This window comes from Varanus komodoensis, unplaced genomic scaffold (genome assembly GCF_004798865.1).
Source record: "Varanus komodoensis strain SLA01 unplaced genomic scaffold, ASM479886v1 scaffold142, whole genome shotgun sequence".
Lineage (NCBI taxonomy): Eukaryota > Metazoa > Chordata > Lepidosauria > Squamata > Varanidae > Varanus > Varanus komodoensis.
In genome coordinates this window covers 117,532-259,153 of record NW_025335415.1, presented here as the reverse complement: position 1 = coordinate 259,153, position 141,622 = coordinate 117,532, and the positions used below count along the sequence as shown (strand labels likewise).

Genomic DNA, 141,622 nt, shown 5'->3' with positions numbered 1-141,622 from the left:
GAAGCTTCATGTATTACTAGTAAGTATTGATCCATATTTGTTGGGGGAGAGGCTTATGTCCTGTGGTGAGCTTCTCAGAGACATCTAACTGGCTACTGTGAGAAGCAAGAGCTGTCCTGAATAGCCTTTTGACCTGATCCAGAAGCACTCTGCTTATATTCACAGCTTAGCAAGTGTTTGGAGCAAATGTGGTGTCTGCATGCATTCAATCTAGCCTAGCCCAACCTAGCCTTATTGAATCAAATCCCTCTCTTCTTTCTCTCCTGCTTTCTTCTTACAGATGACAAAATGTTCAATACAACTGTTTTTCTTGTCCTGGGATTCTCCGATATTCGGGAGCTGCAAGTTCTATATTTTGCACTGTTCCTTCTGATTTACTGGACAACTGTAATGGGGAATCTCCTCATAATAATCCTCGTGACACTCAACCAGCAACTTCACACACCTATGTACTTCTTTTTGATTAATTTATCCCTGGCTGACATTGGCAACATCTCAGTCAGCATCCCAAAAGCCATGAGCAATTCCCTCATGAACACCAGAATTATTTCCTATTCAGAATGTGTCTTCCAAGTCTTTTTTCTCATCTTGTTTTCAGTTACTGACCTGTTCCTCCTCACATTCATGGCATATGATCGATACATTGCCATATGCAATCCCCTGCATTATGGGGCAGTGATGAATGTGGGAACCTGCATGCAAATGGCAGGTGGTGCATGGGTCTCTGGTATTTTCTGTGCCATGCTGCACACTGGAGCCACCTTTTCAATGCCTTTCTGCTCCAATGTTGTTAACCAGTTTTTCTGTGAAATACCTCAGCTGCTCAAACTCTCCTGCAATGGTAATTCTATGATAGAAACCAGAGTCAACGTATTTGCTGCATGCTTAGCTTTGTTTTGCTTTGTCTTCATAATTTTTTCGTATGTACAGATCTTCACAAATGTCCTGCGAATCCCCTCAGTTCAGGGCAGGAAGAAGGCCTGGTCTACCTGCATGCCCCACCTTATTGTTGTCTCTCTGTTTATCTGCACTGGTACTCTGGCCTACCTATGCCCTACTAGTGAGGCCCCAAAAGATCTTGTTATGATGATTTCAGCCCTGTATTCTATGCTGCCACCCATGATGAACCCACTTATCTACAGTATGAGAAATCAGGAGATTAGAGCTGCACTGTTGAAATTTTTTGGATGGAAGTTATACTCCAAGCATTAAATGACAATGTTCCTTACATAATGTAGTCTACTTGTTTTATACAATCTTCTGCCTCTTTGGAGGTTCTCCATGTCAGTTGTGAGAGCCCGATTCCTACGCTTGTACTACTAACTTGTGTTCAATTTCTGAGCTCACTGATTATGGGGATCAAAACAAACACTGAAGAAGGATCTCTGTGGACATGAAATTGATATTAATGAACTCCTCTTAGATGAAGACCTCTTGCTGCCAGTGCAGGACAGGCATGCCTTTCACTGCCCAGAATAGGGTAAATGGACTTTCCCGGCCATTGATGGACACAGCTGGTGACTTGAGGAGCTGTTCCTCAAGCCTACAACTAAATGGTTTACTTTCCCAGTTAGAAAAGAGAGCAGTGGGCAAATCGGATTCAGTCCTCCTTCCCTTGAGGGCACTGGCTGCTCTGCTGTCATCTTCCATGACTTGGGGAAGCAAGAGGCACAGAGCTAAAGCCTCAAGGTCTGCTTCTAGAAATTGTGGTTCCATTGCTCCCTTGTCTCCTCTCCTTTCTCAGAGAGAGCGGAGCTGCAGGGAGAGAGAGGGGTGTTACCAGAAGCCACAGGTGCAGCAAGTGCCAGGCAAGATGCAGTAGCTGAACCACAGCTCACGGGTTACTGAGGCAACACAGCAAGGGAGGTTATGTGGGTGAGGCAGGTCAGACAAGAGGCTGGCACAATGGCAAGGTGACATAGAAAGGCACAAACCAGGAGCTGAATGGTTGAGTAAGGTGGACACTCTGGTCCGAGTAGAATAGGGCCATTTGGAACTATAGGAAGCAATCTGATTACGTGGGCTCCAGTTCTGTAGGATTCTATACAACAATAATAATTCAGAGGAGAAGGAGCTGATCCTTAGCAATAAAGAAGCCCATGCAGTCTCTCAGCACAGGTGGTATATGTTTCTATATGGGCTTTAAGAGGAGTCTGAAATATAATATGTTACAGTCATACAGTCTTAAGGTACCTAGTACCTTTACTAGTAGCCAAGTTATTTCTGCCCATGAAAGGTTATAGATTTGGCAGAAAGCAGCCTCGTTTCCTATGCCATGAGAATCCAATATTACTAGTTACAAATTAGGTTGTCCTATTGTCCCGGTCAATGCCTTGTAACTTCTACTTATGAGTGTCCTTCACTGGGAAACACTCTCTGTACTGATCTAGCCCAGAGTTTCTTGTGTAAAAAGGAGTGTTTACAGCCAAATTAGGGGAAAAACTTAGCACATAATGCCATTCAGATTTCCAATGCTTTATTTGCTTAAGCTATGGTAGCATAGCTTTAAGTTAATGCTTAAGCTATGACCTGATCTACAGACTTGTAATAATTGGTTTTCATGTCTGGAGAGGATGAGCACACACTTGGCTTTGATTGCAAATGGATTCCCAAGGGAAAATTCCAGGGGGTGTGGAGGAAGCATCCTTCCTTTTTATACCAGCTTACTCAAGAAGTGACTGCTCAGTTCTCCATTTAGAAGCAGTGAGCAATCTACAAGAAGAGGTGAGGTAAATTGTGCATCAGTCAAGGCAAGGTAAGGACATTCTTCCTGGCTTCTTCTGGTTAGGGCAAATGAGGATCCCCCTAAAGGGATGGAAGTGAGTTTCATTCCATTTTCTGATTTCTTTTCCCATTACTTTAAACCAGGAATTTTCCCCAAACAATTATGCCTCTGAATGAGGTATGGAAGCCTCTATTTAGAATATCATTTCACTCAAGCCTTAGGGGAGTTTAGAAGTGGTTTGTCTGGATTAAATCTCAGGTTAGTGGCCATCTACATCTGGTCTTGTCCACTGGCCTCAGTGGTTGGACTGAATGTTTGGGGTGGTCTGAAATAGCTAGTAAATAGTGCAGGCAATCCTTCAGGGGAAGTTTGTGCCATCTCTATGCATTGCATACTTCTTCCATGAGTTCAGGTTGTACACATATTCTGAGGAACCATAGCAACTCAGAAATGGGTGCTGTTTGGACCGCTTTGAGCTTTCCTCAGCACCTCTGAGATGCTCTTCCAGATGAAGCTTCAGACCTACCATAACCTTGCTTCACTCACAGCATATTGCAGGCAGTCCAGACATCAACCCCAATTTTGAGCATGCTTATTCTCACTACAAAAAACCTATTGAGGACAGAACGCAGGGGACTGTCCTAGTGCCTGTGTGCTCAACACATGCAAACCCATCCTGCAAGTAAGCTATGCTTTGTGGGTTGTTCAGGCTCACACCAAGACTTTTTGGAACCCTAGAATTTCATGGAACTCCAATAACCTCCTCCTGAAAAGTAGTCATGGAAAGGCAAATCCACTATCTTCCTTTTCTGCAGCAGCTGGAGTGTAAGAAATATTGAAAAGATGGAGAGTGCTGAGCTGCAACATCCCCCACCCCAATTTTTGTCAGTTTCTGGTTGACATCTTGAGCAACTGGCCCTAGGCAACTGTGTACACATTTGCTTACTTGCAGACTCTCCAAGTCGCTTTCCAGGTATGGCTCCTACTCCACTTCACTGACTCCCATGGCCACTAAAACTTATATGGGAGCCTAAACTACACTGCTCTGATTTCCTTGTTATGTATGCAGAGCCCTTTTAGGAATCTTCTACACTTTGCTAGAGCATTAACATAATTCAGCTCACTTACTGCTCCCCTATATTACTTCATCCTGGATATGGACAAAAGAGCACACAAAATACTGATGTGGTTTTATATGAGTGCAGCAACATTTTGTTTAGGGTATTTGCAACATGTATCTGCAGAATGGAAATGCACTATTGATTGCTTGAATCAATAAAAAACAAACAAATAGGTGCATCCAACCCTTACCAAATTAGTCTCATTAACTCCCATCCAGCTGCCTCACTGGATTTGAACCCAAAAATATTGGTCTGTGTGCATTTTTTGCAGGGTGTTTCTGTAGAATTGTAAAGATTAAGTATATGTGTCTTTATTCTGGTGAGCTTTATTAAATTATGCTTATATTTTACTATTGCTACATATTAAACTGAGTCAATTTGTTTCATGTCTGCATTTGTACAGGTTGTTGAATAAGCTGAGATGGGAAATCAGACTTTACTAACAGAGTTTATACTCCTGGGACTCTCTAGTGATCCATTCCTACAGCTTTTCCTGTTCTTCGTATTTCTTATTATATTTATAGTGACATTATTAGGAAATGCAGCGATCATGCTGGTGACAAGGACTGAGTCTACCCTTCAGACACCCATGTTCTTCTTTCTCGGCCATTTAGCCTTTGCTGACATCTGCTATTCAACTGTCACTGTTCCCAAAATGTTGGGAAATCTCATAACAAAACAGAAAGCTATTTCTTGGGAAGGATGCCTTGCACAGGTTTTCTTCTTCTTTCAGGCTTCTTGTGCTGAAGTGTTCATCCTTACAGCAATGGCTTATGACCGATATGTTGCTATATGTGACCCACTGCATTATGCAGCAGTTATGAAAAAAGAAATCTGCAAGCAGCTGGTGACTGGTGCCTGGGCAGTTAGCTTCTTGATTGCTTTGGTGAATGTACTGCCTTTGTTAAATCTGCATTTTTGCAGGAACAATGCTATCAACCACTTTAGTTGTGAGCTTCCATCACTCTTGGTGTTATCTTGTACTCAGACCCTCACCAATTACATTGTTCTTCTGATCTCCGTGTTGGCTTTTGGTTTCAGCTCATTCCTCCTCACTCTTATCTCTTACATCTACATCATTTCCACCATCCTGAAGATTCAATCAAGGGAAGGCAGAAGCAAAGCCTTCTCCACCTGCAGCTCCCACCTGATAGTGGTGGGCTTATTTTATATTGCCGCTTTCTTCCGATATGTGAAACCAAGTTCAGCATCCCTCATCGATCTGGACAAAGTGGTTTCTATCCAGTATAGCATCCTAACTCCCATGCTAAACCCAATCATATACAGCTTGAAAAATAAAGACATCAAAGCTGTTCTAGCAAAAATGTTTGAGATGTATAATTTTTTAAAATAAATGTAATCTGTAGGAAAGTACAGAACACAATTTCTAATGTTGCCAAGCGTATTATTAGCTTTGATACTTTAATATAATAAAGTATTTCTCCTCATTTGAGAAATGGCAAAAATGACTTCGTAGTTGTCCATGTTTTCTCCCTCAATCTGCATTTATCATGTAGAGGGAGAGAGAGGGAGAGAGAGGGAGAGAGATTGATTGAAATTGTGGGGGGACATTGCAGATGCACACACACACTCTGTTTCATGATGAGGAATCCTTGTTTAGTGCATTCCAATGTTGAAAAGCAGCCTATGTCATACGGGTTCTCCTGTTAAGGAGTAATGCACTTCTGAAATTTTCCTTTCTGCATTCCTCAAAGGCTGCATATTCAGTTCGTGTTGAGAAGCCCAGGGGCTCAGGCATGGTCTTTGATTTGGAACGTTCTCTTTCCATCTCCACCAGCCATTTTGGATGATAATGCACGGCAAGGAAGATGTGTGAGAAGTCCCCCACTGAAGCTGACTTTATGACCCACTCATTGCATCATACCATCACTATCCATAAGACAGTCCCACTTATGGATTGCTTGCTTCCATGGGTGCCCTATCACCCCCAACTGCATGTGGGTGGCACCTTTGCATACCTTCCCATACTATCTTTGTCTCCGTGATCCTTATCTGGGGTTTCTATACAAAATGCCTTCCTTGCCTTTCTAAAGTATGGCACAGTAGAACATTGTGTGCTCTCTTACTCTACATGGTTCATTCAAGGTTTGCACTATCTACTTTTACTAATATGACTGGATGGGTGTTTTCCAGAAATTGGTTGCTGCAGGAATGGAATCTTCTTGAAAGTTCCTCAAACTGGCTTGCAATGACAACCAGACATAGCCTTCATGTTTGCAGGAGGTTTTTCTCTCCCTCCCTGCAAGAGAAAAGAAGTAAGTCTTTACACACATTGTCCCCTTGAGAGAGCTGGAAATATCAGGGATCCATCAGTCACAGGGCTAGGGAAGTGGCCACTTTAAAAACAGAGGTGCAGTTTAGTATTTTCAGCCAGCATTTCCTGAAATTAGTGACAATCCAAAGTGAATCCTCATTTGAACATGGCTCAGTTCATTAATACTCTGAGTTCATTGCTGGAGGGAACATCATACTTCAGTTTTTGTCCAGCTGAGACTTTGGCTCTGGAGGTATCAGCGCTCAGCCTCCCAGTTGCAGGAAGGATTCATCAATCCTAAGCAAGCACTAATAGGGCAATCTTGTTCATGTCTATTTGAACTTGAAGTTAGCGACATGTATTTCCATGAGGCTTTTTCTCATGTAAGCAAATATGGTAGCCTAAGTGGAAAATTTTTCTTATATTATGCTATTTCCCACCTGAAAGTCTGCTGTGACCTGCTGGTGTCCCCCATCCCACAATTAGGGAAATACTGCTCTTAAACAACTGAGATACTAAGCCAAAAGTTGGCAACATTTCCACACCACAATCTGGGGAAAGTTCTGAATCCCCAGTCCACTCCTTAGGCTTGTTCACATGCCAGCACTCACAACCATTGACACCCTGAACTTTTGAGAGGGGTTGTTTTGGCATATACTGGAGGGAAAAATCTGATAATATCCAAAAAGTATATGCAAAATTGGAAAAGGTGTTTGTTCCTCACACCTATCCTTCGCACATGCACATACACACACCAGAAGTTTGTGCCATTCCTCCCTGCTGTTGAAAGTACTGGATGAATTTCAGAACTGAGGCAAACCTCACAGTCAGCTGGGGCTCACTTTGAGGAATGCTGCTTAGAGCCAGATGAACCAGGAAGAATTAAGAAAAGACTTGTGTTCCCTTAGACTCTTATCCTGAGGATGTTACTCAGCAATGCAAGCACCCACTGAGAATGTTCCGTAAAACACCTTAGTCTCTCCATAGCAGAAATATCATGCCAAATATATCTATTTTGAAAGCAGAATCAAAAGCTTGTTTGAAATCAAAACTAAAACCTACCTTTCCAGCAGGACTAACCAGATTCTTGACCAGGGTTAAGCAGGCTTTTTAGTCAGGCCTTGGGCACAATCCGCAATTGCAGAAGGCTACCAGGAAAGCAGTTCCAGAGGACTTGAGGACACATCCTTCTCTGCTTACAATGACAACCAGACAGAATTTTCCTGTTCAGAGGAGGTTTTCCTCCCTCTGACTGCAATAGAATGGAAGCGCTCCTTGAGGGAACTGAAAATATGGAGGCCCATCAGTGACAGAGCTAGGAAAATGGCCACTTACAAAATGGAGGTGCAGTTTAGCATTATCAGCCAGCAGTTCCTGAAATGACTGACTCTCTAAAGTGAATCATGGTTTGAACATGCCACATCTCACGTTTCTGACCCCCAGGGGGCTCGCAGCCACCTCAGCCCCACTACTCTTCTATGTGACTCCCCCTTTGAGACAGAAGTGGCAGGAAGCTCTTCTCCATTTCCTCCTTCCCTTTCCCTGCTGCCTGGGCATTCTGTGGACAAAAGCACCAGCTGGCAGTTCTAGTCCAACTTCATTTCCGGTGAATGTCCCTGAGCCTGGTATGTGCATTGGTTTGAGATACCTTCTGCAACACTTCTCCTGCTCCTTTTCTAACTTTAAAAAATCCCTGTTTGCTTAGTTGAGATAAAAGGCAAAGACACAAACAAACAAACAAGTTTAGGAAAAGGAACACCTTGATACCACCTTGATCTCTTATCACTTGTGCCTTCTCACATTTCTCTCTATGTTCCTAGGTTGTCATCAGTTAGAAATAGTCTATTCTCTTGTAACTAACACCAATCAAGAATGGCTTGTTTTTACAGAGAATTCCATCTTTTGAGCCCTTTCATCCATCCCCAAATTCCTTTGCAAGCATACTAAAAACTTTAATTGCTGGCAGATTTCAATGACATGCATCCATTTAGCTGTGAACATTTCCACAGCAAAAGTTGAGAAAACTCTGAATCCCCAGTCCACTCCTTTGGTCTGAAGACATGCCAGCACTTCTGACAGTCTGATTTCAGCATAAACAGGAGGGGAACAATTTGATAATATACAAAACGTATATGCAAAATTGGAAATGTGTTTGTTCTTCACACCTATCCCTCGCACGGATGCACATACACACACCAGAAGTTTGTAGCCTTTCCTCCCTGCTGTCAAAAGTACTGGATGAATTTCAGAATTGAGGAAAACTTGAAAGTCAGCTGAGGCCCTCTTTAAGGAATAATGCTCTAAGCCAAATGAACTACGAACAATTAAGACAAGATTTGCGTATGCCTCCCTTAGACTCTTATCCTTAGGACGTTGCTCAGTAATGCATGAACCCACTGAGAACATGCAATAAGAAAAAATTAGCCTCTCCATAGCTCAAACAGCATGCCAAATCCTTATTTTGAAATCAAAACCAAAAACTTGTTACATTTCCAGCAGGACTAAGCAGATTCTGGGCCATGGTAAAGCAGCCTTTTTAGTTATTTATTTTATTTAGAAAATTTCTATGCTGCCCCATTCGCTGAAGCCTCATGGCGGCTTACAAATAAATCAATTAAAATACAATAAATTAACAATATAAAACAAGTTAACAATATAAAATAAGTCACCCTGGCCAAAAAATAAAATAAATAAATACTACTAACAGTTAAAATGATGCTTGAATAAAAAAGTCTTCACCTGGTGCCGAAAAACAAATAACGACGTGCCAGGCGGACTTCCCTGGGGAGCGCATTCCATAAATTGGGCGCCACCTCAGAGAAAGCCCTCCTCTGAGTACTTACCCTCTTAATTTCCTTCACGGAGTGTTCCCGGAGAAGGGCCTCTCCTGCTGATCTCAGGGGGCGGGAGGGCATATATGGGCCTTGGGCACAATCCACAATTTCAGAAGGACCTTTGAGTGCCACCAGGAAAGCTGTTCCAGAGGACTTGAGAACACATGCCTTCTCCAGAAGACTGGCTACAAGGCAGAGGTGGAGTCTGCCTGGCCCTGGATGCATTAAGCAGTTCCTTTGAAAATGAGATGAGCTGCCAGTGGGGAAAGGTGTTGCTTATTTATTTAGTGGGAGTGGAAGGACTGTGCCAAGTACATTGGTGCCTGCAGATACCACCTTCCCTATACCTGTACTCAACATTTTCCTTGAATTAACCAATGAACAATGTAAGGTTTTCTCCCAAATGGAGAACTTCACTTACAAATTTGGCCCACAGCAAGAATACAAGAGACAACTAAGAACACCTATCAAATAACTCATCAAGTTTTATGTTCTTATAAATAAACCAATTCTTACATCTTCTAAGAATAGACCCAACATATCCAAAATCCTGTCTCTCCTATAACCGCCCCCCTCATTCTTTCCTCTTTTAATCAACACATTAAATTGTGTCCTGAATATATGCCTAGTGCCTTTGTTGCCCACACGATCAATTAAAGTAACAGGATGCAATTGAACTAGTTTACACTTAAGGTATGGCTTCAGCTACAGACATATAATAATAGACTTGCATGTCTGGAGAGGATTCACAGACACTTGGTTTTGATTCCACATGGTTTCCCAAGGGAAACATTTCCAGGGGGGTCAGGGGAGAGAGCATCCATCCTTTTTATACTACCTTACTCAAGAAGAGACTGCTGAGTTCTTCGTTTAGCCACAGTGAGCAATTTCCAAGAAGATGTAGGGTAAATTGGCTAGGAGCAAATGAGGATCTCCCTAAAGTGACAAGGATTTCAATCCAGTTTCTCATTTCCTTTCCCATTACTTTAAAGCATGGATTTTCCCCACACAATTTCCCCTTTGAATGAGCTATGGAAGCTTCTATGTGGAATATCCTTTCACTCAAGCCTTAGGAGAGTTCTAGGAGTTGTTTATCTGGATTAAATCTCAGGTAAGTGGCCATCTACATCTGGTCTTGTATGCTGGCTTTATCTGTTTGAATGAATGTTTGAGGTGGTCTGAAATAGCTAGCAAATAGTACGGACAGTCCTTTTAGGGGAATGATTGTGCCATTTCTATGCATTACATACCTTTTCCAAGAGTTCAGGTTGTACACTTCCTCTGAGGAAACATAGAAACCCAGAAATGGGTGCTGTCTGTACTGCTTTTGAGCTTTCCTCAGCACCTCTGAGATGTTCTTTCAGATGAAGCTTCAGTACTGCCATTACCTTCCCTCACTTATAGCACCTTGCAGGCAGTCCAGACATTAACTCCTATTTTGACCATGCTCATTCTTATTAGAGAAAACCCAATGAGGGCAAAAATCAGGAGAGTGTCCTGGTGATTGTGCCCTCAACTCATGAGAACCCATCCTGCAAATAATCTATGCTTTGTCGGTTGTTTTCCAGGCCCCCCAAGCCTTTTGGGGATTTTTTTCCTAGCACTTAAAGGAACGACAAAGTAGCAATGAAAGGGCCTAACCACTCTCCTCCCTTCCTGAAGCAGCTGGAGAGTTAGAAATGTTGAAAAAATGGAGAGCACTGTGATGCAAGGTCCACCACTCCACATTTTGGCACTTTCTGTTTATCAACTTGGCAGTCTCTCCAAGTCTATTTCAATGTATGGGTCCCACTCCACTTCAATAATCCCTGTGGCCACTAAAACTTACATGGCAGGCTAAACTACACATATTGATCAGTTGGAACAAGACACTTGCACATTTGCAGAACACCGTCACTGTCACTATTGTATGCATTATTTCAATATACGATATGTATTGACAGAAGAGAGACATTTGTAGGCAGAATGATTGCTCAGATCAATAAAGCATAAACAGATAGAGTGCAGCCAACACACACCAAATCAGTGTCATTAACCTCGCCTGAATTTGAACCCAAAAATATTGGTCTATCTGCATTTTCTGCAGGCTGCTTGTACAGAATTGATTGTGTATCTATTTTAAGATGTGCATTATTAAACTTTATTATTATCACATATTAAACTAATCCAATTTGCTTCATTTTTTCACTTGTACAGGTTAGTTGAATAAGCTGAGATGGGAAATCAAACTGTAATAACAGAGTTTATACTCCTGGGACTCTCCAGTGATCCATTCCTACAGCTTTTTCTGTTCTTCGTGTTTCTTATATTTTTCATAGTGACATTATTAGGAAATGCGACAATCCTGCTGGTGACAAGGACTGGGCCTACCCTTCAGACACCCATGTTCTTCTTTCTCAGTCATTTAGCCTTTGCTGACATCTGCTATTCAACTGTCACTGTTCCCAAGATGTTGGGAAACCTCATAACAAAGCAGAATACTATTTCTTGGGAAGAGTGCATTGCACAGGTTTTCTTCTTCATTCAGACTTCTTGTGCTGAAGCATTCATCCTCACAGCAATGGCTTATGACCGATATGTTGCTATATGTGACCCCTTGCATTATGCAACAGTCATGAAGAAAGAAATCTGCAAGCACCTAGTGACTGGTGCCTGGGCAATTAGCTTCTTGATCGCTTTGGTGAATGTACTTTCCTTGTTAAATCTGCATTTTTGCAGGAACAATACTATCAACCACTTTAGTTGTGAGCTTCCATCACTCTTGGTGTTATCTTGTACTCAGACCCTCACCAATTACATTGTTCTTCTGATCTCTGTGTTGGCTTTTGGTTTCAGCTCATTCCTCCTCACTCTTATCTCTTACATCTACATCATTTCCACCATCCTGAAGATTCAATCAAGGGAAGGCAGAAGCAAAGCCTTCTCCACCTGCAGCTCCCACCTGATAGTGGTGGGATTATTTTATATTGCCGCTTTCTTCCGATATGTGAAACCAAGCTCAGTATCTCTCATTGATCTGGACAAAGTGGTTTCTATCCAGTATAGCATCCTAACTCCCATGTTAAACCCAATCATATACAGCTTGAAAAATAAAGACATCAAAGCTGTCCTAGCAAAATTATTTGAGAAAAATAATTTTCTTAAACTTATTCTGTGGGAAAGTGCAGAGCAAAATAAATTGTAATGTCGCTATGCATTATATTAGCTGGTTGGATCCCATTTTTTCTGTAGGCTGTGTATGAAAATTATGAATGAACATGTGAACTTATATTTGTACTTAATTGTTTTTTTCAATGTTTTCTTGTATACATGTATTTCTAAACATATTGTAATATTTAAACATTAAGGCATGAATGGATGGATGGTTAAAGAGTAGATAAGACAGACAGAGGTATTATAGCATGCTATATATCTGCATTAGGGACAATATTTGAGAATTTCTTCTTCCAAAATAAGTTATTTCTCTTTATTGGAGGAACGGCAAACTAACAAACAAAACCTTAGATAATAATTATCTGTCATTTTTCCTCATCTGCTTTGGTGACTTCAGTGAAATAGTACTTGAATTTTGTCTTGCTATCAGACATCTTATCTTGCATATCCAAAAAAACTGAACTTTAAGCTTAATGCAAATAATATTCATTCTTGCTCATTGTGATTCATGGGGAAAGTGCACATAATCTGTTTATGGACAGGGAACCATGTACATTGTCTGGCGATTGTGCATAATCTCCAACAAGTCTTATAGAGAAGGAACATATTCTCAAACCTCCAAGACCTCCCTTTAGAGTGCCTTCCAGTACCCTCTCCCAGGATATTTCCTTCAACCTGCTGCTCACTCCTATTCCCCTGATTTCAAAGCAAAGGATGGAATGGTCACTTGCATCCAGAGCTCTCCTAATCTGCACACCATGTATCAGCTACTCCCTGTTGCTCAAGACCAAGTCAAGGTTATTTGCCCCTCTCATCACCTCCTGGACCCTCTGCATGAAAAACCCTCCCTCTATAGCATCTAGGAAGCAACGTGACCTGCTGTTGCTGCTGGGTGGGAGAGGTGCACCCAATCCCTCACCATTGACAAGAAACTGGGTGCCATGTTGAGGAACCCAAAGCATTCCTTCTGACACCATGCTCTGAGCCAGTTGTTCACCTCTGCAACCCTCCTTTCCCCGGATGGCCCAAATCCCCAGGCAGGCAAGAGAAAGGAAAAGGCCACCTGGGCCTTTAAGTCCCTGAGTGTCTTGTCCAGAGCTTCAAAGTCCCTAGTGATTTGCCCTCTCCCATCATCTTCAGCAGTCTAAAATGCTTAGGGATATCTTGACAGTGTCTTGTACACAGTTTGGACAATATGCATATTCTCCAAGCAACACAAGATTTATGGAGACACAGGCCTGAAACTATCCACACCACTCTTTCTTTCCTCATCAACCCCCACTCTTTCTTGTGGATTTATTGAGGAACACTTTAAAAATTCAAGATGTCATAAAAGGTGATATAAGAAGCATAACAGACCTTGTCGCATGCATCTTTGTCATATTTTTTCAGCTCAAATTTGCAGGTGTGACACCTGTATACAACATGGGCAATTTGTGTGTGTGTGTCCCTCCCCATCAATGTAGTACTCTAGAAAAATAAATATTTACTCTCTTCAAGACCAGATTCTTAAAATCTGGGGGACAAGCATTGCAAACATATTTTATTGAATGCATTTTGGCCTCCATGTTTGAAGACATGAATTCACAAATTCTATTTCATAATTAACATTTTATTGATGATGTGACCTTTCTGTTTTGCAACAAAAAACATCATCTTCCTCAGCCTCCCTTCTGCTTTTATATGTGCAGTACATAACAATCTCTCATGCTTTAATACAGGCAGTAATATCAACTAACATCGATATGTACTGCACATAACATATGTCACAGCCATATTAGGATACAGCTTTGGTAGAAGCGATGTGAATTTTTGCAGTTGTGCTAACACCCCTACTACTCAGCTGCACATTTGTACCAAGGATTGAACAAAACAAAATATTAAGCAATCAATATTTACTTTACAGTCACAGAGCCATGGGAACAGTAGAAATAGGACAATAAAATGGCCATTCAAATAAACACATGCTTAAAAATGCAACCTAAAAAGAGGAAAATAAAAAGTTATATTGCAAGTGAGAGAATCCTCTTATGACAATGAATTATAGTGGGAAAAGGGGAGCTTACTCACTAGCTATTTCATTGTCTGATTTATGCCAGCCAAGGGAAAAAAGAAAGAGAGAGAGAGAGAGAGAGAGAGAGAGAGAGAGAGAGAGAAATTTTAGTGACCTCCCAGGACATTTGCTCATAACAGTGCTAAACAATCTACTACATTCTTCATGTGATTACTACATTTTAAAAAGCCATAAAGAAAAACCCTATATATGGGTCACCCTGTTATTCCCCTTCCAGAATTGATATTGTGGGGGAGGGGGATTAAACCTGACCCTGCTGCCCCACTCCACAAAAAAGCTGATATTTGGAGAAATTCAAATTATTAAGATATCTAGCATATTTAGGAGTTTTAAAAGTTAAATTCAGGAACATTAGGAAACAATTTCTGCAGCCATTTGATTAAATAATATTAAAGCTCAGTACATTCTATCTGTTATTTTAAAATTAGCAATTTAAAGGAGCAAAATCATATGTACAGAAAAAGTCAATTGTCAGTCCAAGTAGATCCAGTTTATTAGTGAGCTTTACACCCTGTCACAACAACAAATACAAGGGTATCCCTGAGATGAATTGGTGCAGACAATCTTTAACCTGTTTTGGAAAGCAAGGATCTGTGCCTTCAGTTCGATAGGGGTAAGTACAGGCTGTAGCCTTAGTTCTATAGTCAGTACACACCTAGGCATTTGTGGGGAAAAGAAAGATCACAGGGAGGCCAGCTGGGTTGAAACCATGAAACCATATTGGGACACCTTGTAGCAAGTGGGGCAAGATTTTGACCTTGAATGGCTGTCATGGAGCAGGGATAAATTGTGCTCCTATAGTATTAACATACACATGCATTGCCTTAGTGGTATTCTGTGCTACCAGCACTGAGGTCCATCTATGACTGACCCAAGAGAGTGAGGAAGAGAACATTGTGCCTGAAAGTCTTAATTTGCTCTACATGTTGACCATTATTTATCCATTTATTTACTGATCTGCATTTCAAAAGGACAAACATCTTAGATTTACTAAATTTAATCTTTTACTATCTCCACAGTAACTCACAAAAGCATGTTATCTTTTTTAAACAATGGACATGTAATAACCTTCAACTATGCCATGGGGAGCTGACCAGTGTCATAAATATGCAAGAAAGCTGTGCTAAGCAGTTGCTTTTGGGATTTTAGAAGTTATTGCATCTGATCCTTGGGCCTTTCCCATTGTAAGATGAAAACTCAGAGCCTTTACCTCTGCATGGGTTATCTGATCCCATTCTAATGAGTAAAATCCAGTGAGGGTAGATTGTCAGATGACCTAATCCTTAGATTAGGATTTAAGCCCTCTGTACCTTACAATAAGGCCAGTGGATTCTATGGTGCACCTTTTTTAGATGACAAGTTGTTTATTCCATTATACATTTATTAAAATATTATTCCATTCTCTTGATGGAGGGCATTGTACTTCTAGCATAGTAAAGGGACTATTCCAGAACCTTTATAAATAACATGTATAAATCCATAAATTCAAATATCCCTCTCCCTCTTTCTGTTATCCACACATAAACAAGCACCATCATACAGAAACTAAATTCATGCTTGTGCTTATGAATTAAAATCAGATATTGTACCCTTAGAACAGGGGTGGGCAATTAATTTTCCTATGGGGCCACATGAGAAACTTTGATAGTTGTTAAGGGCTGGACCAATACACTTACAGCTCTGCTCAATATATATCTCTATAAAAACAGTAAATGAACCTCATGCGGGCCAGTCAGGGTCAGTCATTGGGCCGGATGTGGTCTGCGGGCCATACAATGCCCAGGTCTGCCCTAGAAGAATCCTTTAAGTCAGCAGTTTCCAAAGGGCACTCTTGATCTCTTTGTTTCTCAAACTATAAATCAATGGATTCATTAGGGGTGGAACCACAGAATAAATAATTGCACATACCAAACGTAGGTCTGACAGGGAGCTTGAGGAGGGTAGCAAGTAGACAAAAGATCCAGTGAATACAAACACAGAGACCACTATAAGGTGGGGAAGGCAGGTAGAGAAGGCCTTTTGCCTCCCCTGAGCAGAAGGAATTCTTACTACTGTAGTGAAGATAACGACATAAGTTATGCTGATGAAAATGAAGCAACTGAAAACTACAGCAACACTGAACACAAGAACACCAATTTCAACTAGATATAAGTCAGAGCAGGAGAGCATGAGGAGCTGGGGGATTTCACAGAAGTACTGGTCCACAACATTGGAGCAAAAGGAGTTGACAAAAGTGCAAGTAGTGTGCATTACAGCATAGAAAAGGCCGCTCACACATGAGCTGACAATCATCCGCATGCAGGCTACTTTGTTCATTATTGTCTCATATCGCAGTGGGTTGCAAATAGCAACATAGCGATCATGTGCCATCACTGTGAGGAGGGCAAAATCTGATGCTACGAAGAAGAGCAGAAAGAAAACTTGTGCAACACATCCAGAATAAGAAATCAACCTGGTGTTCAAAAGAGAATTAACCATGGATTTGGGTATTGTGACAGAAATTGAGCCGATGTCCAGTATGGCCAGGTTCATCAGGAAAAAATACATGGGAGTGTGCAGACGATGGTTAAGAACAATGGCAAGAATGATGAGCAGATTCCCAGACACAGTTGCCATGTACAATGTCAGAAATACAAAGGCATGGATGATCTGCAGGTCTCGAACCTCAGAGAACTCCAACAGCAGAAAGTGAGACACAGAACTTGCATTGTCCATCAATATAAGCTGATTGAATGTGGAAGAAAATAAAGATATGGTACTATTAATCAAGATCTCTTAACTAAGCTGGAGTTATCTTTTTATAGTAGTTGCATCTCAAGGAAAGGGAGACAATGGTCAATAGATGAGGAAAGAAAGACTTACTGAACCTCATTAAACTCACCCCTACTGCCTCATAGCAAAAGTATAGCTGTATGCTGTCTGGGCAATGGCCGCATTTTCTGCCATTCTCTGTACTCAGTAACCTACATTGCAATGAGTGGTGGAATATGAAGACTAGTCTGATATAGTTATTGGTCTGTAACATCACTAATGGCCAATATGGCTTTGCATCCCTCCAAAAAGCAGTAAGCTAGCCAATAGATGTCCTGGATGCTGATGAATAAAAGAATTGACTAGTGGTAGAATGTGAAGACTGTGATAATCATTATGCCAGATATAACATGACATAACCATTATCATGTGGGTGTTGGAACAGAGGATCAGTTATCTTAATTTGAAGAATGTTTCTATCCACTTATTCTTCACATAGTTTCTTTGTTTACCTTATGATATAGGCTAGGATGATTTCCTAGAACTATGCATTCATAGCAACATTAACTTTCAGCACAATCAGTGCAATAGAGTCAAAACAAAGTATATTGTTATTTATTTGTTGGAAGCTGCCCCGAGGCGTATGCGAATGGGGCGGCATACAAGCATTCCAAATAAATAAATAAATAAATAAATAAATAAATAAATAAATATGCAGATGCTTCTGCACACATGCACACACACACACACAATCAGTGAAACTGTTAACACATCAACAGATCTAAGGATTCCAAGATGCCCGGATGCCTCGGCATTATTGGGTTAAATCCAGTGTGTTGTTAACAGAAATTTTCTAGCACAGCAGGACTTGCCCCTGTACTCCTTTGGCTGAAGTCCACTGCAACTCTGCTTTGTAGGCTTGCCAAGGTCTCCATAGCCAATTTTGAGATAGGTTTTGTGGAAAAAACAACAACTCAGTACTTAATTGTCCATCTCCTGATTGGGAAATTTTTATATCTATATTTATATCTATATGGATATCTACATTTATATCTATCTATCTATCTATATATATATATCTACATATACCCATATCTATAGATCTGTGTGTGTGTGTGTGTGTGTGTGTGTGTGTGTTTGTGTGTGTGTGTATAAAATCAGGAATTGCTTAATATGACACAGGTTCTTTTTGCAAAGCATGAAAATGCTCACAGAAAACTACCATGGCAATTCCTACACCTGGATAATGGAAAGAAAAGACTGACTTACTTAATCTTGGACTCCACTGTGGCACTGTCTTCTATAGCTACACTCAGGAAATGTGTAACTATCCACGAACCCAGCAAGCTTTATGCATCATCCCTTCTGTTCTTTACTCTGCTTTGCCCCTAATAGAGATCTGGTTAAATGGGAAATCCAGAAGCATCACAAGGGAGCATTGCTTTGTTCTTTTTTTTGGGGGGGGGGGGTTGCTGGAGTTTTGGCCTCAGGAGCACCAAATCTTTCAGCATCAGAAGAACACAGAGAAAAGGTAACTTTCCGCTCTGTACTTCTGTTTATATTATTATCCAGAGACTGCTCTGTGCAGAAGGAGAGAATGACAGAAGAATTATGGTTCCTCAGCACTTTTTTGGCTTTATGCCTTGTGTCAGGATGTCTTTGTCCTTTTCAAACATAATCAACTTGCATTACTGGATAATGCAATTGGAAGTAACTGTATCAGGAAAAAAAGTCATTTACAAAAACAAAAAGAGAGTGATGATCTACTCTTGCAGCTGATCTGCATCTAGGGCTGAATCTGCTCCTTCCTTGAGGCTTCTTCCATTTCATAGTTGGAAGAATCATATATCCTTTGCACAGGTTTCTTTGCTGGGGTTTGCATTCCTCTGCCTTTCCCTGTATGCCATGAAGCAAGCACAAGGTGGCAGTATGTTATAGTGAAAATATAGTGGTTTGTGACCACTACACATGGAGTTTCCCAGTGTATTGCATTTTACATGTTAACACCTGACTTTTCAGACTTCTCCACACAGGCCATGCATGGTGCTCTGGTGATCTTCCCCCAAGGATATGTGTGGGACCTTTTCCCCATATCCGCATGGTCCAGAGCCTCTCCTGTGTTTTCCAGCCTTTTAAAAAATGGTTTATTTTTAGACGGCATAAAGTTGGCAATTAAATTTGAAAATGCAATCAACTGGAATTGCCTCCCTGGCGAAGGTTGAATATCTGTTATACTGCAAATATAGCACATCTCGACCTTGTCCTTGGTTAATAAAATATATAGAAAAGAAGACAACTACAAATCCTAGGAAAAAGCCCAGTGGAAAGCAGGTTTTCTTCTTGCAAAATAAATAGAAGAAGAAACCTCAGTAAAACAGCTGATGAATCCCTTGCATAGAGTAGTGCTCCTTACTCTTCAAAAAAACAACCTGTAAAGGGGCTGTTAAACACAGCAGACACCATCCACCTGGCAGCTGAATCTTCCTTAAACACCCATCTGAACTCAAAAGGCTCAACAAGCTTTGAGGAAGCAAAGAACACCTAGAGAGACCCTTGATGACAGTGGAAGAAGGGCCAGATTCTAATCAAGCAATCAGAAGGCTACTGGCATGGCTAACTGCCACAGGATGTGAGCAGCAGCTGGGAAGGGCGTTCTCACCTCCACCATGAACATGGCCCCTTTTGGGGGCGGGGGGGGGTTCCATTGGTTTGTTTATTTGTTCATTTGAGGTTGGAAAAGTGTGACATCAAAGCCTATGTGTGATCGCAGAGGAGGACCCACAGTAGCAATGAAAGGACACCTGGAAATCTGTGGAGCCATGAGATCCATGAGCTCTCCCACAAAGAAAAGAACATCATGCTGAAGAGAGAGTGGAAGGAGCTGCCTCTGCAGGATCTGTCAAACCACATGTGCCTGCCATGCTGGAGGAAGGAGATGTGCTCACCTGCAGATCCAGAGTAGTGGTCATGTAGTTTGTAATAACATTGCCATGGACCACATCAGAAAGGGTGGACATGGAGAGTTCATTCCTCCTAAGAGTTAGAAGAAATTCAGAGGCTCAATATCAAGGGTTACTCAAGGTCCAGAGTTAATTGGGCACTAGGTTGCAGTCTCACAACCTGCGAAACAGGAGCACAAGCTTTTCCCCACCCACCACGACTGCAAGCCTCCAATAGGAACAGCCATGGGGGTGTTCCTTCAAGGACACCCAGAAGTCCCTGGAGGGGATGCCCAAATACCCCTTCTAAAACAAACAAAAAAATATCAGTGGTCTCTTTTGTGCAAATAGTGCTCTTCCCACCCGGCCCCAAGAAGTGTAGAGCATGCAGGGGATAAGCCATGAGAACCTGGGGCAGGTGCTGGCCAGGATGGGGGGCTCCTGGTCAAAGTCATTGTCTTCAGGTGAGCACATCCCCTTCCTCCAGTATGGCAGGCACATGTGATTTGGCAGATCCTGCAGAGGCAGCTCCATCTACTCTCTCTGCAGCAGAATGTCCTTTTCTTTGTGAGAGAGCTCATGGACCTCACAGCTCCTCAGATCTGCTGGTCTCCTTTCATTGCTACTGTGCGTCCTCCTCTGTGATCATGCAAGAAGGTTTGACATCCCACTTTTCTAATCTCAAACAGACAAATAAACCAATGGGGGAAAAAACCTGAAAGGGGCCATGTTCATGGCGGAGGTGAGGAAGCCCATCCCAGCTGCTACTCACATCCTGCCACAGCATTTCTGTGACAGCCATTCCAGTAGCTCTCTGATTGCTTGATTGGAGTTTCTGGCCCTTCTGCCACTTTCCTCAAGGGGCTCCCTAGGTGTTCTTTGCTTCCTCATAGTTTGTTGCGCCATTTGAGTTCAGATGGGTGTTTAAGGAAGATTCAGCTGCCAGCCTCATTGGTATTGGTACGTGAAAATGGAGGTGGGGAAGGGGGAGGCAACATTTTGTTCTTCATCTCAGGAAGCAAAAGGCAGTGTGGCTTGGGGATTAGTATTCAACCTCTTCTGGATATAATCCTGCTTCCCCTGCAAGAGCAGGTTCCAAAATCCTATTCTGTCCCTGGATGTTCAGAGGAAAGTGGGACCCACAAGAACATTGCACAGCTAGATTGAGTGTGCCAGGTGGAGTCTGCCACCATCAGGGCCAGTCTGATCTGGCTGCTCTCCATGTTTACATTGCAACATGGTTAGACTAGAGCAACATGCCTTATATGGCACTACCTTGATTAATGTGTGGATGCTTTGATTAGTGTAAAAGCTAAGCTGGTGCATTACATCTTGTTGTTGTCATCGTCGTCATCATCATCTTCATCACCTCTATACTGCTCAAAACTGAAGATCTCTGCGTAGTTAACCACAATGTGTGAATTTAAATAAAGCACAACAAAACACAAAAAAGATGCAATAAAATATTGTAAGATTCAACACTAAATTAAAAAAATGTCCAGGTAGCAACATGTATACAGTAAATTAGATAACTGCAAACAGACCCCCCCATCAGTTAAGAACATTAAATATAAAGCTTGTTCCACATGATGGGTGTTGTGATCAGGCTACCATAGGATGAAAAAGATCTGCCCTGGTTATCAGTTTTTTTCTGGACTTAGTTCAAGAACTTGCTTTTAAGCTCTGAGCTGCAACTGGCTGAGGTCCTGGGGGTTTGGAATCACCCTGCTCAGTGATTAAGATCAGCAGGACAGGTTGATCTGAAGACACCACCACTTGTGGGTTGCAAATTTAAAACATGCTCCCTTGGGGGTTGTGACCAGTCCCTACTCTCTCTGGAAACAGGAGTAGATCATGAGAGATATTTTAAATTGGCCTTCAAGATGGGTATTGTATTTTGTCGGGTAGTTTTTGTTATTTTTCTATTTATTCTATGAGTGCTGTGTTGCTGAACTGCATTGGGCTCCTGAGAATAAATCTCTAGGAACAAAAAATGGTGATTAATGAACCTCCATCCAACACCTGCAGTCTTCCATAATAGAGGGGAGTATCTCAGCAGTTCCATGGATGCTTGGATATACACTGCAGAGTACTCCAAAGTTAAGCTGCTTCACCACCCCCTGATGGTAATGTGTGTAGGATGAACTTTGCAGATCCCGGCTGCACATTCTACAAAGTGGGGACCTAGACATCTTCCCCCATATCTTTCCTTCATGGCATTAATGAACTGGATATTTTACTGGAGCAAAATGAGCATTTGAAAGAGGAAGGGATACAAATAAAGGCAGCCTTGCTGGTTAAAACATTCAAAATCCATGTAGTGTAGCACCTCTTTTAGGCACACTTATTAAAAAGTGAGCTATTTGAGATGTCAAACTCTTGCAATCAGGTAAGATCGTGTGTGTGTGTGTGTGTGTGTGTGCGCGCGCGCGCGCGTGTAGAGAGAGAGTGAGAGAAGTACAAGGGAAGAGAGGCAATGGCCAATTGGATATTGTAGTCAGGCTGTCTGTATGGACTGAGTTTTGACATGGCTTGCAGAGATATAGATTTCCCCTATTGTTTTAAAGATGCTGTTCAGAACACTGCTTTTAGTATTTGTGGGTGGTCTTCACATCTGCATGTTTTACAAATTCCTAATTTCAATGTCCCTAAATTGTGTTTATTTAATGTGCATCAAAATGCAAACAATTCCAAAACTGAGGAATTGGAAATTCAATGTGAACAATTCCAAAACTGGGAAAGGGGGATCAACTACAGTTAACATTCGCTTACCAGCATGGACACTCTATGAAGTGTTCACAGACTTAAACAAAACCAAATTCCCAACATCACTCAAAGATCCCTGGGCTGGGATGAGGGGAGTAAGTATTACAGTAATGCTTATTCATGGAAGATTCAAAATCTAAACACAGCAGCCAGCCTAACTTTTGCAGATGCTACCACACTATTTTAACAGCTGCCTTTCTGTTTTCTTCAACAGGCAGGAGAAAAACAGCAGGTACTGCTTGCTATGGCTAACCAGTCTGCCATATCAGAGTTCCTGCTCAAGGATTTTTCACAGCTAAAGGAACTGCAAATTCTGCACTTTCTTTTTTTCCTGATATTGTACTTGGCAACAGTAACAGGGAACCTTCTCATCATCTGTACAATACGCTTTGACCATAAGCTGCACACTCCCATGTACATCTTTTTGATGAACTTGGCCATCCAGGACTTAGGCTCTGTTTCAGTCATTATCCCCAAATCTGTGGCCAATTCCCTAATGCATACTAGACACATTTCCTACTGTGGCTGTGCTGCTCAGGTCCTCTTATCTCTTTTCTTTATATTCTCTGATTTCTTCCTCCTCACAGTCATGGCGTATGATCGGTATGTTGCCATTTGCAGTCCACTGCAATATGAGATGTTAGTGAACAAGCACACCTGTGTCCAAATTCTTGCTGGTGTATGGAGTGCTGGTCTTTTTCTTGCCGTTCTACACACTGGCATTACTTTTGCTATCCCCTTCTGCTCCAATGTCATTGATCAGTTCTTCTGTGAAATCCCACAGCTACTGAAACTCTCCTGCTCTAACTCAACTGCAGTGGAGACTGGAGCAATTGTGCTCAGTGTTATCATTGAGTCAGCTTGTTTCATCTTCATCATCATAACATACGTCTATATTTTCAGTACAGTGTTAAGAATGCCGTCTGCACAGAGAAGACAAAAAGCCTTCTCCACATGCATTCCCCACCTCACTGTCATAGCCATATTATTGTTTACAGTATGGTTTGCCTACCTAAGTCCAGTGTATAATACCCTGCCATATATGGATACACTTTTTGCCGTAATATATTCTGTGATTCCACCTTTGCTCAACCCAGTGATCTATAGCTTGAGAAACCAAGAAATCCAAGCAGCATTGTCCAATTTACTGGGTTTGAAGAAGTATCCCAAGACTCCATTCTTTGGTTTCCTTCTGTAGATGTGGATGTTGTTCTTGCTGTATTGCATTCATATCAGGACTTTCTTCTTCTCACAAAGAACCCAGGATAGCTTACAAGGGTCTCCATCTTTGCAACAACCCTATGAGATAGGTTAGACTGAGAGCCCAGGGCTTGCCCAAATTTACCTCCAGTGAGCTTCATGGTTGAGTTCAATGGACAGTGGAACATGGATCTCCTGAGTCCAAACTCTAACCAACATGCCTCACATGCTTTGTTGCAAGCAGAAGACTTTAGGAAGGCTTCAAAAGTAAGACTTTAAAATATGACGGGTGAATATTTTGCTGTCTATTCACCGGTGCTAAACTACTGAACACTGAGAAACTGTTGTCATTGTTGTTGCTTTCCCTTCCCTTTGCCCCCCCCCACCTGATATCATTTCAATAAATAATTAAAATCCACCCACAGATTTTTCTTTTATGTAAAATTATTTAGTTAAATTTAAGATAGCAAATGGACTCATGTGCTGATTTTATCTAAATTTACCTTTCATTGTGTGCCTCAATCCAATAGCCTTTGCCAGCTATGAGGGACACTGGTTAATTAAACTTGGACTAGGCAGCAAGGGGGGAGAAACTGACATCCTCGTCTGATAGAGGGCACTACATTTCATTAAAACATATTTGTTTTTTTTTCCTTTGCCCAACATGAAATGCCAGCCATTATGTGCAAAAGCCTATTGCTAGAATGCTGCTTCAGTTTCCCTCTAAGTTTAGTCAACTTGTTGGTCATGAAGGGTGGATTTTGCCCTGGGGATAGTAATTTGTGAAGATCAATTTACTCACAGAACTGTATTTGATTCCTGTGAGAATGAGCATGCACAGAGATAGATCACATTCTTCAGTCATTTTGGGTTTTCTGTGATTGTAGTGAACAATTCTCAATACAGGACAAATAAGCACTAGAGTCTAGGGCACATGAGAGCTTCTCATGTATTTTATGGCACTGCTGCCACACCATACACTGTTTACTGAAGCAAACTGGGCTACTGAACCAAGTTTTCAGGAGGAGCAAAAGGGGCTAACTTAAGACTTTGCTAAGAACACATGAAGAGCCAGGCTGGATCAATAAAGGCTCTCTGTACTCCAGCATTCTGTTCACACATTGGCCAATGAGATGCCAATGGAAAGTGCTGCTGCTCAATGCCAGGTCGGTCAATAATAAATCTTCCCTCATCCATGACTTGATTGTGGAGGAGGGGGCCAACCTGGCTTGCATAAGGGAGACCTGGGCAGGAGAGGGGGGGATGTTGCCCTTTCTCAACTGTGCCCGCCTGGGTATCTGGTTCAGCACTGTTCACGCCCAGAGGGGAGGGGAGGGGGAGTCGCTTTGGTTTACCGAGCCTCCATCTCTCTCACGGGACTTCCGGTCCCTTCGAGGCCAGGGCTGGAGTGCCTCTACTTGGTGTTGGGTGAATGAGACAGATTGGGGATTCTGGTGGTGTACCGTGTACCCTTCTGCCCAACAGTCTCCCTGCTTGAGCTGACGGAGATCGTCTTGGACCTGGTGTTGAGGACCCCCAGGATGTTGGTCCTGGGGGACTTCAATCTCCATGCCGAGTCTAGTCTGACCGGGGCAGCTCAGGACTTCATGGCCTCCATGACGGCCATGGGGCTGTCTCAACATGTCTCCGGCCCGACCCATGAACGTGGACACACTCTGGACCTCGTTTTCTCGACGGGGCAGGAAGAGGGTGGTCTGAGGGTGAGGAATTTATGTTTGACTCCCCTGTCATGGTCAGATCACTTCCTGGTGAGGCTTGTGCTCGAGAGCGGCCTCTCCCTCTGTAAGGGTGTGGATCCGATTGTGTGGGTCCGTCCCCGGAGCCGGATGGATCCGAATGGATTCCTGAAAGTCCTGGGGGAGTTTCCAGCTGACAAGACTGGTGCTCCTGTCAAGGCTCTGGTTGAACTGTGGAACGGGGAGATGACCAGGGCTGTGGACACGATCACTCCTAAGCGTCCTCTCCCACCGGGCAGAGCCCACTCTTCCCCTTGGTATACACCTGAATTGCGGGCGACGAAGCAGGTTGGGAGACGGCTAGAGCGTAGGTGGAGGAAATCACAGGATGAATCTGACCGAACACACTTGAGAGCCCACTATCGGGCCTATGCTGTGGCGGAGAAGGCGGCGAAAAAGTTTTTTTCCACTTCCATTGCCTCCTCAAAATGCCGTCCGGCAGAGCTTTTTCGAGTGGTGCAAGGCCTGGTTCGCCTGGGTCCTAAGGAAGATCCAGTTCCACCCTCAAAGGCCCGCTGTGATGACTTTGCCAGGCTTTTCAGGGAGAAAATCGCTCAGATTCATCACGAGCTGGACACCACTAATGAATCAGAGGTTTCTGGGGAGATGCCAATGCTGCCGTCTGGTCCAGAATTATTGGACGAATTTCAGTTATTGCGGCCTGATGATGTGGACAAGGTGCTTGGACGAGTACCTCCCACCACTTGCCTATTGGATCCTTGCCCGTCTTGGTTAATAAATAACTCCAAGCACGGGATTGGGACCTGGATCTTGGAAGTGGTTAATGCTTCTCTGAGGGAGGGTTGGGTGCCTGACCCTTTGAAGGAGGTGGTAGTCCGACCGGTCCTGAAGAAAGCGTCACTGGATCCAGAGATGGCCACTAACTATAGACCTGTGGCCAACATCCCATTTCTGGGCAAGGTGTTAGAGCGGGTGGTGGCAGGACAACTCCAAGCACTCTTGGATGAAACTGATTATCTGGACCCATTTCAGTCCGGCTTCAGACCCGGGTATGGTACTGAATCTGCCTTGGTCACCCTGTACGATGACCTGTGCAGGGAGAAGGACAGGGGGAGTGTGTCCCTGTTGGTTCTTCTGGACCTCTCAGCGGTTTTCGATACCATCGTCCATGGTATCCTTCTGGATAGGCTAGCGGGATTGGGGGTCGGAGGCACTGCTTTGCAGTGGTTCCGCTCCTATCTCAACGGCTGATTCCAGAAGGTAGTGCTGGGGGACTATGGCTCTGCGCCATGGCAGCTATGCCATGGAGTACCACAGGGCTCCATTTTGTCCCCTTTGCTGTTTAACATCTACATGAAACCGCTGGGAGAGGTCATCAGGAGGTGTGGGCTGCGGAATCATCAGTACGCTGATGATACCCAGCTCTACCTCTCGTTTTCCACCAATCCAGGTGAGGCAGTGGCTGTGCTGAACCGGTGCTTGGCTGAGGTAATGGGCTGGATGAGGGCCAATAAACTGAAGCTCAATCCAGACAAGACAGAGGTCCTGTTGGTTGGCGGATCAGGCTTCGGAGAGGGTGGATTTGACCTGGTCCTGAATGGGGTTGCACTCCCTCTTAGGGACAAGGTCTGCAGCTTAGGAGTACTCCTCGACCCGGAGCTTTCATTGGAAGCTCAGGTGACAGTGGTGGTGAGGAGCGCTTTCCTTCAGCTTCGGCTGATTAATCAGCTGCGCTCCTACCTGGAGTACGACTGCCTGGCGACAGTGACACATGCATTGGTGACCTCCCGCCTTGACTTCTGTAACGCGCTTTACGTGGGGCTTCCCTTGAAGACAGTCCGGATACTTCAATTGGTTCAAAATATAGCTTCCAGGTTGCTGACGGGGGCAGGACATTATGTTCACATGACTCCAGTCCTCCGTCAGCTTCACTGGCTTCCCATTGAAGTCCGGGCCCAATTCAAGGTGTTGGTGATGACTTATAAAGCCCTAAATGGCTTGGTTCCTGGTTACCTGAAGGAGCGCTAACATCCATATATGCACGACCACCCCTTGAGATCTGCGGGAGAGGCCCTTCTCCGGGAACCCTCCGTGAAAGAAATTAGGAGGGTGGGTACTCGGAGGAGGGCTTTCTCTGCGGTGGCGCCCAATCTATGGAATGTGCTTCCCAGAGAGGTCCGCCTGGCGCCGTCATTATTTGTTTTTCGGCGCCAGGTGAAGACCTTTTTATTTAAATGTCATTTTAATTTTTAACAATATTTGCTTATTTATCTGGCCAGGGTGACTTCTTTTATATTTTTTATTTATTTTATATTGTTAATTTTAATTTTATATTGTTATTTTTGTATGTTATTGTATTTTATTGTGTTGCAAGCTGCCCCGAGGCTTCGGCAAGTGGCGGCATAGAAATGTTTTAATAAATAAATAAATAAATAAATAAGTCCACAAGCAACAGCATTCTCCTGTTTGCATATGTTGCCCAGCAACAAACTTCTACAGGCATCAATTCTTGTGACACTAGTGTCTATCACTATCACTTGGGATCCACAGAGCTCCCAATTTTGTTTTTTCCTCAATGCCTTATTTTTCCAAACTTAGGTCTAGCTCATCTTGAACTTTGAGAAATTCTCCAGTCTCCAGTTGGGTTATTCATGCATTTGAGAAAAATGTGTTTTGTTTTAAGTTTTTAAGTTGTGTGTTTGTACATGTTTCTCTTTAGTACATGCATTGTGTAGTCATTTTGCAAACAATATTGTGCATGTTTTGGGCATTGTTCCTCCTAATGTGCATATCTTGCATTAATTTTTTGACTGGACAGCTCCATTGCAAAATGCAGAAATTTATGGATTTAAAAGGTTGAATGAATTTCATTTCAATTAGAACGTGGATTTCACTAATCATGACACATAGCCAAGAATAGATGTAGTGGTAAACCAGAGAGTAATCTCTCTCTCTTCTACCATTGTTGAGCAATACCTGGCTGAAGTATGGATGCAGTCCCACAACCAAGGGACCAGATTCAGCACCATGACTCATGCAAACACCCAATCAAAAGATTAAGAGGAGAAGAGGGATGTGGGATGCAGAAAGGAAGGGGAAAGGGCAGGTGGAGAGCAGCAAAACCAAGAAGCAAGAAAGTTGCTAGTCCAAGAGGCTGCAACTTTCCCAGTTGTTAACAATTCACACCTTCACTGACCAAAGCCAACATCCTTTGAATCCAGCTCAGTGATAATGGGAGAGCTTGGATCACTCCCATGTTCTAGGGAGCTGAATTTTACTTTGATCGCTTAGAATTTAGTTTAACCTTTCTTGGGCCTTCATTACAATAGCTTTATCCTCCATGAATTAGTTGAATCTGCTTTAAAAGCTATCCAAGCCACCACTGTATTTCATGGCAACAAATTCTGTACATGATGTCTGTCCTTATTCTCATTCCATGAAGATTAATAGCATAACCCCATTCTCTGGTATTATGAACCCTAGAATTAGCAGGCAATAATCTAAGCATGCCCTTCCTAGCATGAATACATGGAATCCCCAGGCTTGTTTATACATACATGTCTGTGTTTACATGTATGCACATACATCTGTGGTCCACTGCCCTGCTCTGCTATTCAAAGCACTATCAAGGGCCAAAAGATTATTGCTGCGTGATTTCAGACAAGAACAAAGTACCAATGTAAGTCCACATAAAAATGGCCACAATCAGGCTTGTTATACCCTTGCACTCTCAAAGACTCTCACAGACTCAAAGGCTGTGATACCTTCCCAGGATTTTTTTTGGGGTGAGTGAGGTCTTAGTTTCCAGAAGGTAAATCACCTGAATAATATGAAATATTTTCAGTCTATTGTAATTCTTTAATGGGTATCACCTCAGGAAAATTTACACTGAGAATTCTGCTCACAAGAAACTAAACTTTGCCAATTATTCATTGCTATACTTTAGAAAACTTGAATGAAAACTTGTATATTCTCTATATTTTCTTCTGTGTCTCTTCTGATTAGATGGGTTGGGCTCCTGAGAGTTAAGTCTTCAGAAACAAAACTGATACCAATAAGTTTCCTTCCCATCTGGAAGTCTCTTACATTCCATGTAAATGAACACAAATTCTTACTGCCTTTCTGGTACAGTGTTGGATAGATTTCCATGAAGAGTTGGATATTTACCAACACCTAAAGTGCTGTGCTTCATATTATGCATTATGAGATTTCTGAATTCCTAGAAATGGAAGAATATATGTTTTTCAAAGTAAACTAAATGAAGCACATTGACATGGATGGCAAATCATTTTTATTTGGCTCTAAAGATATTTATGAAGTAAAAAAGTAAGTCCTTTCTTTCTTGCTTTTGGTAGAATAGAATGAAAAGTACCAAGATAGAAACCTTAAACATTTCTTCTTCATTCCACTGGGTTACTTTGAAAGTTATTTAGTTTAGTTTTCTATGACCCCCCTTTTTTTCTCTTTTTGTAGAGAGAAAAAGCAAGGACATTGATTCAAAATGAGCAAGCAAAAATGCAGATATTATTTTATTTTTTATAGAAAATAAACCTTGGTCTTCTGTGAGCAGTTAATTGTGAGCAGTGATTTGCATGATGAACTTGACTGCAGTAGCATATCTACTCCTGAGAAATTGTGCATAGAGCAAAAGAGTAATCATAAGATCACATTCCACTGGACACTCTTTTATTAAAACTGCTGAGAACAGGATTTGGAGGATGACAGTTGACAATCACATCTTCTCTGTGTCATTTTCTGCACAGCCCTTTGGATCTCTCTGTTTCTCAGGCTATAAATTATGGGATTCATGAGTGGTGGCAAAACTGCATACAAAAGGGCAGTCAGTAAATCCAGAGATGGCAAGGACAAGGCCTTTGATCTCATGTAAGAAAATATAACAGTGCATATAAACAAAGAGAAGACAGAAAGATGTGGGATGCAAGTTGAGAAGGCTTTGTACCTTCCCTGAGCTGATTGAATCTTGAAAACTGCAGAGAAGATGAAACTATAGGAAACCAGCACAAACACAAAGCAAAATGATCCCACACAAAACACAGTGGCAACAGCAAACTTCTCATTGGCCTCTGTATTACTGCAAGAGATTCTTAGGAGATGCGGAATATCACAGAAATATTGTTCAATGACATTAGACCAGCAGAAATGCAGCCTGAACGTGTTCACTGTGTGTGCTGCAGCATTGATCAAGCTGCAGAGCCAAGAGGCCACTGCCATTTGAAGGCAGGCTTTCCAGTTCATGATGAGCCTGTACTGCAGAGGATGGCAGATGGCCACATAGCGGTCATAAGCCATGACGGTGAGGAAGGACAGCTCAGCACCTGCCAGTGCTACAACCAAGAACACCTGGGCCACACAGCCGGGGAATGAAATCAGGTTGTCAGCCATCAACGAGCACACCATGGATTTGGGCACAGTGGTGGAAATGTAGCAGACATCGATGGCAGACAGGATGGCCAGAAAAAAGTACATGGGGGTATGAAGATGGTGAATGCAGACCACAGTCACAATGATGAGGAAGTTTCCCACCAAAGTTGCACAATAAAGGGAGAGAAAGACGAAAAAATGTAATAGTTGCAGCTCTCGAACATCAGAAAAGCCCCGAAGGAGGAATTCTTTCACAGATGTTTGGTTTTCCATTTCTGTATTTGGAAAAAATGGAAGAAAAAGGCAAAAACATTGTTAAGAAATGTAGCATTCTAAAAATCAATCCTTCTTTTCTGCTTATATGTCCAGAATGTGTAAGACAAAGGTTTCTTTGCTTAAATACCAGGCAAACTTCCAATTGACCTGACCTTTCCTACCCAGCTTTAATTTTTTACCTAATGATGAATGATTGCTTATGATTCAGCCTAATCTTTAGACAAAATAATGAATCACCTTGCCTTATCACACTGAACTACAATCAAAAGAAATATCCAGGAAAGCAACCAATTAAATATAAGAACTGATTCACTAACACAATCTAGTGCTCTCCAATTGCATAGCATCTGTCTTCGTAATTGATCTCTCCCATGCAACTCTCCAAAATCCTGTCCTGGAGGATTGAAAGATCTCTGCTTACATTTGGTAGAGTGCAGGGGTGTGTCAGGAAGGGACAGGAAGAAAAAATTATTCTGTGCAACCAGATCTGTTTCTGTGATGTTGGAAGCAATTCATGCAGTTTAATGGATATCCCTTGGAAGGGATATAAATGCATCTTTGAGAAATCCACATGGTTTCCATAGCCCTGAATGAAATTAGGACACCAGTAGGTGCTCCTTGGCTCACTGTTCCCTCTTTTCTCTTGATAATCAGTACCTTGGTTGGTTAGACTGCTTTTGGACAAGCATTTATATTTGCTATGACTGAAGAGCTAGGAGTAGAGCAGCAGCTAAATTTAAAAGATCAACTTACCTCTTTTTACATCTTTTCTGCAGAGGGCATCCGGAAGTAAGAACACAAAGGACAGACCAATGTAAAGGGGATTCACCATTTCATCCATTTTCACGGATCTCTTCTTCTACAATATATATATAGCAGCAGAGACCCAAGGGGTTTGAGGGAGGAAACCTTACTTGAGTATTAGAGTCATATTCCCAGGTGGCCTTGCCACAGCAAGAATACTCCAGATCCTTGTGAGAAATTTGAGTGTTCATTAGGAGAAGGAGATTTTAATAAAGGTCATGCCTTTTTGCTCATTGCGTACAACTATGAAATGTGGCTCTTCTTTGCAAGATCTCTTTCACTTCAGAGACAGACAGACACCTGCAGTCATTGTTTTGCATAGTATAACATGTATTCTGCACCCATCTGTCAATGTGAACTTCCACTCTTTTGGCCAGCAAAAGAGTGGTGGGTAGTTCCCTCCTTCTTGAGTAATGGAGGCTTACTTTTTCTCCAGGTGGACTTCCAGGAAAAAAGATTCTGCTGGGCTGCCACTTGGCAGGAAGAAGCTCTTGAGATGGTCTAGTCTGAGCCTCTGCTTGGGGAATTTCAGATCCCTCTTGTCAAGGCCCTCCCTTTAGTCCAGATCTAGAAAGGATGGAATGTACCTTGGTCATTCCTCCAGACCCAGAAAGACTGATCTTAAACACCTTCTAGAAGCCTTGAACCAAAGAGGTGGCTTTCTATCTACTCAAACTTTCATGCTGGTGGGAGAACATGGAGCAATTCCTGGCTAAACAACACAGCTGCATTTCCAAATAAAAAAATGAAGTTTATTTAAGGCAGGCAAGGAGGAAACAAATGGGGAAGAACCAATTCATCTTCTCGGGGGCATTGCAGATTTGTAAGATAGTTTTCTTTGCCTTTACCTAGGTATTATATGGTGTTGCTCACTATTAAAATTGGCACTAGTCATGCTGTAAAGGAATGGTTCAAATAAGCAGAAAGAAGGCACTGACTGTCTCCATTTTACTTCAACATTTCTTTATCATTTCAACCAAAAGACAGGCCAGATAATTAATGCCATTTCTGTACTCATCCATTGATGGAATCCCAGGGCAGCAACTCTCTGGGAAAATGAGTTCACTTCCAGCATTGACTGCTTTCATAATACCAGGGGATGAGAATTAATTAAATGGCATGGATTTAGGGATATATACACAGTCATGTAACATGTACTGCAGAAGAAAATGCATCTGAAACTGGGAGAAATATATGAAAAATAAGAAACAGTAAGTTTCTTAAAACCTTAAAACTAGGAATACACCCTTCATTCTACTTTTTCTTTTGTGGGTGGCCATTCCTTCCTCTGATTCTATATTGATGAAGCTAGTCCAGTTCACTTTACATGTGCGATCTTCTTGAATTCTGAAAAATGTTTGCTGTTTGCACATAATGTTGTGAATTGCAGCACAGACTGAGGCAATCAGTTGCATGGTTTCCTACACAGAGCAGCGGTCAGATGGAAATCTTGGTTAGGGCTGTTAGGCTTTTTCAAAAATGGCTTCTGAGGGATGTAAAAGAAAGGGGGGAAAGTGAGTTTATCAGGTAAAAGGGAGGGGAGGATTCACGTATCAATAGCAAATATTCTATGAAGTAATGGCATAATATATCAGATGTATCTGAATGATACCCAAGATTCCTATTTCAAATTCTACCTGGCCAGTCACTACAGCAAATTAGGTGATTCTTATCCACATCTGTGTGGCTTTTAGAAGTGCCCACTTCACAATCTCCAAACTTCCCCCATCTCTCAGCCTTCATAACCATCTCTCCATCAACAGTGTGCATCTGCTGCACGTACTGTCACCCCTTCTCTCTGCCTCATACAGCCAACATAGTGATTTGGGATGCTGCCTCACAATCAGTCAGGCTGTTGGTCCCTCTGGCCCAGTCCCACTGATGGGTAGCAGTTCCCCAGGATGCAGGCAGTGATGATTCCCAGCCCTGTTTCTGTTTTTGTTTTAACCTGGCAGTAGTTGCACGGAATCTTCTCATCATTTCTGCAGAATGTGGGACATGTGTTTGCTATTTTTTCATGAACCTTTCATGAACCTTGATGAACTGCAGAAACATTTCTTATTTTGGTCAGGTTCTCTTTTTTGTGTCTTTTACAGCTTTTGATTGCTCGCTTCTGACAGTTATGACATAGGATCAGGATGTCGTTTTTTTCAGCCCCTTGCAATATGAAAAATTGGCTACTACACAACTAATTCAAATTAGTAAATTACTGCATTCAAATTATTGCTATAGCATTGATCATCAGTTTTTTCTTTTGAATGTAAAATGTTGGAAGCCTCCCCTTTGTTGATAAATAAGCATGTTTGCTTTCGAATGATGACTACTGTATGGTCATCAGCTTTTTCTATTGGGTGTTACACACTGGAGGCACCTTTGCCTCCCTCTTTTGCTCCAGTGATCAGTTTTTCTGTGAAATACCAGCATTACTGAAGCTTGCCTGCTCTGATTTGTACCGGTTTAAAACTTGCAGAAGTTTTATTAGGTTGCATGATTGCATTCTAAGGTGCTGTATTTTCACTGTTGTGACTTTTGTGCACATTTTTGCTGAGGATCGCCCCTGGGCAGGGATAAACAAAAGCTTTCTCAAATTGCCTTTCCCATCTCAAGGTTTGCTCCATATTTATAATCACTGGATATTTTTGCTTACCTCAGGCATGCCCCTAATTCTGCTTCCAATTCTTCCACATGTAAGTACTTAGATACTGCAGTTCTATCAGTGCTGCTGAACCTGGCATGAATCTCTGTACATTTGTGCATGTGACCCCTCACCCCCAGAATGTTGGAAGGCTTTCTGAAATGTTTGGAAATATATGCAATTGCCAAAATACTTGCCTTCCATCTGTTGCCTTATCTCAACCATGCATCTCAAGATGAATGTTGATTTTCAATGAAACTGTCCTAATCACCAGCTGTCTTGCCAGATGAGACATTTGAAGAAATTTAACGGGAGTAATTTTTAGGGAAACATTAGAATATTGTCTAGTAAATATTCTCTAAGCTTGATTAATATTCTACTTGTTATTAAGCTGCTTTGATAGCTTGTAACTGTATCCCCTCCCTGAACCTGGAAAAATGTAAATATTTTTTCTCTAGTCAATAATTTAGAACAAAGGAGTAAAAAGGATTTATTTACCAAGCTTCTGTGCCATGCACAAAACCAGAGAAACAAAAGTATCATAAAATCCTCCTCACCAAGGGGCAGAATGTAAAAATGATGAATATGAATATTGCTACACATACAAATCAACATATTGCTACATATATAACATACTGCTACATATGCACATATACATCATAGGAGTGAGGACTTGACTTTATGGTACAGAGGGATAATATTCATACTTGTACTGTCATCATGAAATCAATATTTGCAGTACTCTGTTGAATTTCATACACTGTGAAGCCCTTATTCTTCTAACACAATACATTTGCTTGCTTTTGAAGGTAAGATGCTTCATAAGGAGCAAGACCGAGTCAATGAATCCTCCCTGTCTGGCTTTCTTCTCCTGGAACTCTCAGATGTTCGGGAACTACAGATTCTGCATTTCATTGGATTCCTTGTTTTCTATCTGGCTGCAGTTGCAGGGAACCTTCTCATCATCTCTGCAGTAGTCTCTGACCCTCACCTGCACACCCCCATGTATTTCTTTCTTATGAACTTGGCCATACAAGATGTGGGACAAGTGTCCGTTGTTTTTCCCAAAGCCATGGCCAATTCCCTCATGAGCCTCAGGCACATTTCTTATCCTGGGTGTGTTGCCCAAGTCCTCTTCTTTCTCTTCTTTGTAGCTTCAGATTTCTTTATTCTCACAGTCATGGCATATGATCGGTATGTTGCCATTTGCAATCCATTACAATATGAGATGTTGATGAATAAGCAATGTTGCATCCAAATGGTTTCCACTACATGGGTCATCAGTTTTTTCTATGGGGTGTTACACACTGGAGGCACCTTTGCATCGCCCTTTTGCTCCAATGTCGTTGATCAGTTTTTCTGTGAAATCCCAGCCTTGCTGAAGCTTGCCTGCTCTGACTTCCATTTAGTTGAAATAGGGGCTCTTTTTGCAAGTGGTAGCATTGGGTTAGGTTGTTTTATTTTCATAGTTGTGACCTATGTGCACATCTTCACTGCAGTGCTGAGGATCCCCTCAGTGCAGGGACGCCAAAAGGCTTTCTCAACCTGCTTTCCACACCTCGCTGTTTTCTGTACATTCTTAGTTACTGTATATTTTACTTATCTGAAGCCCACCTCCAATTCTCATTCACATCTTAATTTGGCATTTACAATGATGTATTCCATGGTCCCTCCATTGATGAATCCAATAATCTACAGTATGAGAAACAAGGAGATGAAACATGCTCTGTCAATGCTGTTGGGCTTGAGATACTCTGCTGGCCTTGAGACACTGTTTTAGACACAACTTCTCGGTTATTGTTCTGCAAAGATGAATTCTGGGTATAAACGTAACCAGGCTGAGACTTTACGGAGGATGTGCCAGTGGCCATAGGGTGCTTTGGATCTCTTCCTTCTGGGATGGGGAGGGAGGAAGGGAGCAAGGCCCTTATTTCACCCTTTCATTCATGACCTTCCAAACTGGTTCTGATTCAAACTGCATGCTGTCCACATCCAGCAAGGGCAGGGCTTTTTTCAGTAACAGTTCTTTGGTCTGGAACATTTTCCCAACATGCCTTTATTCACCAACCTCTGATCTGTCTTTCTGGACCAGGTGAAGAATGTTCTTTTCCCAGCATGCCTCTGGTTTTTGATGTCCTTGTTCTTGTTCCATTTTTTGTGCTGGTCCAGTTGCTGCTTGTGATTGAGAAGGGTTTATTTATTGAGTCTTCATGTCTTCCCTGGAAGCTACTTTTATTGTTCCATGAAATGCTGTAGAACTTAACAGTTTGAAGAGCCTTTCTTATAAGAACAGAACAAAAGATTCCCCCGCACCTTTTTTCCTTTTTTTCATAGTTGTGGCCTTGTAAGTCACGACACTGCACTGCATTCACTGCTCTGCAGTGAAAATATTGAGAGTGGCAGTTCCTTATTGGACTTCTAGAAGGTAAAGGGAGGAGATTCTATGGGCTTTTGGGGAAAGCACAGAGCAGAAGAATAGCTTTCTGTGCCTAAGAGCAGCTTGGGGGTAGCAGAGACTACCCCTTCTCTCCTTTTAAGCCTTGAGGCCAAATGTGAAATGAACCTTGCTTTTGAATGATGGTACAATGGTGTCCCAGCCGAAATGCATGTATAAGGCTGGGGTTCCCTCTCGGCTGGGTGGGTCTGGGAGTGCTGTTTGAACTGGAATAAGATCAACTTCCTGAAAGTCATGAAACAGAAGCACTCCAAGCCCCCTTCTCCCCTTTTAGCTCATGATTTTTTCTAGGTTCCAGTTTACATTACCCCCATTGCAGTCTGAGAGAGTCATAGTGTGCTTTCAAGAACTGAAATTTCACTGTATTAGCTTGCATTAGCCTCCTTAGTTCTCAGAGTTACGATGAGATTAAAATGATAGAAGGGAAGAGCAACTGTATATCTTCACTGTTTTCATGGCAAGTGTAATGAACCCTGTTCAATTTGTGTTGGTGTGCATTTTATATATAGCAAACATAACTATGAGTAAAATCTCAAATAAAAGATTTCTTTTTGAGTGTCTTTTAATATAAAATATGCCAGCAGTGCCCCTACTCCTCTCCACTCAAACTTTTCTGCCTAGCTCCATATGCCTGGGAAAGCAGGCAGCGCCGGGGGGGGGGGGGCTGTGTGTGCAGGGGGGACTCCACTATTCATCCATTCCCTTGCAGAGCAACTCATACATGCACTGGAGGCAACATGTTGCAAAGTTTCAGTAAGAAAGAATTTGCTCAGGAAGGTTGCTCAGGAACTCTGCCTTGAGTTAGCAGATTGGGCAAATAGAGATATCCCTCTGCTATTGTGCAGAGGAAGAAAGTGAAACACTATTTCCTGCGAGTTCTCAGATTATGTGAGACTGAATTGATTCTCTTTGTGCATATGCAATTGCCTTCCTCCAAAAGTTAGTCCCTGCACCATGGATCTGTTATAACCCATATGACTCTATGGTTTGTCTGGTCATGGGCCACTCAAACATTTTATATTACTGTAACATTTGCAGCTTCTTTCTGATGTCACCTTTATATTGTTCTATTGGTACTCTCATTACTTTCTGTAAATGTCCTCATATACCGTATTTTTTGCTCTATAAGACGCACTTCCCCCCCCCACTCAAAAGTAAGGGGAGATGTCTGTGCTTCTTATAGAGCGAATATGTGTGTGCAGTAAGTCTGTCAGATGTGCAGCCCATGGGGAAGTGATGGGGGATGTGCCTGTGATTATGTGCCCATTTGATTCAGAATATATTTTTTCTTGTTCTCCTCCTCTAAAAACTAGGTGTGTCTTATGGTCAGGTGCGTCTTATAGAGCGAAAAATACAGTACATATCTTCACTGCCCTGAAAACTTTGTACATAAACCACCATAAAAACAACAATTCTGTTTATGCTCTGGACAATTTGTAGTCAGTTCATTATATTGACTACCCAACAGATAGGGGCACCCGTGTGTTCTGCCAATAAATGGCTGAGAGTAAGTGTAGTATCTTCTGTGTGAAACCAAATGTTCATTCTCCAGGTCCCGCTAATCCAGTTTTACTGACATGTGGGAGGCACTGACAGGACAAATCACAGTACCAAGCAGCTGAACTCCTATGGGTGTGTTGGGAAGGGAGGGACAACTATTTTCCCTGTCAATCGCTCTTCATGTGAATGGCACCAACATGCAAAATGCCTCCCCCTCCCACACCTGACTGGGAAAATCCTGGGTACTCAGGAGGCAGGTTTGTGTGTGTGTGTGTGTGGGGGGGGGGGTCTTTCCGCCTGTCAAGAATGTGTGCATGGGGGGCTCTGAGTGTGTATGAGGAATCCATTTCGGCAGTGGGAATGCATTGGCTTCCATGGGCTCAGCTCCATGCACCTGGCTTATGGCCCTCATGCTGCACAAGCTGCAGAAAATGTTTTCTGGTTGCTCAGCCAGAGTCCTGCAACCATTTGCAGACATCCTCATAGCTCACTTCCTAAGTGAGGGCTGCGCATGAGAAGAATTCCAATGGAGAGAAGGAATGGATTTTGGGGACGATAATTGCACCTCAACCTAAGCAAGGGGCACTTTACTATTTGCAACCTGCTTGGCCACTTAAAACTAAGGATAGCATTATAGGAGGCCTGAGCTTCAAGTGCTGCATGGACAGACTCACTAGATTCTCTACTTCATCCTTAAATTTGGCTTCAGCAAGAAACTATTTCTTGGTGAGGACTTTTCTGTAATCCTGAGGCAAGGAGAGACCAGAAATTGCCAGGTATTAACACCAAGGAACTGAAGCACGAAGACTGGCCCAAACTTCCTCCATATTGTGTAGGATCTTCAGCTGTCCTGCAAGATCAAAAAATCCAAATCCAAGGGAATACGGACAACAAAGTCATACAAGACACAGTTAAATCTCTTCAGGTTGCTCAGCTACCAACTCATCTTCTTAGGGGAACTGCAGATCTGTAAGATTGTTTTCTTTACCTTTACTTAGGTATTATATGGTGCTGCTCACTATTAAAATCAGCACTAGTCATGCTCTAAAGGAATGGTTCAAATAAGCAGAGAGAAGGCACTGACTGTCTCCATTTTACTTCAACGGTGCCAGGCTTCTTTATCATCTCAGCCAAAAGTCAGACCAGATTAGTGCCATTTCGGTGCACCTTTGTTAATGGAATCCCAGGGCAGCAACTCTCTGGGAAAGCGAGTTCACTTCCAGCATTGACTGTTTTCATAATCCCAGGGGATGAGAATTAATTAAATGGCATGGATTTCTGGATATATACACAGCTATGTCACATTCACTGCAGAAGAAAATGCATCTGAAACTGGGACAAATCTGTCAAGTAGAAAACAGTAAATTTCTTAAAACCTTAAAATAAAATCTTTTTATTTCAGACATTTCCCTGAAGTGTTCACAATGCAAACAAGGATTACACTCTTGCTTATTCTAGTATTTTTTTGGCGGGCAGGCACTCCTTCATCTGAGTCTATGTTGATGAACCTAGTTCAACTCACTTTATGGGAGTGGTCTATCTGGATTCTGGAAAATATTTGCCGTTTGCACATAATGTTGTGAATTGCAACACAGACTGAGGCAATCAGTTGCATGGTTTCCTACACAGAGCAGCGGTCAGATGGAAATCTTGGTTAGGGCTGTTAGGCTTTTTCAAAAATGGCTTCTGAGGGATGTTAAAGAAAGGGGGAAAAGTGAGTTTATCAGATAATTTTAAGGGAGGGGAGGATTCACATATCAATAGCAAATATTCTATGAAGTAATGGCATAATATATCAGATGTATCTGAATGATACCCAAGATTCCTATTTCAAATTCTACCTGGCTGGTCACCTGGTTAGAATTGTTAGGCTTTTTCAGACATGACATCTGAGGGATGTTAAAGAAGGGAAGTGAGCTAATCAGATAGGTGAGTTCAGCTTCCCTATCTTACTTTGTGCCATTAGATCTATCGGATCACTTGCAACTGATTTTGGTCTTTTCTGTGTAGATGTCATAGCATCCTCCTCACCAACGGGCAGAATGTAAAAATGATGAATATGAATTTTGTCACATACGCAAATCAACATGTTGCTACATATATAACATATTGCTACATACGCTGGAGTGGAGATCTGACTTTATCGTGGTAAGTTTTCTCCTAAAGTTTAAATTAATATTTGCAAGATTACTGAAAAATAAAACAGAAATAGAACTGTTTTTTCCTTATCCCTCTAGCCCCAGAAATTCAACATAAGTAAGCCACAAAACTTAGACTATCAAAAAAGAAGAGAAAAGATTCAGGCTGGGGACTGCTATCAATATCAGAAACAAGTAGTACTATGGATATTAATCATACTTGTACTGTCAGCATGAAATCAATATTTACTGTACTCTGCTGAAAGTCATACACTATGAAGCCCTTCTAACACGGTACATTTGCTTGCTTTTGAAGGTAAGATGCTTCATAAGGAACAAGACCAAGTCAATGAATCCTCCTTGTCTGGGTTTCTCCTCCTAGAATTCTCAGAAGTTTGGGAAGTACAGGTCCTATTCTTCATTGGATTCCTCATCTTTTATGTGACAGCTGTTGCTGGAAACCTTCTCATCATCTCTGCAGTAGCTATGGACCATCAGCTGCACACCCCCATGTACTTCTTTCTCATGAACTTGGCCATGCAGGATGTGGGACAAGTGTCCATTGTTTTCCCCAAAGCCATGGCCAATTCCCTCATGAACTGCCAATACATTTCCTATGCTAGGTGTGTGGTTCAAGTCCTCTTTTTCATCTTTTTAATGTCCTCTGATTTGTTTCTGCTCACTGTCATGGCGTATGATCGGTATGTGGCCATTTGTGATCCACTGCACTATGAGATGCTGATGAATAAGCAGTCCTGCATCCAAATGGTTTCTGCTGTATGGGTCAGCAGCTTCTTCTATGGGGTGCTGCACACTGGAGGCACCTTTGCAACCCCCTTTTGCTCCAATGACATCAATCAGTTTTTCTGCGAAATCCCAGCCTTGCTGAAGCTTGCCTGCTCTGACTTCCATTTAGCTGAAGTATGGGTTCTCCTTGCAAGTTCCAGCATTGGGTTAGGCTGCTTTATTTTCATAGTTGTGACCTATGTGTACATCTTCACCGCAGTGCTGAGAATCCCCTCAGTGCAGGGACGCCAAAAGGCTTTCTCAACCTGCCTCCCACACCTCGGCGTTTTCTCCTTATATGCATTCAGTGTATATTTTGCTTACCTCAAGCCCACCTCAGACTCTGCTTCATTTCTGGATTTAGCATTTACCATGATATATTCCATGGTCCCCCCATTGATGAACCCAGTAATCTACAGCATGAGAAACAAGGAGATGAAACATGCTCTGGCCAAGCAGTTGTGCTTGAGGCACTGCTTTAGACCCAACTTCTCTGTTCTTGTTCTGCAAAGATGAATTTTGCATATAAACATAACCAGGCTGAAATCCTATGATCCCTGGGAGGATGTGCCAGTGGCCATAGGGTTTTTTTGGATCTCTCACTTCTGGGATGGGGCTGGATGGAGGGAGCAAGGTCCTCATTTCACCCTGTCTTTCATGACCTTCTGAGCTCATTCTGATTCAGACCATGGTGCCTTAAATCATGACATTTTGTGCTGTGTGGTGTAAATATTGAGAGTGGCAGTCCACGATCCGATGTGGGAAAAATCTTTCCCCCCTCCTAATCTATCATGAAACTCTAAGGGTAATGATGATTTGGCTTGGCCAAGAAATCCCTGGTCAGAACAGCTGTGACATACAACAGGTAAAGGGAGGAGATTCCACAGGCTTTGGGGGGATGCCCAGAACAGAAGAATAGCTTTCTGTGCCTAAGTGCAGCTTGTGGGTAACAGAGAATACCCCTTTTTTCTGTAATAGTTCTGTGGTCTGGAATGTTTTCCCAACATGCCTTTATTCACCAACCTCCATTCTGTCTTTTTGGACTAGGTGAAGAACATTCTTTTTCCAGCAGGCCTCTGCTTTTTCATGCCCCTTGTTCGTATTCATTTCTCATGCCGGTCCTGGGGCTGCTCATGATTGTGATGGGTTTATTTACTGAGTTGATTCATGACTTCTCTTGGATTTTGCTTCTATTTTTCTGTGAAATGCTGTAGAACTTAAACAATTTGAAGAGCCTTTCTTATAAAACTGAAATTAAAGCTGCCCCCTCTTTCCTTTTTTTCATTTCTGTGGTGCCTTAAATCACAACACTGTGTGCAATGTAGTAGTAAATATTGAGAGTGACAGTCCCTGATTAGATGTAGGAAAAATCTTTTTTCCCCTCCTAGTCTATCATGATACTCTCAGCATAATGATGATTTGACTTCACCAAGGCAACCTTAGTCAGAACAGTGTGACATCCAAAAGGTAAAGGGAGGAGCTTCCACAGGATTTGAAAAGCCCAGATGAGAAGAATAGTTTTCTCTAAGAGTAGCTTGTGTGTAGCAGAGAATACCCACTCTCCTTTAAAGCTTCCAGGCCAGGGGTGAAATGAAGCTTGCTTTTCCATGCTGCTATGATGGTGTCCCAGTCAAAATGCATGCACAGGGCAGGGGTTCCCTCTGGGCTGGTTGGGACAGGGGAGGGGGAACAGCTGGAATCAGAATGAGAGCAGCTTCTGCTTTAGCCCTGAAATGTAAGCACTTCCTCCAAGCCCACTTCTCCCCCTAAAACCCATGAGTTTTTCCAGGTCCCAGTTTGCATTACCCCCGTCACAAACCAAGAGTCTCATAGCATGCATAGTACGCAAGAAGTTGAAATATGCATGCAGCCTAAATTTCACTGTGTTCGCTTGTGTTAGTCTCATCAGTTCTCAGAGTTAGGATGAGATTACAGTGAAAGCAGGGAAGGATAATTATATATCTTCACCATTTTCAAGGAAAGTGTAATGAGCAAAATCTTGGCTACTCAGAGCGGGGAGTGGGTTTCTGCCTGTCCGAAATCTGGGCATATGGGGCACTGAGCAGCAGAATTGGAGGCATATGAAGAATCTGTTTAGCGGAGGGAATCCATTGGCTTCCATGGCCTCAGCTCCATGTACATGACTGATGGCCATTGTGCTGCACAAACTGCACAAAATGTTTTCTGGTTGCACAGCCAGAGTTGTGCAACCATTCACAGACATTCTCATAGCTCACTTCATAAGTGAGGGCCACCCATGAGAAGAATTCCAATGGAAAGAAGAGAGATGGATTTTGGGGATGATAATTGCACCTCAACCTAAGCAACCTAAGCACTTCTCTAGTTGCAGCCTGCTTGGTCACTTAAAATTATGGATAGCATTATAGGAAGCCTGAGCTTCAAGTGCTGAGTGGACACACTCATTGGATTCTCTACTTCATCCTTAAATTTGGCTTCGGCAAGAAACTATTTCTTGGTGAGGACTTTTCTGCAATGCTGAGACAAGGAGAGATCTGAAATTGCCTAAGACCAAGGCATTGGAGTGATATGGCTGGCCATATCATGTAGGGCATTCAGCTCTCCTGCAAGATCAAAAAAACCCAGTCTCATTCTAGTATAGTTGCATATAGTTGTGGCTTCTTCACATAAGGCATTTAGTATAAGCTCCTGACCCCTCACTCACAGAAATTCTCAAATCCTTTTCACAGTGTTGTGCTTCAGGACTTCTCCTGACTTCTAGCCTATTTCATGGGGTTTCTTACACAGAGGAACACCTGCTATTAAGGTTTAAATGCCCAGTAATCTGAACCATGGTCTCTTGAACATTTGAAATCCTCTGTAGTCGTGCTTTGCCAAAGTCAAACCTTGCAGTTGTATTATGCATTATAAAGAAAGGCAGCAAAGGACAAGGTCATGGGAAATGCCTCATGTAAAGGATTCATTTTTATTTCTGAATGAAATTGAAAGACGATGCCTCCATGGCAGCAGATGAAGCCCTCCATGCAGAGAAACTTCAGCAGTCAATGCTCAATGCCATTTCTGGCTTACTGCCAAGGAGGGGGGTGATTCTTAAGGAGAAGGTGGTTTGTGTCTTCCTACTGAGACTAGAAGAAAGAGCCCTGCTTTGACAAAGTGATCAGTGGACTCCACTTTCAGGAAAGATTATCAGAAAGAAGGTTTTGTCACACCATTCTCTGCATTAGATCAGTGCAATGGCAAAGGGCATTTGCTAAGAACAAAGGCTTACATGCCTGACATGCATGGTTCACTGTTTTAGAGTCGCAGGCATGCACCCTGCTACAATCCATATCAGGATCACAATCGCAGGAGAAGGATTACAGCCTCCTATGCAAGTGATCCAGAATGAGAGTCTACCATTACATTAGAGTAAAAACAAATATGGAACACTTGAGACAGCTGTTAGCTATAACTTCAAAATAATATCTGCTTTAACTCTTGGTCTTGATGAGGAATCTACCCTGGAGGAGAGAATAGGAAAAAGTAATGGAATAGCTCAAAAGATGCCTCCATGGACAAGCTCTGGGTTTGCTTCCAGAAGTATAGTGCTTCAGCAGATAACTCTGGTCCTGAGTTTTGCATGGCTGGAGAGGTGGAAGTGCAGACACTCCCAGAATGGTGTGGAGGTTTTTGCCCTCTCAGCCACCAACTAACTTATGGCTCTATTCCTAAATGTTACATTATTGTTCCAAAAGCAGATCTCAGCTCTAAAAATACGCTAATACAAAAGAAACAGATGATTAACGAGGCATTTAAATTGTCATGTGGCTTTCTTATTGGTACATATACCCATTTCCTTGTGAATGAAACATGCAGTTTACCCAGCGAAATATTAACTAATAATTATTTTACATTTACTAATTCCATTGAGTTGGGAATAGGAGACTGGATAAATAGTGTTTGACTCTTGAGTTGCAATGAAGAAATAAATACTGCTCTTAAAAATAATTGACTGGTTATTATACTATTATTAACCTACATTGAAATTGGTGCTTAGGGAGAAAGGTGAGTAATGAATATTGTGCATAGAGCAAAAGAGTAATCATAAGATCACATTCCACCGGACACTCTTTTATTAAAATTGCTGAGAACAGGATTTGGAGGATGACAGTTGACAATCACATCTTCTCTGTGTCATTTTCCACACAGCCCTTTGGATCTCTCTGTTTCTCAGGCTATAAATTATGGGATTCATGAGTGGTGGCAAAACTGCGTACAAAAGGGCAGCCAGTAAATCCAGAGATGGCAAGGACAAAGCCTTTGATCTCATGTAAGAAAATATAATAGTGCATATAAACAAAGAGAAAACAGAAAGATGTGGGATGCAAGTTGAGAAGGCTTTGTACCTTCCCTGAGCTGATTGAATCTTGAACACTGCAGAGAAGATGTAACTATAGGAAACCAGCACAAACACAAAGCAAAATGACCCCACGCATAACACAATGGCTACCATAAACTTCTCATTGGCCTCTGTATTACTGCAAGAGATTCTTAGCAGGTGAGGAATATCACAGAAATATTGTTCAATGACATTAGACCAGCAGAAATGCAGCCTAAACGTGTTCACTGTGTGCACTGCAGCATTGATCAAGCTGCAGAGCCAGGAGGCTGCTGCCATTTGAAGGCAGGCTTTCCAGTTCATGATGAGCCTGTACTGCAGAGGGTGACAGATGGCCACGTAGCGGTCATAAGCCATGACAGTGAGGAAGGACAGCTCGGCCCCTCCCAGTGCCACAACCAAGAACACCTGGGCCACACAACCGGGGAATGTAATCAGGTTGTCAGCCATCAATGAGCACACCATGGATTTGGGCACAGTGGTGGAAATGTAGCAGACATCGATGGCAGACAGGATGGCCAGGAAAAAGTACATGGGGGTATGAAGATGGTGAATGCAGACCACAGTCACAATGATGAGGAAATTTCCCACCAAAGTTGCACAATAAAGGGAGAGAAACACAAAAAAATGTAGAAGCTGCAGCTCTCGAATGTCAGAAAAGCCCCGAAGGAGGAATTCCTTCACAGATGTTTGGTTTACCATGTCTGTATTTGGAAAAAGAGGAAGAAAAAGGCAAAAACATTGATAAAAAAGGGGGATTTCAGAGATTTCCATGTGCATATTTTAGCATATATTTAACTTACAGAATCTTTGCTTTTTCTTTATACCTTCAAAATGTAAAAGAAAAAGGTATATTTGCTAATGCACCATAGGAACTATGATTTCTTCCAATTGACCTGACCTCTCCTGTGCAGCTTTAATTTATACATAATGATGAATGAGTCCTAGTGATTCACTCTAAGCTTTAGACAAAATTATGAATCACCTTGCCTTATCATGGTGAACTGCATTCACAAGAAAAATCCAAGAAAGCAACCAATTAAATATAAGAACTGATACAGTAACACAATCTATGTGGCTGAGTCTTGAGAGGTGTCCTCTGCTGGCATAGCATCTGTCTTTGGAATTGATCCCTCCTATGCAGCTCTCCAAATTTCTGTTCTGGAGGACTGAGGGATCTCTGTTCATATTAGGAAGACTGCAGGGGTGTGTCAGGCATGGGACAAGGAAAAAAAAAGTTATGCATTGCAATCAGATCTGCTTCTGTGATGCTGGAATCTATTCATACAGTTTGATGGATATTTCATGGAAGCGGTATAAATGCATCTTTGAGAAATACACATGGCTTCCATAGTTCTTAATGAAATTAGGACATCAGCAGCTGCACCTTGGTTTGCTGTTCCTTCATTTCACTACCTTCTGATAACCAGTAGCATGTTAGACTGCTTTAGGACAAGCATTTATATTTGCTAAGAACTGAACCAACTAGGAGCAGAGTAGAAGCTGTTTGAAAGATTTACTTACCTCTTCTCACATCTTTTCTGCAAAGGGCATCAGGAAGTAAGAACACAAAGGATGGACCTGTGTGGCGGAGACGAACCACTTCATCTGCTTTACTTTCACAGATCTCTTTTCCTGCAATATATAGCAGCCGAGTTCCAAGGGGTTAGAGGGAAGAAATGGTACTGGAGCATTAGGGACATGTTCCCAGGTGGCCTGGCGACTGCAAGAATACTCCATTTCCTTGTCAGAAGGTTGTATTTTCATTTGCAGAAGGGGAAAGATATGTTAACAAATGGCATGCTGTAGTGAGCTAGGTGTCCGTCCCCCCCCCCCCGCCAAATGAGCTGCACTTCAGCAATTATTAAAAGAGTCTTTATTCCATTACAGAAACAATATATTCACAAGTCCCAAAACATGCACTCCAGGTGGATAGTTGACCCCTCACTCTGCCCCCCTCACCCAAACCTTTGCTTATAAACCCTTCAGGCCAGTCTCTGGAGGGGGGGTATAGTATGGAAGCGAGCATACTTACGTTCTTCCCATTGAGCCTTTAATTGATCTAGCTGACGGATATGTTGATGGGCTCTTGTGTCCATGTGTCCTAGGCTGTCAAGTTCTTCTCCCAAGAACCCCTCTCCAGCCAGTTCTCTGCTGGTTTCTTTCCCACAATCAGGAGGGAGGGTGGGCTCTGTGGTTGCCCTTGAAGTCTTTGATCCAGAGCTGGCTCAGGCTGGCTCACCAGGATATTTTGGGCAGCCAGGGCCTCACTAGTCTCGACAACTCCAATATCGGAGTAAGAACTCTGAGCCACGGCTGGTTCAACCATTCACTCCCCCTCCTACGAGTCTGAGCCACCATTCCTACCAAAGCCCTCCATCTCTGGTGCGCGCCTTGGAATCTCATTCAAATGCACACTCATGACACATGCCTTTGTGCTGTTTGGCTACAACTATGGGATGTCACTCTTCCTGCTGTGCAAGATCTCTGCACCTTTCACTTCAGAGACAAACAGACACGTGCAGTCTTTGTTTTGCATAGTACAACATGCATTCTGCACCCATCTCCCAGTGTTTCCAGTACTTTAGCCAATGAGAGGGTTATCCTTTTTGAATAACAGGCTTTTTCTCCAGGTGGACTTGCAGGAAAAAGAGATTCTGCTAGGCTGCCACCACACAGGAAGAAGCTGCTGAGATGGTATAGTCTGTGCAGCCTCTTGGGAAATTTCTGAGCACTCTTGTCAAGCCTTCACACTTTAGTCCAGATCTAGAAAATATGGAATATATTTTGGTCGATTCTCCTTCAGGCCCAGAAACACTGATCTTAACAAAAGCCGTCTAGAAGGCTTGAACCAAAGAGAAGGCTTTCTAACTATCCAGCCTTTCAAGGAGGTGGGAGAACATGGAGCAATCCCTGGCTTAGCAACAGTGCCACATTTCCAAATAGAAAAATGGACTTTATTTTGGGCAGGGAGATAGGAAACAAATGGGGAAGAGTCAGCAGGGAAGGCAGCAATCACGCCATGTACAATTTCCAAATTAAATTAACGAGCCAATCCAACTTCTCAGTTCCTATCACCTCCTTGACTGCAATGCTGGGGTACTGATCATTTGGCACAAGTATGGAATAAAGGATGATCCTTATATATGTGAGAACAGAAAATGAGCCACACAGTGAATCATATGCCAGAAGGTATACTCAGTGTGCCATGGGGTAGATTTTATACCAAAAGGTATGGTGTACTCAAGCTCCAAAAGGGCTGAGTTCTTCTTTTTTATTCTGCCTTGTTACTTTGGGTGCAGAGGAATAACTACTCAGTAGCACCCCTGCCCTTAGTAGAGACTGATTTAGTCAGTCTAATGCCAGCACTGCCTCCAATTTTATTTCCCTGTTGTCATCAGAAAATAATAATAAGAAGACTAATTATCAATATTGTACCCCTAGTGGCTTGACTGACTTTCTTAAAAATTGGAACTTACACTTCAAAACCCCTGGGTGGTTGGAACAAGTCAAACTACTCAAGGAAAGGGAATAAGGACAACAAAGTCATACAAGACTCAGATAAAACTCTTCAGGTTGCCCAGCTACCAACTCATCTCAGAGGCATTGCAGATAGTTTTCTTTGTCTTTACCTAGGCATTATATGGTGTTGCTCACTATTAAAATTGGCACTAGTCACGCTCTAAAGGAATGGTACAAATAAGCAGAGAGGAGACACTGACTGTCTCCATTTTGCTTCAAAAGTGCCAAGCTTCTTTATCATCTGAGCAAAAAGACAGGCCAGATTAATGCCATTTCTGCACACCTCTGTTGACGGAATCCCAGGACAGCAAATCTCTAGAAGAGCAAATCCACTTCCAGCATTGACTGCTTTCATAATCCCAGGGGATGAGACTTAATTAAATGGCATGTATTTCTAGATATATACACATTCATTTAACATCCACTGGCAAAGAAAGTGCATCTGAAACTGGGAGAAATCTATGAAGAAAAAACAGTAAGCTTCATAAAAATTTTCTTTTTATGTCAGACATTTCCCTATAGCTTTCACAATACAAACTAGGAATACATCCTTCATTCTTCTAGACTCCTTCCTCTGAGTCTATGTTGGTGAACCTAGTTCAACTCACTTTACATGAGTGGTCTACTTGGATTCTGAAAAATGTTTGCTATTTGCACACAAAGTTGTGAATTGCAACATAAATTTAGGCAATCAGTTGCATAATTTCCTTCACAGAACAGCAGTCAGATGGAAATCTTATTTAGGTTTTTCAGACTTTTTCAGACATGACATCTGAAGGATGGTAAAGAAATGGGGGTGAGTTAATCAGATAATTGTAAGGGAGGGGAGGATTCACATATTAATAGCAAATATTCTTTCAAACAATAGCCTAAAATATCTGAAGTATCTGAATGATATCCATGATTCCTATTTCAAATTCTATCTGGCCAATCACTACATCAAATTAGAATTCTTAGCCACTTTGTGTGGCTTTTAGAAGTGCCCACTCCACATTCACCAAACCTCCCTTTCTTTTGGCCTTTATAACTACCCCTTCCACAACAGAATGCAAATGATGTGTCTACCGTCAGCCCTTCTGTCTGCCTTATATAGCCAACATACTGACTTGGGATGCTGCCTCACAATCAGTCAGGCTGTTAGTCCCTCTGGCCCAGTCCCACTGACAGGGAGCATTTCCCCAGGATTCAGATAGCGATCATTCCATGCCCTACATGGCATTGTTGTCAATCAAATTTGGGATCTTTTGTTTCACAACATGTACTCTGTGAATGCCCAAAGCTCTTCTCCCTTATCTGTGGAAAGAAGTTGCATGCTTGTTATTCCCAGGAAAGCTTGATATTTATTAATTAATTTGCCATGCATCTATGCCTGATCAGTTGAAATCAGTTGAACCAAAGGAATCGTAAAATCTGCCTTGCCTCTTGACAGAAAGTTGGCAAGCTTCTGTGTATACATTTTATGTGTATATTTTATGTGGTTTTCTTTTATGTGTACTTGACAAATGTTTTCAGAAGGTTGATGTTCTTCTTTTGTGAGTGTTTATTGGAGCTGGACTCCATGACAAATTTCACTGAAGAGAATGCAATGTTTGCTCAAAGACAGTGAGTTCAGCTTCCTGATCTTTCTTTTGCCATCAGATCTATCATCACTTGTGTTTGAATTTGGTCTTTTCCATGTAGATTAGATTCTACTGCCCAGTCACTTCTGGCATCCACACGCTTGGCTTCTTTTCTCCAAAGGATTGCACTGGGCTCTTACTGTGCTAAAATAGATACTACAACTCTTTAGCTGTGGTATCTAGAGAGGTACGTATGACATATATTTTCATGACAATTGCAGCCAGATTTCTTTTCACAAGCACATTAACTTTATGGAGAAATCCAGATGGCAAGAAAATGTTTATTGGTGGACTTGGACAAGCATGGTGATCCTTACCTAGGATCAGCTTGTTGGTCTTAAGGATAAATGTTGTTGGGGGGGTTTTTTTTGCCAATGATTGCAGCCATATTGATGGTGTGAGGGGAAGGCAACTTATTGATGGTGGGGGGATGTGTAGTAGGGATCTGGGAGATGATCCACAGCTGACTGAGAAATCAGCCTCCAAGGACAGTAGGTTGCCAGTTCTGCTCAGGCCCATTGCATGCATAAAGAAATACAAGAGGAATGCAAGAGAAGTGTGTGGTGTGCCAATCCCTAGAATGGCCACAATGCACTTGAAAAAACTTCTGTGTGTGTGTGTAATTTCATCCCAGCCATATTTTCCACAGTAAAAAAATGTATTTAAGAAGGGGTAAAATGGGGAAAATGTCTCTACCATCATTGTAATTTATAATTGTTCCCTCATGACCTACAGACAGCCATTTCCCTATCATTGTAATTTTTCTCGCATGCCGAATGAATGGAACCACATTTTATATCTTTGACCATGTAACCAGGTTTTTATCAAACTTCTGTGCCTCTGCACAAAACCAGAGAAACACAGTTGTCATAAAATCCTCCTCACCAACTAGCCTAATGTAAAAATGATGAATATAAACATTGCCACATATACAAATCGACATATTGCTACATATCCAGCAAGGGGGCCTGACTTTACAGTGTACAGACATTTTTCCCATTCTTCCCATTCTTGAATACTTTTTGCTACAATGGAAAACATGGCTGGGAAGAAATTGTTTGTTCTGATGCTGTGCTGGTGGCATTAGTTTTCCCAACAAGTGTTCCTAAAAGGACAACTTCATAGGAAAGCATCTATCAACATAGATGTGTATGGGGATCCCCAGGGCTATGGTACCAGCTCTACTTTTACTTGCAAACATTGCAAACTAGTGGGAGTTTAGCCACAACCTTCCAAGGAGCATGCAGAAGGCTTGTCAGAGAGTTTCTTGCCTATCACAAGAAATACTAAACAGCGTGTCATGGACACACATAAGGAAACATTTGCCATGCATTATGCATAAGGCACATATGAGGACCTAATACTCATGGAGGTCACTGGCCCAATCAAAGTTTTATGTCATGTGTCAGAGCCCAGTGCAAATACTTCTACATGTCCAGAGACCACTATCTGGCAAAGTCCAGCTGGAGAGGTTGGAGCACACTTGTGGTTCTTGTGGTGGGCAGAGCAAGCCCACAGAGTTCATGACACTCCCTCATGTGTGTAGTGAAACCTCCTAAAGACAGAATGAAAGAGTGAGGGAGGGAGGGAGGGAGGGAGGGAGGGAGGGAGAATTAGGTTGTGGAAAATGCCTCTGATTCTGTGAATGGTAAGGTACCTTCTAAAGTTTAAATTAATATTTGCAAGATCACTGAAAAATAAAACAGAAATAGAACTGTTTTTTCCTTACCCCTCCAGCCTCACAAATTCAACATAAGTAAACTACAATGATCAGATTGTCAAAAAAGAAGAGAAAGATTCAGGCTGAACAATAAACAAATAGTACTAATATCAGAACAATAAACAAATAGTACTAGGGATACTAATCATACTTGTACTGTCAGTTTACAAACAATATTTAAAGTATTCTGCTGAAATTCATACAATATGAAGCCCTCTTTCTCCTAACACAGTACATTTGCTTGCTTTTGAAGGTAAGATGCTTCATAAGGAACAAGAACTAGTCAATGATTCCTCCTTGTCTGGATTTTTCCTCCTGGAATTCTCAGAAGTTCAGGAACTACAGATTCTATTTTTCATTGGATTCCTTGTCTTTTATCTGGCAGCCATTGCAGGAAACCTTCTCATCATCTCTGCAATTGCATTTGACCACCATCTGCACACCCCCATGTACTTCTTTCTCATGAACTTGGCCATGCAGGATGTGGGACAAGTGTCCATTGTTTTCCCCAAAGCCATGGCCAATTCCCTCATGAACTGCCGATACATTTCCTATGCTGGGTGTGTGGCTCAAGTCCTCTTTTTCATCTTTTTAATGTCCTCTGATTTGTTTCTGCTCACTGTCATGGCGTATGATCGGTATGTGGCCATTTGTGATCCACTGCACTATGAGATGCTGATGAATAAGCAGTCCTGCATCCAAATGGTTTCTGCTGTATGGGTCAGCAGCTTCTTCTATGGGGTGCTGCACACTGGAGGCACCTTTGCAACCCCCTTTTGCTCCAATGACATCAATCAGTTTTTCTGCGAAATCCCAGCCTTGCTGAAGCTTGCCTGCTCTGACTTCCATTTAGCTGAAGTATGGGTTCTCCTTGCAAGTTCCAGCATTGGGTTAGGCTGCTTTATTTTCATAGTTGTGACCTATGTGTACATCTTCACTGCAGTGCTGAGAATCCCCTCAGTGCAGGGACGCCAAAAGGCTTTCTCAACCTGCCTCCCACACCTCGGAGTTTTCTCCCTATATGCATTCAGTGTATATTTTGCTTACCTCAAGCCCACCTCAGACTCTGCTTCATTTCTGGATTTAGCATTTACAATGATATATTCCATGGTCCCCCCATTGATGAACCCAGTAATCTACAGCATGAGAAACAAGGAGATGAAACATGCTCTGGCCAAGCAGTTGTGCTTGAGGCACTGCTTTAGACCCAACTTCTCTGTTCTTGTTCTGCAAAGATGAATTTTGCATATAAACATAACCAGGCTGAAATCCTATGATCCCTGGGAGGATGTGCCAGTGGTCACAGGGTTCTCTGGATCTCTCACTTCTGGGATGGAGAAGGAGGGAGGGAGCAAGGTCCTCATTTCACCCTGTCATTCATGACCTTCTGAGCTGGTTCTGATTCATACTGCATGATGTCCACATCCAGTTGAGCAAGGACCAGGCTTTCTTCTGTAGCATTTTTGTGACCTGAAACATTTTCCCAACATACCTTTATTCCCCAACCTTCGATCTGTCTTTTTGGACTGGGTGCAGAACATTCTTTTTCCAGCAGGCCTCTGGTTTTTAATGTCCTTATTCTTGTTCCATTTCTTATGCTGGTCCAGTTGTTGCTTATGATTGAGATGGGTTTATTAACTGAGTTGATCCACGTCATCTCTTGGATGCCATTTTTATTGTTTTGTCATATGCTGTAGAACAATTTGAAGAGTCTTTCTTATAAAAACGAAATAAAAGATTCTCCACCACCATTGTTTTCCCTTTTTTTAAGCTGTGACCTTGTAATTTGAATATTCTTTCTTATAAAATGAAATAAAATGAAAGGAGCCCCACCACCCCCTTTTTCCTTTTTTTTCAAATCTGTCATGACAGTGCATCTGTTGCCGTGTAAATATTGAGGGTGGGAGTCCCTGATTCCATGCGGAGAAAATTGTTTTTTTCCGCTCTCCTGGTCTACCATGCAGCACTTGGAGTAACAATGATCTGGCTTGGATGAGGCAACCTTGGTCTGAACACACATGACATCTAAAAGGTAAAAGAAGGAGATTCCACAGGCCAGATTCTGGGATGCCAAGAGCAGAACAGTTTTCTCTGCCTAGGAGTAGCTTGGGGGTAGCAGAGAATACCTCTTCTAAATCCTCCAGGCCAGGGGTGAAATGAAGCTTACTTTTCTATGCTGCTATGATGGTGTCCCAGCCAAAATGCATACAGTTTGAGCAGTTTGAATCGGAGTGAGAGCAGCTTCTGCTTTAGCCCTGAAACAGAAGCACTTCCTCCAAGGCGAATGGGGCGGCATAAAAATGTTTTAATAAAATAAATAAATAAAATAAGCCCACTTCTCCCCCTAAAACCCATGAGTTTTTCCAGGTCCCAGTTTGCATTACCCCCATCACAAACCAAGAGTCCCATAGCATGCATAGTACGCAAGTAGTTGAAATGTGCATGCAGCCTAAATTTCACTGTGTTCGCTTGTGTTAGTCTCATCAGTTCTCAGAGTTAGGATGACATTACAGTGAAAGCAGGGAAGGATAATTATATATCTTCACCATTTTCAAGGAAAGTGTAATGAACCCAACTCAATTTATGCGGGTGTGCATTTTATATAGCTACAAACCAAGCTATGTGTCGGAGGTAGGAGGAATCACTGTACCAAGCAGTTGAACTCCTATGCATGTGAACTGACATGCAAATGCCTCCACCCAACACACAGCTAACCTGACTAGCAAATCTTGGCTACTCAGATGCCAGGTGGGCTTCTGCCTGTCAGGAATGTGTGCATATGGGGCACTGAGCAGCCCAGGCTTGAAGATCAGTGCTTCCCTGCCTGACTGGCCCCTGCAATCCCAAGGCAGTTTCATAGCAGCCCTGAACTCTAAGTGCTGAGTGGACTTGCTCATTGGACTCTCTACTTTAACCCAATATTTGGTTTCTGTGAGAAAACAGTTCTTGGCGAAGGTTTTAGTGTAATCTTAAGTTAAGGGGAAATTTGAAATTGTCAGATGTTAACACCAAGGAATTGAAGCACAATGGCTGGCCTCAAAGTGGTAGGCATTTACATTTTAACTTGCTGCAATATCTTCTGTCTCATAGCCGTGGGTGGGTCCTTTGGCAAAGGGGAATGAGGTGTCTATTGAAAACAGCTCCCTTCCACCCAGGGACCCATATTGGCTAATGCAGTGGCATAAAAATCCAACAAATAAACAGAATGCACATAGGGGACATTCTGACCTACAGTTACATAGCACAGGCAAAATGTAGCTCCATAATAACACAAGCTGTTGCTCACTCTTACTATTGTAACTATAGGTTTGGGTGCGCAAAAGAATGTGTGTAAGTGCATCATAATGCACAAGGAAGGCAATCAGCTTTCTTCAATTTCTGTCATTCTTATTTGTCAAAGCAGTTCCATTGTTGTGTAATCATATTAGTAAATGGGCAAGCTTAATTAATGTACTTTTTGAATGCCTCACTTGAATGCCTCACTTGCTAAGCAGTGTTGGTTTCCCATGATAGCAAATCTCCAAGTACACCGAAGTGGTATTAATGAATTCCCAGCCACAATCTTGATGAATTCTTTCTGGGATGATAATTGCCTGAGGACATATATAGAGGGGTGTGGTTATCCGCACCAATACAGATTCTTCTAACAGCTCTGGATGAGAAGGTACATTTTAATTTGAGAGAAAGCTGAGGAAGGGTATATTAAGACGGAGGAGGAGGAGAAGGAGAGTAGGGTAAGAAGCTAGTAGACTATGGAACATGTTCTAATTCAGTCCTTGCTCCAATTTTCTCACAATGTAACCTATGAAGATACCTACCTAGCCTCCCTTTATTCCTAACCCATTTTTTCCTCCATAGATAGTCATTGTTTGTTGTATTCCTTTCTCTGCTGATGAACCTAATCATTTTGTCCACATGAGCTGTTTCTTCAGATGCTGGAATGGTTTCCTGAAATGTTCATGCAAACATGCAATGGTCAATCTGGTGACTGATCTCCAACAGACAACCACAGCCAGCATCGACAGCTGCCATTAAAACCAGATGTTAAATTAGGCTTTAATCTGCAGTTGTTGATTAATGGTAAGACATCTGCCTTATTTAAAAGAACATTTTTTTGGGAAGCATTATGAGTATTGATAAGACTGATAAAATTTCTCATGGCTGCAGGGTGGATGAGTGTTTTGCTAAATGTTCTCTGAAATGATGGATGAATACTATTATTATTCAGATGTTTTGATTTCACAGTACTGAATAACTTAGTGTATCCCCAGTCTGAGTCTGAAAATTTATAGTATCTTTTGAACCAGGATAGTATTTATCTCAGATGGAATTTAAGAGTTTGTCTTTCTCACTCCATTGCTTCTTTTCTGTTCCTGTCACAGGTGATAATTATACTTCAGTGCCTTTACCTTTTAGATCCTTTACTGTCCTTTAATGTGTGAACCACAAGAGTCCCATATCGCCTATGTACATCCATTTCCCTGTCTCCATAAACTCTTTCTCTTGTTGAATATAGGAAACTAGAATTTATTTATTTGATCATGCAACCAGATTACATGCCTATGATTTCCAGCATATTAATGAAGGAAATTTTGCTCAAGCCTATATGCCTGTGTAGAAGTCCAGAAGAGGCCCTCTTTCTTTCTTTCTTTCTTTCTTTCTTTCTTTCTTTCTTTCTTTCTTTCTCTCTCTCTCTCTCTCTCTCTCTCTCTCTCTCTCTCTCTCTCTCTTGTAATTGTTCACCATGAAAACATAGGTGAGAAAAATGTCTGATATCTTACCCCATTGGAGGTATCCGTTTTGTCCACATACTGTCACTGGAAGGAGAAAACATTCTCGCACCTTGTGGGGCAAAAATCTCCCCAGAATGTATTTGAAGCCCTTCTGCCATCTTCAACCATTCCAAGAAGATATTTATCAAAAAGGAGTTCACTCCAACCTCTCCAATGGCTACACAGAGTGGTTCTGATGGCCACAAAGGGTTTCCCTGCCCACCACCAGGATGTGTGGTGCCCATCTCTCTTGATTAACACCCCTTGGATTTCGATAAGAAAGAGTTTGTCCTGCACTGATCTTGTAGGAGAGATGCAGCCCCATGAGTGCCTCTTAGCGCATGTAGGGTTCAATCCAAAGTACATCCGCATGTGCGGAGGTAACTTTCACACAAATATCCAGTCATTTATCAGGGGAGGTTCAAAGATAGGGTATTTTTCCAGTGGTAGGCAGGGTTACTCGATATAGATCCTGCCCCTCTGAATTTGTCCAGTGTGTGTTCTTAAATAAATAGAAGAGGAGAGTAATTATATTTTCTATTGGAAATGTAAGTTCTCTTCTAATATTTAAAATAAGTATTGCCAGTGCACTAAGGAATAAAACTACTTTTACCTGTCTACTCCCAAGAAAATTTCAAATCACAAATTATGCATGATTAAACGGCACAAAATGATACTATTAAAAAGGAAAAGGAAAAAAAATGAAAACCTTCTTACCTGTATCTAGGCACAACACTTCTACTATTACTACTACTACTAATGATAAAACGTTCAGCATAAAATTACTATTTTAAGTGCAACAGCTACAGTTGATATTATTTAAACCCACATTCATACCGCTGTCTTTTTGCTTCTTTCTATAGGCACCATGACACTTAAACACCAGGATCTATTTAATGCATCCTCACCATCAGGATTTCTCCTTTTGGAATTCTCAACAGTTCGTGAGCTGCAGATTCTGCACTTCATCGGATTCCTGGTGTTTTACCTGGCAACAGTTACAGGGAATCTTCTCATCGTCTGTGCGGTTGCCTCTGACCAGCACTTATACACCCCCATGTACTTCTTTGTGATGAATTTGGCCATCCAGGATGTGGGACAAGTGTCCGTTGTTTTCCCCAAAGCAATGGCCAATTCCCTCATGAACCGCAGGCACATTTCCTACTCTGGGTGTGTGGCTCAAGTGCTTCTGCTTGTCTTCTTTGCAGCGTGTGATTTCTCTCTCATCACCGTCATGGCGTACGATCGGTATGTTGCCATTTGCAGTCCATTACAATATGAGAAGCTGATGAACAAGCAGGCCTGCATTCAAATGGTTACTGCTGTATGGATCACTGGATTTGTCTATGGAGTGCTGCATACCACAGGTACCTTTGCAGCACCCCTTTGCTCCAACGTCATCGATCAGTTTTTCTGTGAAATCCCAGCATTACTTAGGCTTGCCTGCTCTGACCTGTACTTGCTTGAAATTGGTTTTATTATCCTCAGCACTTTTATTGGATTTGGCTGCTTTATTTTCATTGTTGTGACTTATGTCCACATCTTCAGTGCAGTGATGAAAATCCCCTCTGTGCAGGGAAAGAAGAAAGCTTTCTCAACATGCCTTCCCCACCTCATTGTTTTCTCCATATTTATAATCACAGGATATTTTGCTTATATCAAGCCCCCTTCTAATTCTGCTTCAGGTCTGGAGTTTGCCTTTACTATGGTGTATATGATGGTCCCACCCCTGATGAATCCCATAATCTACAGCTTGAGGAACAAAGAGATAAAGCTTGCATTGTCAAAACGATTGAGTTTTAAATTGAAGTAGTTCTTCTTTTGAACAGTACTGTTTTCTTATGTATACACACCTGTCCCCTGCACACAACCAGGACTTATTGTTACTTTTGGAATCCTGGAAAAAGCAAAGCAAAACAAGCAAAGAAAATTCTGTTTAGTATATCACTAGTTTCCCATACTGCAAAATGAGGGGGGGAAAACTGGGGGCTGGAGAGAGAGAGAGAGAGAGAGAGAATGCAAACATGTGCAAACTTGGGATCTACATGTAAGGGCTGAGATTAGGGCAAAATAGCTCTCCATTATGTTGTTTATTTAATTTGTGCTCCCTTTAGGAAAACAAGTCTTATCATTTATCTACCAACACAGATAAGGCAAATGGTTATGCAGGACATACAAACTTTTGGAAGTAGTAAGTATGTCTCTTCCTTGCTCTCATTGTAATTTTGATCTCCGTCATACTACTGCCATTGCAGAACGGGCCACAGAACTGAGAGAGGAACCATTTATTTATTTATATTGTGCTTTATATCCTGCCTTTTTCCTACAAAGTGCTCAAGGCAGCTTATATCATTCTCCTCCTCCATCTTATCCCCACAACAACAATCCTATGAGGTAGGTTGGGCTGAGAATCTGTGACTGGCCCAAAGTCACCCAGTTGGCTCCATGGCTGAGCGGGGACTAGAACCCAGATTGTCTGAGTCCCAGTCCCATGCTTTTAACCACTACACCACACTGGCTTTCTGAAAGCTTATGTAAAATTTCATGGAAGCCTATGTGAAATGAACAAGAACTACACCAAAATTGCATTCTTATGAGTAAATATCTGTCTTGTGGCTTTAGGGAGGAAACTCTGTTAGTCTCTTTGAACATTCCACAGAGGCCTGCTCCCAAGTCTGTCTTAGCCTTCTTGGGGATGACTGATGAGGCACAATTACAGTGGCAGCCCAAAGCATGTCCATCCTGAACTTGGCTGCTGTGCTCACGGGCACGTACAGAATTGGGCTTCTGAGTGACACATGAAGTTTCCACCTCTGGAACTGCAGGTTGCCTACTGCTGGAATCTAAAGAAGCTGGAGGTTTCCTTTCCCACTCTTTAAATGAGATTGATGGAAGTACTTCAACCAATGCATAGGTTCCCTTCCATTTCTGGCATCTGCTAAACAGATTGGCGGGCTAACTATGCCGTTATTCTGACAAGGTTTCCACCTGTGTGCAGTGCAGGATGCTTGCCAGTGAGCATTTTCTGACTATGACTTTCTGGCCCACATGTTTTGCTACTTCTGGGTGCATTTGAGCAATTTCTTTGATGAGAGACTGCACCCTGTTATCATTTATGAAAGAACTGGGCAATTCAAACCCCGAACACCATTAGGGTATATCTAAGCACTGGTTTTGATATACAGTCTATCATTGTCTGTGGATGGAATTGGCTGTCAATTGGGAACCTGTAACATGGAATATTAGTCTATTTATTTATTTATCGATTTATATCCTGCCTTTTTCCTACAAAGGGCTCAAGGCAGCTTACATCATTCTCCTCCTCCATCTTATCCCACAACAACAACCTGTGAGGTAGGTTGGGCTGAGAGTCTGTGACTGGCCCAAAGTCACCCAGCTGGCTCCATGGCCGAGCGGGGACTAGAACCCAGATCGTCTGAGTCCCAGTCCCATGCTCTCTGCACTGAAACTGAAACTGCATGCACTGACATGCAGTTTCAATTGCATGCTATCTTCAGATTCATAGAATACATGGGACTAATCCACTGAACAAAACAAACAAAAAGAAAGCAAACAAAGACAAAGACAAACCCAAAAACAAGCCAAAAAAGATCCCAAACCAAAAACCAAAGCCAGTAATGGGGAATAGGTACACCATTCTGCCACTGACCCCCATCCATGCCCCAGGTAGTGCAAAAACATTCCCTGAGCCTAAATGTGGAGAATAACTTATTGAGTCAAAATTAATAAGTAGCCGTGATGAAAAATCCCCACCTCCACCCAAATCATCAACCAGTTGAGATCTTTTCACTCAAGGAATGTGAAAAGAAAGAAATGAAGTGAAAGTGACATTGGTATGATAAAATTACATCCTAGTGGAGCTTTTATACCTCAGCAAATTTTTTTCTGATATTTTCTGGCATGAGATTAGAGGTAAAATTATCAAATCAGTAAGGCACATACACACATAGCTCTCATATTTTCTTCCTTTTCCTCATTTACTTAAAGAATGCACCCTTCACATGTGCAAAGGCAATGTGAAGGGAAAGAAATTGGAAATAAAAAACTTGTATAGTTTCAAAATCTGTAAATAAATGCATTTGAAATAGCATGTGAGATTAACTCTCTCTCTTTTGCATCCTTCTTGTGTGCACAAACAATTCTGGTCTTTCCTAACCATATTAGCAAAAGGGCAGGAAAAGGAGTGAATTTGCTTCCTGTATGCCAGAACTGCTTAAGTTTGCAGAATTCATGTGAGAGAAAATCCCTGGTGGCATTATTAAACAGTCTCCTCCCTGCCTTGACAAATTCATACTGATATTCCATACCCAAATAGCATCAGGGTCTGGGCACACTCAGCCAGTCATCTCTCTTCCCTGGAAAAGAAAGTGCACAGGAGAGAAGTCTGAGGGGAAAAGCAGTAAGTTACTGAATTTTCCTTATCATTTTCTCAATAGTTCTCAAGAAGGGAAGTAGGATTCTGCCCTGTTTTCTCTCTTGCAGAAGGTCAGTTCCACCTCCCACCCCCCAATTCTATGTTGGATAACAGAGCAGAGCAGGGCAATTTATATGCCTGTTTGCATAGTGAATATTTTCAGTATTTGCATATAAATATATGAAATTTAGAGAAAATGTAGCGATTAATTTGCAGGTACAACATCTGAAAGAATATTGAGGAAAGACAAATTTCTTCTTATGCAATACTTATCAGTGGGAGGAAGTCACCTATCACTGGCAGATATTCTCTGGAATGATGGACTAATGTACTGGATGTCTCTAAATTGTTCCTGTGGTGCTTATCTGCCTTCCAGCCTGCATGATTGGGACGTTATATGTATTATGAGATTGTGCTTCACAGCAGGGATGTGTGAGGAATTTGCTTGGAGATGGGAATCAGTCAGATACCCTGGGCTCAGATCCCTGGACTTCAGCCCTGCCATGAGTGAGCACACTGTGAGCAACTTGGTGAGTGCACTGAACGTCCATGCAAACACTCGTCCGGAAGCAAACTATCTTCTCTGACCTTCAGCCTTTGGTTGTGCAACCTTCATTCTGCAAGTGTTCGCAGACTTCTTCTTGGCTTGGCTTGGCTTGCTTCCTAAGCCAGGGTCGAGCACAAGAATTCTGATCAACAGAAGAGAGCCAGAATCATTGCTACCCTACTTTAAATTAACTCTTATGTGGATTTGACAGGCACCTACATCACCCAGTGTCATCCAGAGATAGGGAAGGTTAAATCTCCAGCATCTCTGTGCTGAGACTATCCCTCCTCTCCCTCCAATCATCTGGTCCTGGGGCAGGGGTATGAGCTATCAGCCACACTCCAAATAGGAGCTCAATCTCACTCGGAAGTAGGGTGAGCAGGGAGGACTCTCCTCGTGGTTCTGGTTTCCCTACATTCTGGAAAAACCATGCATGAAAAGGGTCACTCCTTCATGCTCAGTTTCCTGTCAGAACTACAGAACTGGCTTCAGCAGTGCAAAGGGGAAGTAAATGGGGGGGGGGTCTGCAGAGGGCTCCAGGAGACAGGGCATCCAGAGCAGGGTCAGTGTATTGCCCAGCCCTGCTCAAGCCCCTTGCATTTCTGGTGATATACTGGAGGGTAGAGGAGCCCTTGGTAGGAGTCTGTGGTGTGCCAATACCTGGAACAAGCACAGGTGCTATAGAAAGTACCTTTCCCTCTTCCCCTGCTTGTTTTATGTCCAGAAATATTTTTCTTGAGATGGAAATCCCAAACTGGACTCGTTTTTCCTCTGACAACAGCTGATAGCAATGCCAGATGCAAAGGAGAGACTTCAGGAATGGGGTTATTACAAAAGTGTTCTGATGCACTAAGTATCACTGGGAGGAAGTCACCTATTACTGGCAAATATTCTCTGGAATGATGGACTAATGTACTGGATGTGTCCAAATTGTTCCTGTGGTGCTCATCTGCCTTCCAGCCTGCATGATCAGGATGTTAGATGTATAATGAGATTGTGCAGGGTTGTGTGTGGAATCTGCCTGGGGATGGGAATCTGTCAGATTCCCTGGACTCAGATCCCTGGACTGTAGCCCTGATTCTTGTTGCCATGAATGAGCACACTGTGAGCATCCTGGTGAGTACACTAAATGTTCCTGCAAACACTCAGGAAGCAATCCACCTTCTGTGCCATGCAACCTTTGGTTTTGTGACCTTCATTCTGCAAGTGTTCCCAGTCTTCTTCTTGGCTTGGCTTGCTTCCTTGTTAAAGTAAGTTCTGTGTGGATTTGGCTGGCACCTGCATCACCCAGTGCCACCCAAAGATAGGGATGGTTAAATCTCCAGCTTCTGTGTACTGAGACGATCCCACTTCTTCCCTCCAATCATCTGGTCATTGGACAGGGATATGAGACATCAACCGCACTCCTGATAGGAGCTCAATCCCACTTGGAAATACGGTGAGTGGGGAGGACTTCCCTCATGATTCTGGATTTCCTGCATTTCTGTCCATAGCATGCATGAAAAATGTCACTCCTCCATGCCCAGTTTCCTGTCAGAACTATGTAACTGGCATCAGTGCTGCAAAAGGGAAGGAAATGGGAGAGGAGCCTGCAGAGAGATAGGGCATCCACAGAAGAAAACATAAAAAGCAACTTCCTGACTATTTTGGCTAACATCCTGGATTCTGATCACTGTTAATATAATATGTTATGAAATGGATGAAGCAATGGAGAATTGGTTACTCATTTGGAATGACACTCTTGGGCCCCAGTTACTCATTTGGAAACTTAAGCAAGGAATGGGTGAGGAGGGAATGGACATACTGGGCTTAATTCAGATTCCAAGCTTTAATTGTCCCAATGTCATCCAAACACAGTTATGAATCTCCACATATCATCACCAGCATCTTCCAAAAACAATACTGCAGCTGCTACATAGTCATCCCAATATATACATAAAGTAAAAATTGCAGGTAGTGAAGCTCTACTTGTTACATCTCACCAGCACCTTCCAAAAGCAATACTGCAATATCATCCCAATCTAGGCTTAAACTTAGACTTAAATTCTAACTTGTTGCAAGGAAGACTACAGGTTTACAGCTGCTTCTCTGCTTCCTTCCACAGGCATGATTCTTCCTGTGGAGGAACGTCCAATTAATCAGTCTTCTTGGGCAGAGTTTCTTCTTATGGAATTTTCACACGCTCGTGAGCTGCAGATGCTCCACTTCATCATGTTCCTGCTACTGTACCTGGCAGCTGTAACAGCGAACCTTCTCATAATCTCTGCAGTAGCTTTTGATCACCACCTGCACACCCCCATGTACTTCTTCCTGATGAACTTGGCCATACAGGATGTTGGCCAACTTTCAGTCATTATGCCCAAATCTATGACCAATTCTCTCTTAAACACCAGGCGTATTTCCTATTGGGGATGTGTGGCTCAGGTCTTTCTATTCCTCTTCTTTTTAGCATCTGATTTCTCTCTTCTCACAGTGATGGCCTACGATCGGTATGTTGCCATCTGCAATCCATTACAATATGGGATGCTGATGAATAAGAAAGCTTGCATTCAAATGGTTACTAGTGTATGGAGCAGCAGCTTTTTCTATGGTATGTTACATGCTGGAGGCACCTTTGCACCCCCCTTTCGCTCCAACATTGTCAATCAATTCTTCTGTGAGATCCCACAGTTACTGAAGCTTGCCTGTTCTGACTTGTACCTGATTGAAATTTGTGTTGTTTTCTTAAGTGCTATAGTTGGGTTAGGCTGCTTCATTTTCATTGTAGTGTCTTATGTGCACATCTTCACTGCAGTGCTGAGGATCCCCTCTGTGCAGGGAAGGCAAAAAGCCTTTTCAACTTGCCTCCCCCATCTCTTTGTTTTCTCCATACTTGTATTTACAGGATGCTTTGCTTATCTTGTGCCCACCTCCAATTCTCCCTCTCCTATGGATCTGGCACTTACCATGGGATATACCATAGTCCCACCTTTGATGAATCCAGTAATTTATAGCATGAGAAACAAGGATATACAACATGCTGTGTCAAAACTGTTTGGGTTGAAGTACCTTTCTAGTTTATCCCTTCCTATTCTGCAAAGGTAAATTGTACATTTCTAGTCAGAGTTTATCCCTTCCTCTTCTGCAAAGGTTTATTTTCTGTTCAAGTTGCCATCCTATGACCCTGAGTGAATTAGCCAAAGGTTGCCCTTGGTCTGCCACTTTGATAGTGAAGGAAGATGCCTGACCTTTGAGAATTGGGTCCATCTTCACAAACTTCTTTTGGACTTTCACCAGGACTTCTGTAGTCCTTGCCTTTCTGATGGCAGGGCTCTGAATTTGCTGAAGGCACAAACAGGTTCGCTCCTCAAGTATCTTGTGGCAAATCAGAATAAGCGCTTGGATCCTCATCATGGACAACCATCCCATTCCTTTGAGACACACGCAGAGGCACTGGGATACTTTTGGACTCCAAACTACTAGGTCCAAGATTTTAAAGATTTTAATATTTTAAAAAGCCCTCAGCTGAAACTCAGGATCCATTTTTAGGCTGAACATAACCTCTGGGGGCACACATTAAATCACATTATGCTCTTTCATTGGAAGAATCATTCTTTTCTGGCAATTTTGTATCAGGGGTCATTTTTTCTAATGCAGAATGCAATTAAACTATCCAGGTAATTTTTGTTATTGTGTGGTATAAAAATGTTCCTCCCCCCCCCTCCTCCTCATCATCTGCCTCATTTTTGCTCCCTTCCAAACACCTGGCACATGCCCATCAATGATCTAGATAAGATTGTTCCACCACTGTCAAACTACCCCGCCTCCACTACCATGGGATCATTTAGTCAGTGTTGTAACAGGAACAGAATGTAAAAGAATTCACTTCCAGAAGTTTTCTTTGGAGAAGAAGTTGGTAAAGGCTGGTAGAGCACTAGAGCAATGGACAAATACTCCTTGATCTAGCAAGTAGAAATAATAGTGAAACTTTCGATTCTTATTGTTTGTGACAGATTAACATAGATGATGTCAGAGAGGTAAGAAATTGATCAAGGACAGTTGTGGGGGGACAATTTCCTTTTGTTGATGGAGGTTCAATCCCTGATGTGCAACTTCAGTTATAAACCTTTCTTTGCAAGATAAGTTGCATTTTATTTCATTAATTAATTCAATGAATAATGCATTTGTTATCAACATACTTCTCATACTGATTATCATTGTAAAAACCCTCACAAAGTAGTTTAAGAAGTAATAAAAATAAACAAAACTCTCTCATTCCCTCTCTCTCTCTGACACACACACACGCGCACACACTGATATATATCATGCGGCTGGTAAAAAGGCAGATCATAACTTTGGGAAACCAATTCAAACAAATACATTTTCAATAAGCACCTTACATGTGTCCGCACTATGACCTGATGTACCTTACAGTTGAGATCATTTTACAAAATGACTACAACTGCAAAGGAGTCTCATCCCATTGGCCACCACCAACCCAATATCCATAGGCCGTGACATGGCCAATAGGGCCTCCTTGAAAGATTGGTGCAGGGGAAGATGTTTCCTGACATAACCTGGTCTAAACTTGTGTAGTGTTTGGATAATAATACCAACTCCTCAGATGGCAGCAGGTCCTTTTCTGCCTACTTTGGGTGCAGTCATGCAACCCATGTCAGTAATATAGCTACTGAATTCATTGCCAGCTTCATTTTCTGAAGAAACCTTATGGTCAGCCCCACTCAGAATGCTTTCCAGTTTGAGGATCATGGGGACTTATCATTGTCCAGGAACAGGTGCAGTAGTTATACCAATCTAAGCTTGTAGTAGGTGCTCAGAGTCATAGGGAACATTTTGGCCTCTGATGTTACCAGTGCCTCCAAGCATACCCCCAAACTGTGGAACTGCTCCTTCATGCATAGTTCACCTGATCCAGCACTACTAATGCTCCATTCTATGGCATGGAACCCATACCTTCAAAATGCTCCCATCTTATTGGGATTCAGCTTTAGCTAACTGGCCCTTGCCCAGTCTACCAAACTAGGTTGTCTGTGTCCTCTCCTGATGTAACAAAGATACAGAAGTTTCTGTTTTGACCATACTGATGATACTTTCATCCAAATCCCCTCTTGACTGCTTCTTACAGCTTCATGTAGATATTGATCAGGACTGGATACCTTGAGTCTTCCAATAAGTAGAGTTCTGGGGGTGAAATACAGCTTCCTACAAATAATTCTATGAAACTTGCTCTGTAGATAGGAGTAAAACTAGCAGAAAATGTTTCCTGAAACCCCCCAATTCACAGGGGTAATTCAGGAGCATAGCATGATCAAGAATAGAGTTCTGGGGGTGAAATACAGCTTCCTACAAATAATTCTATGAAACTTGCTCTGTAGATAGGAGTAAAACTAGCAGAAAATGTTTCCTGAAACCCCCCAATTCACAGGGGTAATTCAGGAGCATAGCATGATCAAAAGTTGCTGCAAAATAAGAAAAAAAATCACATTACTCCATTCCCTATCCCAACAAAGACCAGGATGGACAAAATGATTTCTTTCTTAGAACTGAGATGGATCCTAGAGTGCATAGGGTCTAGACAAAATTATCCTTCAAGAACACTTATTGATTTGCCACCACCATCTTGAGCAAATCAGTACTTGCTACCAAGAGATATTCAGTATAAACCTTTGAGTAAAGGGATTTCCCGCTCCCCAGTCCCAGAGGGGTCAGACAAAGCCAGTTTTTCCTAATTATGTTAGCTTAAGGATAGGCAAGGGACTACATTTATTTTGGTACATCTCTACTGCTCAGAATTGGTGAACTCCTGTGAGAACAAACTTTGGGGGTTATAATCTTCCCTTCTTGATAAATTCTAAGCACCATTGCAGAGAAAGAGAACATGATACTCTGGATGGATACAGAGTCAGTGTCACTGAAGAAAAAGTCCCTTTGAGAGAAAATTATTGCTGGTGTTGTTGGAGGAGGAGGCAAACTACTTTCAATATTTGTTATCCTAGCAGGAGTATATTAACTCTTCTCACACTAAAAAACTGGGAATGTTATCCAACAGGTAGGCTATAGTATGCATTTCCTCAACTAGAACCAGGGTAGTATAGCTTTGTGTGTGGTGTAGAAGTGATGAAATTTGGAGAGAGCATCTTGGGTGTCAGTCTGCGCAAATTGCCTGATTTTATGGAAAAAGTCCTAGAAGTTTTCATTTGTTGTCTGGTCATATTTGGCTTGCCTTAGGGACACAAGTCTGCAAGCTGACTCCACTCATACCACAGTGAACTGGCACCAGCACAGCCAAGGAAACAGGAATCTGTAGGACTGAGTCATAAACCAGTGATGGATTTGTAGCCCTGCAGTGGATTCTACATACATTCCTTGGTTGAACTCCTGTGAATTAAACCTGTAGGAAAAAAACAGGTATTAATAAATCTTCTTCCAGTCTTGACAAATTCTTATTATCTGCATAGTTCAAGAACATGAGATGTTTTATAAAATAGCATGAATTTAGAAACATAGACACATCTGACATTGGAGGAGAAAATGCAACTACAGGTTAGTGAAAGCTGCAAGGACAAAGCTATAAGCCACTTAAAGCCTTTATTATCATTGCAGGATATTCTTAATTCATAGTATCATAGAATTGTTGTTCTTAGATGGAAAGGTATCAGAATAACCTCCCTTCTGTTCTTTCATATACTCACTTAGACGTATAGTCACTTTTTCCTGTAATGATCTCTATGTTAATGAACATGGTATAAAGCACTGGACTTCTAGTTTTGTGAGCTGATTTACTGGATGGTGGGATATTTTCTGAAATTATTTATACTGATTGTCAGTATAAATAAATACAACCTGATTATTAATCTCCAGCATGGATCCAATTTCAGCTTCAAGAAATTCCACTGTGATTTAATTGTAAATGTCATTTAATGTTAATCTGGGGATTTCACAAGACTTTTGAGAATGTTTCATTTTAAGGATAATTTTAACACAAGTCTGAAGAATGTTGATAAGATTATTCTAATCTCCTATTGGCAGGGTGAGTGATTTCGCATTGAAATATAATTAATTGGGATGATGGACTAATATTCAAAAAATATTAGTCCATATATTCAAGGCTATGTTCATATATAGATCTGCAGGAGGAGAAGGTGCACACATTGGTAGCAACTATGTTCTCTCTGCTGATGAACCTGACATGAATTAAAGAACTTCACTTTATAAACAATGTTTTTCTGAATGCCAGACTTTTCCTAAAATGTTGACACAAAAATACAATTGCCAACTCGGATGAACATGATTGGTCAAGTAGCCTGCAACGTACAGTCATCATGAGTATCAATGGTGACCAGTGACATTTAACATTTGAATATAGTCTACAGATTCTTCCTCAGGTAAAAGATTTGCAAATATTAATTAATTAATTAATTAATTAATAGGAGTAATTTTAAGGGAAGCCTAAATATGGGTGTAGGCAGGATGAGTCATTTGAAGGTTGAAGACAGACCCAATATGAGATGGCTTGATTTCATAAAGGAAGCCACAACCTTGAGTTTGCAAGACCTGAGCAGAGCTGCCAAGGACAGGACACTATGGAAGGCATTCATAATAGTTTCTCCATAAGTCAGGGATGATTTGAAAGTACATAGAAAAAGTAAATATTTCTGGAAACAATAGGCAAATCTAGTCATTGTTATTCTATCGTTGTGATGCTAAAGAATTTACTGTATCTTGTGTTCACATTGACTATATATATCAATACTGTTCTTTTCCATTTGAACCAAAATGATGTTTATATAATACAGAATTTTTTTTGGTGGGGAAAGGCTTTCACACTCAGTTACTTCATTTGTGTATTAGTCAAAAATACTCTTTCTCTCAGGTTCATCTTTATTCATCTCTCTTTACATGTATCCCTTTATTTTTCATTGCCATTTCATATTGAATAATTCCTATCAAGAATCAGTTATTTCCCTGTCTTTCTAAAATTTTCCTTTCTAATGGCTATGTTTGCTTCTTTAACCATGTAGACAGCATGGAAAACTGGTTAATGATAATTTCAGTCAAAGCAGAAATTTGTCCAACTATTCCCATCCCCAAAATCTGAATTTTGATTTGAAAAATGGAGGAACAGTCTGGCTTTATGGAAGGTAAGTTGTAAGCGTGAACAATTGGTGGTATTGCAAATCAGCACTGATCAGAGGGCTGATCAGGCATAAGAGTTGCTGTACTGAACCAATATGAGATATCCTTAATGCTATCTCGAGTGTGTTTTGATCAAATATGATTTCTACTGCTATATGATTATGTAACTTTAATATTTTAAGCATCAAAACTCCATTTGTTGCAATATTAATCCCTAATCATAACCACTGTGATTTTGTTTTGTTCTATAGGCAATATGCTTCTTCAAGAGCAACATCTATTTAATGTGTCCTCATTGTCTGGGTTCCTCCTCCTGGAATTCTCAGATGTTTGGGAAATGCAGATTCTGTATTACATTGGATTCCCCTTTTTCTACCTGGTGGCAGTTGCAGGGAATCTTCTCATCATCTCTGCAGTTGCTTCTGACCGCCAGTTACACACCCCCATGTACTTCTTTCTGATGAACCTGGCCATACAGGATGTGGGTCAAGTGTCCGTCATTTTCCCCAAATCCATGGCTAATTCCCTCATGAATCAGAGGTTCATTTCCTATTATGGATGTGTGACTCAAGTCCTCTTCTTTATCTTTTTAATGTCCTCTGATTTCTTTCTTCTCACTGTCATGGCATATGATCGATATGTTGCCATTTGTAATCCACTGCACTATGAAATGCTGATGAATAATCATGTGTGCATTCGAATGATTGCTACTGTATGGATTGTCAGCTTTTTCTATGGGGTGTTACACACTGGAGGCACCTTCGCAACCCCCTTTTGCTCCAATGTCATTCATCAGTTTTTCTGTGAAATCCGAGCATTGTTAAAGCTTACCTGCTCTAATTTGTATCTAATTGAAGTAGGAATTCTTTTTTTAAGTGCTATCATTGCATTAGGCTGCTTTATTTTCATTGTGGTGACTTACGTGCACATCTTCACTGTCGTGCTGAAGATCTCCTCAGTGCACGGAAGGCAAAAAGCTTTTTCAACTTGTCTTCCCCACCTCCTTGTTTATTCCTTATTTTTAGTCACCGGATCTTTTGCTTACTTCAAAACTACCTCTAATTCTGCTTCACTTCTGGATTTGGCATTTACTCTGATATATTCCATTGTTCCCCCCTTAATGAATCCCATAATCTATAGCATGCGAAACAAAGGGATAAAGGATGCTCTGTTGAAGCTCTTAGGTTTGAAATATTCTTCTAGGGATTCCTTCTCAATTCTTGTTCTGCAAAGGTGAATTCTGTGTATAGGCTATAATCTCATTGTTTGCAAGGAGGGTCTTCCAGTAGTTCTAAGATATTTTTGACCTTCCCCTACATTCTGATTTATTACTTTGATATTTATACAAGGTTTTTAATACCATCATAGCTAGATTGGCTCTCTGAATGGTTTACAAAATTAAGAAAAATGTAATATAATAATAAAATCACACTACAATAGCAATACATTACATACAATACATGCCTAAGCCAGCCAACAAAATAAGGATTTATTTATTTATTATTTAATTTACATGCCATCCCATTAGCCATAGGCTCTCTGTACAGCTCACAGCATAATAAACAAAAAGCAATACAATTCATTAAAATATTCACAATGTAGAATCAGTCAATAAGTAACAATCAAATCAAAGCAAAATAAACAATTAACATATAGCCAAACGAAGTAAAAAATGGACATACTAGAAGTTTTTCTGGCATTAAAATTGGAAATAGCAGCAGCAGCAACATAACCTATTAAAACGATACAATCATTAAACCAACCAAACAAAGCAAAGCAGCTCACCCACCCAAAAAAACTTGAAAAATCACCAGTTTTTAACTGGTGCCTAAAAGGATACAAAGTTGGCACCAGCCGAATCTCAGACAGCTGTGAGTTGCACAAATGGCTGCTGAGATGCATTATCAATTTCTGAGAGGAAAAGCAAAGGGGCAAATACTTGGTAGACAACCAAACCCAGTCCCCAACATGCAAGTCTATGACCTGTTGGCAATGTTCTTTTGACACTGCCTTGTAATCCACTTAAGCCTGTCCCACCTGTTCCCTCAGTGGAGCAAGTACAGAGTACAATTCCTGCAAAAAGTCCACCACTGCTGGCAGAAGAAGCCAGCATGGAGGGAGGGGGGAAGGACTTAGGATGGTATCCAAGAATGGCAAAGACAGGGGTCTGCAGGTAGAAGCATTATGTATTTATTTTATTTATTTAAAGTTTCTCTATGCTGTCCCATTGCTAAAAGTCTCTGGGCAGCTTGCAGAGGACAAAAACAAACAAACAAAAAAACCAAGGGCGGGGGGGGGGGACCCATAGGAGCATAGTTGTATGCAATTTTGGCCAAAACCAACTAGAAGACCCAATTGTCATGCTGGGAAGCAGAGATTCACTACCAATACAGCATTCAGGCACTTCATCTATCCATCAGATTGCGGTTGGTGGACAGAAGTCAAGCCAAGGTTCACCTGAAACAGAGCTAGGAGAGCCATCCAAAAATGCAACATGACCTGTGTGCCATAATCTGAGCCCTGCCGTACAAATGAAGGACATGCTATACAAGCAGTCTCCATCTCCTCCCAAGACTCCACATGAGGTGCAGACCAAAGGTTGTTCCTATACAGGCACTTCCTTTGAGTTGGATGGGCCTGGGGAAAAAATCAAGAGACCAACAAGGGGAGCTGCCCCCTTATCAATGAAAGTGAAGCAATGAAAGTTTCCTCTGAGCTCCACTTTTACCCTCGTGTTCATACAGCTCCAGGGTTCTACTTCTACTCCCTGTGACACACTTCTGTACCAACTAACTCTACTCCTTGATGGAAAATTGCATTTCTTTTAATATATATTTTTGGCAGACAAGACCCCCCCCCCCAAAATTGCTAATTTCTTTTTGAAAATATTTGCCAGGGTTAGATAGAGGAATTCCACATATAACATAGACAATCTGATGTATAATAGTAATTTATTCTTACCCTACAACTCAAATTCAGTAATGGCCATCCCTCTATATCCCATGAGATTGTATTAGTCCACTTGTTCAGCTTTTGTTTCATCAGAAGAGATCTACCTCTGGGGATAGAAAATCCCAAGTACCATGCAATTATTTTAATCGCCTAACTTGTGGTGCTGCTTATGATTAATAAGAATTCTTCTTGCCACAGATGAATGCTCTTTTATAAACATATTTGCAAAAGCAAGAAGAGGAAAAGGATCAGATTTCTTCATGTTCTGTCATCCTTATGTGTTCAGGGACTTGCCTTTTTTTCTATCCTAACCAAATCAGCAAATTTACAGGAGAGGAAGGTAATTGATTTCACACAGCAAATGACTTTATGCTGAGGAACCTGGCCCAAAAGAAAGCATTTCTTGTGATGGGAGATGTTGGATATTTTCTGAAAATTCAGAATGAAGATTCAAATGCTTGTATGGATGAGTGCCATCTCTTGGGCAGTAGAGATTGATTGTCAGCATCAGCAGGGGCCACTGCTACATCATTTTAACTAAAATTTCATGTTCATCTGGAGATTTCTGCTCAGGTAAGATATTTGAGCAAATGGAGAGGGAGTAATTTGGAAGGAAAGTGCTTTGACAAGTTTATTCACATTTCTCCTGGGCACAGGTGGGCATGTGATCTGTACATCTCTCTTAAGCATTATATAATATTAGTTATTTGTCATAGCAATACTGAGTAAGGTATGAATCTGTGCTTAGTGTTTGAATGTATGCAGATATTTGAACTGCAATCCAATTTATCTTACGTAGAAACTGAAATGCCTTTCTCAGTCAGTTACATACTACAGTGTCAAACACACATTTATTTGCAAATATTTCACCTCAGTGTATTACATCTACTACTACTTTTGTGGTGGATGCTGCTGCTGCTAAGTTCCAAGCAAACTGGGAGCTTTAAGTTAATATTTTAGCTAGTTTCTAACCACTGTGTCCTTGCTTCCTTCTACAGGTCATATGTTTCTTCAGGGAGAATGGTTAAATAATGAGACAAACCTGTCTGAATTTCTTCTCTTGGAATTCTCGAATGCTCGAGGGCTGCAAATTCTACACTTTACTGCATTCCTAACTTTTTATCTTACAACAGTTGCAGGAAATATTCTCATCATCTCTGCAATTGCCTCTAACCACCACCTACACACCCCCATGTACTTCTTTCTCATGAACCTGGCCATACTGGATGTGGGACAAGTGTCCGTCATTTTCCCCAAAGCCATGGCCAATTCTCTTATGAGTTGCAGATACATTTCTTACTCTGGATGTGTTGTCCAAGTCCTCTTATTTGTCTTCTTTGCAAACTCTGATTTCTTTCTTCTCACCGTTATGGCATATGATAGGTATGTTGCCATTTGCTACCCACTGCAATATGAGAAGCTGCTGAATAAGCAATCCTGTATTCAGATGGTTTCTACTGTATGGGTAGTTAGTTTTTTTTATGGAGTGGTACACACTGGGGGTACCTTTGCACCCCCCTTTTGCTCCAATGTTGTCAATCAGTTTTTTTGTGAAATCCCCCAGTTACTTAAGCTTTCTTGCTCTGACCTGAACCTGTTTGAAACAGGAGTCCTTTCCTTGTTTGGTCTCATTGCCTTAGCATGTTGTATTTTCATTGTTGTTACTTATGTCCACATCTTTGCTGCAGTGCTGAGAATCCCCTCTGTGCAGGGAAGGCAAAAAGCCTTCTCAACTTGCCTTCCCCACCTCATTGTTTTCTCTCTACTTGTATTCACTGCATATTTTGCTTACCTCAAACCCACCTCTAACTCTGGTTCACATCTGGATTTAGCTTTTACTCTGATCTATACCATGGTCCCACCCTTGATGAATCCAATAATCTACAGCATGAGGAACAAGGATATAAAACATGCTCTGTCAAAGTTACTTGGTTTTTGCCACTCTTCTAATGATGCATTCTCCACTGTTGTTCCAGAAATGTGAATTTTGTGTATAATCAGAGCCAACATTTAAGTAGATGTTCATGTAAAGAAATAGCCAGGAAGTACATATTTTTCACTGTTCCCATTCTGGGAAGCATATTTTTAAAAAAATTCCAAAACTTTACTGGCGATAGTATGAAGAATTTTAGAATGTGGTATTAATAATCATCTGTCAAATCAGCACCTGTCAAATAGTTATCTATTCATATTAACTGCGTCATTGTATGGCAATCTGAATAGTAGTAGTAGTAACTGATCTGGATCTATTCCAATGCAGGAGGAAAGAGCAAAATCAACTTGCTGTATCCCATATTAGAGTCCCACTCCAGATGTTAGAGTCCTATGTTAGCATCCCACCTGGTTATATTCTGTAGCCATAGCTGTGGTCGAGTGAAGGGAGACCACTCCTATGAACTGAATAGCTTCTTTGTTTGTTTGCTTGTTTGTTCAGTTTGCAGAATGATGAACTATTAAACATTTATTTAAAGTCATTTCATGCTGTTCTTCACTAAAAAAAGCCCCTGGGATATTAGTTCTTTCAGGGAAGCTGGTCTCCCTTTCACCTCCCTCATTTTTGTGGGGACAAAATGGTTGCTACTAGAGGGAACTGAGAGAAAAAGTGACTCCATGAAGTTAATGTCATGGAAAATCTGCAGTGGATCCCCAAAAGTTGGATGACCTGTAGGGCTATAATTTTTCTTGCAGACTGAAGACATGACAGATTGAATTGAGTTGTCTTTTGGGGCTTGAACCTATATTTCCAGGTATTATATATTCAGCTCCATCAGTTCAGACCTTGCTGAGTTGAATCATCAAGTTTTGAATGGAACTTCTACTTACCTTTGTTTGAAGGCAAGTTGAAGTCTCTATGTGATCATTGCCTCATCAGAGATAAAGAAAACAGTAACATCTAAAGGGCAGAAAAGCAAAATAGACAAAACCTTCCATTCCTATTTCTGGTCACAAATTCATCAATACATCATTTGCAGCTCAGCAGGATATTACATTTAAATAGTCTTGAGCTAATCCATTTCCAGATACAGTTTCTTTCTGGGAAAACAACAGAATTTAGGGATGCTTCATATGAAGACTACTAAAGAAGATGGATAACAGGACAGGAATGGGAACAGGAATCATTAAAAACATTCATGACACCTGGAATTACAATTGGTCAGTGACCTCTTAGAAGGACATGGAAGAGACACTTAACACAAGAGAAAAAGAAAGAGAGAAGATATGATCTTAGCTTTCCATTATTTTATGTTTTTAAGTACTTATGTAAATTCTATCCCAGTCTTTATTCAAGCAGATCTCAAGACAGTTTACAATAAAGAGAGTAACAGCACATTAAAATACAACTATCATATATAAAATATACAGTAAAATAATTCAACTATATGATAAAATTATCAACCCTTAAAATAATGGGTCAATTAAAAGGTTTTGGCCTGTCACCAAAAAGAATAAAATGTGAGCACCAGGTGCATCTCCCTGAGGAGCAGGATCCAAAGCTGAGGTGCTACCACAGAAAAGCCCTTCTCTAGGTAGCCACTCTTCTGAACTCCTTCAAAGAGGGCTCCCAAAGATGGACCTCAGTGGAAGATCTTAGAATTTGGGCAGGAGGAGACGTTTCTTCAAATATCCAGGCCCTAAACTATTTAGGGCTTTGTATATCAAAGTTAACACCTTAAATTGGGCCTGGACTTCAAGTGGTACCCAATGAAGGTGATATAGAATCAATGTTATATGATCTGCCCGTTCTAGTCTTGCAGCTCTATTCTGTACCAAGTGAAACATCCAGACCAACTTCAAGGGTAGCTCCATGTAGAGCATGTTGCAATAGTCCAATAAGGAGGTTACCAGAGTGTGGATTACTGTTGCTAGACTCTGCTCATCCAGGTAAGGACACTGCTGATGGATTAGCCAAAGCTAATGGAAAGTGCTCCTCTTCACGACAGTAACCTGGAATTACAGAGATAACTCCAGGCCAAGAAGCACTGCCAAACTATGCACCCTGTCCCTTAGGGAGAGTGCAACCCCATCCAGAAAAAGGCAAATACTAACCAGGACAGCTGAACCATTCACCAACAGGACCTATAACTTATCTTAAGTCTCAATTTATTGACCCTTATCCAGACCATCATACCATCAAGCCACTGATTCAGAACCATCACCACCTCACCTGGATTGGGTGAACAGGTGAGAAAGAGCTGGATGTCGTTGCTGTACTGGTGACACTTCTGTCCAAACCCCCGGATGACCTCTCCCAGTGGTTTCATTTAGAAGTTGGAAAAAAAGGAACCCAGCAGAACTCCATAGCTTAGCACAGAGCTATAATCCCCAGCCTCGTTCATGGATCACTGCCTTGTCGTGGTGAAGGGGCTTGCATAGCTCAATGAAGCTATGAGCTATGCCGTGCAGGGTCACCCAAGACAGACAGGTCATAGCAAACAGCTCTGACAAAACATGATCCACTGGAGAAGGAAATGGCAACCCACTCCAGTATCTTTCCCATGAAAACCCCATGGACAGAACCAAAAGGCAAAAAGATATGATGCCAGAAGATGAGCCCCTCAGATCAGAAGGTGTCCAATATGCTACTGGGGAAGAGCAGAGGGCTAGTACTAGTAGTGCCAGAAAGAATGAAGCGACTGGGTCAAAGCCAAAAGGACACTCAGTTGCTGATGTATCTGGTGGTGAAAGGAGAGTCCAATGCTGCAAAGACCTATACTCCATAGGAACCTGGAATGTAAGATCCATGAATCAAGGCAAGCTGGATGTGGTCAAACAAGAGATGACAAGACTGAGCATCGACATATTAGGAATCAGTGAACTAAAATGGACAGGAATGGGTGCATTTAATTCAGATGACCATCAGGTATACTACTGCGGGCAAGAATCCCTCAGAAGAAATGAAGTAGCCTTCATAGTCAATAAAAGAGTAGGAAAAGCAGTACTGGCATACAATCTCCAAAATGACAGAATGATCTCAGTTCGAATCCAAGGCAAACCATTCAACATCACAATAGTCCAAGTCTATGCCCCAACCACTGGTGCTGAAGAGGCTGAGGTTGACCAGTTCTATGAAGGCCTTCAACACCTTCTAGAATTAACTCCAAAAAATGATGTCCTTATTATCATGGGGGATTGGAATGCTAAAGTAGGAAGCCAAAAGATAACCGGAATAACAGGCAAGTTTGGTCTTGGAGTACAAAATGAAGCAGGGCACAGTCTGATAGAATTTTGTCAAGAGAAAAAAATGGTCATAGCAAACACTCTTTTCCAACAACCCAAGAGACGACTCTACACATGGACATCACCAGACGGTCAATACAGAAATCAGATTGACTATGTGCTCTGCAGCCAAAGATGGAGAAGCTCTGTACAGTCAGTAAAAACTAGACCAGGAGCTGAAATTTAGGCTTAAGTTGAAGAAAGTAGGGAAAAGCACTAGGCCACTCAGGCATGACTAAATCATATCCCTGATGAATATACAGTAGAGGTGACAAATAGATTTAAGGAATTAGATCTGATAGACAGAGTGCCTGAAGAAATATGGATGGAGGTTCGCAACATTGTACAAAAGGCAGCAACTAAAACCATCCCAAAGAAAAAGAAATGCAAGAAAGCAAAATGGCTGTCTGAGGAAGCTTTACAAATAGCTGTGAAAAGAAGGGAAGTGAAAGGCAAGAGAGAAAGAGAAAGATACAAACAATTGAATGCAGAATTCCAGAGAACAGCTAGAAAAGATGAGACGCTGATGCTGGAAACAACTGATGACAAAAAAAAAAGAAGGGGACAGCAGAGGATGCGATGGCTAGATGGAGTCACTGAAGCAGTTGGTGTGAGCTTGGGTGGACTCCAGGAGATGGTGGAGGACAGGAAGGCCTGGAGGAATGTTGTCCATGGGGTCGCGATGGGTCGGACATAACTTTGTGAGTAACAACAACAATAATCCCCAGCACCACCTTCTGGAATTGGCCAGTCGAGTAGGAACAAAACTACTCCAAAGCAGTGCCTCCAACTTCCAAGTCAGCCAACCTATCCAGAAGGATACCATGGTCGATGGTATTGAAAGTCAGTGACAGGTCCAGAAAAACTAACAGAGACATACTCCCCTTGTTCATTGATTTTCTTTTGCTTCTGCCTCAATTCTATGTTCCTTTAATTAGGCAATCTGATTGCCCATTGCCTTTTGTTGATAAGGAAGGCTAAGTAATGTGTTGCTTTTGCAGTGTAATATGCACTTGGGCATTACAAACTTAAATCCAGTAATACAGGATAGCAGGTAAGAAGGGAACACATATCCTTTAACATCCTTTAATGCTTTCATTCCCTTAGCCAAGGTGATACCCTTAGGAAAGAAAATGAAATGTGGATGGTAAACAACTTGGTGCACTGCACAAGGATTGGCAACATTGTGACTTGCTGTTAGAAATGCACAGGCAGTGGATTGACTTTGAGTAGTTCAATCCCATCACAAGTACATGGTGTTGCTCACTCTTACAGTTGTAGCTATCTAGGTATTCTCTAAAGAATTCTTATGAAGAAATACACAGCAAAACAAAAAAAGGAAATCGAAGTTCTTTAGGTCCTAACATCCTTATCATCCCAAACACTCCCATCCTACCTAAACATATTTACAAAATGACACTCTCAGGAATTAATGTGCTTTTTGTGCACTTCTACTACTAAACTCTGTTGGACTCCCCTGAGTGTGACTCTCTAGGGATAAAAAGGATATTAATACATTCCCAACCAGCAACTTGAGAAATCCTCACTCTCATGATTGTTGCAAGAGAGCTAGCATAAAAAGTCATGGATATCTGTGCAGTGGTGCAGCTAAGTGTGAAGCTAAGAGAAAGTGGAGGAGGAATACAAGCTATGTGAAACAATTTAATTCTGCAGTGTTTCATGTGATCTCAAAATGCAAGCTAAGAAAATACCCTCCTGATCTATCTTATGTTTTATTCCAGATATAGTCATTGTTAGGTACAGGTCTCTCTGAGCTTATGAACATGGCATTAATCAGAATACATGTGTTCTTGTGATACCCTCACTCTGGATTCTGGAATGCTTTCCGAAATGCTATTCCATATTTGCAGTGGCCAAAATGCTTGCATCTGTTGACTAGTTTCCAAAAGCAGCAGCATCATTTCAGCAAGAGATAATCCCACATCAGCATCAGGATGAAACTAATTTTAGATGAAACTTTTCCTTAATCTGCAGATAAATCCTCAGGTAAGACATTTTGGGGAATTTAAAGTGAGTAATGTTTAGAGAAGAAGCACTAAGAACAGCAGTAAGATTTAAAAAAAAATCTCAGGTGGACCAAGTGATTTGGAGACGCCTAGTAAATATTCTCTGAAATGGAATAAAGGTTTAATACTTACAAGCTTGGATATGATATTACTGAATTCTTTACTGTATCTCCTTCCTGAGTCTGGATATTTAGAATTGTCTTTCACTGCATATCTCATGAAATTTTAAATTTTATCTTTCTCAGTCAGTTACTTCAATTCTGTGCCAGTCACAAGGAATAACTACAGTGCTTTTCCCTTCCATATTCTTTAGTTTTCTTTAATTTTTATTCCTAATGCTCCTTTATAAGTCAAAGGCATTCATTTTGCTACCATTTTAGCTTTCATGTTGAATGCCCAGAATTAAAGTTTACTTTTTTAGCATGAAACCAAGCTCAACATTTGATTGCCAATAAATTCCAATGCAGGGCAGGGGTATGGCTGGCTGGCTGGCTGGCTTCCTTCCTTCCTTGCTAAATCAATTCTCTGTACCTGTTCACAAAACAAGAGAAACAAAGCTGTCATGAAATCTGACTCACCAAGTGGCAGAACATTAAACATGATTATTATGAATATTTCAAAATATAGAAACCAATGAAGTTAAATTGCAGGAGGCAGGGACTGTTTTCTCCTCCTTACCCTCCCCCCAGTCTGTTAAATTACACATGAAAAATCTAGAAAAAATAGGTTATGAAAAAAGAATAGAAAAGACTGAGGCCCAGGCCTACTGTGGATATTAAAACAATAAACTAATAGTACCAGGGATACTTGTCATACTCATGCTGTCAGTTTAAAATCAATATTTTCAGTACTTTGATGAATTCTTGCAGTATGAAGCCCTCATTCTAACACTGTACATTTGCTTGCTTTTCAAGATAAGATGCTTCATAAGGAACAACATCTAGCTAATGTATCCTCCCTGTCTGGGTTTCTTCTCCTGAAATTCTCAGAAGTTTGGGAAATGCAGATACTGTACTTCATTGGATTCCTTGTTTTCTACCTGGCAGCAGTTGCAGGAAACCTTCTCATCATCTCTGCAGTTGCCTCTGACCACCACCTGCACACCCCCATGTACTTCTTCTTAATGAGCCTGGCCATACAGGATGTGGGACAAGTGTCTGTCATCTTCCCCAAAGCCATGGCCAATTCCCTCAGGAACTGCAGGCACATTTCTTACTCTGGATGTGTGGCTCAAGTCCTCATGTTTGTCTTCTTTATAGCTTCTGATTTCTTTCTTCTCACTGTCATGGCGTATGATCGGTATGTTGCCATTTGCAATCCACTGCACTATGAGATTCTGATGAATAAGCATGTTTGCATTCGAATGATTGCTACTGTATGGAATGTCAGCTTTTTCTACGATGTGTTGCACACTGGAGGCACCTTTGCAACCCCCTTTTGCTCCAATGACATCAATCAGTTTTTCTGTGAAATCCCAGCCTTACTGAAGCTTGCCTGCTCTGACTTCCATTTAGCTGAAATAGTGGTTCTTTTTGTAAGTGCTAGCATTGGGTTATGCTGTTTTATTTTCATAGTTGTAACTTACGTGCACATCTTCACTGCAGTCCTGAGGATCCCCTCTGCGCTTGGACGACAAAAGGCTTTCTCAACCTGCCTTCCTCATCTCATTGTTTACTCCATGTTTATATTCACTGGATATTTTGCCTACCTTAAACCCACCTCTAATTTCACTTCACATCTGGATTTGGCATTTACTTTGCTGTATTCCAGTTTTCCACCTATGATGAATCCCATAATCTACAGCCTGCGAAACAAGGATGTAAAACATGCTCTGTCAAAGTTATTTGGTTTGAGGTCTTCTTTTAGGAATAATCTCTCAATCCTTGTTCAGCAAAGGTGAATTTTGTAGTATAAATGGTACACAAGTACATGTTGATGTAAAGATAAAACTAGTAAGTAGGTCTTTTTTTGTCTTCTTGCTCTAATGTAAGTTTGAAAAAGCAGAAACATAGTGTGAAAATAGGAGGAGTCCTTTCCTGTCCTGCTAGTGTAGTTTTGCATCTGTAATTTCCTACCAAATTTGGTGATCTAGATGATAGCTATAGAATAACTGATTGGCATCTATAAGAGGGTGTTTATGCATATGCGTGGGTGGGAGGGTTACTTCAATATCCTATGTTAGAGTTCCAATCCAAATCAACACACACTTTCACTTGAGTAAAGTGTGATGCTGTTCCTGCTTTGCAGTTGTTTCTTAGCACTAAGAATAAACTCTGTAGTATCTTTGTGCAATGAATGCTTTATTAGTGATTTATTTGAAGTATTTCTATGCTGCTTCCTAAAAATAAACTAAAATAAATAAATTATATGGACCAAGAATGGGTTACACCTAAGCCAATCAAAGAGAGATGCCCTGCCCTGCAGGCTGACAATCTTCAAAGAAGTGTCACAGAAGGAAAAATTAAATGGCAAAGGTAGAGGAGAAAATAACAATCAAAAGCACTTCTCTGTCTGGTCAACTTGCAGGTTCATCACACTAATTGGTTTTATAATATGCTGCACAGAGCAATTCCAGAAGCTAAACACTCAGGTGGTGGAGAGCTCTGTACATCCTAAACCTTGTCAGTCTTTGGCAGGCACAGAGGCCGTTGTTGCCTCTCTGCCATGCTTCTCAGCAGTTCTCATTAGTTGGACCTCTTCCCATCTACTGGACCACCTTTGACAATCCCCTCTCCTCACTTCCCAAAGTCACAGTCCTGAACAGAGGAAATGGACCTGCTGTGCAGCACAACACAGCTTTCTGCTTTGGCCAAGTGGAGTTGTGGGGCAGAGGAGACCAGCTGAGGGCCCTTCCTGAGGTGAAACTCTGGATGACATGCTGGAGCAGCACACTCACTTGGTTCCAATAAATTTCAGCAATGCAGGCATTAAATAGCCCACAAATTCTGGTTATGAAAGAACCAGTTCTTTGTGTGACTCTTTCTTTCTACATTCACACACATACACATGTGCACACAGAGAGTGAGGGAATGAGTGAGGTGGGGGGAAAGAGAGAGAGAAATGATGATGATGATGATGGAGGGAGGGAGGAGGAAGAGGAGGCTCTATATCAGCTATGCATGCAGTGTGTCTTAAGTTAAAGACTTAAGTCTAGAGTTCATGTTTAAGACAGAGATATTGAGCTTTCCTTGTATTGTTCCACAAATAAATCAGCATATGATCAGTCCATGTATGTCCCCACTGAAGTTCTTTGAAGTTGTAAATGGTGATTGTGAATGTGAAAATGCATATTCTTCAAGATAGACTAAGTCAATGCTTAATAATGTTTGGGAAAGGAAAATTTCTTCATTAGTATGAACAAATATGAACCACAACAGAGTACCTTGGTAAATGTATGAAGAGCACCTTCTTCTAGTCACCTTTACATCTTTATGGTTTTTTAAAAGTAGCTGCCAAAACTTTTTCCTGTTTCTTTGATTAACTTTGAGATAAATGTCCTTCTTAGAGGGTCACCCCATGTTTTCTGTGTGCACTTGTTATGAAAGTGATAAAGAGCTTAGATATGGCCCAAGCTAGAATGAATGAATGAATGAATGAACGAATGAATGAATGAACATTTCAGAAGCATAGGTCCAGGTTTGAATTTTGCTTGCTTGTTTGCTTGGAAGGAGAGTTTTCAAGTGTGTGAGGAGGAAGGGCAGATGCTGTGCCTTCACACAGCACAAGTGAGAGCTGCATTGCATATAATTCTACAACTCTAAATGCATACTTGCATTTTGAAGGCATGAAGGGTGAAGTTCTTCAGACAGTTGGGGCCAGCTTGCTGTCACTGCCCCTACATTTCCAAGCATACTAGTCTCACCCTCATCACTTCACACCTTGCTTTGGAAGCAAGCTCTGGAAGTTCTGGAATCAGCAAGCTCTGGAAGTTCAATCTGAATTTGCCTGAATGGAAATAGAACTCTCTGTGTGATTCATGGACCATTCATGCCTGTCAGTTGGACATATGTGTGTGTGTGTGTGTGGGGTTATAAAACAGACTAATTCCACCATGTCTACATGTGGCCACAATTTTAGCAGCAAATGCTATGCAGCTCAGGAATTTATATGAATAGCCTGGTAGAACAGGAAAGTCTTATCCTTGAACTGAGTAGATGTCAGTGTGGGTGTCCAGAGGATTTCTCTTGGGAGAGCATTCCAGAGCTGGGGCACCACCAACAAAGAAGCCCTGTCTGTTGTTGCCATACACAAGCCTCAGAATGTGGGGTCTGGTGGGGTTTGGGATGTTGGCTCACCACGTTTTGTAGAGTCAAAACCAGCACCCTGAATTGGCCCAAAAATTAATTGCAGATGAGAAATTACTGGGGTACTGAGTAGTTAGAACCCAACTTCTTACAGCTTTATGTTGATGTAAGAGAAAATTGGCAGTAAGATCTTGCTGAAAAGAACTTTCCTGAATACATTTTCCCCCATCAACTTTTCCAGTTTTGTTGCCTTAAGCATACTTTTCATGCATACCTTTCATGTATAACTCTCATACATAACTGTCATGTTGGTAGCTCAGGAAAATATAGAAATCTTCTTTAATAATGCAAGAGTACAATGATGGAGAGGACAACACAACAATGCACTGTATTTCCTTTCCACAAATAGGTCAGGCTGTGGCTGTCTCCATGACAGGCCTTGTAATGGTATTTTTGCTCTCATGTGACATCATTTCTGGTAGGCATTGTGAAGACAACCCACATGTCTAAATATGGAAAGGTGAAAGAAAGGAAATCCTTTGCCCTGTAAACAAGCTCAGAGTATTTGTGAACAGAGTCTACCCTCTCCCAAGCCTCCACATGTGGTGGAAACCAAAGATGGTTCATGCATGTAGGCATAATGCTAAGATCTTAGTGTGGGGCTGGAGTGTTCGTCTGAGGCAGGGATACCTGGCTTGGAGTTTCTACTCACACATGAAGCCTCCTGGATCACTGTGACCAGTCACTGACTCTACCTAACACAGAGAGTTGTGAGGATAAAATATAGAGGAGAAGGATGATGGGCACATCTTGGGCTCTTTGCAAAAATGATGGGAGTCAGTCCTCATCAGCAGAAATAATTGTCCTCTGATAGAAGACTTCCACATATAACATAGACAATCTGAGATATAATAATCATGTAAGTTTATTGCCCTTACACCACAACTCAAATTTAGTAATATCCATCTGTCTCCATCCCATGACATTGTATTACTCCAAGTTTTGTTTCACCAGGAGAGATCTACTTCTGGGGCTAGGAAGTCCCAAGTACTATGCAATTATTTTATTATAATTGCACCTATGCAATTTTGTGCTGTTGATCATGATTAATATTAGAAATAAGCAGTATTCATGCCTTGAAAAAAGGCATATACATATATACACTTGAAAGAACAGGAGGAGGAAAGGGATAATCTGTCATCCACTTGTGTTCAAGTAATTTCTTCTTTCCTGACCATATCAGCAAATTTTCAGGAGAGGAGGCTAATTTGTTCTATACAGTAAGTGCATCTTTTATTATGTGAGATGCTCAAATATTTTCTGAAAATTTCAGGTAACAACTTGCTGGCCTGCATGGATGAATGGCATCTCTTGAGCAAAAGAGAGTGACTGTCAGCATCAGAAGTGACATCATTTTCAGTGCAATTTCATGTTCATCTGGAGGTTCCTGCTCAGATATTTGAGCAAATGGAGATAGAGTAAATTGAAAGGAACAAGAGTTTTGGTATGTTTATTCAGTTGCTTCAGGTCTCAGGTGGGCAGTGTGAACTCTCATAAGCACTATATAAAATGCTGGACAAATTTAATATTCGTTCTTTTGTTGTTTTGATATAACATTACTGAATAACTTTTGTATCCCATGTTTGAGTTTGTGTGTGCATGTATGTGTAAATTTGAACCAGATGCTTTTATCTTACATATAAATACAAATGTCCTCCAGTTACTGATTTCCATGTCAAACACACTTGCATTTAACCTATGAACTTCACTCCATTCTCATTTCTCATGTTGCTTTGACTTTTCCATTTAGAATCATTCCTTTGTCACTGCTATGCAGCTAGTTTCCTATCATTCTAACATTGCTCAGTAGACAAATACGCACAACTTCAGTTTGTTTCTCTGGCCAGGAAGCCAAGTTTGAAAGATGGCGGTCTGTAACTTCTGACCAAGCAGTGGGAAGCATTTTACCAAGTCTCTGTACTGGTGGAGTCTGAAGTTGGAAAAAGGAAGTACCAAATCCTGTGTACTGCTAGGCAGATTGAGAAAGGCTGCCAAGACCAACATGGAAAGGGTTGTAGTTGTGGTGGGCCAGGTGCGCAGAACTCCAAGAATGCCATTCACTGCTCACTGAATATGTGGAGGGGTTCATGTGAACCTTCCCAGAGAACAGAGAACTTGCAAAAATTGTCCCCCTATAATATTTAAATGACTTTTTGTCATACAACTGAAGATGCCCATTTGTGAATTAAAAAGGATGAAACAATAAATCTGTATATTAGTAAAAAACCAATTTTACTAATGTTCTTTTTACCAATACTTTTACTAATACCTTTTACTAAGCTTGCACATGTCAGTATGATGCTCACTGCTGCAACTATGTACTAACTTTCTAATAATAAATACTGTGAGATTTTAATTAATATTTTAAGTATGATAACCCCACATATTAACATATTAAGCCTGCTTTCTAACCACTGTGTCCTTGCTTCATTTGATAGGCCATATGTTTCTTCAGGGACAAGAGTTAAACAATGAAACAGTCCAATCTGAATTTCTTCTCCTGGAATTCTCAAATATTCGAGGGCTGCAAATTCCACTCTTCATTGGATTCCTTGCCTTTTACCTGGCAGCAGTCGTGGGAAACATTCTCATCATCTCTGCAGTTGCCTCTGACCACCACCTGCATACCCCCATGTACTTCTTTCTCATGAACCTGGCCATACTGGATGTGGGTCAAGTGTCCATCATCTTCCCCAAAGCCATGGCCAACTCCCTCATGAACTGCAGGCACATTTCTTACTCTGGGTGTGTGGCTCAGGTCCTCTTGTATGTCTTCTTTATAGTTTCTGATTTCTTTCTTCTCACTGTCATGGCGTATGATCGGTATGTTGCCATTGGCAATCCATTGCAATATGAGAAGCTGATGAATAAGCAATCCTGCATTCAAATAATTACTACTGTATGGATCCTTAGTTTTTGTAGTGCTGTGTTACACACTGGAGGGACCTTTGCAGCTCCCTTTTGCTCAAATGTGGTCAATCAGTTTTTTTGTGAAATCCCCCATTTACTTAAGCTTGCTTGCTCTGAATCGAACCTGTTTGAAACCGGAGTCCTTTCCTTAGTTGTTATCTTTAGCTTAGTGTGTTGTATTTTCATTGTTGTGAGTTATGTGCACATCTTTGCTGTAGTTCTAAGAATCCCTTCTGTGCGGGGGAGGCAAAAAACTTTCTCAACTTGCCTTCCTCATCTCATTGTTTTCTCCACACTAATAGTCACAGGATATTTTGCTTACCTCAGGCCAACCTCTAACTCTACCTCACATCTGGATTTGGCATTTACTTTGGTATATACCATGGTCCCACCCTTGATGAATCCAGTAATCTACAGCATGAGGAACAAGGACATCAAACATGCTCTGACAAGGTTATTTGGTATTTGTTGGTCTTCTAGTAAAGTGTTCTCCAGTCTTGTTCTGCAAAAGTGAATTTTGTGTATCTGTAATAACAACATTTAACATATAAAAACAAAGCAAGAAGATACATATTTTTCTCAGAACTGAGATAAGAAATCAGAAGTATAGTGAGACAGCATGGTGCGTTTAATGTGTTCTGCTCATGATGGCGTTAATAGAAATATGTTTCTCACCAAATGCCAAATGGTGAGTTATCCATTTATATGAATTGGTTCAGTGTTTGGAAATCTAAATTTTAGCCATGGAGTAACTGAGCAGGAAAACAGTTAAAATCAACTTGCCATACCCCATTTTAGATTCTCTCTTTCTCTCCCTCCCTCCCTCCCTCCCTCCCTCCCTCCCTCCCTCCCTGTAGTAGGCACGTACACTCAGATAAAAGAAAACCTCACCGGTTTACAACATACAAGAGATATGGGATTGGTGGGTAAGAGAGGAAATAATAATTCTTTTAGGAAGACTTTTCTCCCCTTCCACCTCCCTTAGCTCTGAGCTGACAAAATCTTGCTACTGGGAACAGGTGAGAAAGAAAGTGACTTCATGTGTAAATTCACACAGGTTGTGAATGCAGAAAACCTGTATCACCTGTAACGGAAGGCTAAACGTTTTCTTGCATACTGAATACAAGAGGCCTTTAAGTGATTAGAAAGTTGGGACTTGTCACCTATATGGACCAACTTCCGTCCCATCAATTCAGACTTTGCTGAATCGAATAGCAAGCTCTGAAAGGAACTTCTGCTCACATTTGTTTGAATGCAACTGGTCTCTCTGTGTTATCACAGACCTTGCCTTATCAGGGATCCCCCTTCCTTTAAATATAAACTGGCAAAAAGCAAAACAGACCCTACCCCTATCCTAAATGTGGTCACAATTTTTCCAAGAAATGATATGCAGCTCAGTATAGATTAGATTTAAACTGCCTGGGACCAAGGGAATGCCTTAGTTTGGCACTGAAAAGACAGTACTGCAGGTGCCAGGTGGAATTCCCTTAGGAGGGAACTCTAGAGAATGGGGGCTAACACCAAAAAGCCCTCCATGTTCTTGCCACTCATCAAGGCTCAGGATGAGTGGGCATTTGAAAAAAGACTGCTGTGGTGACCTTAACGTTCAGGTAGACAAATATGTGAGTAAGTGTGACATGAAGCTTTGGCTGGATTTGCACTTCACCAGAAGCCATGGTGAATTGTTAGCATTGTTGGTCTGCCATGTTATCCAAGCACAGTTGCAATGGCTCAACATGTATCTTTGGTTTCCTGAAACTACAAAAGTTCAAAGGTTTCCACATTTCACTGCAGTTTCTTGTGACATCTGGACTTGGGAGCTCCATTGGAGTTAGCGGTGAGGAAATATCATAGAGTCTGTGGAAAGAGCAGCAGTGGAAGGGGTTGCTTTAGGTATCTGATCTCTACTACCTTCACCTCCTTAGGAATACACACAGCATCACCCTGCTTGTTCCTATTGGCTGAAAGGTATGCAAGTCACCCTACTTACTCTCTGAAACAAGAATAAAGTGTATGATTGCAAGGAAGGAGATTATTGTGGGGAAAATGTTTAGGATACTTTACAGAAATGGTAGTTAGAATACTTTTCAGAGATGGAGGTACACTAGGGAAATGGAAGAGGGATAACCCACCTCCAAACACACTTCAGAACCCAATCACAAAGACATAGCTAAGGTCCTTATGGAAGAATGCAGCACAGAAGGGAACTTTGCTTTCTGGTGAATGTGTGACAAGAGTGAGATTGGGAGGACTGAGCAGTGAGTATGGAAATTGCCTTGCTGTGGGAAACTTGTGACCATCTGGTGAGTAGGTTGAGTTCTCTGAGGAAAGAGCTTGACTTTGCTTTTCATGGCATGCACTGAACAATGTATATTGCTTGCTGTGAAATGCCCATTGAGTTAAAAGCTGTGTAGAGCTAAACAAGTGAAAACCAGCTGTTTGAATGCCTCCCCCGAAAACAAATTGTGGATGAGAAAGGGCAATTATGGAATATGCCCATAATTATCACAGCTCTGATTTGTACTAGCTGAAATTTCTGGATTCTCCTTAAATGCTATTTTGAAGAACATGTATAGTGTGTGTATTTGTGAGTGTCTTTGTACATGGCAAATATTCTCAAAAGAATCACACAGGAAAAGTAGGAAGTCTGTGAAAACAGACTTGACACATGAACCCATTTTATCCTGATGATGAAAATGGAATTTCTGGTTTGCTCCCAAGGGATAATTGGACAACTAATGGGGGAATGGACTCCACTTGTGGGAAGGAATGCTGTTAAGGCTGGGATATTAACTGGTTGGTATGGATTAATGTGACTGTGCAGATGCAGTAGCAGTGTGGAGATTATGCTGAGGAAGAGGTTGACATGAATAACAAAGTGTACAAATAAATATTCTGTCCAGTTAATATCCTTGGAGATCAGTTCATTGACAAACATGCTTGTTTTTATGGCATGTCCAAAGGGCCAGTTCCAGTACCAATATTTAAAATTGTAGAAGGTAACATATGTGAATGCAAATCTAAATATATGTATCCCTTGATCATGAAACAGATGGCTGGGTGTGCCAACTTCACTGATTCCCAAGTATCCCCAAGGATGCTGTTGAAAGGCTATTTGCTTTAATTCATGTAATCTGCACTGTCATAATCTACTGCGGAATTAGGTACAATGACATCAGTCACTTTAAGTGTGCCTAAATCTCTGCAGGATTGCTCCTGTGCATTCCTGTACTCTCTTGTAGGCTGTTCTCAGACACATTCAACATAACTGCTGTGTATTACCACACTCTCAGGAATATTACTTGGGCTTGCATTCCTGAGTTGGGAAAGCCATGCACTTAATGTGTTCTGTAATTGCCCAGTTCCCCACCTACATTTTCTATGGAAGAAATTACCTATACGTATTTCAAGTGTGCTACTACATGCAGGAATATGCTGCTCTCAGACTCTGCTCTTTTAATTTCATGTTAGAAGTATATTTTCTGATTCTGGATTCATTAGGCAGAGGTTGATGGGAGTAGATATCACACCTGAGGGCCCTTGAAGGAAAAGTCAGTCCTGCATGTCATAAATACATGAAATACAGAAGTGAGCTGAGAACTTCTAAGTAAGCTGATAAACATGGGTGGAAGTAGAGGACAAACGTGAGCAAAGAGGCTGGTGGAGCTCACAAGGTTAGGGCTACTTCCAGATTGGGGGCCTTGCAATACTTGCCTATCCAATTATTTTTCAATATGGATCCATTAGCCAAAGAACTTTTTTGCCTTACATGCAAACAGTTCAAGACCCAAGGCAAGGGCTTTTGCCATGAGGTAAACCCTACTGGGCCTCTACTAGCCCTGTGAAGCTGCAAAAATCAGCTGGAGATTGAAGAGGCCAGTTGTCCTTCCATGATTCCTGTTTGGCTTTGACAGCTGTACCTCATCTCCTGATTATGCTTAACAGGTGATTTGTACTCAGACTGGCCCCTTTTGCCACCTGTGTTTAGCATGTATGCATGCATGCAAGTGTTTACCATAGGTAACAGTAACTTCACTTTCTATTGATGCTGATGTGTACTATTGATATTCATGTGAGGATGAAAGAGCAAGAATATAAAACAAACCATGCTGGATGAGACTGATTTCCTGTCTAGTCCTGCAGTCTGTTCATAAGAAGGTGAAGCTGATTCTCACTACCCTGAAAGGACAACCACTCAGGTTCTCCAGCAAATATAGCCTGGCATAATGCCTGGGCGCGGGCATTATGATGAGTACTTCTTGATAGTTTCATACTGTTTGAATCTGTCTATTCCCATTTTAAGGGCATCCAAGTTGCTGCCATCACCACCCCTTGTGAAAGTGGCTCCCATGTTTTAACTCCGCACTCTGCACAGAAGGTTTCCAATTATTTGTCTTGAATGGTGTCCAATCAGGGTCTCTCATCCTAAGAAAAAGTTCCAGCAGATAAATCTATATAAGCAGAGACAGTTTACTGACAAAGGGTATAGATCAGGGCAGTTTGGAGCAGGTGTGAGCTTCTGGTGGTGGAAACAGGTAACCCATATAGTTCATGGTACTCACCAATGTGTCCAGTGAACCCTCCTAAGTAAATAGGGAAAGAATGACAGGAGAGATTCTCTTCTGTTGTGAAATAGAATCACAAGCTCCTCTCTAAATTCTACATGGATTTTTGTCAGTGCACTGAAAAATAAAACTGGTTTCAACTCCCTTTCCTTTCAGCCCACTATAAAAGGCAAATTACAAAACAGTATCAGGAGAGGGAGAGGGAAAGGAGCAGAGCAGAGGAGAGTTTTTCTCAAATGTTAGGTCCAGGAGTTCTATCAGTACCAAAGCAACTGATGATGGTGATGATGGTGATGACAACACTGATGATGAAATTAATAATCTGAAAATTAGTGTTTTAGACTATTGCAATTCACTTTGTTATGATATGAAGACTGCATTCTAACCACTCTGTTTGAATTCTTTTGATAGACAATATGATTCTTAACAAGAAATACCTCTTTAATGAATCCTCTTTCTCAGAGTTTCTGCTCTTGGAATTCTCAAACACACAGGAAATACAGATGCTGTACTTCATTGGATTCTTTGTTTTCTACCTGGCAGCAGTTGCAGGAAAACTCATCATCTCTGGGGTTGCCTCTGACCACCACCTGCACACCCCCATGTACTTCTTTCTGATGAATTTGGCCATGCAGGATGTGGGTCAAGTGTCCGTCATCTTCCCCAAAGCCATGGCCAATTCCCTCATGAATGGCAGACACATCTCTTACGCTGGGTGTGTAGCTCAAGTCCTCTTTTTCCTCTTCTTTCTAGCTTCTGATTTCTTTCTTCTCACAGTCATGGCATATGATCGGTTGGTTGCCATTTGCAATCCATTACAATATGAGATGCTGATGAATAAGCAATCCTGCATTCAAATGGTTTCTGCTGTATGGATCTTCATCTTTCTCTATGGGGTGTTACATTCTGGAGGCACCTTTGCATCCCCCTTTTGTTCCAATGTCATTAATCAGTTTTTCTGTGAAATTCCAGCCTTGTTGAAGGTTGTCTGCTCTGACTTGTATATAATTGAAATAGGAGTTCTTTTCTTAGGTGCTATAGTTTGGTTATGCTGCTTCATCTTCATTGTGGTGACTTACATGCACATCTTCACTGCAGTGCTGCAGATCCCCTCTACACAAGGAAAGAAAAAGGCTTTCTCAACATGCCTTCCCCACCTCATTGTTTGCTCCATCTTTATAATTACTGGAGATTTTGCTTACCTCAAACCCACTTCAAATTCTGCCTCATTTCTGGATTTAGCATTTACGATGATATATTCCATAGTCCCTCCTTTGCTGAATCCAGTCATCTACAGCATGAGAAATAAGGAGCTGAAACGTGCCCTTTCAAAACTGTTGGGCACCAGGTCTTTTCGTAGAAATAACCTCTCAATTCCTGTTCTGCAAAGGTAATCTTCATGTAATGCCACAAGTCAACTTAAGGTAGATATACTTGTAAAAATATACTGAACAGTTGTATCTTTTTGCTTTCTTCTTATTGTATTATATCCTCCGCAAAAAGCAGAACCATAATAGCAGAATAGGGAGAGTTTAAGCATTTCGCTTCTGTTAGTACATAACTATCTATTAGCACCTGTCAAAAATAATCTCGTTACATTAATGGTTTCACTGTCTTGCAATAGAAATCCATGAACTTGATCCTGGGTTAAGTTCCAATTCAATTTACCCCACTATTAAACTGGAGAGAACAATAAGATCACAGTGGCTTGCTACACCAGTTTGTGTGCTTGGTTTTTAGTGGTGTACTTCTGGGAAAAAACCAGTAAGAGTTTCTTCATGGAATGTTACTTTCATTTATTCATTCTTTGAAACATTTTATGCTGTTCCTCACCATAAATAGAAGAATGAGTGGTGTACCTCTAATCAAGTAAAATTGAGTGTCGCTGCCCAATAGGCTTACAATCCAAAAAGATGTGGCAAAGAAAGAATTGGCAAAAGATGAAGAGCAAATCCTTGCTTGTTCACCAGGAATTCTGGAATGACCCTGTCCTCCCTTTAATCTCCCTCACCTCAGCCTGCTGAAATAGAAAACCATGCTAGAAAAGTAAAATTGGAAATGAAATTTGTGAACTGATAGAAAGATGTCGGACTTCTCTTTCTGTTTTTTTCTCCTTCTAGCTCATTTAAATAGAGAAATTGCAAACGGTGAAGCAATTACATATGGATGAATGGGTGGGTGGAGGTACGTCAAGCAATTTTTTTTCTCTAAAATCTCTGTGCCAGTAATACTCCTGTAAGATCAGCAGACCAACAAGAAAAAAAAAAGGGGGGGGTCCTCACACTCTGAACACGTACATTTAACATCAACACATGACAGGCATTCAAAGGGGAAAAGAGTGGGATGTTAGAGCTAGGACTTCAATTAATCCAGTGTCTTTCCATATGTCAACAGGTAATGTGATTGCACCCTTACTGAGGCAATATAATTTCAGTACAATTATGTGGTCTTGTTCACATTTACAATTGTATTTATCTGTTCTCTAAAGAATGCTTGAAGGTAAATGCAGTTGAAATTGTAGAGGAAAGGAAAATGACATCCTTGCTGTACAGTTGACCCTCTGGACCCAAACACTGCCAGCATTACCAAATCATGCTGATGCGATGGCACTCTCAGGAATTGATGCATTTTGCATATACCTGCACTACTAAGCTGTGCTGGTCTCCTGGGAGGGCAATAAAGAGATAGGAATAAATTCCCAGCCTGTACCTTGACAAACCCTCATCTCCATTCTAGATCCAAGAGAACATTTATAAAAGGACAAGGATATCTAGAGAAATATACATTCATCTACAACACTGGGGAGGGCAAGCATATATGAAGCTGAGAGAAATCTGTGAAGAAGAGGTCCTACACGGCTTCATTTCAGTGGTTCCTCCAATGACCACACAGCATAAGCCAAAAATTTACCCTCCTGCCTATTCTCCTTCCTATCATAATTTCCTTTGGATACATGTTAGTTCGCAGCAGTTCTTCCTCTGCTGATGAAGGCCTGGATACAGCAAAGCCTTTACACATGAGCTGCTTTCCTGAAATCCCAATGAAATTTTCATGGAAATGTTCAATGTTCTGTATTTGCATGAAACCAGCAAACTAACTGACTAATCCCCGACAGTTATCCTTAGATTGCATCAAGTGCTACTAATGAAGGCTGATTTCAATTCACTTTGGCTTTACTAAACTTGCCTTCTCAGGTAAGACTTGAACGTTGTTTAGCAAAGTGTTTGGTGTTTCAATAGGATTATTAAACTTCCCATAGCTGAAGATGCAAGAAATGATTTGCTATTTTCTAGTGAATGTTTTCTGAAATGGACACATAATCTTACTGTTGTTAAGATTCCTTGATATTGCACCTAATATTTTCTGAATAAATTACTGGATTCCCTACCCAAATCTGCATATCCGTACATCTCTTTATTTTCCCTTTGAAGTAGAATAATCTTTATATCATATGGAATTGTGAATTGCAACATTCTCAGTCACCCACTTTGTTTTTGAGTCAAATGTCCTAGTTTTTTCCACTTTTGCTACTGATTTCTTTCCTATTCTTCACTTTCTTTTAACTTTCAATTTATCCATCTGTTTCCTTGTCTTCAAACCCTTTTTCTGTTACTGAATTCAAGGAATTACAGTTCACTCTTTGGTCATGCAAACTAGTTACATGGTTAAATGCCCAACAAGGTGGAGATGGAAATTTTACTGAAGCTTCTGTCCATGAGCACAAAAGCAGAGAAATGAGAGATTAATGAAACTGTGCTCACCAATCAACAGAATATAAAAATGATGACAAACCCCATAGCTACTTATACAAATAAATATTAATACTTTTTGTATATGTATATGCATTTTATTTTTTGTACTTTTGTGAAATTGTTGAGAACTAACCAGACAACTTCAGTTATTGGGAAGTATAAAAACAAGTAAAAATAATAAGTGAAATTGCCACTTTGAATTCAGGACGGCAGAGACTTTTGTCCCTTCCCTTCCCCTGCCTGCCTCTCCCCACCTCACCTCTGTTGAGATCTTTTTTTGGTCTTGCTTTCATTGACTTTGATCAGTGTTTTTTAAATCTTGTGTACGAGTTTACTGCAAATAAATCTGCATTAACAGTGACAGTTTTCTGAAAAATGGGAAACTTTGCTCATCAGAGCAGTTTGGAACTGGTGTAAGGTTTTGGTGGTGGGCACATTTAGCCCATGTAGCTCATGGTGCTGACCAATGTGTCCAGTGAACCCTCATGAATAGACAGAAAAAGAATAATGGGGGAGATCCTCTTCTATTGTGAACTAAAACTACAAACTACCTCCTAAAATTAAAATGGATTTTGGACAGTGCACTGAAAAATAAAACACATTCCTTCCCTCTCAGTCCATTGCAGATGACAAATTACAAAATGGAATAAAAATAATATCCTGAAAAAAGCAAAGCAAAACAAAGCAATTTCAAAAATATTTAGTTCCAGGGGTTCTACTAGCAGGACAACAACTGCTACTATCAATAGTATTAATAGTGCTAATAAAGCAAATGTAATATTCTAAATACCACACTTTCATCTCTTACGATATTAGACTTCCATATGAACCAATGCATTTTGCTTGTTTTTATAGGCAAGCATGGTTCTTAAGGAGGCACACCTACATAATGAATCTTCTTCATCAGGAATCCTATTGCTGGAATTTTCAGACATCCAAGAACTGCGGATTCTGTACTTCATTGGATTCCTTGTTTTCTACCTGGTGGCAGTTGCAGGGATTTAGCCAGATTTCAAGGAAGTTTTCATAGGAAGGCTTTTCACATAGTTCTTTTCCCTATTCTCTCCATGTTCATGAATTTGGCATCAATCAAACTATTTATCTTAGCTCTGGAATCTGGACTATTTTTCTAGTGCCCCACACAAAAATCTGAAGGGAAGGCATAGTTATGAAATTGATACACTCTGAATAAATATGACTGATAGATTTAATATAGATCCATTGTCCCCATCAAGAGCTGTCACTGAAATCTAATTAAAAGGGAAATGTGCTGTGTCTTTGAATAAAAGACCACAGGTAAGAAATTGGAGTATTGTGTGTGTGTGTGTGTGTGTGTGTGTGTGTAGGGGGGAGTTACTGAAAGAAAGCCTTAAATATTTTCATAAAATGATTCACCCTTTCATTGGATGCAGGTGAAACCATTTATTTGCAGTTTTTCAGTTGACTCTCCATAATGATTGACTAGATACCACATAATTGAGGTTTGAGGAGGGGGGATTTAACTTTGAAACCAGAATTGTCTTTCTATCTCATAGAATCTCAAATTTTGCCAGTCATCAGTAGTTCTTCCCACCTTTCTCATTCCTTTTAGCTTTTCACCTTTTGTCAGTCCTTTATTACCTATATGCAGCTATTTCTCTATCTTTAGATTTTCTCTCCAGGAGCAGGGAAGGAGTAGTGAATTCTTCCTCATTAATTCTTTGGCATAATAAGAATTAATACTGTATTTGTACAATTCTATGTACACAGCAATTTAAACTGCATATGGCATATGCAGGCCAAATGTGCAGTAGTGGAAGAATTTGCAGCATTTATATTTGTTTATTTTCACCACAGGAAAATGGAAAAATGTTTCTCATGTTACCCCAATGGAGTAATCAATTTGAGTCTTAGCAACAACCCAGGAAGGCTCAAATTGACACTGTAGTATCTTTTCACAGAGGAATTGTGGGGCAAAAGTGACCAAGATTACTGGCTAGAATCTCTCTTGTTCCAGGAAATGCAAACCACATCAAAGGTAGCTCATTCATGTAAATGTTTTATTAAAAACCTTCCTGTAAAATATCTTCCTATAAAAACTCACTTGAATTTGAAAATTTAAATAGAATTTTATCAGCTGACTGAAGGATGTAGCCTTTTCTTTCATGTTTTTCTCCCTCTAGCCAAGTCAAATTGATAAATAACACAGGATAAACCTCTAACACACAGATTGATCAACAAAACAGATACAGATATATTAATACATGAAAACTTTCTCCCAAATACTTTGATCAGGTATTATTACTACTATAGTTAAATCAGCAGATTATCTTCTTATGTTTTCAGATCCTCATTGTAACAAGAATAATTTTTCTTCATTCCATAGGCACCATGCATATTCAGGAGCAACAGCTAATTAATGCATCCTCCCTGTCACAGTTTCTACTCCTGGAATTCTCAAAGGTTCGGGAACTGCAAATTCTGTACTTCATTGGATTCCTTGTTTTCTACCTGGCAGCAGTTGCAGGAAACCTTCTTATCATCTCTGCAGTTGCCTTTGGCCACCACCTGAACACACCCATGTACTTCTTTCTCATGAACTTGGCCATGCAGGATGTGGGTCAGGTGTCAGTCATTTTCCCCAAAGCCATGGCAGATGCCCTCATGAACTGCAGACACATTTCTTACTCTGGGTGTGTCACCCAAGTCCTCCTTTTTGTGTTCTTTTTAGCTTCTGATTTCTTTCTTCTCACTGCCATGGCTTATGATCGGTACATTGCCATTTGCAATCCATTACATTATGATATGTTAATGAACAAGCAATCTTGCATTCACCTGGTTACCACCATATGGATCATCAGTTTTTGCTATGGGGTGTTACACACTGGAGGCACCTTTGCATCCCCTTTTTGCTCCAACGTTGTCAATCAGTTTTTCTGTGAAATCCCCCAGTTACTTAAGCTTGCCTGCTCAAATTTGTACCTAACTGAAATAGGAATTCTCTTTGTATCTGCTCTCATTGTATTAGGTTGCTTTATTTTCATCATTGTGACTTATGTGCACATCTTCACTGCAGTGCTGAGGATCCCCTCTGTGCAGGGAAGGCAGAAAGCTTTCTCAACTTGCCTTCCCCACCTCATTGTATTCTCCACATTTATACTCACAGGATATTTTGCATACTATAAGCCCACATCTAATTCTACTTCAGATCTGGATTTGGCATTTACAATGATATATACCATGGTCCCCCCCTTGATGAATCCCATAATCTACAGCATGAGAAACAAGGAAATAAAATATACTGTGTCAAAGCTGTTGGGAGTAAGATACTTTTCTAGATGTGCTTCATCCAGTCTAGTTATGCAAAGGTGAACTCTCAGCATAGATACAATCGCATTACTTTTGCTTGCAGTTCTGATATTCTCTCTCTCTTTCAATAGTATAAAGGCAGTCATCTAGGTACAATTTAGAACTTTAGCATGCCACATGGGGAACTTTCAACTATACCCCTGTATTCCATTGTAGTGCAAGCGCTGAAGGGGTTTCCTACACCCTCGTTTTCTTTACTTTTGTTGCTTAGCCAACTGAATGGAGGACATCAGTCCTAATAAGAGAAGTGGGAGGAAGGTTTAATTCCTAACACCTGATTCTAGGCTCTTCCCATTCTGGATTGTTTCCTGTGTTTATAAATGTCCTTCTCTTCCTTTTATGCAACTTGATCTTTATATTGTATAAAAATTAAATTGGACATCTTACTCAATGTATCCTTAATCTTGATACCTTGTTCTAACATAATTCCCTTCCCACTTTCTGCTCCCCTCCAAATGATGCTCCATGGATGTTCTATAATTTCAAAATGCAATTTCAAAAGGATCCCTCCTGGCACTTGCAGGATGGAGAGATAGTTTTTATATTGTTATTTATTTTATATTGTTATCTATTTTATATTGCTATTTTTGTATTTTATTGTATTTTATTTTGTGTTGTGAGTCGCCCCGAGGCTTCGGCAAGGGGCGGCATAGAAATGTTTTAATAAATAAATAATAAAATAAATAAATAGTTTAAAAGGGGACCTCATGCACCCTTCTGATGAACGTGTGTAGGGACTGGTAGCTAACACTTGTTATCCCTGCCATGGAGAAGAATTGTTTGCTGCTGGCTCTTCTGATGAACACTCATTGACTAGCCAAAGAAAAGAATTTGCCATATAGACAAGTCACCTCTGTCATTAAGGGGAAGATGGATGCATGTACATCTCTTTGCATGAACTTTGTTGCTACCAGCATATACTTCTGCCAACCTTCAAGTGTAGAAGCAGATGGTGCACAGAAATCATTTTGGCAATGGAGATCTATGAGATGAAGCAGGGAGGGTGTTATGTCACTATGGCGATGGTGTGGATGGGTGCAACTAGCCCACATAAGGCCAACAATATGGAGAGATCTCTGGGAGGGCTGCTAAAGAAAAGAAAACTGGGGACAAAAGAGTCTCCTCCATGTGTGAAAGAAATCCTTAACTTAGAGAGTGCTCTTATGGCCACCAAATAGGTTCTAGGGACCATGGCATTTGTCAGATGCTGAGATCCAAAATCAGAAGCTGAGCACTCTCACCCCTTCCTTCCTTGGGCTTGCAGATGGGGTTAAAGAATCATCCAGGTAGTGGAGAGGGGGGAAGGCTGGGATTGTCAGGACATGTGGTTTCTAGACAGTAGTCCAGCCTCCTTCCCTTGCCCTCCAAAGTGCCTCAGATGGACATCTGGAACTGGCTGCAGTCTGGCTGAAATGCAGGCTGGAAGTGTGTGGAGGTGACCATTGTCTGTGCAGACCCTCCACTCTGCACTGGAAACTTCTCAGCCTCCCTGATCAGTGGTTGGTAAATCAGTCCCACAGTCAGTAGGACTAGTTCCTGAACCTGAAATCTAGCTGATTTTTTTTTTTTTTTTACAAAGGAACCCATGTATTTTCTCTATTATTCATGACTCAGTGGGCCCTCATCCGTGATAAATTTCAAACGATCAGATTCTGTCCTTCATTAGATTCCTTACTTCTTGTTGTTGTTGTTTTTTTCTCCCCTGGCAGAAGAAACTCTTCCCATAATTTCTTTGGTTGCATCTGTCCACCCCTTGCAGAACCTCTTACATTTCTTTCTGATAAATGAGGTTATGCATACATGGGACATATGCCACCTTTCAGTCATGGTTTCCAGATCTATAATTAATTCTTTATTAAATAACAGATGTATTAGCTACTTTGGATGTGTGGCTCAAGTCTACTTTAGATCTGTATCCTCAAGGATAGCAACAGCTAGATTTACTTCACTTCACTTCATTTTCTGTTCTTTGTAGACTGCAGAAGAGACCTTCACAGGAGGTCTAACCTCTAATTGCATCTTCTCCAAATTGACCTTCAGAGGAGCAGATACTTCTCTGTGGCAACCCGGGCACTTTTCCTGTGAGTGAAGTTTCTTCAGCTTTCTCCCTGCTATCTTTCCAGAGATTCCCCAAGCCCAAGATAATGCTTATCCTTAACTAGTTGCTGGACAGGATTGCCATAAATACCCAAGTCAGGATCAAGAGGAGCCATCCCACTTTGTATGAAAGATGATGTTAATATGGAGATTCCTTTGCAGGAAAGATGTTCGGACATTTTTAAAGGCAATGCTTTCAAAGGGTACACTAAGCGTTTGAATGAGGCAGTTAAAGTTTCTCCTGGGTGTGGCTGGCATGAGAGAATTGCCCATCCTCAGGAGGCATTTTATGCAATATTGGCCAAATGCGCTGACAGTTACTTTATTGTTTTGCTACTACATTGAAGAATAACTTGCTATATCCTCTCTATGTCCCTGAATATTTAGAAACATTTTTTCTCATGTCATATAGAATTGGAAATGGGTTTTTTTCCTCTGTTATTTGCTCCCTGTCATTCCAATCTCTGCCAATCTCTCTCTCTGTCTACACACACACCCCATATCCATGACTGGTAATCTGTCATTCCTTGCTCTCATTTGCCTTTTCATTTATACACCTTCCTTTATTTATTTAGACAATTTCTATGCTGCCCCATTCGCCAATGCCTTGGGGCGGCTCACAAAACATTAAAATATAATACATTAAAAATATAAAATGAATTAACAATATAAAATAAGTCACCCTGGCCAAAGAATAAAATAAGGAAATAATATTAGCAATTAAAATCATATACATATCATATACATGTAGTCATTGCTTTATCTTTGCAGCCCTTTTTCTTTGCTCAAATATGTGCAAAGACAACCTACTGCTGTGATTATGAAACTAAATATTTATTTTATTTATTTATGAAAATCTTTTCTATCCCATCCCCTACAGAATGTCTCATGTAAATATAAAAGTGGGTTGTCTGCAATTTCCAAAAAAGCACTGAAGAAAACTTTTCAAAGACTCAGTACACATGAAGAAGAAATCCAGCAAGACAAATGAGTAGCAAAATGCATCACATAGCATGACAGACTGTGCAGATATATGAAATTTCTTTCACATCACCCACAGGTTCCTCTAGGTAATTACTTAGTATTTGGAGGGCTTCTTGTGAGTCCTCATAAAAAGAAAGTGGGAGAAGTATCTTTGTTACAAATTTTCAACACTTTTTGACAGCTCTTCTCTTCCCACCCCAGAACATGGTAACTTAGGAGCGGTAATTTGATTGAAACATATATGATATTCTCAAAGAAAGCAAAACACTTTCTTCTCAATACTTACTCTGAGCACTTTTGCTTCCACGAATAATAATCTCGGCACAACATTATTATTTCAGTATTACTGTTCAATTTGGTGCAATATTATTATTATTATTATTATTATTATTATTATTATAACATTTCTATAACATATCAAGTGTTCCTTTTAACCACTCTCCTTTGCTTCTTTCTATAGGCATCATGGTTCTTCAGCAAGAACACCTGCTAATGCATCTATAGCATCAGGGTTTCTACTCCTCGAATTCTCAATGCTTCAGGAACTGCATATCCTGCACTTCATTGAATTCCTGCTATTTTACCTGGCAGCAGTTGCAGGGAATCTTCTCATCATCTCTGCAGTTGCTTTGGATGGCCATTTGCACACCCCCATGTACTTCTTTCTGATGAACCTGGCTGTACAGGATGTGGGCCAAGTGCCGGTCATCATCCCCAAGGCCATGACCAATTCCCTCATGAACTGCAGACACATTTCTTACTCTGGGTGTGTGGTTCAAGCCGTATTTTATCTCTTCTTTGTTGTTTCCAATTTCTTTCTTCTCACCTTCATGGCGTATGATCGGTATGTTGCCATTTGCTACCCAGTCCAGTATCAGAGCTTGATGAACAAATGAGCCTGTATTCAAATTGTTTCCACTGTATGGATCAGCAGCTTTGTCTGTGGAGTACTGCACACTGGACGCTCCTTTTCAACTTCCTTTTGCTCCAATGTTGTCAATCAGTTTTTCTGTGAAGTCCCCCAGTTACTTAAGCTTGCCTGCTCTGACTTGAACTTGTTTGAAATAGGAGTCCTTTCCTTCTTTGCTATCATTACCTTAGGGTGCTCTATTTTCACTTTTGTGACTTATGTGCACATCCTAACTGCAGTGCTGAGGATCCCGTCTGTGCAGGGGAGGCAAAGAGCTTTCTCAACTTGCCTTCCCTATCTCACTGTTTTCTGCATATTTGTATTAACTGCGTATTTTGCCTATCTCAAGCCCACCTCTGATTCTACTTCAGATCTGGATTTGGCATTTACTTTGATATATTCCATGCTCCCACCAGTGATGAATCCAATCATCTACAGCATGAGAAACAAGAAGATGAAACATGCTCTGTCAAAAGTATTGGGTCTGAGGTTTTCTTCTAGGAAAACAAATTCTTGTTTTGCAAAGGGGAATTCTGTGCATCATCTTATGTAAAACTTATGTTATAACTTGTTATGAAGATATAGCTTCTAGGTTAACTTTTCTGCTCTTCGTATTTTCTTGCAAATTTTATAAAAATCTCTCAAAAAATCTATGGTTTGAGAGTAGCCTTTCTGTGAATATAAATGTATTTCTCAGCATCTGCAATATACATTGTGAAACCCTTATCCATCTGCTTTAATGGGTCCACTTTTTGGCAATCTAAACTGTACCCACAGGATAATTCATTGCACTCAATGACCTATTTAGAATCTTGCCCCAAATCATTCCACACTTCCACTGCAATAACCTCTAACTTCATAGCTGCTGTCTCTATCACAGAGAAGAGATGGGAGCTGTGTCCCCTCAAATTCTGCAAGGCTAAATGTGCCTTTGCATTCCAAACATGAAGGTTTATATTCATCAAACACTTTATTCTAGACATATTGTACCTGCCATCTCCAGTTCCAGGCATGCCACACTCACTTCCTTCAGTTCAGCTCATGCCCTGTTAAATTAGCAACCTTTAAAAGAAATGCTTGCATGTGAATGCAGGTAGTTCTCTTTGTGTTGTCATGGATCCAAACTTATCAGAGATTGTAAAATGCAGATGAACACAAAATAAACAAGTTTCTGGAGACCTACTTGTGGCCCAGTTCTTACTGTTCTTGTGTTTTGCAAATTTCCTCTGACTCGGAACTGTACAAGAATTAAACAGCCTGGGAAGACAGGAAAACTTCTCAGGAAGACAGCAATGTGTGTGCTAACTGAACTTTGGAAAACATTTGGGCGACCCTCAAATTGTCCTTTTCCATGAATCTGGCCAATCCAGTTCTGCTATATGTACAGATGTCATGCATCAGTGTGGAATATATTTTCTTCTCTTTATGCATTAGCCGTGTTGGCCTCGCTCCCTTCAATTCAGACCTTGCAGTGTTAAATTAGCAACCTTTAAGCAGACTTCCAGCATACGAATGCAGATAGATTTCTTTGGGTTGTCAAGGATCCTAACTTGTCAGAGTTGGACCAAGTTGTACATGTATTTGGCTGGGGTGAAGGTTTCAGTATGCAATTTCAGAGTGAAGGGAAAAAAATAACTGAAGGTGTCTTATCAATGGTCCTTGATCATGTAAGAATGCTCACTCTTTATTTGCATGCATTTACATGAATAATGTAGACCAATGAGAGGGCGACCGGTAACCAATTACATGTTCTGTTATTCTCATATGCCAAAGTACTGCCAGTCCTTCTGACTCATAGTAGTAAAAATGGGCAGGATTCCCCCCTCCCCCACCCCCACAACTGTACATTGGCACTGCTGAACTCTGCTGGTTCCTTGTGACACCAAGTCTCTAGGAACACTCAATGATTTTATGAAATTTCCTTCCCTGTATCAAAAGATCATAGAAGGCCATTGGGTTCAACCTCCTTCTTTTGCAAGACACCAAGTTATGCCATCCCACTCAGATGGCTGTCCAGTTTCTTTCTCAATGTCTCTAGTGTGGAAAAGCCCACCACCTCACACTTTCAGGATGGTTCCAAGAGTAGGTGGATTTCTATAAAGCATTGTGTCTGGCAGAAGAGATATAAGCCATGTTCCAGCACTAGCAGATAAACAATATCTGACACTGAGAAATCGATGAAGAAAAATCAGTAAGCTCCTCCAAAGTATTGCTATCATTTCAGGATTGCTTCAGTTATTCTCACAATCAATGTTAATAGTATGTGTGCTTTCCCAGCAACATTTTCTGTTGCATTGATTTCTAAAATTATCTCTGTGCAGATGAAGCTAGCAGAGATTACAGTAATTCCCTTCATATCCATTGTTTATTTGGAAGAAGAATCTTTTCTCCATGTGTACATCAATTTGCAAAGAGAGATTAAAGTAGCCTCTTTGCATAATTTCCTACAGAGCCCCACCATAGGAAGTCATTAGGAGAAATGTAATAGAAATTTCAGAGAGAATATGAGACCAATTTTTCAGTAGTAGAAGAACCTGCAGCCTACATGTTTGTTTACTGCCACCACAGCAAAATAACTGAGAAAAAAATGTTTCTCATGTTGCCCCCCTGGAGTAATCACTGTGACCTTTAGCAAAGGCTCAGGAAGGCACGATTTTGCATTGTAATCCTTTTCCTCAGTAGAAGTGTGGGGCAAACATAACCCAAAATCCCTGGCTACAGCCCCTATGAAAGAGGGGGGAAATGACAGGACCTTCCTTAAAAAGTTCCATGGAAATAAGACATTTATATTTGGCAGCTGAATAAAGGATGCATTTCCTTTCTTTCCCATTTTTATCCCTGTCTTCCCTTCAAATGGATACATTACAAATAGTACTAGTATAACACATGGAAGCAGATACTTCATTGTGACAACTTCCCCCATGCCTCCAAAGCAGGTGAGGGCAAAAGGCTGCTGATGGAGGCTCCTGTAATGCTGAGATCCATGATAGCAGAAACAAGGGGCTGGGGCTGGAAGAATAAGTGCTTCCCCAGAGACTCCTTTTCCCTCATGGCTGTGTCCATGTCACAATGTCTCTGATCACTGCTGCAAACTGTTCTCATGTAAGGGTTGAGACTGAGTATGTTTCAGTCCCTATTGGGTCATACATCTCACAGAATGTGCTTCCTTTTCAAGTGATCATGAAGATAAAAGGAAAGGAGACGGAGCATCCTCTCTTGCAGCTTCAGGTTCACCAGGACTCATCTGAAACAACCAGAAAAACATAGGAACACGGCAACAAAACTGTTCCTCATCCCACCTTGCACCTGGCAGGCCATCTCTGTTGAACTGAGGAGTGGGGTGGGATCACAGGGGAAGCAAGCCTTCCTCATCTTATTTCCACAGGTAAGCATAGCCTCCTGAAATGCCATGGTTGGCACCTTGAAATTCCTTGGATCCAGCCATTCATTTTCAGCTGCTTGTTTTGGACAGGGTGAATTAGGCATTTGTTCCATTCCTCTTTAAATATTTGCACTTCAGAAGCAGATATGGAGGGATCTGTTGATATTCACTCTTACCTAACATTTGTACACAGAGAGTACACATACACTTCTATACTAGTGTGTACAATTGTGCAATATGTATTCATATATTTCTTTGTACTATTTCTGTTTCAGTATTAAAAATTCACTGGGGAAGACCCTGATGCTGGGAACGATTGACGGCAAAAGGAGAAGGGACTGGCAGAGGTTGAGATGACTGGATGGAGTCACTGGGGCAGTGGGTGTGAGCTTTGGTGGACTCCAAGGAATGGTGGAAGACAGGAGAGTTTGGAAGAATGTTGTCCATGGGGTCGTGATGGATCGGGCAAGATTTTGCAACTAAACAAATAATAATAATAATAATAATAATAATAATAATAATAATAATAATAATAACCTGGCTGATTTATAGATACTTTCTCATTTAAAAAAATGTGCAATGCAATTTCAAACGCAATTTTACCAACACTTTTAATTATAGCAATAATAATGCAGAGCAGAACAGCATATGCCCCCATCCCACCGCCACTCTTTCCCTCCCACCCAGGACATTGCAAATTCTTTCTTCTCAATACTTTCTTGTCAATACTTTGTCTGAGTATTTTTGCTTCCACAAATAATAATGCCAGTTCAACAGTAATATTTAAGTGTTGTACTTCAACATGTTCCAATATCATGTCCACATTTCACCCACTCTCCCTTGCTTCCTTCTATAGGCAATATGTTTCTTCAAGAGCAACATCTGATTAATGCAACATCTAGACCAGGGTTTCTGCTCCTGGAATTATCAAATATTTGGGACCGGCAGATTATGTGCTTCATTGGATTCCTGGTGTTTTACCTGGCAGCAGTTGCAGGAAATCTTATCATCATCTCTGCAATTGCCTCTGACCACCACCTGCACACCCCCATGTACTTCTTTCTGATGAACCTGGCCATACAGGATATGGGTCAAGTATCCGTCATCTTCCCCAAAGCCATGGCCAATTCCCTCAGGGGCAGCAGACACATTTCTTTCTCTGGGTGTGTGGCTCAAGTTCTCTTTTTTATCTTCTTTATAGCTTCTGATTTCTTTCTTCTCACAGTCATGGCATATGACCGGTATGTTGCCATTTGCAATCCATTGCATTATGAGATGTTGATGAATAAGCAGTCCTGCATCCAAATGGTTTCTGCTGTATGGGTCATCAGTTTCTTTTATGGGATACTACACACTGGAGGTACCTTTGCAACCCCCTTTTGCTCCAATGTCATTGATCAGTTTTTCTGTGAAATTCCAGCCTTGCTGAAGCTTGCCTGCTCTGACTTGTATCTAATTGAAATAGGGGTGCTTTTCCTAAGTTCTATATTTTCATCAGGCTGCTTTATTTTCATTGTAGTGACTTACGTGCGCATCTTCACTGCAGTGCTGAGGATCCCCTCTGTGCAGGGAAGGCAGAAAGCCTTCTCAACTTGCTTCCCACATCTCATTGTTTTCTCTTTCTTTACATTCACTGTATATTTTGCTTATCTGAAGCCCACCCCTAATTCTGCTTCACATTCGGATTTGGCATTTACTTTGATATATTCCATGCTCCCACCTATGATGAATCCTGTTATCTACAGTATGAGAAACAAGGTGATAAAACAAGCTCTGTCAAAGATATTGGGTTTGAGGTCCTTCTCAAAGAATAACATCTCATTTCTCATTGTGCAAAGGAGGATTTTATGTAGTATAACAACTAAAACTTAAGCACTTGTTTTAAGGCCACTAGAATCTTGCTTTATTCTCTTCCTATTCTATGTTAAGTTTGATAAAAAAAAAAATCCAAACTGTAGTTTGAGAGTACCTTTATTGTCCTTTTAATGCAAATATATTTCTTGCAATTTGGAGTGTGAAACCCTTATCTATTACCTTAACAGGTTTACTATTTGGCAATTTAAACTGTAGCCAGGGAATAATTCATCTTGCTCAATCCCGTATTTAGAATCCCAATCCAAATCACCCTACACTTACACTGTAGTAAATTCTACTTCATACCTGCAGTCTACATTTTTAAAGTACTGTGAGTGTTGTGTTCCCAAAGGTGTAGTGGTAGAAGAGCTCCACTAAGAGTTGACTGCATAGTTTCATGATGGTTAAATTTACTATTAAGTGAAATATTTTTTGTAGCTCCCACCAAATGAATATTTCTGCCAATGAGAGTTTAGAAGGTTTTGCACACAATGAAGAACCAAAGGTGAGGGAAGGGAGGAAAATAATGGTTCCTCTCCTTAATTTATTTTTGGTGATAAGAAAAGAAGGCTGGGAAAACACTGGATGGTAATGATTTCTGGGCCACTTTAAAATTCTGTCAATGAAAGAGGGTCAATGCATTAAAAAGCTTCATCTGAAAGCAGCACAAGTATCAACTAGGTTGTTTCACAGAGGATGCTGACTACGTCCTGCATCTACACAATGATGATAGATAGAATATCTTTGATGTACATTCAGTTGATAGCACTTTTGCTTGTAATACTTATTTTCCAGTGCAGTGGGAAGATGGATGCAGTGGCCCTGCTTCCATCTTCTTAACCTGCTGAATTAGTTGCTAGCAAAGGAGAATGTTGCTTCCTGGCTCATGAGGGCATTCACAGAGAAGAGCTGGGAGCTGCATCCCCTTGGATTCTGCAAGGTGAAATGTGCTCTTGCATTCCAAGTGTGAAGGTGTATATGCATCATTCTCTTTATGCCAGACATGCTGTACTTGCCACCTACAATTCTGGATGAGTTGGTCTCAGTCCCTCCAGTTCAGACCTTGCCATGTTAAATTAGCAATCTTTAAGTAGAATTCAAACATACAAATGTAGGTAGAAATCTTTGTGTTGTCATAGATCTTTGTGTTGTCATACATTTTCAACCAGAATCTCAGATTTTGTCTTAGTTTCTCATTTTGCCTTCCAGCCACAAGCAATTATTTGTATATCTTTAGATTTTCTCCCTTTCTCATTCCTTTTGGCTTTTCAGTTAGTATCAGTCCATTATCACTGTTATGCAGCTATTTCCCTGGCATTTGCTGCCCAGTAGCTGTGAAGGAGTAATGAATTCTCCTTCATCCCTTTGCAAATTGGGATTTTATACTATATGCACATGATTCTATGTACACATCGACATATCCTTCAGGGGAAATATGCAGACCACATTTAAAGTAGCAGAGAAATCTGCAGCCTAAATGCTTATTTAATGCCACCACAGCAAAATAGCCGAGAAAAAGAAATGGTACTACAATGAAGCAATCAGTTCTGCCCCTGGAAGACACAACTTTGCAGTGGAATCTCTTTTCCCAGTAAATGTCCAAGACCTCCATAGGTGATATGGTTGCACCCTAAGAAGCAAGCACAGAATCGCCTCATTTTGCCTCAAATGGTATTCAAGGTGAAGCTACAATTTCTTTTTCATTCAAAGAATTCAAGGAGTGTCAGTTTAGTGAGAGGAGGATAACATTTTGATACTTTCTTTGCTATTTTAATCCTTGGGCTTTTCTGATTGTTGTTGTAATTGTTGTTGTAATTGTAACAGAATTGTTGTTGTAACTGACAGACCTGCACCTGCTCACCCCCCCCCCCCCCCCCCCCCCCCCCCCAGTGCCAGTCCTCACCTGCCCTGGATGAAGGTAGTTCAAGGATGGCCATGGGGCACATTCCCCCTCTCTCCTGTGGGAATGAGGCAGACGAAGGATGGGAGCAGGGGCAATTCTTAGATGGAGAACATTAGCCTCCTGAAGATGTGGTCCAGCCTGCATCATCACAACCACAGGCTGGACCAATTTGGGGCTTAGAGTGCAGAACACAGTCAGGGCTGTTTTCAAAGTGCTTCATCTTCCAGGGACCTTCCCAAAGGGTTCATAAGCAAAGCTTTGGGTGAAAGGGAGCAGAAAGGGGTCAACACCTCTCCTTGTGTATGCTCAGAGACTTGTGAATGCTTAGATTCCCTGGGTAAAATAAAGACTCTTACAAGAAATGCTGGAGTGACTGTCTTGCTTGGGAGGGGTTGCCTAGCTTTTGACAAATGGTCTCATATTAGGCAACAGTGCACCTGTGAGATTATGCACCTATTATATTTATAATCCACATTTTTGGATTTGTATAAATATAATACAAACCCAAGGAAAAGGAAATATAAATATAAAAGGAACCCAAGATGTTTCATGTAATCTTCCTCTTCCTTACCATGGTATCCTTGCACTTACCTTGTGAAATAAGTAGGATGACAACCAGTGAGCCAAAATCACTCAATGGGCCCTTTGGCAGAGCTGGTACTAGCATCCCAAAATCCTGAGTCCCAGTAACACTCTACCTGATATGCCAAACTGGTTCATCCTGAAGCACAGCAGTCTTCAGAAAAGGCCAGAATTAGACATTCTCTTTGGGACACTGGGGCTACTGAGAACTGCTGCTCAGTGTTAGGCTTTTAAAACTGTGCTCTAGTAACAACCTCCTTTTAAAAAGTTGGCACCAAGGGAGCTATAGAACTCCCATGCTTGAGATCTATAGCTCCCTGCACTCAGACTGAAAACCCTCCCTAATAGAGGAAACAAGCTATAAAGGTGCTAAAGCAACACAGGATGGAGTTGACGTGACCACTCCATACTTTGCCCACATCATGTTCCTAAAGCACCTGTGAATTGTGAAAAACCTCAAATTTGGTGCTGGCGATGAGTGCCAGCTGCCATGGCAGTGTGGGCGGGAGGCCCAGGCTGGGCCAAGCTGTGGGGCAGGTGCACACGTGTGGTGAGTCAGTGAGTCCAAACTCAGAGGAAATTATCTCCTTCTGAGTAAGCCACTGCATGACGAGGAGCCGGCTTTCTCACAAGGAGATCAACTTGGACTCGTTTGGAGAAAAATCCCAAGAAAGATTGAAGCCGCGAATGCTGAACTGCAACTTCACGGGGGTACACTGTATATATATTTGGATGTACAAACCTATTCAGAAACTGAAATGTGCTGACATGGAAAAAAAGTCTTCCCAAAATTTGTGGTACAGTTTTCAAACCAAATGTTCATAATAATGTAAATAATAGGGGGAATATAAAACAAACAAACAAAGGTTGCATTTAGAAAGCAATGCATGCATTACCAAAATACATGCAGAAGACTGTTTAGCATTAGGGGAATTGCTTGAGGAAAATGAATATATTTTGAAATGTTTCAATAAGAATGCATACATTCAAAGAAGTTTGCACAAAAATGGGAACAGTTTGTGCATAATGTAAAAATCCATAATTGCAAAATGATGCAGAAAAAGGGGTATATCAGTTCAATTTTTTAATGATGAGGAGCTGAACAGAACCAAACTCAAAAGATTTATCAATCCCAATTTGTGGTGGTCAGTACAAACCAGTATGTTGAAATGCAGTGTAAATTTCAGGGGAAAGGAAATTAGCTTTCATCTAATACTGTTGTTATAATGTGCCCCAATCCCCAGACCTACCTAATGCTAGTAAGCAAATGACACTCTTGGGAGTTAATGTACTTGCTGCACACCTCTAATGCTGAGCACTCCTGAATTCCTGGGAGAGCGTCTTTAGGACCACAACAGAGAGATTAGTAAATTTCCAACCAACAGCTTGGCAAAGTCTTTCTGCCATCCTAGATGCCAGAGAAAATATATAAAAGGACATAGAAATCAAGTGAGAAGCACATGCCTCTAATAATGCTGGGGAACATGGTCCACTTGAAGTTGAGAAAAAACTACAAAGAAGAATTAGTAGCCTATGCAAAATATTTCATTTTAGCAGTTTCTCAAATGTTCTAAGTGAGCTGTACTCATACCATCCTCCCCATTCTTCCTCCATATCATACGTTTCCTTCCACATATTCTCATTGTTTGCTGCCAATTGGCTCTGCTGTTGACGCTGGAATACATCAACATACTTAGTAGATGAGTGGTTGTTTTCTGGAAGGCTCCTAAAATTTTCTTAGATATGCACCATGGGCAACATGCTTACATGAAATCTGGTGAGTGATCCCTTGCTTCCTTAGGTAAGAAATTGGAGTGATTTGTGCAGGGGTTGGGGGTACATTCAGTCTTTTGATATGTGTGTTGAAATTTCTCATAACTTCAGGTATAACAAGTGATTTGCTGATTTCTGGTAACTATTTTCTGAACTATATTAACTGATGAAGAAGTTTATCCGATCCCCTCTCTAAGCTGGAAAAAATATGCATCTCCTTCTTTTCTTACTGAAACATAATCCTTTCTATATCTCATGCTATTGAAACATTTATCTTTCCCATTCACCTACTTTTGTGTTCCAAGCACAGAAGTTGAGCAGAAGGAGTGGTTTTCCTTTTCATATTCTCCACTCTCCTTTAGCTTTCCATTTATCACATTTCCCTTATAACATATGTGCAGTCATTCCTTCAAGACCCTATTCTCTTGTTGAATGCGGGAAACTACAGTTCACTCATTTGACCATGTAAACTAGTAACATGTCTATAATTTCCAAGCAGCTGGAGAGGGAGAATTTATCAAGCCTCTGTACCTGTGTGAAGAATCAGAGGAATGAAAAGTGAATGAAGGTGAATATCTACACACTTGCATATAGGAATCCAGTGAAATTGTGGTGCAGGGTGGACGTACAATTTGATTGCATTCCCCCCTGGTGTTCTTCCCTCCCTCCCTCCCTCCCTCCCTCCCATCTCACTTTCTTCCCTTTTGGCTTTGAAATTATTTTGGCTTTGATAAAATGGCTTGGACAAAATGGCTTGGAGAAAATTTCTGTTGCCTTTGCCCACAGATGGGACCAGATTTTCTGCAATACAGTCCCTAGAAGACAACAGAGCATCTTTGCACATTGTGGGACAAAATCACCCAGGAAATTGTTAGGAGACACAGTGCTCTTTGCAACAATTGCAAAACATATTCAGCAAAGGGGGTTCACAGAAAACCCTACATTTTCTATGCATGGTGGTTCCTGGTGGCCACAAAGGAGGGTCCAGCCCATCACTAGAATCCTAAACTCCCCATCTCACCTGATTAACATCTGTGGAATTTTCCTATGTAAATTTTTCATGCATCATATACAGGTGCAATGTAATGATATCCTGTAATAAGGAGAGATAGGAATCTTTCATGCTTGTAAGAGTTCATTGCAAACAAACCACCTGAGCACTTTCTGATAAATGTTGGCCCATCGTTCACTGGAGGAGCTTGGAACTGGTGTGAGGTCCTTTTGGCTGACACAGATAGTCCAGGGAGCTCAAGCTGCTCACCAATGTGTCCAGTAAACCCTATGAGAGACAGGCAGAAAGTCAGAAATAAAATTATCTCCTGTCATGAATTGGAATCACAAGCTCTGTTCTAAAATTTAAATTGATATTCAATGGTGCAATGAAGAACAGAAATGTTTTCCCTTCTATGCCATCTCAGCCAATTCCAGAAAACACATTACAAATTGATAAAGGGAAGGGAAGGGGAAGGGACAATTTCAAAAATATTTAGATCTACAAATTGTACTAGTGCTAAAACAACTACAATAATTCCAATAATACTAATACAATGATGTCAACAGGAAATTAATATTTTAATTACCACACTTACATTGGTTACAACTGAAACCCGCACACTAACCAATGTACATTTGCTTCTTTCTGTAGGAATCATGGTTCTTCAGGAGGAACACCAGCTTAATTCATCTACAGCATCAGGGTTTCTACTCTTGGAATTCTCAACAGTTTTTGAACTACAGATTCTGCACTTCATTGGATTCCTGGTGTTTTACCTGACAGCAGTTGTGGGAAACCTTCTCATTATCTCTGCAGTTGCCTCTGACCAGCACCTGCACACCCCCATGTACTTCTTTCTGATGAACCTGGCCATACAGGATGTAGGACAAGTGTCGGTCATCTTCCCCAAAGCCATGGCCAATTCCCTCATGAACAGCAGACACATTTCTTTCTCTGGGTGTGTGGCTCAGGTCCTCTTTTTTATCTTCTTTATAGCTTCTGATTTCTTTCTTCTCACAGTCATGGCTTATGATCGGTATGTTGCCATTTGCTACCCATTACAATACCAGAGCTTGATGAACAAACAGGCCTGTATTCAAATGATTGCTACTGTATGGATCTTCGGCCTTTTCTATGCGATGTTGCACACTGGAGGAACTTTTGTACCCCCTTTTTGCTCCAACATTGTCAATCAGTTTTTTTGTGAAATCCCCCAGTTACTTAAGCTTGCCTGCTCAAATTTGTACTTAACTGAAATAGGAATTCTCTTTGTATCTGCTCTTTTTTCATCAGGCTGCTTTATTTTCATTGTTGTGTCTTATGCCTATATCTTCACTGCAGTGCTGAGAATCCCCTCCATGCAGGGAAGGCAAAAGACTTTCTCAACTTGCCTTCCACACCTCATTGTTTTTTCTGTTTTTATAGTCACAGGATATTTTGCATACTATAACCCCACAACTACTTCACATCTGAATTTGGTATTTACAATGATATATACTATGGTCCCCCCCTTGATGAATCCCATAATCTACAGCATGAGAAACAAAGAAGTAAGACATAGTATGTCAAGGCTGTTGGGACTAAGGTATTCTTCTATGTGTACTTCATCCAGTCCTTTTCTGCAAAGCTGAACGCTCTGGAGAAATAGAATCCCAAACCGTATTTAGCTAGCAGTTCTGATATTTCCCTCTCTTTTTATTTTAATAGTATAAAGGCAGTGGTCTAGATACAATTTAGTACTTTAGCACATGTAGGAAGCTTTCAATATGCCCCTGTATTCCATTGTAGTTAAAATGTTTGTGGGACTCCCTATGCCCTCATTTTCTTTTTACTTTTGGTGCATGGCCAACTGAATGGCAGGCAACAGACCCAATAAAATAAGTGGGAGCAAGTTTTAATTTGCAACATCTGATTCTAGGTTCTTACATTCTGAATTGTTTCCATTACTTATACTAACACTACCAGTACCGGTGGTGTAGTGGAAGTGGAACACTTCTGAAAGTTCATTGTACAATTGCCTTCTGCAAGTTTGGGTTTGGTGGACTTTGCCAGCAACAAGGCTTAAGACAGCTGGCATTGAAACATGTTCATTCTAATGTCCTGAAATCTACTCATATGGTACTCAAAAGTGTGGACTGGATGCTCCATGATTTTAGTTGGGTCCTTCCTGCCACTTGCAAGAGACGGTTAACAAAAGGGGGCCCACGAACCCTTCTGAGGAATGTGTGCAGGGATTGGTATTTCACAGTGGTTTGCCCTGCCATGGAGCAGAAATGTTTGCTGCTGGTTCTTCTGATGAGCACTCTTTGAATAGCCAAAGGAAAGAATTTGCCACATAGACATGTCAGCTCTGACATCAAGGGGCAGATGGCTGCATGTATATCACTTTGCATGAACTTGATCACTGCAGACATGGACTTCTGTCATCCTTCAAGTGTAGAAGCAGATGGTGCACAGAAATCATTTTGGCAATGCAGATCTGTGAGATGTTGCAGGGAGGGTGTTAGGTCACTATGGGGATGGTGTGGACAGGTGGAGCTAGGCCACATAAGAGCAACTATATGGACGGATCCCTGTGAGGGCTGCTGAAGAAAAGAACACTGGGAACAAAAGATTCTCCTGCATGTGTGAATTAAATCCTCAACTCTGAGAGACCAAACAATTCTGAGAGACCTATGGCCACCAAACAGGTTCTAAGGACCATGGCATATGTCAGATTCTGAGATCCAAAATCAGAACCTCTCTCAGGCCTTCTCCCCTTGGATGGGGTTAAAGAAGGCATCCAGGAAGTGGAGAGAGGGAAAGGCTGGGATTGCCAGGACATGTGGTTTCTGGGTAGTGCTTCAGCTTCCTTCCCTTGCCCTCCAAAAATCCTCAGCTGGACATCCAGAACTGGCTTCTCAGACTAATCCCTATACATGAAATCTAGCTGAATTTTCTACATAGAAACCTATGTATTTTCTCCATTATTCATAACTAAGTGGAAACTTTTCGGTGCTAAATTACTAACGATCTATGAAATACAAATATGGAAATACTGGGGGCATGAGGAACCAAATACAAAAATTAAAAAACCAAAACAAAACTGTGACTAATATGGCTCCCCCCAATAATTTGGAAATGAAAAATTGGTGGTTTCTATATTTCAGAGTCCTCTTTGCCTCAGGATGTCATATATTATGGCACAAGAGACACAAATGTAAGACTGTCCAGGCAATTTTTTTAAAAAAATAAAAAATAAAAATAGTTCTATGAGAACAATCTTTGCCTAGACTACCCTGTTGAATTTGGGATACACTGATCTGGCCTGGTCAAGGACCCCCCAAACAGCTGAAAGCTGAATGTTTTAAGTAGGGTAAGTGGAGACTGAGTGTTGAATCACAGCTTCCCCTATGCCTCCAAACCAGGAGAGAGCAGAAAGTTGCTGATGGAGGTTGCTGTAATGATAAGATCCATGGAAGCAGAAACAAGGGACTGGGGCTGGTATTCCCCCTTGTTTCTGCTTCCATGGATCTTCTCATTACAGCTGCTGGAAGAATAAGTGCTTCCCCAGAGCATCCTTTTCCCCCATGACTGTGTCCATGTCACAAAATTTATGACTTCTGCTGCTACAAACTGTTCTAGTGTAGTGGTTGAGACTGAGTATGTCTCAATCCCCACCGGGCCATACATCTCACAGAATGTGCTTCCATTTCAAGGGATTGTGAAGATAAAAGGAGAGGAGATGGAGCATCCTCTGTTACAGTTTCAGCTTCATCAGGACCGATCTAAAATAATTGCAACAAGAAGAATGCAGCAACAAAACTGTTCCTCATCTGGCAGGCTGAGGCCTGTTGAACTGAGGAGTGGGGTAGAACCATGTGCCTTCACAGGATCATAAAGAGGTGCACCTTCCTCATCAGAGAACTCTGAGAGCTCAGGTAACCCTGGCCATCCTGAAAAGCTTCCTTCATCTCCCATAATTCAATATTCCTCTGATCCAGCCATTCATTTCCCTCTGCTTGTTCAGGACAGGGATGAGTAAGAAATTTGTTCAATTCCTCTTAAATTACTTGCACACCATAAACCTACCAAGAAACAGATATGGAAGGATGTGATGATATTCAGACTTACCTGAAATTTGTAAGACTATTCATGAAGCAGACTATGTGCAGAACAATCTATGAAATATGAAAAAGAATACACAAATATATATTGTTCTCTCTTCCCCTCTTCCTCTCGCCCTCTCCCCATGCCCCCAAACACACCATGTTCATTTTCCCCACTTTATTCCTTATTCTCCTTTGGCGTTGCAGTCATACTCATTCTCCTATCACATGCATGAAGTGATTTCTTTATCTGTCTAACCAAGTTTCTTTCCTTGAATTCAGGCAATGACAAATTACTCCTCTGCTGTTGGGTATGTCCATTGTCTTTAATTTCTGTGCAGCAAATAACATTTTCCTATGACTATGTACACATGAGGAAGAAATGCAGCAAGACAAATGAATAGGAAAATACCTCATCCCACATGACAGACTATGGCAAATATCTGACATCTGTACCACTTAAGCTGAAGGCCATTGAATAGTTAGATGGAGGGGTTCTGAATGCAAAGGTGGAGGGGTTCATTAAGAAGAGGAAATTGGGGGAATTCCATAATCTGCTATTTTTGCCAGCTCTGCCCATTTGTTTCCTCTCCTAGCACTTTACAAATGATAAATTCGCAATGCAATTTGATTAAAATATATATTCTGAAAGAAAGAAAAATGCTTGCTTTCAAATCCTTAGAATGAGTAAATTTGCTTCTATGGATAATACTATCATCACAACATTAATATTTAGGTATTTCATTTCAACTTGTTGCAATATCAAATCCCCATTTTAACCACTCTCCTTTTCTTCCATTTATAGGCAACATGTTTCTTCAAAGGCAAAAACTGATTAATGCATCCTCTCTGTCAGGGTTTCTTCTCCTGGAATTTTCAGATATTCGGGACTGGCAGATTCTGCACTTCATTGGGTTCCTTTCTTACTACCTGGCTGCAAATGCAGGGAATCTTCTCATCATTTCTTCAATTGCCTCTGACCACCATTTACGCGGCCCCATGTATTTCTTTCTCATGAATCTGGCCATACAGGATGTGGGTCAAGTGTCCGTCATCATCCCCAAAGCCATGGCCAATTCCTTCATGAACTGCAGACACATTTCTTACTCTGGGTGTGTTGCTCAAGCCCTCTTTTACCTCTTCTTTGTAGTTTCTGACTTCTTTCTTCTCACTGTCATGGCGTATGATCGGTATGTTGCCATTTGCTATCCATTACAATATCAGAGCTTGATGAACAAACGAGCCTGCATTCAAATGGTTTCCGCTGTATGGATCAGCAGCTTTGTCTGTGGAGTACTGCACACTGGAGGCACCTTTGTATCCCCCTTTTGCTCCAACATTGTCAATCAGTTTTTCTGTGAAATCCCAGCCTTGCTGAAGCTTGCCTGCTCCCACCTGAACCTGTTTGAAATAGGAGTCATTTCTTGCTTTGCTAGCATTGGGTTAGGCTGCTGTATTTTCATTTTTGTGACTTACGTGCACATCTTCACTGCAGTGCTGAGGATCCCGTCTGTGCAAGGGAGGCAAAAAGCCTTCTCTACTTGTCTTCCCCACCTCATAGTTTTCTCTCTCTTTGTATTCACTTCGTACTTTGCCTACCTCAAACCCACCTCTAATTCTGCTTCACAGCTGGATTTGGCAGTTAGTTTGATATATTCCATGTTCCTGCCAGTGATGAATCCCATAATCTACAGCATGCGAAACAAAAAAATAAAGCATGCTTTATCAAAGTTATTGGGTTTGAGGTTTTCTTCTCGGAATATGAATTCTCTTTTGCAAAGTTGAATTTTGTGCATCATTATAACCAAAAATTAACTACTCATTTTTATGAACATATTGCCTCTAAGTTGAACTTTTTCTCTCCTCTTATGCTATTCATTCGTTCGTTCTTTCATTTTCTGTGCTGCTCATAATCCCAGAATGGTTCTTTATTCTAATATAAGTTTGATAAAAATCTGAAAAATGATGAGATTTTTCCCTTTACACTCATGTTAATACAAACATGTTTCTCAGCATCTGCAAAACACTTATTGGCCTACCTTAATTGATTCACTATTTTACAATCTAAATTGTGGCTATGCAGTGATTGATCTTGCTCAATGCTCTATTTTGGAATCTCTGTCCAAGTTATCCTGAGCTTACAGTTCAGCAAACTCTAACTTCATAGCTCTGAGTACATCCTTTGTGTAATGTTAGTGTTGAGTTCTCAGTGATATAGTGCTTGGAGAACAACAATATGTGTCAACTGTATAGTTTCTTGAGAGAATGATGGTTAAATTGATTCTTATTAGAAATATTTTTGCATCTCCCATCTAATACATGTTCCTGCAGTGGGGAGACACTCACAGTCTAAAAATGCCATGACACACAATGAAAAAACAGGGGGAGGGAACAGTGGAAAATAATAATTCTTTCAGCAGTGCTGGTGGAGTGCCCTGTTTCCATCTTCTCAGCTTGCTGAAATGGTTGTAGCTAAGGGAATTAGCCTTGCTAAGGGAGAAGGTTGCTTCATGAGTCAAGAGGGCATTCACACAGAACAACTGGAAGCTGAATCTCTAGAATTCTGCAAGGCAGAATATGCTCTTGCATACCAAAGACATGAAAGTTTATATAGATTAGACATTTGATGCAAGGCACATATTTGCATCACCTACAAATCCTGGTATGTTGGTCTCACTCTTGGTCTTCAGTTCAGACCTTGCTCTGTTGACTTAGCAACCTGTAAAATGGACTTCTATGCAACATGTACTTGAACGCAGGTAGAACTTTTTGTGTGATCATGGAGCCTTGCTTTATTAGAGATTTTGAAAAAGCAGGTGAAAAGAAAATAGGCAAGTCCTTTAGTCATTGCAGAAGGAATATCCAGGATGAAACTTCCTGATTGGTTTTGGGGAATTTGGGGAGTGCAGATTTGGCTTGACCAAGGGAATTTTGACCTTACCTGATATCCCATCTAGTAGCAAGTTGAAGACATCGCAAAGAGCTCAACATGGGATGATCAGAAATAGAGAAAGAGGAGTCCAGAAATTGCAATCCAGCAGTTAGAATAATCCCTACATCCCCTTCCTCTGAACCAGATGAGAACCCCAAGTTGGTTCCACATGGCCAACAGCCATGTCAGCAGAAAGAAATACACATTGGTTAATATCTATCCTTATCCAGTTGTTGAGAGAATAAAATTGGAGCAGGAGGTAGAATAATTTCTCATATAATTTTCCAGGAAAGATGGCAGGTGGAAACCTCTACAACAGAATATAACAAACAGGCAAGCAAGCAAACAAACAAAACAGAAGTAAAAAGCTTGGGGTACCCCCTTGAATTACAACTGGCCTGCCTTCTCTTTTGAATTGAGGAACTCAGTAGGAATATAGGAAAGTGGTGTCTTCCTCACTGGGAAGTAAGACAGTACAGCTGATTTTGGCTTTACTTAATTCCCTTCTTTATCTTCCCTTAATTCAGAAATCTATTGCCTGTTGCCTGCTTTGGAAAGAGGTCTGAGAGACTTTGCTCTTCACAAACCTTCTCACAAATTGGAAAGGTGTGACATGCTGTAATCTACGCTTACTTGAAATTTGTGGATTAATGCATACAGGAATAAAGTTCATGAATTAAGTTATGTGCAGGACAATATACAGTTAAGTGGGTGATGAGGACACAAATGCATTTCAAAGGGAAAATACACATGCACAAGTACTGTTTAAGAGAAGGTGTATATGAAATGCAATAGATATGCATGCAATTTACTGTGGCATTTCTATACTTGAAGGTATAAAGACTCCAATAGCTTTATACATTTAATATTAAAAATCACCTTTCAAATTCACACAAAATAACAATCCAGATAAGCAGAGGATCAGTAGAATGGAGCAGCATGGAATAAATGTAATAACAAGCCAAGGAAAGCCTGAGTGGGTGAGCATGGATAGGAGGCACTAGGGCAATGACCCATTTTTGCCTCCCAAATTGCACAAGGGAGAGATTTGTACATGGGGGGTGCTGCTATCATGAAGTGCTACTGCCAGACTCCATGACACATGGCTGGGCAAGGTGATGTTGTGACCCCAAACAAAAGCCATGCAGATGGATTAAAACATAGTTCAATTCAGGTCTTCTTGGTCCCATTTCAAAGAGAATGATTTAAGCTAAAACATAGAAATACAGAAACAGAGCAAGTCAGAAGGAGCCTCCCAGGCCATCTAGTCTGACCTCCAGCACCAGCCGGCTCCACTCACGACATGCCCACCATGTGCATGTCCAGTCTATCTTTGAACAGCCTCACCGATGGGGCCTCAACGACCTCTCGAGGAAGCCCATTCCACACCCTCGGGGTCCTAACTGTCAGGAAATGCTTTGCTCTGTTGGACATTCAGCAAACAAAATGAAAATCCATTGAGGAAAAGCTGTGTCATAATTTTTAAAGTTTTGTAAGACAACTCATTGATAAGCAGTAAACTTAATTACTTTGCATGGCCTCAAGACTTAAAAGACACAGTACTGATTCCTTATAGCTCAACATGCTTCTTATGTGGATTGCAGTCCAGTAAGGGAAAATTCCAGCCAGAACAAGAAGGGGGAAAGGAGGATTTTGCATTTTATAGCCTCAAACACTTTCTCCTAGGTTTATAAAGCAACCCTAGAAACAACACTTTTTTGGTTGGTTGGTGTTTTCTTCTTTCTCTCTTTGGTGTTTGTGAGTGATCTGACACAGAACTGAAAGTGAGATTACAGAAATCAACAAATGCATCCATAAAGTGTCCAGATCATTTTCACATGTATTGATTTTATCCTATTACTGCTGCATTACTGTGCATTATAGGTGCTTGTGTGTATGAAAGAGAAGTTATGTAAATTACGTTATACATCAATGGTGGTGGGCATGTTTTCTCTCTGAAAACCCCAAGCTGTCCAGACATATTTTCTCTGAAAATGCATTCCAGGAATATTAGGAATGTACTGAATATTCAGAAGAGATGAAGACCTGTGGCTAAATTATTCCTGACCCATATGCTTCTGTGGATCAATCCTGCATCCAAATGACTTCCACTGTGTGGGTCAGCGTGTTTGTCTGTGGAGTGCTGCATACTGGAGGCACCTTTTCACCCCCCTTTGCTCCAACATCGTCAATCAGTTTTTCCTGTGAAATTCCCCAGTTACTTAAGCTTGCCTGCTCTGACTTGAACCTGTTTGAAATAGTAGTCCTTTCCTTCTTTGCTATCATTGCCTTAGTGTGCTGTATTTTCATTTTTGTGACTTATATGCATATCTTCACTGCTGTTTTCAGGATTCCTTCTGTTCAGGGAAAGCAAAAAGCCCTCTCGACTTGTCTTCCTCATCTCACTATTTTTTCTTTATATATATCTGCTGGGTACTTTGCTTACCTGAAGCCCTCCTTCTAATTCAGTTTCACATCTGGATTTGGCATTTACTTTGATATATTCTATGCTCCCACCAGTGATGAATCCAATCATCTACAGCATGAGAAACAAAGCGATAAAGCAAGCTTTATCAAAACTATTGGGTTTGAGGCCCCCTTTTAGGAACACCTTGCCAGTTACTGATTTTTGAAAGTGAGTGTTGATTCTAATCACAATAAACTTGCATTTGGCCACTTGCTTGTAATGTTTTCTGTGCACTGTAGTTTTTTGGATATGTTGCTTTAAGGGCTGTTTGTGTGTGTGTGATACTTCTTTTACACCCCCCTAATCCTAATATTATCCTCTGCTTTGCTGCCAATTGAAACTCCTCTAAAGTTACCGCTATGTGCAATGTATGTCCACTCCAGGTCTCTGAGATTTTCTAGTAAGAGCGATTTCCTCCCTGATGCTTATTTCGACTGCCTGCCTGCCAGTGCCTGTCAGTGCCACCCAGGATCCAGAAATAATCGATGCTGCTTCTTCATGGATTTGGTTTTAAACATTCTGGGTTTGTTTCATGGTTATTTTTTGCAAGTATTATATAAGGCTTCCCTGCTTCCCCTGCAATCCATCCAAAGGGGCTTTCTTGTTTAGCACACAGACATTGTAAAAGGAACATCCAAGATGAAACTCCCTGATTGGTTATGGGGAAACAGGCCCATTTGTCATGTTGTCCTCCAGAATTTGGGGCTGCAATGATTTGTCTTGACTGTGGGAACTTTGGCCTCACCAGATGTCCCAGCCTGTAAAGTGAGGACCTCTCAAAGAGTAAGAATAGCCTAATAATATTCTGTGAAAAAAGTGCAGACCAAAGTGTTGAATATGTCCCACCTCCTGCAAGCACGCAGGGTTGCTTTCACAATGCTAAGATCCTTGTCAGAGGAAAGAAATGGTTTGGGCAGAGGTTCACTATCTATAGCTGGGTGAGAAATCAATACAGTGATGCAGGAAGCTGTTCTTTTACCTTTGAAAGTATGACTGCTTCCTCTAAGCCCAGATTCTCACTTCCCCACATTATTTTCTACTTGTCACAACTTCTAGCATGATTGCTGCAATACTGTTTATAGAGTTAATACACTTTAGATCGCCATATACCCATGAAATATATTACTGTAGTTCATTAACTATTTATCTAAACTTACTTATCCAGCTTAGATAAATAGTTAATGAACCATAGTAAGGTTGTTGAGAAGGTAAAATGAAAGTGGGAGGAAGAATCATCTCTGGTAGCTTGAGCTTCCACCAGAAAATATATTTTAAAAAATGTACAGTAACATATAACAAGCAAGCAAGCAAAGAAACAGAACAGAACAAAAATGCTCTCAGCACCTCCTTAGCCACCTCTTTTGACTTGAAGAGAGCAATAGGAGTATTGGAAAAGCACACCCTTAACTCACACGGGAGTTAAGGGAGTACAACTTTGGCTTTTCTTCATCTTACAGAATGCTGCATTCCTTCATTCAGCATCCTACCATGTGCTGCTCATTTTAGAAAAGGACAGAAGAAACTTTGCACTTCATAAACTTGCTCAATGTACAGCCATGCAGTTCAGAAATTAACAATGTATACAACAAAATGCAGACATTCAGAGGGCAGTTTGTATCAAAGGGAAAGTTCACAGAAACATGTTGTATAAGAGAAAGTGTATGAAGCGCAACTGTTATTCATGTATTTGCCTGTAATATTTCTATAGTTCTAAGTATCGAAAATCCTCAGAGGTTTACCTATAAATATTTAAATCAATTTAAAGTAATAAAATTAAAATCATATTTAACATACAATCAAAACCAATTCTCATTACAACTCAAACAATGATATAGACCAGTACAGGAGCAGTGAAATGGAGCTGCATCATTGACTTAATTACAAGTCAGGAAAAGACTGGTGAAAAAGCATTTTTAGGAGGCATTTGCAAGATGTCGTATTTTTGAACTACAAATTGCCTCTTCCAAGGAGAAATTTTTGCATGGTGGGTGCTGCTGCCTAGAAATCCACTGCTCACATATTATATAGTGGCACTGTGAAAATTTTGGAATGACCAACAAATTCTCCTCTGAGGATATTAATTAATTAAAAGCTTTTTTAACCTGTCCCTTACAAATGTCTCAGGACGGCTTACAATAAATGAGTAGAAATAAAAAAACGCAACAGAGTTGACATATATATGTGAAAGTGGACTGGTCCCAGGTTGTCTAGGGTTTTATATGCCCACTAGTTGCAGCCTCTGACCCAGACCAAGGGCAGCTCTGCATATTAATCTAATTATGGTGTTGCATTTAGTATATGGATTGAAATGGGTACCATGTGTTGTGCCAAACAAATTCCAGCTTTCCACCATTCACCTTTAAGTCTCTGTGTATGAAAAAATTTCCAGGTTGCCCTGACACAGTCAACCTGGAAATTTCATAGAAATAATTGGGCGATTGGGTAATTGGCAGATCACCTTGGCCTCATCTTAGAGTGATGATTCTAAGGTAAAACCTCCAGTAAATAGAGTAAAACGTTTTTGAGGGAAATCTGTCCCTTTTTTAAGTGAGTAGGCCAAACCATGGTTATACAGAGAAGTCAATGGTCCTGCTATTTTGATGAAGATTTGTTTTTCAGAAGAATTAAAACACATACTAGCTGTGTTTCTGTAAAGCTTAAAGGCATTCTTATGCTGATTAGAAACCCTACAGGGAAAATCCTGGCCAGAAAAATGGCTTTTTTTAGAATGTTGCATTTTTATAGCCTCAGACGCTTGCTCCAGCTCTTATACAGTCACCCCAGAAGCAACACTTTTATTTTTTATTTTATTTTACTTTTAAGAAGGGAAAGGTTAAAGGTATGATCATAAATGTATATATTTCAAAAAGAAGTGGAAAGGAATTTGTTCTCTCCATGTCCTGTAATTTTCCATGTGTCTAAGAAAAGCCTAACTTTCTGAACCTTAGTAAGTTCAGTAACCTCATTTCTCAGAGAGAAAGTTAACTACTTTCTGCAGGCCTTCATTGTTGAACTCTGTCAGAATCCTGTGAGAGTAAATCTCTAGAAACCTTCCCTCCATTGGGGAATACTTACTGCCACTATAAATAAAGGGGAGTTTTAGGAAGTGGCATATGTGTCTGGATGCATAGTGAATCATTTAATGTTACTAGAGAAGAAACTGCACCTGCAATTGAAAGAACCTCATGAAAATCTGCTCAATACTTCTCTCACCGTTTCAGGGATCTGTCTTTGTTCCAATAATATAAGTTAAGAAAATTCCTTTCCTCCTCTTATCTACGCATAGTTCCTCTTTGCTGGAAATCCCTCCTTGCTGGTGAACCTGTTATAAGTCAAAGTGTTTCTGGTTATGTGAGATTTTTCATTGTTAATATTGGAATGTTTCCTGAAATGTCCAGTTGAAGACATGATTGCCAGCAGGGATGAATAAAAATCTACCATCAGCAATCAAGAGTCACCATTGAAAATTCATTTTAAATAATCTTTGAGCTTCATCTGAACATTGTTTGACAGGTAAGATAGCTGATGTATAGAGAAATATAATGTATTTTATAAGATCAGTGACATTTTCACAAGTGAAGGTGGCACAAGTAATTTTTCTAAGTTTAGTAAGTATTTTATGTAATAATGACCAAATATAGTGATAACTAGGTAGAATAAAGCTGCTCTTGTGAGCTTTAGAGGAGCTATCCATGGTGCTGAACTCTATCTCCAACATAGATCAATACCATGGAGTACTATGAATAACTCTTAGAAAGCTCACAATAAAAATCTCAGTGGTACCGAATTGACTTAGGAAGCCCTTGTAAATATATGCACTGAATATGCACTGAATGTTGTTCATGTGCAACATTCTAAGGAAAAATAGACAAAGGTGAATTGGAAACTCATCCAGCTCTGAAAATTTTCTTCTCCCTTTAAGTCCTCCTAGTCACCTCAAATGAAAATTAAAATGATAAATCTATTAAAGCATATACTTTCGAACTGACATTTTTTCCCCAGTACTGGGTACCAACGAGATCCAGGAATAAGATCTCTGCGGGGGGGGGGGGGGGCAAAGCACACAGAGATTTGGATATGTTAGTTTACAGATGCTCTAAATTCTGCAAAAGTCCTTTAAGGGAATTCCTATTTCTAAAAAGGGCTGCATGCACAGGGGAAAGAGAATCTTTGATTTACAGGAAGAAATAAAAAACATACAGCAGAATGATTCAAGGGGGAGAGGAAAGCAGGGGATGAAAGGGCAAAGGCCTATTTATCCAGGGTGATCAGATACAACAGAAGCCATCAGGACCCCTGTAACTTTATTTTAGCAAGTATCATGTGGGGAGTGGGGCAAGATGGAGTGGTAGATGGCCTCCTGCAGTGAAAGTTTCAGGGCTTCCACTCATGTGGACCATCTTTAAATATTGTCTTTGGCATTCTTTACTCTAACCACTGTGTTCTTGCATCCTTCTTCAGGAATCATGTTTCTTAAAGAGCAAAATATGAATAATGAATCCTCTGTGTCAGACTTTCTACTGCTGGAATTCTCAGACATCTGGGATTGGCAGATTATGTGCTTTATTGGATTCCTGGTTTTTTATCTGGCAGCAGTTGTGGGAAACCTTCTCATCATCTCTGCCGTAGCCTCTGACCACCACTTGCACACCCCCATGTACTTCTTTCTGATGAATTTGGCCATGCAAGATGTGGGACAAGTGTCTGTCATTATCCCCAAAGCCATGACAAATACCCTGATGAACTGCAGACACATTTCTTACTCTGGGTGTGTGGCTCAGGTTCTCTTTTTTGTTTCCTTTACAGTATCTGATTTCTCTCTCCTGACAGTCATGGCCTATGATCGGTATGTTGCCATTTGCAGTCCATTACTGTATCAGAATGTGATGAACAAGCAAGCCTGCATTCAAACAATTACTATTGTTTGGATCTTCAGCTTCTTCTATGGGGTGTTACACACTGGAGGGACCTTTGCATCTCCCTTTTGCTCCAATGTCGTTAATCAGTTTTTCTGTGAAATCCCAGCATTGCTGAAGCTAGCCTGTTCTGATCTATACCTGTTTGAAATTGGATTAGTTTTCTTTGGTTGCTTTGTTGGGATAGGGTGCTCTATTTTCATAGTTGTGACTTATGTGCACATCTTCAGTGCAGTGCTGAGAATGCCCTCTGCACAGGGACGGCAAAAGGCTTTCTCAACTTGTGTTCCACACCTCATGGTTTTATTCCTTTTTTTATTCAGTGGGTTCTTTGCCTACCTCAAGCCTACTTCCAATTCAAACTCACCTCTGAATTTGGCATTTGCCATGATATATTTCATGGTCCCTCCCTTGATGAATCCAGTAATCTACAGCATGAGAAACAGAGATATAAAAGATGCTTTGTCAAAGATGTTGGGCTTGCAGTCCTCATCCAGTTGTGTCTTCTCCATTCTTTTCATGCAAAAATGTAAGCATAAGCACAATCAGAGCTAAGCACTCTGCTAAGCATAAGCACTGCATATTTCCAAGATGTAGTCACGCAGTCTTTTTTTTCTTCATTTCTCTTAAGGGAGTCTGGTATGGATCATAACCATAGTGAGGGGCAGTGGGGGAAGGGGCATTAATACTTCCTGCCTATTGTGAAGCTAATTTTAGATCAGATTTTCCATGGCTGCACCTTTGATTGCCATATACTGATCTATTTGCATTCACATAACTCTTGTTGGCAAATGAGACAGAGGGCTTCCTTTTTTGGTAGAATGACAAGTTATAAATGAAATAAGAATGTAAGCCTACATACAGGCAAACATGACTGCTCTATAGGGAACTCATCTACTTTGGGGGCAATGTGGCATAATCTTCCTCACCATGGCTTATGTAATGGTTGCTGCCCAGCTTATCCCCACACTTTCACCATAGTAAAATAAAAACATGCGAACTGCTTGGTATGTCTTTAACATAAAGTTTGTACATAAATGGGGTACTGGAGGGAAGCACTTTCTAAAAGGCCATCTATGCATATCTTCTGCAAATATGGGTCCTGTGGCACACTGGAATATCATTTATAATTCTACACATGGCAGCCACATGGGCTTGTATGCCATCACTCTCTAGGCGGGGCCATTGCAACCTATGGGCATGTCCCCTGCAAGCAGTGCTTTGGAAAATATTGGAAAATGTTTGGTTTGTAGCATCCAGTGCATAGCGTTTGAAAGAGTAACATATGGATTAGAAAGAAAAATAGCCAGCCCGTTACTTTTCCATATAGTCAATTTGCAGGGGGTCTTGTCCTTTTTTAACACAATATATAAGTATTGTAAACTGGACATCATTGTTTTCAAATAGCCAGGGCCATTCCCTTTGTATCTGAGTGTGTAAACCATCATTTTCCTTCATTATAAAACAGAGGAGAAGAAATTCTGGTTTCATTCTCCCACAAGGAAGATTCCTTGAGGATTCTTCTGCAAGACTGTTTAATTTATTTAACATTGGAGATTGTCTTAAATATGCTTAAATTTCTCTTCTGTATATGTTGACACTAGTGGTGGTCATTTATGCCAATGTTTATGCATATTTCATTTCCATGTTGCTCAATAGTTGAAGCTTGTTGGTTACTTAACAACAATGAATGCAATACTATAATATATAACAACAACAGAACAAATGCAATGTAACAGTATAAAACTCCAATACAAAATGTTAAGTAGTAGCTGAAAGAATTTGAGCAAGTAAAACAAGTAGCAACATTTCTTCCCCAAAGGCAGTCCTCCAAAATGCAGCTCCAATCTTATATATTGTCTCTGGGAACAGTGAATTGCGGGGGGGGGGGGGGATCTCAATCTGAGAAAACTGTGCAACTTTAGCTTTGCGAGGGTGGTTCCTGGTACTCCTGTATAAGTTGAGCTCAGACCAGTTCAAAACAGCTGCTGGTTATGATCACACGGGTCCTTTCTTGGGTTGTGGAGAATTTTCTGAAGTATTTTTAGCTGTGTTTTAGCTGTGTTGTTTGAGGTACTTCAAATTGTGCTGCTTCTGTATAATTTACACTGTCCTATACCATAGATGGAAAATGGTTATTCTACCTCCCAGAAGGCTGTATTCTGTCATGCATAAGCTATAAGGGTCTGTAGGCCAATGAGAGATGGGATGGGTCACAAAGTGTCCATGGGGAGGCACAGCTACTGCACTTCCCTTTTCTACACTCACTCCCCAATCCATCAAACCATCCATCCTCACCATCTTTCTCTCTCTGTGTGTTCCCTTCTCTCTTTCCCACTCCCTTTTTCTCCTCTCTCTCTTTTGCCCCTCCTCTCTCCAGCTATCAACTCCTCTCTTACTCCACACAATAAAAATCATTTGAAAACACACAGAGCAACCCCATTCTTGGCTAAGATCCCAATGGTTGCAAAAGTGACCTTAATAAATTGGGCTCATGCAAACTGCACCAATGAATGTGCATTCAGTTAAACCTACTTAACACAAAAGAGACAAGTGGAAAAGGAGCCTCTACTAGAAAAGCTGGAGGAAAAGGTAGCCCCAGTATGACATTTAAATTGATTTGTGCCAGCTCACCAAAGGATGTAGCTGATTTCTCCCCCCCCTGCCCACCCATGTTTCTCCCTCCAGCTTCTTCAAAATGAAGCATATGGATGACCCCTTCCTCCCCCGAGACCTAGCGCTATTACTACTGCTGCTATGCCAGCAGATCAACTTTTTATCCTTCTGTCATATTGGTTTCTTGGGTAGGAAACATGCATCTTAAGGAGGACAATCTTGTGAATGAAACTTCTGTGTCAGAGTGTCTTTTCTTGAGATTCCTGGAACTTCGGGAACTGCAGGTTCTGTGCTTCTTTGGATTCCTGGTGTTTAACCTGGCAGCAGTTGTGGGAAACCTCCTCCTCATCCCTGCAGTAGCTTCTGACCACCACCTGCCCAGCCCCATGTACTTCTTTCTGATGAATCTGGCCATACATTTCTTTCTGAAGACCCATGGCTCCTGTATTTAGTTACTGAATATTTGGAGGACTTCTTGTGAGTCCTCAAAAAGAGAAAAAAGTGGGAGAAATACGTTTGTTAATAATTTTCAACTTTTTGACAGATTGTCCCTTCCCCCAAGAACATTTCAAAAGATAAGAAGGGGTGGTAATTTGATTGAAATATATATTCTATTCTCAAAAGAATGCAAGGCACTTTCTTCTCAATACTTAGGCTGAGTACTTTTGCTTCCACAATTAATAATCTCAGCACAATGTTAATATTTCAGCATTACTGTTCAATTTGATGCAATATCAAGTCTTCATTTAAACCGCTCGCCTTTACTTCTTTCTATAGGGAACATGTTTCTTCAAGAGCAGAATCTGGCTAATGCATCATCTTTGTCAGGGTTTCTTCTCCTGGAATTCTCAGAGGTTTGGGGACTGCAGATTCTGCACTTCATTGGATTCCTGGTGTTTTACCTGGCAGCAGTTGCAGGGAATCTTCTCATCATCTCTGCAGTTGCTCTGGATGGCCACTTACACACCCCCATGTACTTCTTTCTGATGAACCTGGCCCTACAGGATGTGGGTCAAGTGTCTGTCATCTACCCCAAAGCCATGGACAATTCCCTCAGGAACCGCAGACACATTTCTTACTCTGGGTGCATGATGCAAGTTCTCTTCTTTATCTTCTTTCTAGCTTCTGATTTCTTTCTTCTCACAGTCATGGCTTATGATCAGTATATTGCCATTTGCAATCCGCTGCACTATAAGATGCTGATGAATAAGCAGTCCTGCATCCAAATGGCTTCCACCGTGTGGATAAGTGGCTTTGTCTGTGGAGTACTGCATACTGGAGGCACCTTTGCACCCCCCTTTTGCTCCAACATCGTCAATCAGTTTTTCTGTGAAATTCCCCAGTTACTTAAGCTTGCCTGCTCTAATCTGATCCTGTTTGAAATAGGAGTCCTTTCCTTCTTTGCTATCATTGTCTTAGTGTGCTGTATTTTCATTTTTGTGACTTATATGCACATCTTCACTGCTGTTTTCAGGATTCCTTCTGTTCAGGGAAGGCAAAAAGCCCTCTCGACTTGTCTTCCCCATCTCACTGTTTTTTCTGAATATGTATCTGCTGGGTATTTTGCTTACCTGAAGCCCTCCTTTAATTCAGTTTCACTTCTGGATTTGACATTTACTTTGATATATTCCATGGTTCCCCCCTTGATGAATCCAATCATCTACAGCATAAGAAACAAAGAGATAAAGCAAGCTTTATCAAAACGATTGGGTTTGAGGCCATCTTTTATTGCCAGTTATTGATATTTGAAAGTGAGCATTGATTCTAATCCCAATAAACTTGCATATGACCACTTGCTTGTAGTGTTTTCTGTGAGCTGTACTTTTTAGAATATGCTGCTTTAAGGGCTGTTCGTGTGTGTGTGACACTTCTTTTACACCTTCCCAATCCTATGTAATATCCTCTGCTTTGATGCCAATTGAAATTCCTCTAAATTCACCTCTATGGGCAAAGGGCTTTCTGTATGACCACCTTACATCTTTGGGATTTTCTTGTAAGAGCGATTTCCTCCTTGATGCTTATTTCGACTGCTTGCCTGCCACTGCCACCCAGGATCCAGAAATAATTGATGTTGCTTCCTCAGTTACATTTGTTCAACTGGATTTGTTTTTAAACATTTCTGGGTTTGTTTTATGGTCATTATTTTATAAATATTATTGAAGGCTTCCCTGATTCACCTGCTACCCGTTCCACAGCCCCTAAGGGCTTTCTTGCTTGGCACACAGACATTGTAAAAGGAACATCCAGGATGAAACTCCCTGATTGGTTGAGGGGAAGCAGCCCATTTGTCATGTTGCCTCCAGAATCTGGGGCTGCAATGATTTGTCTTGACTGTGGGAACTTTGACCTCACCAGATGTTTCAGCTAGTAAAATGGAGAAATGCAGATGGAAGTGGGTATCAAAGGGAAAGTTCACAGAAACATGTTGTATAAGAGAAAGTGTGTATGAAGTGCAGCTGCTATTATGTATTTGCCTGTAATATTTCTATAGTTCTAAATATCAAAAACCCTCAGAGGTTTACCTATAAAGATTAACATCAATTTAAAGTATTAATATAAACATCACATTTAAAATACAATCAAAACCAATTCTCATTACAACTCAAACAATGATATAGACCAGTACAGGAGCAGTGAAATGGAGCTGCATCATTGATTTAATTACAAGTCAGGAAAAGACTGTTGAAAAAGCATTTTTAAGAGGCATTTGCAAGATGTCTTATTTTTGAACTACAAATTGCCTCTTCCAAGGAGAAATTTTTGCATGGTGGGTGCTGCTATCTAGAAATCCACTGCTGAAGTATTGTACAGTGGCACTTTGAAAATTTTGGAATGACCAACAAACTCTCCTCTGAGGATATTAATTAATTCATTAAAAGCTTTTTAACCCGTCCCTTACAAATGTCTCAGGACAGCTTACAATAAATGAGTAGAAATAAAAAAACACAACAGAGTTGTCATATATATATGTAAAAGTGGACTGATCCCAGGTTGACTAGGTTGATTTTTTTTTTTTTTAGGTTGAAATTTTTTATTTAAATAAAAACATACTACAATGGTACAAAAAGGCCCAAAAATTGCAACATTACAAAAATAGAAAGTACCCCATCCGTTATTTACATCCTTTCAAAATGCCAAATGTACACACATTTACAAGATCCCAGGCTTTACACATCAAATGTACAAAAAGAACTTTGTATAGACTTCTCCTGATAGGTTCATGCCATGTGTCTGGGCAACATGTATGAGTGATTCACGGACATTACGTTATCGGGGCATGAGCCCCACTCAACCACGGCCATAATTTCCTCCACCGACTGGGCGGCATCCTCCCTTTTTCCTCGCGGCTCAACCAAAAAATCTTCTCTTGGACAAATTTGACTGAGCCGGCCACGTCAGCCACCTTTTGTGTCTTTATCTCTCTGTGGCATTGGAGGGACAGCGCCAACAGAACGTACAGATTAATCAGCCTAATTGTGGACCACGGCACAGTCCAGTACGTCTTGGGAGCCGTGGTCTCTCTCCACCGCCGCTTCCTGGGCACACTCCTCCTGGGTCCCTTCAATGGAGGAGTGGGTTCTGTGCCAGACACGACTGATTCCCAGTCCTGGGAGCCCAGGTCTGGCCAGTCCAGTGCTTCAGACACCGCCTTCCACGTGGCGCGTGCCGTGGGGCAATCGCTGACAAAGTGCCTCACCGTCTCCTTTTGCACCGTCCCGCTCGCGACAGCCCCGCTCTTACACTGCAGTCTGGGGCAGGCCTGCGCCCTCTCGGGAAGCCAGGGTCTGGTCCCTTGCAGGTCATACACCTGATGATACAACCTCCACCTGATGTCCCACAGCCGGAACGGAACCCTCCTGTCTTGAAAATATTCTATCGGGTAAGTCTGTTCCCTCAGGTATCGCGAGAGGCTCTCCCTCCTCGCTCTCTTGACGACCTGCGGTCTGAAATAGGCCACCTCTAGCAGCTCTCTATACACTGCTTGTTTGATACTCCGCAGGTCCCATGGCTAGTACCAAACCATTCTGCATGGACTTTATGCTGCTTAATGAAGCTGTAGAGTTCCCTCAGATATTCGGGGCCCGTGCACCGCATCTTGGCCGAGATGGTAAAGTCGAGGGAGTGCTCCCCCCACCAGGTTTCCGCCCACGGTTTACCCACCCAGTGCTGCGCAAACAGGACAACCCACATGTGAGGTTGGTCCCCTCCCTCCTCCCATTGAGCGTATTTACCAAAGTTGTAACTCAGGAAGGTGGTTTTATATGCCCACTTGTTGCAGCTTCCGACCCAGACCAAGGGCAGGTCTGCATAGATAGAGTACCTTTTATTAATCTACTCATGGTATTGCATTTAGCATACGGATTTAAATGGGTACCATGTGTTCTGGCACCCAAATTCCAGTTTTCCACCGTTCGCCTGTAAGTTCATGTGTATGAAAAAAGCTTGGGCTGACACAGATAACCTAGTAATTCCATGGAAATAGTTGGGTTATGTGACATTTGACTCCAAAGAAAAACCAAGGAAAGGTGTAAAGTAAGGTTCAATGCAGATCACCTTGTCTCATCTTAGAGTGATGATTCTAAGCTAAAACTTCCAGTGAATAAAGAAAAAATGTTTTGAGGGAGAACTGTCCTTTTGTTTTAGCCAGTAGGCCAAACCATGGTCCTGCAGTGAGAGTCAATGGCCCTGCCATTGTGATGCAGTTTTTTTTCAGTGAGCATAACTTCAGAGAGAATTAAAACACATATTAGCTGTGCTTCCTTAATGCTGAAAGGCATCCTTATGCTGACTGGAACCCCTACAGGGAAAATCCTAGCCAGGACAAAGGTTTTTTTAGAGTGTTGCATTTTTATAGCCTCAGACACTTGCTCCAGCTCTTATACAGTCACCCCAGAAGCAACACTTTAATTTTTTTATTTTTTTATTTTTACTTTTAAGAAGGGAAAGGTTAAATGTATGATTGTAAATGTATATATTTCAAAAAGAAGTGGAAATGAATTTGTTCTCTCCATGTCCTGTAATTTTCTATGTGTCTAAGAAAAGCCTAACTTTCTTAACCTTAGTAAGTTCAGTAACCTCATTTCTCAGAGAGAAAGTTAACTACTTTCTGCAGGCCTTCATTGTTGAACTCTGTCAGAATCCTGTGAGAGTAAATCTCTAGAAACCTTCCCTCCATTGGGGAATTCTTACTGCCACTATAAATAAAGGGGAGTTTTAGGAAGTGGCATATGTGTCTGGATGCATAGTGAATCATTTAATGTTACTAGAGAAGAAACTGCACCTGCAATTGAAAGAACCTCATGAAAATCTGCTCAATACTCCTCTCACCATTTCAGGGATCTGTCTTTGTTCCAATAATATAAGTTAAGAATATGCCTTTCCTCTTCTCATCTATGCATAGTTCCTCTTTGCTGGAAATCCCTCCTTGCTGGTGAACCTGTTATAAGATTTTTCATTCTTAATATTGGAATGTTTCCTGAAAAGTCCAGTTGAAGACATAATTGCCAGCTGGGATGAATAAGAATCTACCACCAGCAATCAAGAGTCACAATTGTAAATTCATTTTAAATAATCTTTGAACTTAATCTGAACATTGCTTGGCGGGTAAGATATCTGATATATTTTAAGGGCAATAATGTTAAGAGAAATATAATATATTTGATAAGATCATTGACATTTTCACAAGCGAAGGTTGCACAAGTCATTTTTCTAACTTTAGTAAATATTTTATATAATGATGAAAAATATAGTGATAAATAGATAGAATAAAGCTTCTCTTGTGAGCGTTAGAGGAGCTAACCATGGTGCTGAACTCTATCTCCATCCTAGATTCACTACCATAGAGTACCATGAATAGCTCCTTTGAAGCGTACAATAAAAGTCTCAGTGGTACCAAATTGACATAGAAAGCCCTTGTTAATATATGCACTGAACAATAAATGAATGTGTAACCCAAGTACCAAGGGAGTCATTTACCTTTTCTAAGATGAATTGGAAACTGTTCCAGCTCTGAAGTTTTTCTTCTTCCTTTAAGTCCTCCTAGCCACCTCAAATGAAAAATTGAAATGATAAATCAATTAAAGTATATGTGCTCAAATCAACATTTTCCCCCAGTGTCAGTATTGGGTACCAACAAGATCCAGGAATCAGGCCTCTGCAGGGATGTGGGTGGGGGGGGCACACAGAGATTTGGATTTGCTAATTTACATATGCTCTAAATTCTGCAAAAGTCCTTTAAGGAAATTCCTATTTCAAAAAAGGGCTGCATGGACAGGGGAAAGGAGAACCTTTGATTTATGGGAAGAAATAAAAAATATACAGCAGAATGATTCAAGGGGGAGAGGAAAGCAGGGGATGAAGCACATATGGGCAAAAGACTACTTATCCAGGGAGATCAGATACAATGGAAAATATTAGGACCCCTACAACTTTATTTTAGCATGGGGGTGGCAGGAAAGGTGGTGAAGCAAATGCCCTCCTTCAGGGAAAGAGTCAGTGCTTCTACTCTAATAGACAATCTCCAAATACTGCCTTTGGCTTTCTTCATCTAACCATGTGTTCTTGCCTCCTTCTGCAGGAATCATGTTTCTTAAAGAGCAACATGTGAATAATGAATCCTCTGTGACAGAGTTTCTACTCCTGGAATTCTCAAACATTAGGGATTGGCAGATTCTGTACTTCATGGGATTCCTTGCTTTTTACCTGACAGCAGTTGTAGGGAATCTTCTCATCATCTCTGCAGTAGCCTCTGACCACCACCTGAACACCCCCATGTACTTCTTTCTGATGAATTTGGCCATGCAGGATGTGGGTCAAGTGTCTGTCATCTTTCCGAAAGCCATGGCCAATTCCCTCATGAATGGCAGACTCATTTCTTACTCTGGGTGTGTGGCTCAAGTCCTCTTTTTCCTCTCCTTTGTAGCTTCTGATGTATTTCTTCTAACTGTCATGGCTTATGATCGGTATGTTGCAATTTGCTACCCATTACAATATCAGAGCTTGATGAACAAACAGGTCTGCATTCGAATGATTGCTACTGTATGGATCAGCAGCTTTGTCTGTGGAGTGCTGCACACTGGAGGCACCTTTGTATCCCCCTTTTGCTCCAACATTGTCAATCAGTTTTTCTGTGAAATCCCCCATCTACTTAAGCTTGCCTGCTCCCACCTGAACCTGTTTGAAATAGGAGTCATTTCTTGCTTTGCTAGCATTGGGTTAGGCTGCTGTATTTTCATTTTTGTGACTTACATGCACATCTTTACTGCAGTGCTGAGGATCCCCTCTGTGCAGGGGAGGCAAAAAGTTTTCTCAACTTGCCTTCCCCATCTCACTGTTTTCTTTGTATTTGCATCCACTGCATATTTAGCTTACCTCAAGCCCACCTCCAATTCTACTTCACATCTGGATTTTGCATTTACTTTGATATATACCATGCTCCCACCTATGATGAATCCCATAATCTACAGCATGAGAAACAAGGAGATGAAACGTGCTCTGTCAAAAGTGTTTGTTTTGAGGTTCTCTTTTAGGAATATGAATTTTTGCTTTGCAAAGGTGAATTCTGCACATCAGCTTAACTGAAACTTAAATACTTGTTGTTTTGAAGGTGTAGCCCTGTGTTATCTTTTTTTTTTTTTTTTTTGCTCTTCATATTCTCTTGCAAACTTGATAAAAATCTGAACTATGGTTTGAGAGTACCCTTCATTTTCATGTTAATACAAATGTGATTCTCAGCATCTGCAAGTTATATTATGAAACCCTTATCTATCTATCATAATGGGCTCCCTTAAGAAAGAAAAGTGGAATATAATGTATTAGAAAAGCAGAATATAATGTATTAATGGGCAGCAACATGATCTGCACTGCCACAAGTCTCTGGGCAGGACCACTCCAACCTATGGGCCTGTCCCCTTCCAAGCAGTGCTTTGGAGAGTGTTGGAAAATGTTTTGTGGCATCTATTTATATAGCATTTGAAAGAGTAACATATGGATTAGAAAGAAAAGTAGCCAGCCACCTGTCTTTATATATCAATTTGTGGCAGGGGTGGTGGTCCTTCATAGTTGTTTTTAACAAATACTGGAATACTGGACCTCTTAAAGAACACGAATGCTGTGTTCAAATAGCCAGACCCATCCCCTTTGCATTTGAGTGTGCAATCCATCATCTTGAGGAATACATGTCTCAACAGAACTGAGAAAGAAAAAAATCTCAGCGTAATTGTGGATAATTGGCTAAATATGAGCTAACAACAATAGGGCAAATGCTATTTTAGAATGCATTAACAGAAATATTACTTCCAAATCACAAGTAGTAGTCGTTACCAGTAGTAGTTACCTATGATCCTTACTAGTTAGACCAGATCTGGAATACTGTGTCCATTTCTGGGCATCAAGATTTAAGAAAGCTGCAGAAAAATAGAAAGGGTCCAGAGGAGGGTAACAAAAATTATCCAGGGTTTGGAGACACTCCCCTGTGAGGAGATACTGAGAGAACTGGGCATGTTCAGCCTTGAGAATAGAAGACAGGGCGGGGAGCATGATATCCCTCTATAACTACTTCAAAGGCTGTCACAAAGAGGAAGGTCAAGATAACTTCTCACTGATAGCAGAGTGTAGGACATGGAATAATCAATTCAAGCTGCAATAGCCCAGATACAGGTTGGACATCAGGAAACACTTCCTCAACGGCAGATCAATAGAACAGTGGAACCAGCTGCCTAAATCAGTGGTGGGCTCTCCCACACTAGAGACAGTGAAAGCAGAACTGGACAGCCATCTGAGTGGGATGATGTAACTTGTGTCCTGCAACAGCAAGGGATTGGACCTGATGGCCTTCATGGCCCCTTCCAACTCTACTATTCTATGATTCTGTGATCTTTCTTCAATATAAACAGAGGAAGGAATTCCAGTTTTACTGTCCCTGAAAGTAGATTCACTGAGGATTCTGCTGCAAGACTGTTTAATATATTTAAACATTAGAGATGTAGTCCACCACAGTTAGGTACACATTCGGCCACAAATGCCAGTAATTTAAAATATTTTTTAAAATCTCTTCTGTTTGCTGGTGCTGGTGGTTGTTTAGGGTTATGATGCTTATGTTTATGCATATTTCATTTCTACGCTGCTCAATAACTGAAGCTCGCTTCATACTTAGCAACAATGCTATACAGGGCAGTAGAGCAAGACAGATGGACTTTCACTACTGCTAAAAAATACTAAAAACAGCAATAACAACAATGACCTAAATTGTGTGAATATTACCAATAAAGACAAATGGACATCCATGTATTAGATCAGTTTTGTATTGTGAATTGATTCAGCATCAGCAGGCAGGGATGGATTGAAATCTGCCAGGTTGAAACTAATGGAATTCATTGAGATTTCACTCCAAACATCATGTCTAATATTTCACTTCAACATTTATTCTTTCTGTTGATTTCTTTTTGATTCTGGTGTTTGTTTCCATGTGAGTTTGTTGTGTTAATCTTTTACAAATTGCTGAAAATACAAGCATTCAGAATCCAGAATATTTCTTGGTGGAAGTGAGGGTGGAATAGGTGAGGGTGCTTATATAGCAGTTGCTATGGGTGGCAAAAATATGGCATGATGTACAAGATCATCAGTGACATCACATAGTGACACAGAATTAAGATGATTGACACCTATTCTGATCATCTTCCCTTTCCACAGGCTGCTGTTAGATGGGCTGCTTCACCCTCTGGCCTGGTCACAGTTCTGGTGAACACAAGAACAGTTCACAATAGAACCCCATTCATCTATGATCATGAATGACCTGGTGTATATTACTGAGAGCTGTGTAAGTGAGCTAAGTGAGGTTGATCCAGCCTAGCTTTGTCCACCAGCACTGGTTATTAGTCATGATTTCATGGAAGGTTGGAGGGGTACAGGAGATGTAGTTATCATTTCTATTATTAATATTATTATTGGCCACCTGGAAACCTTTCCACCCTGACAAAGGATCTGATTACTAAAGAACTAGATGATGTGTGCACACACAAGGAAAAGGGGCCAGAAGGGCTACAGTCTGGATAGATATGATGGGAATTGGAGTTCAGCCAGTGAACATGAAGCAGCTTTGAAATGTCAGCAAATGACAGTATCAGATCAAGGTCAGGGAATATCCGCAATTCAAGCACCATTGATCCTGGGTGAGGGTGGTGACCAACAGTCCTGTGGGAATGCAGAGATAGCCCAGCAAGGAGAACTGGGGTTGGAAGATGACAAGAGTTCTGATCTGCCAATGGGAGAATGGAAGGTGGATTCAGGGTCTCCCTAGGGTGTGCACCAAGAGCTTAGTAGTCTCACAGGTGTAGATCCCCTGGCCCAGCCCCAGGAGGTGATGTCAGTGATTCTGCTTCAGGATTTAGGAGCAGAAGATTCAGGTGTCA

At 41.0% G+C, this 141,622-nt stretch overlaps 24 protein-coding genes and 1 pseudogene across 24 annotated transcripts in view; 22 read left to right on the top strand and 3 right to left on the bottom strand.

The window, feature by feature from the left end:
• Positions 1-1,212, top strand: part of LOC123020185 (olfactory receptor 14A16-like) — a 2,157-nt gene extending 945 nt beyond the window's left edge. Inside the window, exon 2 of the mRNA XM_044423614.1 lies at positions 281-1,212. Within this exon, the coding sequence (XP_044279549.1) occupies positions 281-1,212 (932 nt within the window). The remainder of the gene's footprint in view (positions 1-280) is intronic.
• Positions 1,213-4,255: 3,043 nt separating this feature from the next.
• Positions 4,256-5,200, top strand: LOC123020184 (olfactory receptor 5V1-like). The gene has a single exon (XM_044423613.1). The coding sequence runs from the start codon at positions 4,268-4,270 to the stop codon at positions 5,198-5,200; it is 933 nt and encodes a 310-aa protein (XP_044279548.1). The 5' UTR covers positions 4,256-4,267.
• A 5,958-nt stretch (positions 5,201-11,158) lies between these two features.
• Positions 11,159-12,139, top strand: LOC123020183 (olfactory receptor 5V1-like). The gene has a single exon (XM_044423612.1). The coding sequence runs from the start codon at positions 11,171-11,173 to the stop codon at positions 12,137-12,139; it is 969 nt and encodes a 322-aa protein (XP_044279547.1). The 5' UTR covers positions 11,159-11,170.
• Positions 12,140-15,985: 3,846 nt separating this feature from the next.
• LOC123020142 (olfactory receptor 14C36-like) lies at positions 15,986-16,897 on the bottom strand. Its single transcript, XM_044423568.1, has one exon. The coding sequence runs from the start codon at positions 16,895-16,897 to the stop codon at positions 15,986-15,988; it is 912 nt and encodes a 303-aa protein (XP_044279503.1).
• Positions 16,898-22,882: 5,985 nt separating this feature from the next.
• On the top strand, positions 22,883-23,836 carry LOC123020182 (olfactory receptor 14A16-like). Its single transcript, XM_044423611.1, has one exon. It carries the CDS (start codon positions 22,883-22,885, stop codon positions 23,834-23,836), a length of 954 nt encoding a protein of 317 aa, XP_044279546.1.
• A 6,409-nt stretch (positions 23,837-30,245) lies between these two features.
• LOC123020181 (olfactory receptor 14C36-like) lies at positions 30,246-31,211 on the bottom strand. Its single transcript, XM_044423610.1, has one exon. It carries the CDS (start codon positions 31,209-31,211, stop codon positions 30,246-30,248), a length of 966 nt encoding a protein of 321 aa, XP_044279545.1.
• A 4,256-nt stretch (positions 31,212-35,467) lies between these two features.
• Positions 35,468-36,433, top strand: LOC123020180 (olfactory receptor 14A2-like). Its single transcript, XM_044423609.1, has one exon. It carries the CDS (start codon positions 35,468-35,470, stop codon positions 36,431-36,433), a length of 966 nt encoding a protein of 321 aa, XP_044279544.1.
• A 4,634-nt stretch (positions 36,434-41,067) lies between these two features.
• LOC123020179 (olfactory receptor 14J1-like) lies at positions 41,068-42,048 on the top strand. Its single transcript, XM_044423607.1, has one exon. The coding sequence runs from the start codon at positions 41,068-41,070 to the stop codon at positions 42,046-42,048; it is 981 nt and encodes a 326-aa protein (XP_044279542.1).
• Positions 42,049-45,625: 3,577 nt separating this feature from the next.
• On the bottom strand, positions 45,626-46,673 carry LOC123020178 (olfactory receptor 14C36-like). The gene has a single exon (XM_044423606.1). The coding sequence runs from the start codon at positions 46,667-46,669 to the stop codon at positions 45,626-45,628; it is 1,044 nt and encodes a 347-aa protein (XP_044279541.1). The 5' UTR covers positions 46,670-46,673.
• Positions 46,674-53,008: 6,335 nt separating this feature from the next.
• On the top strand, positions 53,009-53,989 carry LOC123020177 (olfactory receptor 14J1-like). The gene has a single exon (XM_044423605.1). The coding sequence runs from the start codon at positions 53,009-53,011 to the stop codon at positions 53,987-53,989; it is 981 nt and encodes a 326-aa protein (XP_044279540.1).
• Positions 53,990-58,390: 4,401 nt separating this feature from the next.
• Positions 58,391-59,335, top strand: LOC123020176 (olfactory receptor 14A16-like). The gene has a single exon (XM_044423604.1). It carries the CDS (start codon positions 58,391-58,393, stop codon positions 59,333-59,335), a length of 945 nt encoding a protein of 314 aa, XP_044279539.1.
• A 5,275-nt stretch (positions 59,336-64,610) lies between these two features.
• LOC123020175 (olfactory receptor 14I1-like) lies at positions 64,611-65,588 on the top strand. Its single transcript, XM_044423603.1, has one exon. The coding sequence runs from the start codon at positions 64,611-64,613 to the stop codon at positions 65,586-65,588; it is 978 nt and encodes a 325-aa protein (XP_044279538.1).
• A 5,308-nt stretch (positions 65,589-70,896) lies between these two features.
• Positions 70,897-71,877, top strand: LOC123020174 (olfactory receptor 14J1-like). The gene has a single exon (XM_044423602.1). It carries the CDS (start codon positions 70,897-70,899, stop codon positions 71,875-71,877), a length of 981 nt encoding a protein of 326 aa, XP_044279537.1.
• Positions 71,878-74,595: 2,718 nt separating this feature from the next.
• LOC123020173 (olfactory receptor 14A16-like) lies at positions 74,596-75,576 on the top strand. The gene has a single exon (XM_044423601.1). It carries the CDS (start codon positions 74,596-74,598, stop codon positions 75,574-75,576), a length of 981 nt encoding a protein of 326 aa, XP_044279536.1.
• Positions 75,577-81,755: 6,179 nt separating this feature from the next.
• Positions 81,756-82,736, top strand: LOC123020172 (olfactory receptor 14A16-like). Its single transcript, XM_044423599.1, has one exon. It carries the CDS (start codon positions 81,756-81,758, stop codon positions 82,734-82,736), a length of 981 nt encoding a protein of 326 aa, XP_044279534.1.
• A 4,847-nt stretch (positions 82,737-87,583) lies between these two features.
• LOC123020171 (olfactory receptor 14A16-like) lies at positions 87,584-88,564 on the top strand. The gene has a single exon (XM_044423598.1). The coding sequence runs from the start codon at positions 87,584-87,586 to the stop codon at positions 88,562-88,564; it is 981 nt and encodes a 326-aa protein (XP_044279533.1).
• A 4,467-nt stretch (positions 88,565-93,031) lies between these two features.
• LOC123020170 (olfactory receptor 14A16-like) lies at positions 93,032-94,009 on the top strand. The gene has a single exon (XM_044423597.1). It carries the CDS (start codon positions 93,032-93,034, stop codon positions 94,007-94,009), a length of 978 nt encoding a protein of 325 aa, XP_044279532.1.
• Positions 94,010-98,737: 4,728 nt separating this feature from the next.
• Positions 98,738-99,718, top strand: LOC123020169 (olfactory receptor 14A16-like). The gene has a single exon (XM_044423596.1). The coding sequence runs from the start codon at positions 98,738-98,740 to the stop codon at positions 99,716-99,718; it is 981 nt and encodes a 326-aa protein (XP_044279531.1).
• A 2,238-nt stretch (positions 99,719-101,956) lies between these two features.
• LOC123020168 lies at positions 101,957-104,259 on the top strand (annotated as a pseudogene).
• Positions 104,260-107,949: 3,690 nt separating this feature from the next.
• LOC123020167 (olfactory receptor 14A2-like) lies at positions 107,950-108,960 on the top strand. Its single transcript, XM_044423595.1, has one exon. It carries the CDS (start codon positions 107,950-107,952, stop codon positions 108,958-108,960), a length of 1,011 nt encoding a protein of 336 aa, XP_044279530.1.
• Positions 108,961-114,850: 5,890 nt separating this feature from the next.
• Positions 114,851-115,825, top strand: LOC123020166 (olfactory receptor 14I1-like). The gene has a single exon (XM_044423594.1). The coding sequence runs from the start codon at positions 114,851-114,853 to the stop codon at positions 115,823-115,825; it is 975 nt and encodes a 324-aa protein (XP_044279529.1).
• Positions 115,826-119,092: 3,267 nt separating this feature from the next.
• On the top strand, positions 119,093-120,067 carry LOC123020165 (olfactory receptor 14C36-like). The gene has a single exon (XM_044423592.1). The coding sequence runs from the start codon at positions 119,093-119,095 to the stop codon at positions 120,065-120,067; it is 975 nt and encodes a 324-aa protein (XP_044279527.1).
• Positions 120,068-128,147: 8,080 nt separating this feature from the next.
• On the top strand, positions 128,148-129,152 carry LOC123020164 (olfactory receptor 14A16-like). The gene has a single exon (XM_044423591.1). The coding sequence runs from the start codon at positions 128,148-128,150 to the stop codon at positions 129,150-129,152; it is 1,005 nt and encodes a 334-aa protein (XP_044279526.1).
• A 2,843-nt stretch (positions 129,153-131,995) lies between these two features.
• On the top strand, positions 131,996-132,955 carry LOC123020147 (olfactory receptor 14A16-like). Its single transcript, XM_044423573.1, has one exon. The coding sequence runs from the start codon at positions 131,996-131,998 to the stop codon at positions 132,953-132,955; it is 960 nt and encodes a 319-aa protein (XP_044279508.1).
• A 4,840-nt stretch (positions 132,956-137,795) lies between these two features.
• On the top strand, positions 137,796-138,794 carry LOC123020163 (olfactory receptor 14A16-like). Its single transcript, XM_044423590.1, has one exon. The coding sequence runs from the start codon at positions 137,796-137,798 to the stop codon at positions 138,792-138,794; it is 999 nt and encodes a 332-aa protein (XP_044279525.1).
• The last annotated feature ends 2,828 nt before the right edge of the window (positions 138,795-141,622 follow it).

What these genes read in the sequence shown, in the direction of transcription:
- LOC123020180 (XM_044423609.1), top strand. Translation starts at nt 35,468, where the DNA reads ATGCTTCATAAGGAGCAAGACCGAGTCAATGAATCCTCCCTGTCTGGC.
- LOC123020176 (XM_044423604.1), top strand. Translation starts at nt 58,391, where the DNA reads ATGACACTTAAACACCAGGATCTATTTAATGCATCCTCACCATCAGGA.
- LOC123020164 (XM_044423591.1), top strand. Translation starts at nt 128,148, where the DNA reads ATGTTTCTTAAAGAGCAAAATATGAATAATGAATCCTCTGTGTCAGAC.
- LOC123020163 (XM_044423590.1), top strand. Translation starts at nt 137,796, where the DNA reads ATGTTTCTTAAAGAGCAACATGTGAATAATGAATCCTCTGTGACAGAG.
- LOC123020174 (XM_044423602.1), top strand. Translation starts at nt 70,897, where the DNA reads ATGCTTCTTCAAGAGCAACATCTATTTAATGTGTCCTCATTGTCTGGG.
- LOC123020182 (XM_044423611.1), top strand. Translation starts at nt 22,883, where the DNA reads ATGGCTAACCAGTCTGCCATATCAGAGTTCCTGCTCAAGGATTTTTCA.
- LOC123020147 (XM_044423573.1), top strand. Translation starts at nt 131,996, where the DNA reads ATGTTTCTTCAAGAGCAGAATCTGGCTAATGCATCATCTTTGTCAGGG.
- LOC123020171 (XM_044423598.1), top strand. Translation starts at nt 87,584, where the DNA reads ATGTTTCTTCAGGGACAAGAGTTAAACAATGAAACAGTCCAATCTGAA.
- LOC123020172 (XM_044423599.1), top strand. Translation starts at nt 81,756, where the DNA reads ATGCTTCATAAGGAACAACATCTAGCTAATGTATCCTCCCTGTCTGGG.
- LOC123020175 (XM_044423603.1), top strand. Translation starts at nt 64,611, where the DNA reads ATGATTCTTCCTGTGGAGGAACGTCCAATTAATCAGTCTTCTTGGGCA.
- LOC123020181 (XM_044423610.1), bottom strand. Translation starts at nt 31,211, where the DNA reads ATGGAAAACCAAACATCTGTGAAAGAATTCCTCCTTCGGGGCTTTTCT.
- LOC123020169 (XM_044423596.1), top strand. Translation starts at nt 98,738, where the DNA reads ATGCATATTCAGGAGCAACAGCTAATTAATGCATCCTCCCTGTCACAG.
- LOC123020178 (XM_044423606.1), bottom strand. Translation starts at nt 46,669, where the DNA reads ATGCACATGGAAATCTCTGAAATCCCCCTTTTTTATCAATGTTTTTGC.
- LOC123020183 (XM_044423612.1), top strand. Translation starts at nt 11,171, where the DNA reads ATGGGAAATCAAACTGTAATAACAGAGTTTATACTCCTGGGACTCTCC.
- LOC123020165 (XM_044423592.1), top strand. Translation starts at nt 119,093, where the DNA reads ATGTTTCTTCAAAGGCAAAAACTGATTAATGCATCCTCTCTGTCAGGG.
- LOC123020177 (XM_044423605.1), top strand. Translation starts at nt 53,009, where the DNA reads ATGCTTCATAAGGAACAAGAACTAGTCAATGATTCCTCCTTGTCTGGA.
- LOC123020166 (XM_044423594.1), top strand. Translation starts at nt 114,851, where the DNA reads ATGGTTCTTCAGGAGGAACACCAGCTTAATTCATCTACAGCATCAGGG.
- LOC123020184 (XM_044423613.1), top strand. Translation starts at nt 4,268, where the DNA reads ATGGGAAATCAGACTTTACTAACAGAGTTTATACTCCTGGGACTCTCT.
- LOC123020173 (XM_044423601.1), top strand. Translation starts at nt 74,596, where the DNA reads ATGTTTCTTCAGGGAGAATGGTTAAATAATGAGACAAACCTGTCTGAA.
- LOC123020142 (XM_044423568.1), bottom strand. Translation starts at nt 16,897, where the DNA reads ATGGACAATGCAAGTTCTGTGTCTCACTTTCTGCTGTTGGAGTTCTCT.
- LOC123020179 (XM_044423607.1), top strand. Translation starts at nt 41,068, where the DNA reads ATGCTTCATAAGGAACAAGACCAAGTCAATGAATCCTCCTTGTCTGGG.
- LOC123020167 (XM_044423595.1), top strand. Translation starts at nt 107,950, where the DNA reads ATGTTTCTTCAAGAGCAACATCTGATTAATGCAACATCTAGACCAGGG.
- LOC123020170 (XM_044423597.1), top strand. Translation starts at nt 93,032, where the DNA reads ATGATTCTTAACAAGAAATACCTCTTTAATGAATCCTCTTTCTCAGAG.